General features: G+C 35.8%; 2 protein-coding genes, 1 long non-coding RNA gene and 1 pseudogene across 3 annotated transcripts in view; 1 reads left to right on the plus strand and 3 right to left on the minus strand.

Annotated features, from left to right (window-relative positions):
- Nucleotides 1–5,871, plus strand: part of LOC127863175 (uncharacterized) — a 9,416-nt gene extending 3,545 nt beyond the window's left edge. The window contains exons 2-5 of the long non-coding RNA XR_008040950.1: nucleotides 1,541–1,579; nucleotides 3,510–3,572; nucleotides 4,645–4,701; nucleotides 5,295–5,871. This is a non-coding gene — a long non-coding RNA (uncharacterized LOC127863175). The remainder of the gene's footprint in view (nucleotides 1–1,540; nucleotides 1,580–3,509; nucleotides 3,573–4,644; nucleotides 4,702–5,294) is intronic.
- An 8,309-nt stretch (nucleotides 5,872–14,180) lies between these two features.
- Nucleotides 14,181–35,146, minus strand: LOC127863150 (uncharacterized protein PF3D7_1120600-like). The gene is made up of 11 exons (XM_052402535.1): nucleotides 34,791–35,146; nucleotides 26,451–26,553; nucleotides 25,654–25,807; nucleotides 25,223–25,418; nucleotides 24,121–24,136; nucleotides 21,497–22,863; nucleotides 19,747–19,855; nucleotides 19,118–19,269; nucleotides 17,639–17,789; nucleotides 14,940–15,083; nucleotides 14,181–14,362 (listed from the first exon to the last, which is right to left on the minus strand). The coding sequence occupies exons 1-11, from the start codon at nucleotides 34,803–34,805 to the stop codon at nucleotides 14,181–14,183; spliced, it is 2,589 nt and encodes an 862-aa protein (XP_052258495.1). The 5' UTR covers nucleotides 34,806–35,146.
- A 21,012-nt stretch (nucleotides 35,147–56,158) lies between these two features.
- LOC127863107 (uncharacterized) lies at nucleotides 56,159–60,228 on the minus strand. The gene is made up of 5 exons (XM_052402469.1): nucleotides 59,914–60,228; nucleotides 59,313–59,430; nucleotides 58,505–58,641; nucleotides 57,738–57,980; nucleotides 56,159–57,143 (listed from the first exon to the last, which is right to left on the minus strand). Exons 1-5 carry the CDS (start codon nucleotides 59,920–59,922, stop codon nucleotides 56,874–56,876), a joined length of 777 nt encoding a protein of 258 aa, XP_052258429.1. The 5' UTR covers nucleotides 59,923–60,228; the 3' UTR covers nucleotides 56,159–56,873.
- Nucleotides 60,229–73,069: 12,841 nt separating this feature from the next.
- LOC127863151 (uncharacterized) lies at nucleotides 73,070–73,804 on the minus strand (annotated as a pseudogene).
- Nucleotides 73,805–113,045: the final 39,241 nt, after the last annotated feature.

Here is a 113,045-nt window from a genome sequence, read left to right on the forward strand (position 1 = left end):
GAAATAAATTTTTGAAATTATACACCCAAAGTAGTAACATAGGTATGTATAACATTAAACCTGAAATTTTGTACTTTCAGTACAATTATCTACTTTGACCAGGTACTTAACAATAAGGACACACTTCTGTTAAAAATGAATGTATTTCAGTATTTTTTTTATAATTACCCAGAAACCTTGTGTATACACGTAGTTGTTACAGAGAATATGAGTTGTTACGCGAAAATCTAAAGCCATATTTTTATTAGCAAAGGAGGCATTATTTTGCTGGCAGAGTGCATAGCATTTGTCAATGACATAAAACTATGATCCTAAACGTTTTAAGTTTTCTACGTATGAAATGGATAATATTCCCTTTCAAGTGAAGGTCAAATTTATGATTCTATTAAATGATCCCGACACTTGCTGAAATGCAATTAAAAACACTCACTTTCGGTGGCATACCTATATCTTAGCATTAGTTGGATTATCAATAAGGGAATAATAATATGATTTTCTTACATTTCTAAATTGTTCATTATGTAGCATAACAAAGTTATTATTTTGTGTTTAGATTATAGAACATACTTTACACTTATATTTCTATTTATTAATGTCCATACAAATGGGCAATATAATTAAGAGAGTTTATTATCGTATTATTCAATCAAACAAATAATTTGATTTGTTTTAAAATTAAATGCACTACTGTGATAATTGGCAGGGGAAGAAGAATGCTTAATGAGAGCTTTAATAAAATAGCTATTCAGCTTCCATTATCGGAACATAGCTGACCTATATAGTCACTTATTATCACGACGAAAATGTAACTAATGAATACCTAGGCGGCTGGCAGTTAGACCAACCTGCATATGTAATGATAATATTGCTTCAATTGTATATCAAATACATACAAAAACTAATCATATGAATAATTATATGTAGTATTATATTATATGTAGTAATCTTATTAAGTTGAGGCATGTCAAAATGCTTCATAGAATCAACAACGGGAATAGTCTACTCAATTGCTAGTCAGAATTTTGTAATTCATAAAAAGTAATAATATTCTGACGACATGTGTAACAACAATTCAATTGATTAGCATAGTTTCTTAAACTGAACTGTTCATACATATCACACGTTAATACATATTGCACTAAATTACACTTCTAATTCAAATTTGTTAATTTGATTGATTGATTTATTAAATTATTGAATAATTTATTGGGTCATGCAATCATGTGTTTAGGAATATATATTTTGTATTTAAACACGATATGTTACACTCACATTTAGTATTGTCGTACATTGCGCTGTAGACCCATACATTGTTAGTGAACATGTTGTACTTCACATTGGTAATGAATAATTCTACTAGTAAAATCAACATGGGGCATTGATAGAATTAATTTCTGCTATTGCTACATCTTTTATGTACATGTCATTGACTTTCACGTGGAAAATCTCCCATAGCATCTAAATGATTCGTCTGTGTCTTGTGATTAAATAATTCATGTGTGCATAATGTAATAAACATGAACATGATGTTTTATTTTAGGTCATGGTCTTAACCGGACTGTAGCTGATGGTCGTTCAGGTAAGATTACAATTCAAAATATGGTAATTGCAACTTTTATTTCAATCATTAAACATGCAAACAATTATATAGCCAACAAAAATGAATTAAAACACGTAAGATACCTCTTGTTAAGATTGCTGTATAAAGTTTAAACCTATTTATTTGAGCTCGCTCTCATAGTAGGCCTAAAAGCCTAAAGCACACTAAGATTCAGTCGATTCCATTTCCAGCGTTTACTCTTACTCTTTGTCTATGCAAATAATTTTGGGGTAGCTCTTAGATGATCAAACCAGGAATCTCCTGGTCGCTAGAAAGAATCCAAAACGCAAGCGCGACCTATATTAGTTAACTAATAAAGGAAACGAATACATAATCATTCTGAATTATTTAAATTGTGTGGAGTGTCTGTGTAACCGTGTTACTCAAAGAGACCTTTTCACAGATTTTGGCGTGTTTTGAATTTTGTCAAAAAATGCTTTATATTGATAAATGTAAACATTGGATCTTAAAATATCCAGTAAAACATCAGGAAAAAAAAGAAAAAAGAAAAAAAGAGTAAACCTTAGCAGGGCTCGACCCACTGACCCCTGGGGTCCTGGAGTAAAAAGACTACGACCTAGACCTAGGCAATCCTTCCAGATACAATCACGAATGTATTTTATACTCTATATAAGTAATCCTCGTAGTTTCACAAAATATAGCGACAACAACAGAAATCTCCAAATTATTAATTCGTTTCGCGTTGCAACGCCTGATAATTTTAAGGTTTTTAAATCGTTAAAAGATGCATATAATAGCTATTTTAGAGCATGGTAAATGTTCAGTATTACTGTTTCCTCACAAATAGCATAACTAAAACGAAAATGTGCGAAACTGAACACTTTTTTTAAATTTTGACAATTTACCCAAACGTGAAAAGGCCCCTTTAAGTAAATAAAATTTCTAACATCAAAGTGATTCCCGTATATTAAAAATGATGATAGCGTCTTACTAATCACAGGATTAGAACAAACATTATAACATATTTAAATAAGAGAGGGGAGAGAGAGAGAGAGAAGAAGAGAAAGCAGAGAGATAGAAGAGAGGAGAAGAGATCGAGCGAGAGATAGAGAGGAGATGAGAGCGAGATTAGGAGCTCTCGCTCTCGATCTAGAGACTCTCTCTCTGCTATCATCTAGATATCTCCTCTTCTCGCTCTCTCCGTCTCTCCTACCTCGATCTCTCTCTCTCTCTATCTCTCTCTCTCGGCCTCTCTTCTCCTTTGCTCTCCCTCTCTCTCCTATCTCTTCTCTCTCTCTCTGCTCTCTCCTCTCTCTCTCTCTGCTCTCTCCGCTCTCTCCTCTCTCTCTCTCCTCTCTCTCTCTCTCTCTCTCTCCTCGTCTCTCTCTCTCTCTCTCTCTCTCTCTCTTCTCGTCTCTCCCCAACCCCTCCCGTCACTTACCTTTTTAATTTTCCGTAGAAAAAGAAATACATATGGCATATCTCTACAAAACTATCCCTTCAACTAATAAAAAAATCAAAGTAAGTTACCAATATTGTTTAAATGCAGCTCTAAGTAAACCTAAGTACATATATTTTTATTCGCAGACAACATAAGGAATAATGAAATAGAACCAGACAATACCTTTCGATGATATGCGCGTATCCTTTATTCATGGGATGGACCAGATATCCATACAACACTGGACTGTATATGCAAACCAACAGTAAACAAAACACTTAACGTTAAACACATAAAGACATACAGCAAAAATGACAACGCAACACTTTTCATCATGTTGTGCAAAACAAAATGAAGAATACTTTAGACAATTATTTCAATAAATGAAATCCGCTTTTGCTTGTGATTATTTACAAAATAAAGCTTAAAAAATCATCATTCGTTCTTTAAGCCGAATCGAAAAAAGCAAAAACACATTTATGAAAATTGTGTAAATTAATTTTGCAGAAAATCTACATAGATTGAGGGCTCCATATGTTGCCGTGCTAAACCTACCTGATCCTGACTTGCGTAAGTGCACTTCAATATTTATTGTGTGAAAATTACATAATCCAAAAATACATACATTTAGGAATCATGCATAATGTCGTTTGAGCAGATATAAATACGTATGTAATATGAGTGGATGTACAAACATTTGCATCGCCCTTATGTAATGCATGCTTGTTCTGTGTAAATATGTCGAAGATATGGTGGATAAATTTTACATAAAGGCACTACCCTAACCATCCTTTTATGTTTAAAAAATCAAATTTCATCATCGATGAATTCATCAGAAACAAAACAACAAGAACAATAACAACATTTATTCAGAAGTACATTACTTTCAAAACAGGTTGTGCATGATTTGAAATTTAGAATTTTATATGTAAAACATTTGGCATTTGGTTTGTTGTTGAAAACAATAGTTATCGTTCCACAATTGTCAAACGAAAGGTGTTCAATTTCGAGTTATCATCAGAATTAGAAATGTAAAATGTAACCCGAAATACTAACATACTCTGGTACAAAACTAAATATGAGTAAGACTGTTAAAAGAAAATGGAACATAATAATTATAGTGTTAATGGCTTTAATCTTTAAATTCAATATATATATATATATATATATATATGTGTATATAAATATAATCGGTGTTAGGGAAGTAACTGCTACACATAAAAATACAATGCATGTTACCGTGTATACAAATGCAATAACGTTTTCCTTGCATAGCATTTTAACATAATGAAACCAGCATAAATGTCGTTGACAAAGTATGTAGGCTCTGATTAGTTTGTAGACACAGGCATGTGAAAAAATCACTTATTACATCAGTTTGTTCCTCGCTTAGCACAATAGCAAAAGTAAAGTCCACACAATTTTTTAAACAAACATTAAATTGTGTTTGCTTCTTTCGAAGCGCATCTTATTTTCGAAGATCTTACGTTCGATGCGAATTTGCTTTATATTTCCATGGGATGTACTATAAACATCCCAAAAATAAATCACACTTATATCTTAAATATCAACTGACTTGTATATTGGATTTTGTAAGTATTATAGTGTTTATTAACCTAATACGCTTCCTTATACATTTTAGCACACGTGCGTGGAGTTGTGCCATCTGTTCAAACCGTGTCACCTTCAGTAGATATAAGTATGAAAGCTGTTAGCCATGTATTGCTTGACTTAAGAACATATTCATATTAATCATGTCATTTACTTTATTGAGTAAACCAAATGGAAACAATTGCTTATAACAAAATTACATTGAACGTAAGAACGTAAATTTATCAAATTGAACTATCTTGCTAGAAACTTGCTACTGGACATACTAATATGGATTAATATTCCTCTAGATTTAATGTTAAAGCTATGAGAAAAAGATGCCAGTGTCTGTTCTCATTTCGAAAATTTGACAATTTGTCAACAGTGGGTAAAATATTAAAACCTAAAATAACCGTATACACAATAAGTGAAGTTAACTTACACTTAGGACACATGTATATTCTGAAAAAAACTTTTGAGAATTTTCATACATTAAAAATGATGAAAATATTGTTAAATATATGATTTTGTGTGAATTATAATACTCTGTTTTCTAATTAATCTGTTTAAACATTTTTTTACACATAGTTATTCGAAATAGAAAAACAGATCCTGTAAAGATAGTGTTATCAAGATTTTAAGTATACATTATTTTTTAAAACTGAATGTTAAAATTATGTATTCCAGTAATTATATTTTCAGGTCTGCAGTGCATTCGCGCCTCTCAAAGAACGTGCCTTAGATAATACGGACGACATCATTTAAGGGCATTTTCTTCGAATATGAAAATTTCGTACCAGAATGGATGGAAAACCTACAAAAAACATTATCATTCGGACACTTTTAATTCATATTTATTCTGTCTCTGATGCAGAGTGGGGATGTTAACCCACACCAAGGCCCAGCAATTGTTTCAGACTTGACTGAACATGGTGCACGTAAAAAAAGGGAGACAACCAAAACACCCATGTCGTTTATGTGGATGGGGAGTTACCTCTCGTTCAAAAGCAATTGACTGTGATTCTTATGGAGTCTGGACACACATAAATTGCACAGGGTTTATAGTGCCAGTTTTATAAAAACAGAAATCAAAATTATGTAAAATTTAAACTTCATACCGTCAGTGAAGAATATACTTATAAAGAATTGTGTAAATTAAATTGTTAAAAAAAGTACAGGGTTAGATGATATTCCTGCCAAATACTTGAAAGATGCTGCACCTTTTGTGAAAGTTCACATTACTTTTTTAGTCAATTGCTCTATTTCTTCTAATACAGCTCCTAGTGCTAAGGTTAAACCACTTTTTAAAAAGAACAATAGATCTTATGTTTCTAACGACAGACCTGTCAGTATTTTATCAATTTGTGTCTTAAACTTTAGAAAGGGCTGTATATAACCAGTTGGAATCTGTTTTTAGTTAATCATGGTCTTTTATATGAATATCAAAGTGGTTTTAGATGTAACTATTCCACTGACTCTTGTCTTATCCACCTTACCGACCATAAAAATATTTGTCAAACTTTAAAAGGTTTTATACTGGTATGAAAATGTTAGGTATGAAAACCTTCAGAAAGCGTTTGACACGGTTGACCATGGCATTCTATGCCAGAAACTCAAGACAAAAGGTGTTGAGTCAGTGGAGTGGTTTCGATCTTACTTAACAGGTCGTCATCAAATGGTCAATGTCAATAATACAATGTCAGAATCTATGAATATCACATGAGTTTTCTCACAGGGAAGTATTTTAGGGCCCCTCCTTTTTTATGCTATGTTGACATGGGTATTAGTATTAACGAATCATATGAACTTATTCTTTACGCTGATGACAGTGCCATCCTTTATTCTCACAATAGCTTGGTAGCATGCCCAATTTTAACAATGTTATTGCATGTGTATTAAGTACATATTCTTTTTTGTTAAATGCACGGCTTATTTTTCATAACATTGTTGAATTTAATTTTTTTTTAAATTAAATCAGTTATAACATGTTAACTTAAAAATGACTTGCTTTTATTGTTTGGGTAATAAATGCGTATTCAATCATTAAAATAATACTATTCATTATTAGGTGTTTGCTTTTCGTATTCTATTTTTTTTTAATGTTGTTATTTACTATAATAAATATAACGCAAAAAATGTATTATTCCCAACAGAACATTTCAGCAGCGAATAATCATGTGAACAATAGCGTGAAAGTAGATAATTGCTGGATGATAAGCCGATCAAAATACTTCTAAGCCAACAATCAAAGGGAGACAACCCCCAACACGCTTCATGTTGCTATTAACAATATTTTGTTTTAATATGACCCATTCCTTCGATATCAATTTGAACTTCAAAAGATTATCTTTGTTGAAAATCTTAAAACAACTACACTTCGCATCTGAATAATAACTTTTAATCCTTCAGCGACTGAACAAATACCATCAATGATAAATAAACAAAATAATATAACACTTTGTAGTTGATGGTAAAATGAATAATAATGTTCTCTTAGTCTCAAAACATGTACTCTAGTCGAACATACAATTAAACTGAGTGAATGGTGTAATGTGACAGCTCAATGTAAGATCGTGTGCATTCCAAATATACTAGTTTGACTTACATTATTTGTCTATTGCTATTGTGGCATTTCTATATTTTGAAGTTTGTAATTTATATTCATGTTTATGATGCGTCCCTCTGATTTTTAAGAAAATATCAAAAGTTATATAAGTATCGATATTTTTTAACTGTTTCACTGTTAATTTCCTATTGGTTTCCGAATCAAGATATTAAATGTAACGGATCTCCTGAGGTGTTGGAAACAAAATCTACATCTCAAATCCCTACAGGTCAAATCCAAAACAGTGTTCCTAAATAATGTATTTGTGTTAAAGTAAAACATCCACTATTTTTCTGTATTGTTTGCAATTTCCAAATGACATGTTAATTTTAGCAGAAGATACGATAACAAAGGTACAAAAACTGATACAAATCTCCTATTTCGAAAAAGCAAATATGCAAAGACACAAAATCCAGAGTTTACCTGGAAACAAATAAAATAAATTTTGCGCAAAACTCCTTAAAAGGACATCCTTTGTTATTATTACTGAGGCATCATCATCCCTTTTGTTTTATTCAAGCCGCTCAAAGCATAAAGACTGTTTTAATTTTGATATATTTTATGTTATTGCCTTTGCAAGTATTTTGAATTTAGTGGTATAACATTCAATCAAATTCTCACCTCATAACAGAAAATTAAGTTTTACTTCTTTTAATCCGTATACTACAAAAATGGGATAACAAGTGGCAAACATTAAATTATTTAAATTATCCTCTCTTTGGATTGTTATTGTTTAATCTACGGGTCTGTTATTCAGGGCGAATTTCCCAATACACAACCATTTGACTCTTGACAAAAGCAAACAACAACTATCCTACTATACCGACGCAGTTGTAATGGTGCGGTAAGCGCATATTCACAAAAACAACAACAACAGGGAAGTTAAGTGAGAGACTGTTCGACAATCGTTTGATGCCTTCTAGATCTTGACGAACACGGCGTTATACAACTCCTAAACGGAAAACCTCGTGATGACTGTTCCAAATTTAGTAAATTGGGATCACGTTTACAAACAACAACGATAGCTCTAGCAATCGTACTCATCATCTGTCTGTTAAGATAATGCACAGTTATGGCAAACAAGGATGTATCCTGCTGTTTAAGTAAACAATTCAAAATAATGGTAACAACATGAACTCATCGAAAGACATCGAGTTCGAATGTAACGGCAATAAACAAACACCTTCCCAATGACAGGTTACTCATTCACCCTATGATAGCCTCCTTCTCCGTAAACTAGGAATCGAGGCTTTTCCCTGCTGGTCAAAGGTTACAGTGTCGCCGCTTGCAGCAGAAAACGCGAAGATTAAACGTTTTGCGTAAAAACGGTTCTATGCGAGTGAAGAATCATACTTTGTCATAGTTTTAATCTGAAATATTGGCACGTTTATACAAACACACCACGAACAACATTGTGTATTTAATTATATGTCTATCGTGATATTTCTATATAATCTTTTACAATTAACAGGTGAATATGCTGTTATTTTTTTATAACATTAGGGCTAAAGTGCGTAACTGATGGGATACATATAATAGCAGATAAGCGTCTTACACAAACAAGCAAAAGAATGCTCGAATATAATGGTTTGTTCCCTCATTGAATGAATGTATATGTATTTAGCACTAGCCAAGAAGTGCCTGTATTTCCATGTGACACAGCTGGAATGTCAGTACTATCTTCGTCTGCTATGTTACGAACCTATAATGGCAGAAGGCAGTGCTGCTGACTTTCAAGTGACATATTTACTTATGTAGACAACAACATCTTCATACAAGATAAATTGAATTAAAAAAGCAACGGGATGAGTTTATTGCTAAATAGTATAATAGTCAATTATAATTGCAGTATTAAATGGCTTTTACGTGAGCATTTTGGTGAGCATTTGATTATGTGTGCATACATTATCTCTGATAACCGTTTTATAGTTATTTAATATTTATACCAAATTCATCATCAGATGAAACGTTTGACCATCACTTATAGCCGCTTGATTCCATCATATTGCTCTTTCTAGGCGATCGATGTACAGGCTTATACTTAGGTTTTATTGTTGTATTGCGATACAAGGAAAACAATGGCTGAAAAAACATCGTGTTGAATGTTATAAAAGAAGGATTAGTAATCCACTTTATTCGTTGTACTAACAGCAAATAATGCAACAAATGAGTGTGGCCAATTTAATGTTGAACATTGTCCTTTTGTTAACAAGTACAACACGTTACATTAACGTATAATGATAAGGCTATACGTACCTGTTCTGTACATGCTTGATACCGTTTGAGCTTATCGTAAAACTTGAGCCATCTTCAATCTCTGCACTTGACTGTGTAAACTCGATGGCGGACGACAGTACGTAAATTTGTTATCAAATTAACGAACTTATTTTATTATCTATATATAAACAGTTTTTTTCTTCACATGAATGTTGGTGAAACAAAACAAATTTATCCAGTGGAATCCAAGATTTTCTTAATGAAATGTCTTGTATTGCTTTAAGTAGGTTCGTAGTTCCAGAAATAATAAATAGCATAAACACAGCTTGGACATATACCAACGAAGTTACTTCGTTCTGTAAAACTAAAACAAATTTAATACCGTTGTTGCATAAATGACGAAATTAAAATACAAGGCGTAAGGTTAATCGATTTTAAAGAAAAGTGAAACTATGATTTCCATACAAAGTGGTATGTGATAGATTATAATACTATTATATAAATAAAATCGGTCTTTCCACAAGAAAATGTATGGACAAGTTTTGTCTTCGACTCGACTGTAAACATTCTCATGTTTTATTAAATTTGTTTTCAAACAGTTTTTGTTATGTAATAATTAGTCAATGAGCGGGCCCCTTCCTATATAATACCACATCATGTTTGCGACCAGCCAAAAATAAGGGTTTGTTTTCAGAAATATTTGCATAAGCGTAAGTTTATAAAACTGTCGACCACGATTCAAACATTCTGCGGAACTTTTGTCATGAAAGTGTAATTCCTTAATTGTCATATTATCTTGCATTAAGATATATGAAACACGTACGTGTTTAATAAATTAAAATTGACACTTATTGGTAGGACATCAACCCCTTATCCCGCAGCAAACTTCAACGACCAAATCGAAGTTCAATAAGTACAAGACTAAAAAGTTTAACTGGCATTTATAATTGAACATTTGTTCAAAATGTCATGGAAAGAAGTGTTGAGACAATCAGGCATTAATTAAAGTCAATACTTCTCTATACGCATTATGTGATCTTACGTGTGTGTGATTACGTGCAACCACACCACCTGCCATCAGCTAGACGTAGTCTGTAAGTCCATGTCAAAAGAAATAGTCTTCATATCGAGCATCATCTGCGTGTCGGTTGTGATTAGATCCGTTGTCACATGAATTTCACAACCTCTTCCGAAAACGTACTCGCGAAAGTACTTCTTCCTAAAATATTGGGATCCCGCCGCCTAGGGCTTAGCTTCCGACGCAAATGTTTATAAATCGATATACAACACATGTGCAGTTCAATGTTTGGCTTTGTTAAATAATATAAAGGCAACAGTTTTAGTCATTTATTGAACATATGTTTAAGAATTGTAAAGAATCACCAGCAAACAAATGGTATCAACAGAAAACAAGCACAACCCTCGAGTGACTTATTATGCTCAAAAACTGGAATATGCAAAACATATAACTATTTACGATTAAGACATACGTGTAATCTTTATTTGAACAGGAAATGTATAATATAACAATAACGTTATGATATAAATTACTCGAAGTCAAAGGGTAAGGTTTTTCATTGTGAATAACAGCATATACATATGTGATCAAAAATGAAACACAATCATAAATTTATATGTAATAAAATCTGATGAAAGCTATCGCACAGGGACGTAATTTATAAAATAAAAAATAACTAAATTTTTCTGTACATAGATAAAATTGTAAATCATATGTACGTTTTTGGTACCAAAACCAAAAACTCACATGAAATTATGTGTGTTATTGATTTATTCATTTCAGTGGATTAATCTCCATTTAAATGACATAAACAACAAATTAACAATAGTATCAGTTTGCTTCAAAATTAATAAAAAACAAACTGGCAGTATGATTAAGTTAGATCATATGTTAATTGGTAGCAGTTAAGCATAATATTTGTTTAATTTGATACATTACCAATTTAATTTAATTCAAATGATATTAACACATTCTTCAAACGTAATTATGTTATCAAACACGTTTGTAAAAGAGCAATATTTATTGAAAATATATAAACAAAACAAATATTTCACACTCACTTAACTTTTCTGTGGAAGTGTCAAGGACAAAAAACACCAAAATTAGAAAATTGAAATAAACATATTTATGTATTATTCCAAGTCAAAAAGAGTTAAATTTCGCATCAACATTTTCGATATTATCCTAAGCAACTGACGCTTTTGTACCAAAAAGTAAAAAAAAATCCCCAATAATGATTTGATTCCTATGTTATTTGACATCCTCATGACTGCAAAGAAAGCGTAAGACCTTAATGCGACTTTTATTAAATTACAAAACACGCACACGTAAGCTGGGCTGTGTGACAAAGTTTGTTAATGGAAAAACTGTTCATTACCATGTGCTTCTCATCAGAATACAGAAATGCGCCTTATTCATTTAGAAGTGACCGTGTAGGTATAAAGCATAGAGAGAAATGCAACAAATTTTAATCAATACAAGATACTTAGCCACAAATTAAAGTTACGGTTATTTGGAATCCTTACTGTAACCGAAAAGTGTAAAAAAGTACAACCGAAACCTCATTCAAACACAAGTAGTGAAATCATCACATATTTATATGTAAAAGTATATACATACTTTTTATAAAGATTACTCCCCTTTTCATATACCTGTTGATTATTCAATATCTTAATTAACCCCTCCCCAACTAATCTTGGTGTAGTAGTCCTCTAGTCTGATTTAGCATAAAGGTGTTGATTGCACATGTATGCCCCTGTAAACCCTTTAACCATATAATAATCTGAGAAAATGTTGGCAAATTGAGCAGATTCTATTATATGGGTATCGTCTAATCTCTCAAAAAGTAAATATGTTGCTTATACTCTGTATCCTAATGAATGGCAAGATCTTTAAATTTGAATACCATAAACATATATTATTTCATGTTCATAAAGGCATGCATAAGAAAAATAATGTCGAGGAGGTAAAGGGTTAATGATGATCGTATTGCAGGCTAAAGACAGCTGACCCTTTTTAGTCAAGAAGTTGTGTAAAAAATAAATTTGTTTTTTAAATGAATATTTTGATCCATTCTGTGGTTATTCAACTAGTGATCATAACCACTTTGTGTTTAGTATCAACACTTGTATATTTCATGTAGATCTATTAAAGTATAGAAACTCCTTATTTTTATATTAAATAAAATCATGTAAATACTGGTATGAGGTAAAATAAATAAATTTAAAATTAAGGCCAATATGGTGGAAAATGAAATTCTATTCATTAGCAAACTTTGCATTTAATATGCTTTAAGATAAAAGGTGGACAATTGAGATTGTATTCACCAATGCAAGTGATAAGATACTAAATTGAGACTTAAAAGTTTAATAGCCAGTGTATGTGGTGGTCAATATTCTCTTATATTTATAAGGTGGTTGATTGAGATTTTGATAGCCAATTCATGTGGTTAATAATTAATATGGTTTAATAAAGTGGTCAATTGAAATTATGATAGTCAATGTATGTGGCCAATATGCTCAGTTAAAGTGGTAAATTGAGATTCAAATATTCAATGTGTAGTTGTTATGCCTGGATAAAGTGGTTGATTGAGATATCAATGTGGTTATTTAAGCTCAAATAAGGTGGTCAATTGAGATTTCTAAGTGGTCATTATACCCAGATAAAGTGGTTGATTGAGATTTCCATAAGGTCATTACCCCAGGATTAGGTGGTTGATTAAGTTTTCTATATGGTCAATATGCCCGGATAAGGTGGTCGATTGACATTTTATTAAGATTACTAAGTGGTCATTATGCCAAGATAAGGTGGTCAATTGAGATTTCTAAATGGTCAATATGCATAGTCTGGTGGTCATTTGGGATTTCTTAGTGGTCATTATGCACGGATAAGGTGGTCAATTGAGATTTTTATGTGGTCAATATGCCTAGTCAGGTGGTCAATTGAGATGTCTAGGTGGTCATTATGCCCAGATACGGTGGTCAATTGAGATTTTTATGCGATTAATATGCCTAGTCAGGTGATCAATTGAGATTTCTAAGTGGTCATTATTCCCGGATAAGGTGGTCAATTGAGATTTTTATGTGGTCAATATGCCTAGTCAGGTGGTCAAATGGGATTTCTAAGTAGTCCTTATGCCCAGGTAATTGGTCAATTGGGAATTTTATGTGGTCAATATGCCCGGATAAGGTGGTCAATCAACATTTTTATGTGGTCAAAATGTTAAGATAATTTGTTTATTGGAGTTTATTTCATATTTAAGTCATTCATTTATACAAAATTCACAATACATAACACATCTAACAAACTGGTGAGTAAAATAGAGGGTTATAGCTTCTTTCTAAAACTATGATAGGAGATAAATGGATGGTCATTTCAATCGACCAGTATTGACCAGTATTGACCGGATAAAACCAGTATTGACCGCCGCCCCGGTTAATACTCATATTGACTGGTCAATTGACAACTCTGGTTGCCCAATCAGGTGATTGACCTAGGCAAATCTTTCTTGTCTAAAATAAAATTTAAAATCTTTAAAATCGGTTTCTTAGATAGTGCTCCAGACACAAAACAGGAAGGACGGACAGAAAGACAGACAATGCTAAAACTAATCCCCTCTGTATTTTGTAGGGATACTTCATGTTTATACTAAAAAGCTGTATTAAGAAAACGCCAATTTACCAATGCTAATTTTAAAAAGGCACACATACATACTCTGACCATGAGCATAGTCCTCCTAGTTTAATACTTACAACTCGCTAGATGTGGATGGCCCCAACACTGGTAAAGTCCTCTGTTTCCTGGGTGGCTCATTATCTCCTATATCTTCACTAGAAGCCACTCTCCCTATTGCAGTCCAAGATCTCTTGTTTGTTTGTGTTACAGGAATTATAACAGATGAATCGTCATCTTCATCGTCATCTTCATTATCTACAGTTTGTGTAAAATATAAACAAGAGCTTGTTTTTTAAAACAACATACATGTATGCCTCCCCTAATTCCAGTCCACAATATTATACTGATATATATGATAAAGGTCTGAATTAACAAAATTATCTTACAATGGTTTGCGCACAAAAGCTTTAGCTCAATTCCAGTATGAAAGTTAACACATTTAAGGGGCACAAATTTTGTGGGTTCTTATATAGACCCCATATTTAATATAGGTCTCACTAGAAAGATCTGAAAACGAAGGACATCATGCAAATCCTGATATGTAGTTGTCATAGTTCCCAAGAAGCAGAAAATAAAATTCCCCAAACATTTTTTGGATGAAATTCCAATTCTTCTTGACTAAAACTTTGTATATTCACACAAGTTCCCTAAGCCTTCCCCAAAAATGCTCACAAAGTACACTGAATCAAAATGACAGATGACTGCTGACCACAAATGAGCACTTTGTGTCTAAGTTTAAATCATTTAAATGTTAACATTAGCTAAGTCTTGCTTTAAAACCCTGTTTTAAATTATAGTAGCCCTATCATATCTTTATGTGAAATACACATACCCTCTCCTGACAGTACCGATGGTGCATAGCTTGAACCAGATGAAAGTACAATACTCTCATCATCTGATGGTAGTCCATCGTAATCACATCCCAATTCATTTTCAGAAAATTGCCTCGAAGGATCAACAACAGCAACTTGTCTTCCTGAAAATTTCCAGTAATCTTTGAACAACTTTGGGACACAACATAATGCTATTGTACTGGTAAAAAATATATTTAACCAGGGATCACTTTTGGGCGCGATTGCACGATATTCTCGCGTTATTTTGACGAAAATCGCATAAAATTTACTCAAATGCGATTAAAAATCGCATCCGCGCATCTCTTTCCTAATTTGCGACTTTTCACTGCAATGGAGACTTGTCGGTAACTTGTTTAATCATCTGTGGTTCATTAGACGCTTGCATTTTCCTTTTAGGACGAGTGGCATGTCCATATAATTATTGTTCATTTTTAATTAACCCCCTCTCCGCGTATGAAGCCTATTCATTTACAAATGACACTTGGAATCCCTAACTGTGGGTATCCCCCTTTTTACCGACAGCGACTCGCTTTAGGTTAGACACTACCAAATGAAATCCTTCTTTGTTCTATAGTAAATTCCTGAACTTTAGGCGCAAACTACACTATGACCAAGGTACGATTGAGTACCATAGCCATACATGACTAAAAAGATATGTCCATTCTGCATTGAATAAGGCATGTTAGAAAAAAATAATATGTTTCTCCCAAGAAAGATATTGTCACCGGAAATAACATACTGTATTTTCTGATGGCGTGCACAACACATTCACAAACCATACCGTGTTGTAAAAGAACAGGTAAACTCCACTAAGAGTATAGGAGTTCAGCTTGTTTTTATTTTTCTCATTCTACGTTGCATTAGCTTGAATTTGATACCAACATATACAGTATATCTCAAAATGGGAAAAAACAAGCTCAAAACAAAATATTTTATTTTATTAACTGAGAAAAATGTGGATAACGAGTTCTACTACCAGTCCGCATTTGGTATAGTCTAACCTTTAAGCGAAATTGATTGTTTCGATTGCGTCATTTAATATTTAATTCGCATTTGGTATATTCTAACCTTTAACAGGTTTGATATTGTGCGAAAATCACCGTCCACGAGTTGTTCTCGGACTCGAAAATGGTGCTTAAAGTTATAAGCGTTTTCTAACACGGATCAAACTGTGAGATAACAGGTCCATGAGACACATGTTCTGGTGACATATGCACTATGTGTTTGTTTATTGCTGTGTATTTGGGTAGAGAAGTAGGACATGCATGACGTTCTCAAAACTGTTTTGTTTATTTACAAAGATAAATTGTTCTTACAAATGCACAGATGCTTTATTTTCATTGTAATGAAGGCTGTCCGCTGATGTAAAATCTCATTGTTACATGACGTAAAAAGAAAAAATCCCATTCATTTTGTCAAAATCTCATTGATTCAAGGCTAATGGGATATAATCTCATAAAGGCATTTGTCAAAAGTGATCCCTGTTTAACACATGCGCTTTAAGTGTGGTCAAAAACACACCCACTTACGATTTTTATATAAAACTCTGGCATAATCATACATGTTTAATTAAATGCATTAGTGCAGGATATTGCAAGCATAGACAGTAGACACTTGTAAGGTCAAATTTCATTGGATTTTGTTTTGGGGTTTTTCGCCATATTAACAGCATTTCAGTCATATTATGTCAGTCAGTTCACCTACTTACACTGTTCCTACACAAGCTAAGTCTTTTTAAGAGGGTTACCGGTATAATGTGCACATACTTAATTTATGACAGTGAAGACAGCTGCCCTACTTCAATCAGAGGTAGGGGGAAAATGTCTGTAGAAATATTTTCATGACTAATCCCCACACAAATTATGTGGACAGGCTGGGGCTCTAACTCTTGACCCCTGGATTGTCTGTCAGACACTCTACTGTCTGTCAGACACTCTACTGACTGAGCTTACAAATATTGGCAAATTTCATACTAGTGCATTGATTCTTGAAGGTTTACAATAAGACTGCAGATCGTATACTTTCTCTCTACTTTCATTGTTGGTGTTTTAATACATGTATGTCCATGACAATAGAACACTGCAATTTTTTTTTAATTGTATCAACCAAGCTAACCAGGCTCAGCGCCATATAAATAATAAACTGTACATATTTAAGGTGTATCAATGAACTTATATCGATACCATAAATCCAGGCAGAATTGCATTTCCTAAGATTCATGCAGGTGTGTTACTACTGAAGGAGCACATGTTAGCAACACTATCACTGGTCACTTCTCAACATCTGGACAAAAAAAGATAATAATTTATATTTTAACTAAAAAAAAAATGTTTTTAAAGTTCATGAAGAAATGACAAGGTATGGACCAGACCCATAAACAAATCAATTTTTACTTTTGACCTCTAAGTGTAACCCTTACTGTAGAGCTCGGACCTGTGTCTTGCACGTTACACACTGTCTCGTGATGGTATTAATTTTTAAAAGTTATTTCAAAATCCATCAAGAGAAGACAAAGTTATTGACCGGACATGAAAAATATACCCTATTTTTAGCTTTGGCCTCTAAGTATGACTTTGACCTTGACACTAAGGACCTGGGTCTTGCATGTAACATATCAACTCATGAAAGTGACCTCTTTATGGTACTTGAGAAAATTAAACTGAAGTCAGTATCATACCGAGTCCATAGTTCGTCCTGCTCTGTCTGTCATGGGGGTTGGTGGCATTGGGCTGCCCCAGCAAAAGGTCGCCTTCTATCTGCATTAGTTCACAAGTGGGATCTACTGGCTGGTTCAGAGGGTTCACATTTGAGTTCTGTAATGCTAATTCCTGTAAAACACCATGGACTGATGCAATAACACTTTACCTTCTAAATATATTGAAAATAGGCAAGTCCAATTTAATTTTGCAACAGCCCATTACTAGTTTTAGGGATTTCACTCCTAAAATTGACACTGGAAATTCTGATATGTTGAGTCTGTCATCAATGTGGATCCTGGCCAGATGCACAGACTTGCCTGGCTCTATAATGGTGGCAAAGCCCTAAAGATATCACCATTGGGCCTAACAAGAAATATTTGTAAAATATATATGCTATGCTAGCATCAACAAATTAGTCACATTACACTGAGTTTAAGCTGCCAATTTGGGATCACCAAAACCTTTTTTGGTCACTGTGACCTCAAACTAAATAGATCATCTGCATGACCAAACTCACTGTCAAATATAATTATTAACTGTAGGGCTAAGTGTTCTCTAGCTATGTCAGAAAAGGTTTTATAGTAAAGGTCACTGTGACCTTGAGCTTTGACCTACTAGCCTCGAAATCTACAGGAGTCATCTAATGGTCATGACCATCCTCCCTACCTAATATTGGGACTGTAGGACCTAGCTTTTTCAAGTTATTAGTCGAACAAGGTTTAAAAGTAAAGGTCAGTGTGACCTTGAGCTTTGACCTACTAGCCTCTAAATCAATAGGGGCCATCTGCTAGTCACAAACAACCTCCTTACCAAATATGAGATATGTACTAGTGTAGATCCAAATGTTCTCTGGCTATAGGCCTCATATGGAACAGTATTTAGCAAAAGGGAGATTCAGCATTGGTCAAAATTAGCCTACGAACAGTCAATCGGGACAATGCTGTTCTCTTATCATCAGAAAGGTTTGTACATCATTATGGAGGAGTATGAAAACAATCAACTACATGTCTCAGATGTCTGAATGCCTCTTTTCCTAAATCATGTCTCATACTGTGGAATCGTTTATTTTCACATGTATCAAATTTTCGTGACAATGGCTAAGACAGTTTCACATGGACTAAAAACATTTCATGAAAGGCTGATAAAAAGGTCACAAACACCCATTTCCCCTGCCAAAGGATCATTTTACTGAAACATGAAAGGCCAGGTGCTCACCTTCTAATTACCAACTACTTATACTCCAAGTTTGACTTGAATCATGTTAATATTTTTGCAGATATGCTCTGGACAAACTTTTACAGGACGCATGCATACACAGACACTTACCTTTACCACATAAAAATACAAAGCGCAGGTTAAATGTTAGCTCTGGTTTTAAATGTGTGCAATTATCGGAGCATGTAAATTAAACCAACACAAAAATATATGAGTCTACAGTGCCAGCACTGGACACTCACCTCTAGTGTTTCCTGCTGTTCCCGGATGAGGCTGGGCTCCACCGTGGGCTCCACCGTGGGCTCCTGATTGCCAAGCCTGTCAGACATGTGCTTCAGCGTATGTGTCAACTGTTGCAGTTCATCCCAGAACTTGTTGGTGCCATGAGGAATATCTGCAATAAGCATTAGCCCAATAATTGTGATGTGCAATGTGATAAGGGCAACCTGTTGGATTCATATTTATATAAGGCAAGTTTTGATAAAACCAACATTGCTTCAGCGACTAGTGTTGACCAAGATCAGCCTGTGCATCCATACAGTCTGGTTACTTATAAGGGCCCACACCATTCTCTGGAAGTCTCTGAAATGCTTCATTAGACATCTGATAGGCATCAATGACCTAATAGTGACAAATGTGGACTCTGACCCAACAATGTAGATGCACAAACTGATCATGATCCACCTTGATCTCATCGTCCACAATGTTAGTTTTGATGCGTGACATAGACCATATCAATTTGCAGATATTTCTGATTGATTAGTTATAGATTGCAGGTTATACAAGTACACATGTAGAAACTCCCTGTCTCTATCCTCATGTCTAGCTACATTTGCAACACTGTATCACAAGTTAAAAACCTGGCACCAACCTTTCGCATCACCATCCTGCAAATCAGTGGCTTGTTTGATCAGCTCCTCTGCAGCTGTCTGTATAGACTTAAGGCTGGTAAGTCGCACAGCCATCTCCTTCATCAGGGCCTAAAATGGGCAAAACTGCGTATTTATCTGGGATTTGTTCATTTAGATCTTACACTTACTCTGTCAGATTGAATTTTGTACAAATGCAGGCTGTCAACAAGCTTTCGACAAAAATTTAAGAATAAATAATATAATGGAAATTACAACGTAAATAACAGTTTTTTTTTATGATGGCCACAAAAGTTCGAACACACACGCGCACATGCATTAAGTTGAATATTTGGCAATAAAACTGTGTTTAAAAAGTGACTAATAAGCTCTTTTTATTCATTTAATAGGAGTTCACCTCCTATATATGTACATTAATAACAATTTGTATTACATGAACTTGCTTTAATCTTGACAACAGCACCAAATGCAAATGCTTTCTGATATGTTCGTCCTGATCAGCATGCATAATAATGAAATACATGTTGTATACAAGCTCATCAGGGCCAGGCTAATGAATAATTTAAGTAGCCTACAGGGACCATTTTGGCCCAAGTTTTCAGTGAGAGTATTTCTCTCATTTGTCAAATTTTGGTGAGAGATTTTAAATGTTGATGAGAGATTTTATGAAAACCATACAATTTCATTATTTGAATATATTCTATAAAAATAAAAGAACAGTTTGTTAATAAGCTGATTTTGGGGAAGACGTTGGGCTTGTTGTATTGGAGAAAAAAAGTGAGTGGTAAAGTTTTTTTCGGGGAAACATTTTACTCATCTTTACCATATATCAGAAGACAGATAATGAACACACAATTTGATTAATGAATTAAAATGTGTGAAAATAATCACGATGTTGTACATAAACTGTTACAAATTACAGTACTACACACACATATTTACAAAATTAGACTTCATATAGCTTCGCAGGCACTATGAATATGATAAGAAAACTCACTATCAATAAGAAACATAATCAAATAAAGACTTGACCTTGTTTCAAATAAATGTGTGCATGATTCAACCTAACCATCATCAATATAGGTATTCCTATCACTTAAATAGTCAATCAAACGAATGTTACCGTTCTGTATCATGCTATCTAATATTTTGGTTGAACCCATCGTCTGCGTGTATTTATCGACTTTATTTTCGGTATCACCGTCAAGTGATTGTGTACATCATAATTAAAAATAAGGGAATTCCCTGATGTTTGGTTGCGCAATACACAGTCACGTGACAGGGTATTCCTCAACCGGAAGTTGACATAAATAGCCTCTCTTGATCAATGAACGACGTTGTTACAAGCACGCTTCAAGTCAATGATCTGCAAAGGTGGGTGATGTGCGCACGCATTTCTTTGTCATTTCCGGAAAGCTACAACCAAAACCAGAATAAGCGATACACGATAGTCGTTCGTTAAATGGAAACATTTCAGGAGCGTTGCTTGTTTTGCTGAATCAGTCTATGACTTGGTACGATTGCTTTTCGGACGCGAATCTACAATTTTTACTGCTGCAGATTTGAGTGCGAGATTTTCTCTCATTAAGTCAATTTGTGTGCGAGATCTGTCATTTTTGTGCAAGATATCGCGGAAATCGCGCCTCAAAATGATCCCTGAGCCTATATATGTATGTAGACCTATGACAATGCTGTTTATATATATAAAAAGGTATTTTTTGCAGTACACGGCTAACTTAACTGCACACTTACATTATTACCGGAGATCTGGTCCTGTATCTTGCTGGGGTGTACCTGCTCCTCAGTCATAATCTGTGTCTTCAGCATGTTGCCCAGATTATCTGTAGTCTGGGCCTCCAGCATGTTGCCCAGATTATCTGTAGTCTGGGCCTCCAGCATGTTCTCCAGATTATCTGTAGTCTGGGCCTCCAGCATTTCGTCCAGATTGTCTGTAGTCTGGGCCTCCAGTATGTTCTCCAGATTGTCTGTAGTCTGAGCCTCCAGCGTGTTCTCCAGATTGTCTTTAGTCTGGACCTCCAGCATTTCGTCCAGATTGTCTGTAGTCTGGATCTCCAGCATTTCGTCCAGATTGTCTGTAGTCTGGATCTCCAGCATGTTCTCCAGATTGTCTGTAGTCTGGGTCTCCAGCATGTTCTCCAGATTGTCTATAGTCTGGGCATCCCGCACGTTTTCCAGATTGTCTGTAGTCTGGGCCTCCAGAATTAACTCCAGATTGTCTGTAGTCTGGGCCTCCAGCATGTTCTCCAGATTGTCTGTAGTCTGGGCCTCCAGCATGTTCTCCAGATTATATGTAGTCTGGGTCTCCAGCGGGTTCTCCAGATTATCTGTAGTCTGGGCCTCCTGTATGTTCTCCAGATTGTCTGTAGTCTGGGCCTCCAGCATGTTCTCCAGATTATCTGTAGTCTGGGTCTCCAGCATGTTCTCCAGAATATCTGTAGTCTGGCCCTCCAGCATGTTCTCCAGATTATCTGTAGTCTGGGCCTCCTTCATGTTCTCCAGATTATCTGTAGTCTGGGCTTCCAGCATTTCGTCCAGATTATCTGTAGTCTGGGCCTCCTGCATGTTCTCCAGATTGTCTGTAGCCTCTGCCTCCAGCATGTTCTCCAGATTGTCTGTAGTCTGGGCCTCCAGTGTGTTGTCCAGATTGTCTGTAGTCTGGGCCTCCTGCATGTTCTCCAGATTATCTGTAGTCTGGGCCTCCAGCATTTCGTCCAGATTATCTGTAGTCTGGGCCTCCTGCATGTTCTCCAGATTGTCTGTAGCCTCTGCCTCCAGCATGTTCTCCAGATTGTCTGTAGTCTGGGCCTCCAGTGTGTTCTCCAGATTGTCTGTAGTCTGGGCCTCCTGCATGTTCTCCAGATTATCTGTAGTCTGGGCCTCCAGCATTTCGTCCAGATTATCTGTAGTCTGGGCCTCCTGCATGTTCTCCAGATTGTCTGTAGTCTGGGCCTCCAGCATGTTCTCCAGATTATCTGTAGTCTGGGCCTCCAGCGTGTTGTCCAGATTGTCTGTAGTCTGGGCCTCCTTCATGTTCTTCAGATTGTCTGTAGTCTGGGCCTCCAGCATGTTCTCCAGATTGTCAGTAGCGGCCACCAATTCTTAAATATTTTTTTTATAAAATTATCGCAAATGGTGACAATGTCAACAGACAGCATGAGCACTGCAATGTATCCACATAAATATTAACAATAGGGCCCAAAGGGCCCTGGGTCGCTCACCTTAGGAAAAGGTCAAAGGTCACAGTGGAGCCATTTACAGAGGACCACTAATGTTGTCCACCAAATATTGGTAGAGGACCTCTAGATGATGTTATACATCGAATTAATATGAAAGCTCTGGGACTTGTAGTTTCAGACAAGAAGATTTTTGAAAATTGAATTTTGAAAACCTAATCTTTGACCCCGTGACCTACTTATGCAACCAGTCAGAACCATTTGAACAATTCTGCTAGGGGACCACCCAGGGATCATTCTTTTTGAGTTTGGACAAATTCCTATTAGCGGTCAAGAGAAGAAGACTTTCGTTTGAAGTTTTCCTTATATAATTCAATGTAAAATTGTGACCCCCAGGGCGGGGTCAATTTTATCCCCAGGGGCATATTTTGAACAATCTTGGTAGAGAACCTCTAGATGATGCTATAAACCAAATATCAAAGCTCTGGGCCTTGTAGTTTTAGACAAGCAGATTTTTGAAAATTGCATTTTGAAAACCTATTTTTTGACCCTGTGACCTATTTATGCAACCAATCAGAACTATCTGAACAACTTTGGTAGGGTACCACCTACGGACCATTCCTGTGAAGTTTGGTCAAAATCCAATGAGCAGTTTCAGAGGAGATGTTTAAGTAAAAAATTTGATGCACAACGGACGACGGACAAAGGCCGGTCACAATAGCTCACCCTGAGCACTTTGTTGGAGTTATGCTCCGGATAAAATTGTTTTGGACGGGCGGACGAAGGGCATTTCTAATATACCCCTTGCCTTTGGCGGGGGGATAAATAAACTTTTTCAACATGAACTGAAAATAAACTCACAGACACTATTGCATGGTTTCATCTTATCTCGTTTTTGAAACATAACAAAATTCAATGATTTTTTTTTTCAATAAAACCGAAAAGGATAATTAGAATATAGAACAATGATGTAGCTATAATTCAAAATATGCAAAATATCACCTTTAACTTAATCTTGAGATTTTATTTAATGGTATATTGATTTTGTGCCTACTTTAAGCAGCGTAAATATACAGCAGGAAATTATCATACCTCAATACCTACAACATTATGGGATATTTCATTTTTTGTCTAAGATTTAAACCATGCAACAATGCATTCAACAGCATGAACTGTGTTTACCTGTGTCAGCTTTTCTCTGTAAATTTATAAAAATTTTATTAGCCAGTTCTAAAGGCGGATGCTAGGTAGTTTCCAACAATCATATTTCATGTAGTTGTGCTTAAAGGGAGATGTGCCGGGTCAAGCAGGTTTTCTCTGTAAAATCATGAACAGATCGATTTTTGTAACACTTATGTGTACTTTTCACTAAACTCTACACTTCAAACCCTCCAGGAGGAAGTTTTCAATTAATTTTACCGGACCTGAAAACAATCCGCTGAAGAAATCCCTATACAAAAATACATTCTACATTTAGTGATCATTCTATATTTAGCTCATCGCTGAGCTTACTATTCATGGTGGCCCAGGCATTTTGAAACAAATGGCGACGTCGATAGTCAGCAAGGTACACCGAATGCGTATTTTGGGTGAAGTGATCACATGACAATCCAAAAACCACCACAGCTTTACGTGGGAAATACAAAAATAGCTAACCTATGCGCGTCGCATAGGATAGAAAACACCATTTATATATCTTTTTTTGATAAAATATTGGTTTGAAATATTTCGGGTGTAAATCAATATTTGAGCTTCAAATAATGATATTCAACTGACCCTTTTCACAAATCTGTTCCATTTATCAATCCTGCACATCTCCCTTTAAAGCCATATGTCAATGGACTTTGAAAACATCTGAGGTGGTACTTGGCATGCAAACTTTAACATAAGTGGTTATGCCGACGTGGACACCTACACTCGGGTGACTAGTATAGCTCTCCTTATTCTTCGAATAATTGAGCTAAAAAAATGACATTTTGTGTTCTATTGTGTAATAGAACTATGTGGGGCACAATGATATGTTTACTTTGTAAATAAATAGTAATTTCTGTCAAGTAAATAGATTTCAAATCATAAATGTTTATGAAAACAAATGGCATAAAACAAAAAGAAGTGTTCAATTTGCTTCTTAGAAACGACAGAAATGAAACAATGAAACAAACTGAGCCTACTTTCTCAATGTGAGTCTGTTGTATGAGCCTGAATCTCAGATCGTGGGTCATTTCTATATATCCTTCCATCTTCAGAAGAGAAAAAAAGAGTAACAAGCTCTGAGTGTACATACCTCCCAAGGCAAATCCTTAATGCCGTAATCATACAGTAACTCTTCACCTTGTGGAATATCTTTAGCAGCAAACAAGCAAAGATATGGCCTTTTGTTGAACTCCAGGGTTTTCATAACACAATTTCTACCTTTACCACCGTGGTTCACCAGACGACCTAGCCGAGGCCCAACATCTAATTCACTAGTAGCATCCATACTATATAAATGAAAATTGTTTTAAAAATAAGAATTCTTCCAATCACCTGTGCTCAAATTGGCACATTTGGGAGATTATTATCCTAGTGGTCAAAATGTTGTGGAAAAAATTGACTTCAATCACTTTCTAGCAGATATTAACTGGTAGAATATTTTTTTTAATTTCTTTTTTTGTTCTGAATATTGCGTTATTCAACTTTAAAAGTTATTTTTATTACAACTTCTAACATACTTACCACCACCCTTTCCTTTTATATTGGAAGAAGTATCTAAACACGGATGGTTCACGTTCTTCACGTTCTTCCCCTTCTCTTTCTGTTATCAGTTCGCCGGGATAAATCATTAAGAAATCTCCTTTTGTTCTATTTATTGTTGTTCTAACACCAAGACCTATCAAGCAAAACAAAAACAAAAACAATTATATAAACAAGAGGGCCATGAAAGCCCTACATCACTTACCCAAGAACACTGCTCTAGTTTAATCAAATTCAAAGGCAAATATTACACATGGTTTTACTACAACTTGACTTACTTTTTGACACTCAGTTTGGTACTTACTTTGACCAAAGACCTATAAACTATAAGGATACGCAACTTCTATATAGAAATAGAACAAATATCGTAAAACTTCACAAGGCAGAACGAGACTGCGAGAACGGAAATACTCAGATGTTTACACTGGCCGCCATTTTGTATTAACACATGATTGGTCGCTAAAATATTTTACAATTTTGTTTCAACATTGCTTATATGATCTGACAAAACTTCTCCCTGATTTGCAAGTGTAGTGAGAGCCCTTTAGTTTAATTTACTTTAATTTCTCTGTCTACACTCTCTGGATAACAATTTTCAAGTGTCTGAACAGCCAAAATAGAAAATGTATGAGTTTGAAGACGACATGTCTTCTATGTATTATAGTTAAGATTTTTGGCCTGTCTAGAGATGTATGGTGGCCAATGTATATACATGTACACAGTTTGTTTTGTCTAAAATATGTTCCAGTTTATTGATAACATAAATCAAAATTTAATACCTTTTGGTGGTATATGTTCAATAACAAAATCTTTGAGGTCCTCCCCTGAATCAATGCAGTCTGCTGCCACATTCTCCTGTTTCTTTCTTCTTGGTCTCATTTCCTGAATATATTAAATAATGTTTTTTCCACAAGCAGTCTTCTGACTAACCAACTATATACATATATAATATATATATAAACAGAAATATCGTCAGAAACGGGGTATCTGTATCAAACCATAATCTGGGTTGTCTATGTATACTAAGATATGTGGTAAGTTATGGGTCCTCAATTTCAATATTAACCCTTGCTGCGAGGTTCTATAAAGGTACGGGATATATAGAGTACCCCGCTAAAATGAATGCCATTTCTATACACTATCGGACCTACTACAAGCTTTAATATGGTATGACGGTTTATAATCCAAAGATTTTGCAGTTGTTTAAATTGACTGAAAATAAATTTCATTAATAAACCGTGTTATGGATGGACAGGGGTAACATACATGGGTAAAAGTTCAGAAAAGTGAAAATACTGAAATTTCAAGCTGGGGGCCGCAGGGCCCCCGGTGGGTACAGGGCAACGCCCTGGCTGGGGGTTCAGGGGGCCGGAGGCCCCCGGAAGTTCCTGGATTTTAGCATATCGGAGTGCAATCTGAGGCCTTTAAATATACTTAAACACTGATAATATTCTCTACATTTTGAAGGTGAAATAGATGACAACACTACAAATCAAAGGTTCAAAAGTTAGAAAAGCAGAAAGTTGATCTACACAATGTCAATTTATTTTCACAATCAGTAACTGTAAGATGAGAAAGTTACTAATCACCCAAAAGTCCCTTAAAATTGACAGGATCTCAAAAATATCTACTGAATCGTGTCTAGGAATGATTTTTCTTTTCAAAAACACTTTTTGTTTTATCAAAATCCGTCAATGCAATCAGAAACAGCAAAGAGTTTCACAAAATTCTGCGTAAAATTTCACCATGACATTCCTGACGTCCACGGACGGATGCACGAAACCGGTAGTTTTTAGCAAATTTTCACTAATTCCTTCCCGAAAATATCCAAAAGCCACATACCTTCGAAAGATATGTCCATTCTCTTTCGATATGATGCGGTTACAACATCGAGCATCGGACACACAATTCACATTTGCGATATTAACAATAAATATTCACTGTTTGACGTTTGGAGTCGGCCATTACTTTTTCTAATGGGAGTAAATAAATAACGTAATCCCATTGGTTGTCAAAATTAATTCGATTGATTCGGCAATTATCATTGTTTTCTTAACCAATGGGATGACGTTATTTATTTACTCTGTTTAGTGAAGATAACAACAACAATTTGACCTGCCGGTCCTTGGACGTCAGGAATGTCATGGTGAAATTTAACGCAGAATTACCACCCCCCCCTCAATTTTCTCCTCGAATTTATGCGATTTGGAAAAACGGCCCTGACGAAGATCGGAAATACGGAATTCCGTCATAATACGGAAATCTTTTATCCATGAACATATGAAAGACTGATCGTGACATTTCAACTACATGATTTCACGATTCGAAAACAAGGAAGAATCGTGAAATTGTGAAATCATGAAATTCTGAAAAGAAATAGCTAAATCACGAATGAATGAAATCGAGAAATTACGAAATTTTGAAGTGAAATTGTGAAATCATGAAGTTGTAAAGTTTTGGAGAGAATTTTGTCAACAAAACTTCACTATTTCACGATTTCGTGATTTCACTCCAAAACTTTACGATTTCGTGATTTCACAATTTCGTGATTTCATTATTTCTTTCAAAAACTTCTTCTTAAGCACATGCCTACATTGCAATCATCCATTTTCAAAATGGCGGAACTTCCTGAAACCCGTAATTATTTAGAGGTTAATAAACAGCTACAGTGTGCCGTATTTAGTAACATATGTAATGTTCATTTATATACACTGCCAATATGATCCTTTTTAACAATCACTCTGTGAAATATGTAATGATATATACCCCATAAAACATGAAAATACAGAATGTATTTTATATACCCAATAAAACTTATATACAACTGCTTGAACTTGTGAGGTTTATATAGGTTAAGAAGATGTTTGCATCACTTGATGACCACAGATGAAGGATAAAAATTGTGTGCACACCTAATCTAACCTAGCAAATAACTGGACCTCTCTAATGAGAACATACTCCTTACCACATACACACTAAAGAAACTACACTTTACTGAAGATCATTATTCCATCTCAAAAATAAAGCATTCCATCTCATGTATACACATAATATTAATAAACCAATAGCAATAAGTGTCAACAACACAAAACTTAAGATAATAAGATGCACATTCTGAAATATTGCAGAATCCATGCTGAATTCACAATGGCTGTAAAACCACTTCCTGTTTGCTTACAAAGACCCCATAATTACAAAGACCCAACAAAGCAGCATTATATATATTTAATTTTATGTTCTTATATAGACCCCATATTAAATATAGGCCTCACAAGAAAGGTCTGAAAACGACGGGCACCCCGCAGATCACGGTATGTAGTTGTATCATAAATTGAACATGTTAAAATACACAGTAGCTCCAGTTGCCTAAAGTAGAAAATTATAGAAAGTCATAAAAAATATACACCTCAATAAATTTGGCACACAAGTGAAAATTTGTGTACATGTTAAAAGGCTTAAGTAACTGAACTAACCGTTAAAATTGCACCATTTCCACGACTGTTTACAACTGTTAAAATTGCCCGAGATTTTTGCATGCATGTAAATACAGTACAGCTCGCAATGATTGTATGTATTTTGCGCTTACTAAGTGATCCAGGTTTCAAGTTACATTATGTAATGGATCGTTTTGTATGTACATTAACTTTGTTAAAGTGTCTGGGGAACACTCTCTCTCTCTCTCTCTCTCTCTCTCTCTCTCTCTCCTCTCTCTTCTCTCTCTCTCTCTCTCTCTCTCTCTCTCTCTCTCTCTCTCTCTCTCTCTCTCTCTCTCTCTCTCTCTCTCTCTCTCTAGTCTCTCTCTCTCTCTCTCTCTGGGTCTCTCTATCTCTGGGTCTCTCTCTCTCTCTTACTCACTCTCGTAAGTAATATAATTTTCACATTGACTTAAAACTGGTAATCAAGTATGACCAAACTCTCTCTCTCTCCCTCTCTCTCTCTCTTGATGACAGAAGAGGTGGGAGGGGAATATGCCGATTCGTCTTTGTTTCTAGAGAGTCTGCAACTGACTGCAATACATAACTTAACATAACATATTCTTTATTAGCATAATGCATTTACAATACGTAAAGCCAACATGTAAACAACAATACATTAAGATACAGTGATAAGTGTTATTTGCCTGGAAGAATTAAATTGAATTTCGGATTTTGAGAGATATTTACCTACATCTATTAGCATTCTTCTATTCTGACTGGACATTAAACCTATAAATTTCTGTTATGTCGTGAATACACAAAAATAGTGTTTAAAATATATTTGTCATACTTTGGGCACAAAATATCACAGACACTAAATTCTTATATCTTAATCGGCCATATTTAAGACTGCTAATCATAGTTAAGACAGGGGTATAGCCAGGGATCAGGAAAATGCCGGTTTTATCGGTTTTTGACCGATTTTGGTCGTACTGGACCGATTGCAAATTGAGATTTATCATAAAAATCGGTCCGGATTTCACAGACAGGTGTGACATTCTACACACTTACCAGTACATTTATCTCCGCAGTCCCGAGATTAATCCGCTAATTGATATCCCCATGTCAAAAAATGCCCGAGGCGATCATAAATTAGGGGAATTAACAATGTAAACAATTGGGCACGCTTGATTGAGAAGTACAAGTGACACACTTGTTCCACGAAAACCGATTATTATTTACCACATTCGGTCCAGTATTAAATGATGCATGGTAGATTGTGAATATTAAAGGAGTATTATTTTGTTGAATATGATAATATTTCTTGCTTTCTTTGCAAATACTACATGTTTTATTGACATTGAACAACTTAATTGGTCATTAATCAAATCATCAAATGGGAGTCTTATAGAGTTCAAAAACAAATAGAGCTCATTCTATCTACCTTCTAAACCGATTGGACATTTCTTTCTAAAATAATTAATAAGACCAACAATTCTAAAACAAAATAAGATGTTTTTAATGTGATTTCAAATAAAAGGCCTATTTTCACATCACATCAAACATAATGTATTGTTCCATGCATGAAAGATTTAGAGAATATAGTCTTTTTTGGAGGGGGTGGGGGGTGCGGGGCGAAGAGGTATCAGAGGGTTTCGGCCGTCTCTCGGACCGATTGGGATTCGGAGATTTCCTGATCCCTGGGTATAGATGTCTTAAAAAGAGATTTAAGAATTTTACTAAGACTGTTATTATGCCTGTTATTTTTCGTGAAACGCAACACAAATAAAGGCAGTTAATTTAAGCCTGTAACTTGTAAGTAAGACTGTTATGGAGTTAAGAACAATAATGGACTTAAGAATGTTCGTGAAACCGGGGCCCGGGGTCGTAAGGTTGGTTTACCATGTCGTTTAAAAAACAATTAAAACTAAATGTAAAGTAGGTGAGGCTTTCCCCGATTTAAGTAGCACCTATTGTCATATTACGACAATATCAATGAATCTTTGTTAGTCTATGGTACCATTTTTATTGCTTCCGTGATTTTTTTTGGAAACAGTTCCTAGTAGGCGGCACCTCTAGTCTCAATAATGAACCGTGAACGAAGCTTTTTTCATCATTTGGACATTTATCGTGCTTCGCTACGTCTCAAGTCTATCGTGATTTTTATGTTACAAAAGTTCCGATCGACCGACTGTGTTCTTTTAACTTGCGATATTTCATATTCAAAAGGACTGACAAATAAATGGAAAGCAGAAATACATACATGAAAAAAAATTGAATCGTCTCAGCCCACACGAGTATCCGATTCACCTCTTATAAGCGAGTTATCTGTCAATTAACATCGATGAAGCTCAAAATTAGCTTTCGACTTCGATTTTGTTTACGACCGCGGCGAGATTCTCGCGAGAACATACGTCATCGTATTACGTAGTACAGTATGGGGAAAATGTACGCGTCTTATCCAAAATTGAGTTACAAGTACTAAATTTATCTTTTATATAATTAATGATTGATCTCTCTTCACATACAGATTAGGAAAAGGTGTTTTCGTAAACCAGCCTTTTAAGCACAGTCCGTAATGATTTCTTTTTTCAAATGATTCATATGTACTTCATTGTTTTAGATATAAAAACGGTCATATCATTCCTAAGAGTTGCGCCAGTATCAGCCAATGTGGTCCACTAAGTCTGAAAGAAGCCCAATTCAGCTTTCCATACATGTTTCACTATAGAGAAAAAAAGACGGCTTTTCCTCAAATATATCTTCCCGTTTTTATGACAAAATGTTTAACAACAGTCGAATTCCACAAATAAATCCATCGTTTCAAAAAAGTAAGAACAAAAATATAGAATCAAATAAAGACAATACGGATCAAATTATTTTAGTCATAGTATATTATCAAATGCTCACAAATATTTTAAGACGGTTATACGCGTACACTATTATTTACAGTGATATGTGGAATTTGAGTGTCGGCCTACTTCTCGGACCGTGTGACGTAGCTCGTTGCTATTCGGATGTTTCGGACTTCTACCTCCACATTTTTTTGCACTTTTTATGTGTGTGATTTAAATCAAAGTTTTGGATATTAATACAATTGTGACATTCTTGAAACATCACACATCGGAAGATAAATGGTTGAGCTCCAAATCGGTATGTTTGATTTCACATTCCATTGCATATTAATGAAGTTATAGGCCGTCAAACGTGCGCAGAAAATCTGTGCGGAAAAATCTAACGTAAAAATCACGATGGACTCTGGACTCGAAGGCGTCAGTCAATATGGTGCCCGGAAAAAAGCCCCTCGGAAAAAAGCCCCTTCCACCAATTTTGCCAGTGCGGAAAAAAGCCCCTTCATCGATTTGCCAGTGCGGAAAAAAGCCCCTTCGTCGTTTTGCCAGTGCGGAAAAAAGCCCCTTCGTCGTTTTGCCAGTGCGGAAAAAAGCCCCTTCGACAATTTGCCAGTGCGGAAAAAAGCCCCTTCCAAATGATTATGTTTAGAGCGGTAAAAATCCCCTTAGAAACCATAGAGTAAATTTACTTTTTTCAAACAGACTGGGACACAAAAAAGTAACATGTGAACGAAAATTATCATATTGTATTATATTTATTATGACAAGCAAAACTACAAATGATGAAACATATTTCAAAATATCTTACATATCTACATTACATCAAAAAATATCACTGTAAAATGTCACTCGTAGTCTCTTCACCGAAGACGGATGTTGTGTCCAACAGTATCTAGGAACTCACCCATTGTCTTCCTTCCGGAGCTGTACTGCTGGCAAAGGGTCTGCAGCGTCTTCGTGTGGAGTTGTCTTCTTCTCTTATGTTTTGTCACAGTCTTTCCTTGTCTAAAGCGGAGCACATCGGCCTCTACCATTGTAGCGTCCCGTTGAACACACACAACAGCTGTCCAGAGGGAAGGATTAGCATGACCCACCAGCTTCGCGAACCCACTGTTCCACTCCTCACAGACGTTGTTTGTACGTTCTTTGCCGCTCAGGGTACTGTCGAGCACGTTCCATGTGGCGGATGGGAAACGTGGCCCAGTCCTCCTGAACTTAATACGGCCTTTTTTAGGCCGGCCGCCTTTAAATGAAGGTCTTTAACATTTTTCGCAATGTTTGTTGATTGGAAAAGGCATGTTTTTAATGAATATGATTTGTTTGTCAATAGTGTGGAAATTTATATAATAGACATACCGCTCCAAGTATAATAATCATTTGGAAGGGGCTTTTTTCCGCACGGGTAAAATTGGTGGAAGGGGCTTTTTTCCGCACTGGCAAAACGACGAAGGGGCTTTTTTCCGCTCTGGCAAAACGACGAAGGGGCTTTTTTCCGCACTGGCAAATTGATGAAGGGGCTTTTTTCCGCACTGGCAAAAATTGGTGGAAGGGGCTTTTTTCCGAGGGGCTTTTTTCCGGGAATCAGTCAATATAGCAATAGCCTTCGAGACCAGAAATCTGGACTAGCGGCACCTCATGAGGTTTTAGACGGCGGATTTCTGCCGGCTACTTCTGAAAGCCCTAAGTTTCAAACAGTTTATAATAATTGTTCAACATTCCCACGGGATACCTTTATTGGATCTATGATGCTTCAAACTGTATGTAAATGTAATGTAAAATGTTAATCACCCTGCCTCTTAGTCTCAATAATGAACCGTGAACGAAGCTTTTTCATCATTTGGACATGTATCGTGCTTCGCTACGTCTCAAGTCCATCGTGATTTTTATGTTACAAAAATTCCGAACGACCGACTAAGTGCTTTTACCTTGCGATATTTCATGTTCTAAGGGACTGACAAAAAAGCGGAAACCTGAAATACATACATGGATGATTTTTGAATGGTCTCAGCCCACACAAGTATCCGAAACACCTCTTATAAGCGAGTTATTTATCAATTATTACAGCAATTTGGGTTAAAACTGTTTTGTTGTTCCCACAAAATACGTCATAGATCTGAGAAATTCCTGGGGAACCCCGTGTGACGTAGTAGACTGGAAACCGGTCTTTCGTCTATCGAATGTGGTGGAACATAATGGAGCCAGTAGACAGCGGGGGACCAGCTTAGTGAACACGTACTTGGTCATTTCGAATGTTTCGGACTTCTACCTCAACATTTTTTTGCACTTTTTATATGTCTGATTAAAATCAAAAGTTTGGATATTAATACAATAGCGACATATAAACTTCACAGATTGACAGATAAATGGTTAAACTCCAAATCGGTATGTTTGAATTCATATACCATTCAATATTAATGAAGTTATAGGCCGTCAAACGTGCGCAGAAAATCTGTGCGGAGAAATCTAACGTAAAAATCACGATGGACTCTGGACTCGAAGGCGTCAGTCAATATAGCAATAGCCTTCGAGACCAGAAATCCGGACTACCTGCCTCTCTGCCACTCTGGCAAATAATAGCCACTAATCGAAAGAGATTATTTAATTTTCCCTCTGCATAATAACTGAACAGCTGAATACACGTATTATTTACAACAATAAATTAGTTGAAAACTAGTTTAAAAGCGAGTTTACAGTCTAAGTAAGATAGCTAAAAACAACTTAAAAACCGTTTGCAATATCAATAAGACTTCATGTGTGATTGTGAGACAATCGTTGGTGATTTGGAACTACAGCATATTTTAACTGTGCTACGCAAGGTTTCATAAAACAAACAATTGTGTGTTCAATTTACCTTGAAATACATCATTACTGAGTACTGTAGATCTATTAATTTTCAATATCACATGTAACACCCGTTAACTGCCGCCATTTTCTGATCTTCGTGTTCTATATCACTTCACGCGCTTTAACTGCGGGGCATACATAAAATTGCGGGTTCTATGCAAGCGTCTAGATGATGTAGAGATGGGTTCTTTACTGACCTAGAGTAGGGGAGACAACTCTATTTTAATTTCAATTTAAGACCGACTTGCGCGTAATTGCTATAGGATGCTTCCAGTATGAAAGTTAACACATTTAAGGCGCACATATTTTGCGGGTTCTTATATAGATCCCATATTAAATATAGGCCCCACAAGAAAGGTCTGAAAACGACGGGCACCCCGCAAATCACGGTATGTATTGATATATATATATATATATATATATATATATATATATATATATATATATATATATATATATATATATATACTTGTATGAATCGTACCCAAAGTCGACCATCTATTCGAAAAAAATAAATAGATGATCTGTAGGGATACATGTGCTTGTACGAAATAAAATAATATCATAGGATTTACACAGAAACTGCAAACAATTTACAATACATTCAAATGAAACAAATAATTCAATACAAACAAAAGTGCAGAAAATCAATAGGGCCATGAACAATAAACAAGACTATGGGATGTGAACACTTTGAGTACTGTACAATCCATAATTTCTTCACAGAAAGTTATGAACAAATTTACTACTTTGTTCATTTAAATATAACAAGGCAATCATAATCAACACCATATTTGCATTACTTCATTCAGATTTAATATATATTTAAAAAAAATCTTAGAAATTAACAATCAAAATAATTTTATGAAAAGATTTTAGAAAATTTGTAAAAAGATGTAAAGATATTAACTTGGCCCATTCTTCATTAAATACTAGTTCTACAAAAAGTTGGATAACATTTAATTTCAGAGCCCAAAGTTCAATTACATTTTCGATTTCAATAACTTTCTTTATACTCAATTGTTGTAGAAGGTTGGATGACTTTCAACACAGAAATATATTTTATTGCCATCCAAATACAGAACTTTCTCCATTAATTTCTCAACAAGAACAACTTCCTTTTGCCCTGTGTGTTCCACCCGAATTAAATGCGAAAGAGTTTCGTGTACACACTTTGAGATTTTGAGTTGATGCAAAACATCTGTTGCTTATTTCATCATATACCAAGAAATCAACTGACAGGCATCTCATGGAACCTCTCAATGGACTCCTCTACAGGCTTTGTCTTGTAGCAGGGAAAAAAACAACAACCACAATCATCCGCCATACATCTCCCATTTTATTCAGTTGGGTACAATTCTGCAGGAGACTGAATACTTTGATGGCATTTCTTCTGATGACTTTATGGGGAACTTGGTCCCTCATGTAGTGCCTGCAAGTTTTAGCCATGAGGGCTGAACATATATGTATCACAGTTGTGTCTGTGTCAGCAGGAATCTTTGATGTTATCAGCATGTAACAATACTTGATGTAAACTTGAATGGTAGTGCAGTTCAGAAGTTGTCGAACATTGTGAATAATTGCCCTACTGAAATCCATTTCCACACGTTTAGGTGAACAGTGTTATGTGCACTTTTTCAATGCATTGAAAAAAGCATCAGTGGGTTAACTAGCCACTGTGGATTGATTTTTTATTTATTTCGGTCTTACGTTCCTCTTCTTTTTGGTGAGATTTACAGTTTTTAAATTTGTACTGAAAACTATTGCATCATGAGCATCAGCATCACAGATCCAATGTGTAGACAGATTGAGCAGAGTAGAAGCAGCAGACTGCAAGTTCATTCTCATCAAGCTCCCTGGCAAGCCTCTTTGTTCCCCTTGTTGTTGCCCTTTCATAGCGTCCAACTTTAACAACAGGTGTTGATGTTGTCAGAAGTTTGTATCCCATATTCAATGTTGGCACATAATCAGGATCATCTTTGTTGTGTCTAGCACAGCCTGAAATATAGATGATACATCGTTTGTGCTAAGTAACAAATCAAAAAAGGCTAAGCAACCCTGAGAAAAGTGATCTAAACTAGTACTTTAGTACACTTATTGTCCTTGGATAAATATTTCTTGCTCAGTAAATAGTTAATATACCAATGTCAGATCTTATTTTGAATTTAAAAAAAACAGAATCTAAATGCTAGAAATATATCAAAAGTAATTTTAAACTGGTAAGGAACCTCCCGGTAAGAAAACTATGGTATGGTACCTTCAGTTCTCAGAAGTTTGGAAACTGTGTAAAAATACGTGTCACTTCTTTTTTAATAGGCTCGCTTACCTGACAGAAAGTAATTTCCACAAATACGATCTTGATTGTTTGGCTGCCAGTTTTTTATTTCCCCCACTATAGTAGTGGGGGACATATTGTTTTTGCCCTGTCTGTTGGTTGGTTGGTTGGTCTGTTGGTTGGTTGGTCTGTTGGTTGGTTTGCGCCAACTTTAACATTTGCAATAACTTTTGCAATATTGAAGATAGCAACTTGATATTTGGCATGCATATGTATCTCATGGAGCTGCACATTTTGAGTGGTGAAAGGTCATCCTTCAAGGTCAAAGGTCAAATATATGGGTCAAAATCGCTCATTTAATGTACACTTTAGCAGTATTTCAATATTGAAGATAGCAACTTGATATTTGGCATGCATGTGTATCTCATGGAGCTGCACATTTTGAGTGGTGAAAGGTTATGGTCAAGGTCATCCTTCAAGGTCAGAGGTCAAATATATGTGGCCAAAATCGCTTATTTTATGAGTACTTTTGTAATATTGAAGATAGCAACTTGATATTTGGCATGCATGTGTATCTCATGGAGCTGCACATTTTGAGTGGTGAAAGGTCAAGGTCATCCTTCAAGGTCAGAGGTCAAATATATGTGGCCCAAATCTCTTATTATGCTCCCCTTCGAAGAAGAGGGGGTATATTGCTTTGCTCATGTCGGTCTGTCCGTCCACCAGGTGGTTGTCATACGATAACTCAAGAACGCTTGGGCCTAGGATCATGAAACTTCATAGGTACATTGATCATGACTCGCAGATGACCCCTATTGACTTTGAGGTCACTAGGTCAAAGGTCATGGTCACGGTGACCCGAAATAGTAAAATGGTTTTTGAATGATAATTCAAGAATGCATACGCGGCCAACAGGGCACACTCTGAACAATATTACTGAAGCAACTGGTCTGTCTGTAATCCTAAATCTATAATTATCAGTCCAATGAAACATCATCCTTTTAGTAAAATACAGTGGATCAGTAAAAATATTATCAGAATATGAGATTTTTTTGTATATTTTGTATATTAAATATTGTGTTAATGTTTTATTTTGTTGATTAATATAAATATAAGCAGGACAGGGGAGGTAATACACTACAGGGGAAACAAATGCAATAAAGTTATATTTATTGTTACAGATTTGCCTCCCTTGTGATATATTTAAATTTTACCAAATGTAAGGCTAACTGCATTTTTGTAATGCATACTACTACTACTACTACTACTGCTGCTGCTGCTGCTGCTGCTGCTGCTGCTGCTGCTGCTGCTGCTACTTCTACTACTACTACTACTACTACTGCTACTACTACTACTGCTACTACTACCACTACTACTACTACTACTACTACTACTACTACTTCTTCTACTACTACTACTACTACTACTACTACTACTACTACTACTACTACTACTACTACTACTACTACTACTACTACCACTTCTACTACTACTATTTCTTCTGCTACCACCACCTACTACTACTACTACTCTATTACTACTACTACTACTACTACTACTACTACTACTACTACTACTACTACTACTACTACTACTACTACTACTTCTACTACTACTCTTCTACTACTACTACTACTACTACTACTACTTCTACTACTACTACTACTACTACTACTACTACTACTACTACTACTACTACTATTACTACTACTACTACTACTACTATTTCTTCTGCTACCACCACCACCACCACCACCACCATTCACAGTGACAAAAAACGTATTCACACAATGGCTGCTACTACAACTTATAGCCCATATAGGGGGGCATGCATGTTTTACAAACAGCCCTTGTTTTATGAATACTTTTGCAATATTGAAGATAGCAACTTGATATTTGGCATGCATATGTATCTTATGGAGCTGCACATTTTGAGTGGTGAAGGGTCAAGGTCAAGGTCATCCTTCAAGGTCAAACGTCATATAGGGGGACATTGTGTTTCACAAACACATCTTGTTCTATTGATAGACGAGAGCCACTTATTTCTTCTTTCTTGGTCATTTTTGCTTGAAATACAATGCCACGAAAGTCTACTCCCCTTTTCCCATCGATTTGTACAACCAACGACCACACAAGATTGGACCATTTCAAAAAAATTATTGTAAGAATCTGAATATCAGTTTTTCTCTTTTGAAGGAAAAACAATATGGCGATTATCGGTCTTTTGCCCACCAGCGGTGTTTACAAACTATCAGCGGGTGCACATGACCTCACAATGGTGTTCCTATACTGGCCTGAAGGACTAGGAAACTTCTCCCTAATAAGTTTAACACAACATGCTGGGACAGTTCTTCTGTCTCCAGCAGGCAGTTTCCCATGCATTAAGATTGTAAATTGTCTGTATGCAGCATGTCTAAAAGATTTATTGACATCTTCTAGTGCTGGGTAACCCTGTCTCAAAGTGCATAAGCACTATCAGGAATGCTAAAAATAGACTATGAATGATATATCAAACCATGGTTTATTAAAATTAAGTAGGTATGTTATGTTAACATGAAAATAGCTCCCTGTGTTTATACAGCTCAGTATGCCCTTTTATGAACTATTTTCTAATCTTGATATCTCTTATAGCAGTCAAACAGATATGAGGTTAAAAGAAACAAGATGCGTTTGTGAAACACAATATCCCCCTATATGACGTTTGACTTTGAAGGATGACCTTGACCTTGTGAAGGATGACCTTGACCTTTCACCACTCAAAATGTGCAGCTCCATGAGATACACATGCATGCCAAATATCAAGTTGCTATATTCAATATTGCAAAAGTATTCATAAAATAAGCGATTTGGGCCACATATATTTGACCTCTGACCTTGAAAGATGACCTTGACCTTTCACCACTCAAAATGTGCAGCTCCATGAGATGCACAAGCATGCCAAATATCAAGTTGCTATCTTCAATATTGCAAAAGTATTTATAAAATAAGCGATTTGGGCCACATATATTTGACCTCTGACCTTGAAGGATGACCTTGACCTGTCACGACTCAAAATGTGCACCTCCATGAGATACACATGCATGCCAAATATCAAGTTGCTATCTTCAATATTGCAAAAGTATTCATAAAATTAGCGATTTTGGCCATATATATTTGACCTCTGACCTTGAAGGATGACCTTGACCTTTCACCACTCAAAATGTGCAGCTTCATGAGATACACATGCATGCCAAATATGAAGTTGCTATCTTCAATATAGCAAAAGTTATTGCAAAATGTTAAAGTTGGCGCAAACAGACCAACAGACAGACCAACAGACAGGGCAAAAACAATATGTCCCCCACTACTATAGTGGGGGACATAAAAATATTACCTACTTACATGAAGAGATAAGAGGTTGAAGATAAAAATACATTACCTACACACTGGATTCTTTAATGCCATCTTAAAGTGACATACAATATTCTGTTAACTTCAAAAGCACTACTGGCAGTGACTTACTTATTGATTTACTTATTGTACTGGCAGTTTTTTTCCCCACCCAGTTTGGGACTTAGGTCAGGTTCCTTTAGATTGGGAAAAATAGCGGTGTTATGACTTAAATTTGGAAATAAGTGTTGTTGTTGTTGTTGTTTAGGCCTACATTTGATTTAACATTGAGAGTAAAAGTGATTTCTATAATATTTTTACTGAGGTTCAACTTATAGAGCTTAAAAGGAGATCAACAAAACTGAATCTTGAGCATTATTAAAAAAATAATTTTTTTGGAAATCTTCGATTGAGAAATATGATATCCCATTTGGAAAAAATATATCATTTATATGCCCCCTTTCGAAGAAAATGGGGCATATAGTGATCTGACTGTCCGTCTGTCTGTCCGTCTTTCCGTCACACTTTGCGTTTAGGTTTCGAAAAATGCTCATAACTTCTATGTCCCTTGAGATATAACCTTCATATTTGGTATGCATGTGTATATGGACAAGGCCTTTCCATATGCACACAAATTTTGACCCCTGTGACCTTGACCTTGAAGTTAGGGTCCGCGTTTAGTTTTCTAAATCTGCATTTAGGTTTTGAAAAATGCTCATAACTTCTATGTCCCTTGAGATATAACCTTCATATTTGGTATGCATGTGTATATGGACAAGGCCTTTCCATACGCACACAAATTTTGACCCCTGTGACCTTGACCTTGAACTTAGGGTCTGCGTTTAGGTTTCGAAATCTGCGTTTAGGTTTCGAAAAAAGCTCTTCTATCAAGCGTTTATAGGGGGCATAAGTCATCCTATGGTGACAGCTCTTGTTTTCTATACAAATAGAAAATGATCATAATCTTCTGGATTTTTATCCACTAATAAAACAAAACTCCAATAGACATTTTTAGCTAGACTATGACCCCAATCTATAAACAAGAGCAGACAACTGTATCAAGCATTTTGACAGAATTATTGCCCCTTGTATACTTAGAATATGCATATTATTGATAAATCTATGTTAAAGTTTGCGTACCACCCCAATTATTTCCTTTGTCCTTTGACATATTGTTTTTATATTTTGCATACTTCTTTACCAACATGACCCCAATCTATAAACAAGAGCAGACAACTGTATCAAGCATTTTGACAGAATTATTGCCCCTTATATACTTAGAATATGCATATTATTGATAATTTTATGTTAAAGTTTGCGTACCACCCCAATTATTTCCTATGTCCTTTGACATATTGTTTTTATATTTTGCATACTTCTTTACCAACATGACCCCAATCTATATATAAGAGCAGACAACTGTATCAAGCATTTTGACAGAATTATGGCCCCTTTTATACTAAGATAATTGAACATTTTGCTTAAATTGCCATAACTTCTTTATTTATGATCACATTTGATTCATACTTTGACAAAACAACACTTACCTGACATACCACAATGCACTCCACCCAAACCATCCCCCATGCCCCACCCCAGAATCCCCCCCCCCAAAAAAAAAATAAATAAATAAATTGTTTTCCTTATTTTTGAAAGATCATATATTAAATGATCACACACATACATTATACCCCCCCCCCCCCCCCCTCTCCATGATGGCTTACCTTATACTGTCAAGCACTTGAATAGTCGAGCGCGCTGTCCTCTGACTGCTCTTGTTATTCATAAAAACTTCATAATAAACAGGTTATCAGTGTGTCCCCTTTTTATTCACTTTTCTGTATCATCTGCAGTTACTGTAGCATCGTCAGGATTGTTGTTTTCGTCTACTTTCGCCAGCAAGTCGTCATCAGCATCAACAAACGAATCATTCTAAAACAAATCAAAATATAAAATAATAGCAATGTAATAACACCAGGTTTGCCACAAAACAGATAAATTAGATGATGATGTATGAATGCTACAGAATGTCTGTATGACACTGATTTCCCAAAATAAACTGTTTAGTCCTGTAGTCAATGTAGCAGATCATTAGTTATATTTATTATGCCCCCCTTCCAAGAAGAGGGGGTATATTGTTTTGTTCATGTCGGTCCGTCCACCAGATGGTTTCCGGATGATAACTCAAAAACACTTAGGCCTAAAATCATGAAACTTCATAGGTACATTGATCATGACTGGCAGATGGCCCCTATTGATTTTCAGGTCATGTCAAAGGTCAAGGTCACAGTGACTCGAAACAGTAAAATGGTTTCCGGATGATAACTCAATAATGCTAACGCCTAGGATCATGAAACTTCATAGGAACATTGATCATGACGGGCAGATGACCCCTATATATTTTCATGTCACTTGGTCAAAGGTCACGGTCACAGTGACTCAAAACAGTAAAATGGTTTCTGGATGATAACTTCAGAATAATTCGGCCTAAGATCATGAAACTTCATAGCTACATTATTAATTACTGGCAGATGACCCCTATTGATTTTCAGGTCACTACGTCAAAGGTAAATGTCAGTGACAAAAACGTTTTCACAAAATGGCTGCCACTACAACTGACAGCCCAGGGGGGCACATTCTATACATAGATGGTGACGTCACTACGTTATTGTCACCTCTATGCTAGGACGCATCACATTCCCCTGGTTAGGGGATTTGTGATTCCGCCAAAATAGTTCCGCGTAGGAATGAATTTTTTTTTTTAATGAGAAAAACGGTGTTGAATATGTGTTTAAAATGGAATGTTATTTAAAGAAATTTTATTAAATTATGTTTAAGGGTGATTTCAAATGTCTATAAAGAAGAATTGCAATTATTAGAAACATGTTTATCTGTCTTACTTTCGCTTTCACAATTCAATCGTAAACATGGCAAGTCCAAGAGATATCATACTTGAGGTTGCTAAAAAGGGAGGATTTCCCATGCCACTCAAGGAACTGCAAATCGAAGCGTTACTTTGTGTCATTGAAAAACGTGACATTATGGCTATACTCCCAACAGGTTATGGTAAAAGCCTGATTTACCAGCTGGCACCACTTATCCTTAAAGATTATTATAATCTACAGAAGTCTGTTTGCATCGTGTTGACACCTTTGAACAGTATTATGCAAGATCAGATCATTGCACTGCAAAAGATTGGAGTACAAGCCTGTTGTGTGGACTATAACTGTCAGGGTGGTCAAGCATTGTTTGATGATGATGGTGATGAAGGGGGTGCTAAATCAGATGGAGATGTAATATTAACGGTCCCTATGTCCGATATTGCTGATGGAAAGTTCACATTGGTGTATTCTCACCCTGAGGCGCTTTTAAGCACTGATACGGGGAAATCCTTGATACAAAATTTGGAGAATAAAAAAATAATTTCGTGCATAGCTGTAGACGAGGCACACATGATTCTGGAATGGTAATTGTTTCTATTATTTATACTGATGTTTAATACATATACACATGGCTGGTAGATTTAACACTTGAAAAATGGTGATTAAACAGTTACCTAATCCACCCCTGATCCAGGTCTCCAAGTCACCTCACCAACAAAATTTCACCTACATGATTATAGCCATTCACTAAGCAAATATGAAGATATTCAATGAGTAAGATATGTGAAATACTCCAGAGTTTGGCAGTTATATCACCTATCTTGATTTTAAATTTGATCCTCAAACTGATCCTGGATCACATACTAATTCCAATTTCAATTTCAACTACTGAAATGCTTGGAAAATTTACATGTGTATTCCGTTTGATATTCTGAACAATTAACCCTTTGCATGCTGGGAAATTTGTCGTCTGCTAAAATGTTGTCTGCTAAATTTTTAAAATTAGCATTTTCTTCGATTTTTTTTTCAAAGAATACTATCAGAATAGCAAACAGTTTGGATCCTGATGAGACGCCACGTTTTGTGGCGTCTCATCTGGATCCAAACTGTTTGCAAAGGCCTTCAAATTCCGGTTCCAGCGCTCAAAGGGTTAATGAAGAACAATCTTTAATGAAGTATGACTGAGTTACGATAGTACTTGATCCCGATATAACTTTTGGCACTTGATCCTTTGTGAACATGGGGCCAGGTGATCACTTCAGGATGCATTTTTTTTTTAAACAACACACACAACTGAATAATATGTGTTTATTAATACATAAAATACATATATAAGTCCAAAAGAGGTATAATGATAAACACAATAATGACATCAATAATGCTGTACTTTTTTATAATGGTTTATGATTATGACAATGATGGTCAGCTGACAATCATTTGAGACACTGCATACAGTTTTCTGCTCAACAACTCTGAATTGACACTTGTAAGAACTACACAGTTTTTAAAATAAGTTAAAACAGGGTCATTATCCATATTTTTTTCACTGAAAATCTTTCATACTGAAAAGAGCAAAACCATGGGATAGTATTATGGACCTATGTCTCTGGCTCATTTAACCTGACAGATAATTGATTTCCAATCCTGTGCATTTTATGTCATGTTTTTCTTTCACAAATAAAAAACATTCAATAATACAAGTTGACATGAGGTGAGGTAGCAACAATTGTAAGATTGAATGACAAAAGTCTAAGTAACACATATTGAATTTCACTTAAATAATTCAAATAAGACAGGAAATTTTACTAATAACACTATTTGTACCTCAATTTCATCAATATCAAAACAGTTTTATCATATACATGTACTTATATTTATATACACGGAAAAGTACAACACAAATTTATTTATAATATTACGTTAAAATATTATTCACAGTTAGGCTAAGAAAATAAACGTGTCACTCATGACCAGAACAACCAGGACTCACACAACTTTTGTCACTAGTGGCTATTTTAAAACATTATAATGAATAAATCATGCAAAACAAGTTAAAAGCTACACAATTTTTAATAGTTAACACAAATTGAAAATAAATAAGGAAGTGTTTGCATATTTCTCATATCTAAACAAGAGATGTGTTTGTCAGAAACACAATGCCCCCTATTGCGCCGCTTTGAATCCATATCTTTGACCTTGAAGGATGACCTTGACCTTTCACCACTCAAAATGTGCAGCTCCATGAGATACAAAATGTACACATGCATGCCAAATATCAAGTTGCTACATGTATCTTCAATATTGCAAAAGTTATTGCAAAACTTTAACCTACGTTAAAGTTTTAGGTTAAAGTTTTGGGACAGAATGACAGACAGACAGACAGGTTAAAAACAATATACCCCCGATCATTCGATCCGGGGACATAAAAATGATTGCATGAACAAGACTGACATATGCTTCATCAATCACATATTACTATGAGTGAAGTAGACCACTCTCCATTGCACATATGTGCCCTCACAAAAAGATTTCTCCTTTTTAAATACTTAACCTGATAATACAAATGCCATACTAGTAACTAATGTTTTCCAACAATTTTGGGTAAAAATATCCAGTGGAGTAAGTTCATATGGTGACAACTATTCATAGAAAGTTCTCACTGTTTTTGCTTCTGATATTTGGGTAGAGAAAAAATGGATGTTATATAGTTAGATGAAAAGTAGAATTCTTGTCTTTTTACATAAATGTAATAACATGCATTCTTATGTGATGCCATGGTTATAGGTCCAGTAAATGCAATAAAACTTTTTTTCTGACATATTTTAGCAATCAGACTGTAAAAATTGTAAATGGTATGACAATTGATACATATTTCTTCAACAATTAATATCAAAATATTGTGCATCTGGTAGAAGGAATTGCTGGTTGCTAAAATCAAACTTTTGATGGTCTGTGCTCAATATTTACACATGATTTATTTTACAGGTTACAAAACAATATTAATGTTCCATTAATATTAAGCGCCATAAACCATTTCTCAGACTTCAGGTGTGTTTTTTTATGTTGTTTTTTACACAATTTAATTTTCATGTGCACTTAAGTTAAAGAAGGATACAAAACTTTAGTGCAAATAGCAAAAAGCAAAAAAACCCACATTTTTTTCAATTTTGCAAAAATAAGTGTTGAAGATCTGACTACAAAAATCAATTTAACGAGTCCTTATTGGCATTAACAGCATCCCTTATTAGTCTTCATTGTCATCAAAAGCAAGCTTATTAACTGCTCTGGAGCTGTGCCTGATTATAAAGTCCTTTAATTTGTCTTTGTTCACAGCACCAATCACATTTGATGAAATTTTCTTGAAAGGATTCATTTGTCTACCCTTCTGATAGTTGAAAGGCCTTATTTTTCGAATTGCATCCCCTAATCTTGAAATATCTTCTGATATTGACTTTCTGGAGTGTCTATCTTTATGTGTCTTGCTTCCTTCTAGTCCATTTACCATTGCACTGATTACAGGTGCTGCCTTCGATATTCTTAGCATAGCTTTATCACTTTTTCCGGCTCCAAGTCCTCTAATTACGTGTTTGACAAGACGAATATTATTCTCCTGTTCCATGTCTGCTGGTTTGTTTTTTCCTATAGCATGGTCGGCCTTTTCTGTTGACCAACAATCCCAGTGCCCTTGAACTTTTTCTAGATTTTACTGGTACAGTTGTGTCCTTGAACTTCTTAACTACTGGAGAAACAGAATGCATAATTAATCTCTTTGTTCTATCCTCACTCTTCTTTAGTTCTTTCATGTTCATTTGTAAATTCAACTTCATTTCTGATAGTTTGTCCAATATTTTCAAACATGTGTCACAAACCAACAGATTCTCATGTCCTACTTTCACAAGGTCTTCAATATTGCAGCCCAGACATTCAAACTGTTTTTTCAGTAGTATGGATCGCATAGCTACATTTCTTAAGTTTTTTAAATGTCCTTGAGATGAACGATTACAGGTTAGACAGGCCCTCACTGACTTTACTGGAGTTGCTGTGTCCATGGCTACAAAAGACAATAACATAGTATTAACAAAATCTGAGCATGACCTTTTCACAGGCTTGTGGTCTTCAAACTGGATATTAACCACCGCATGCCAAATCAAGTTTGTTAGATAAACTATATACAAATGATGTTTAAGCATACACTTAATACAGCATAGTTAAAGCAGGGCTTTTTCATGCTGATTTTATAGCCGTTATTCAGTCATATTCCCAATGGCAAAACATACCTTTTTTCCAAAATCCACTAAAAACATTCCCAATGGTGAATGGATAGTTTCAGTTTTCAAAGTATAGAAATAAAAAGATTTTCAGTGTAGAAAAAGGACTGGTAGGTTGAAATAACCATTTTTCTGATAGGTTTTCAGTTTCTATTTTATAACAATTAACTTAGAAATTTTACTAATAATATTTACCCAATTTAGGGTGAATTGACACTTCAATTCCCAATTTCAAGGGTATGGGTCATGTTCCCAAGTAGGGTATACCTAAGGTAAAGGAATAAATCAACTAAGTTTAAGCAAGAAAGCTTTTGTATTATGCTTACAGGGGGATAAATGCAGCAAAAAGTTAACTGGAACTGATTGAATTAGTTATGTTTTGAAATGTGAATATGGATATAGGAGGCTTTATAATTTTCAAATAAACTTTTTGCTGATTGATAACAAATGCCATGACAATGTTTTGAAATACTAATTATATTATTATTATGTAAATGATTTTTAATAATTCTCTAAAGGGTGAACTTTAATTGGCTATTTTTGACAAATAACTGCATATGCTGTCTTGCCTAATCTGTTATCATACAAATAAATTTTACCCTTTATTTTTACATCTTCTCACATTAACACTAAATCCCGAAAGAATTATCGTGGTAAAAAAATTCAAAGTTTTTTGCCGGGTTATTCTAACCTGGTGGACTGACTGTACAATATCATACCACTTTCGGAGACTTACATGTAGTACCACATAAGAATATGTGTTCAAACCTATGAAAATGTGTAAATGCTTTAGTTTAGAATAAAGGTGTGATATACATGTTGAGCAATATAGCAACTCATTTTGCTGTAATAAATTATTTTACAATCTGAGAAAATAATTACTAGTACATGGGAAAACATCTTCAATTAGCATTAATGTGAAAATACTGAGCAAAGGCCTGGGATTGAACCCAGGACCTCCAGAGTGGTAGTCAGACACTTTAACCACGGCGCTAAAGATCTATCCCAACAACAAGGCTGTTGGAAGTGACCTTATTTCACTACACTCCTCCCCCTTTTTAATGTTTCAAGGCCCAGATTCGCCCGCTACAGCATGTCTTGCATCCGCATGGCCCTCCCAGACACCATTGAACAGCTCAGACCCATTCCCGCATTCACAGTTCTTTTTTGCCTCGTCGCCATTAATGTGAAAATACTGGGCTCAGGCCGGGGATTGAACCCACGACCTCCAGAGTGGTAGTCAGACACTCAAGAGCTAGCCCAACAGCAAGGCTGTTGGAAGTGACCTTATTTCACTACAGCTTTAATGTGTGTGGTTCATTGTTGTAAAATACTATATAACATTACTATGACATTGACACCGACAGTTAATGTAATATATCAAATAGCTTTTTATTGGTGATTTATCGTATTTCATCTAATTAAACTTACAGCCAAACAATGTATGCAACAATAAATAATAACTACAACTTACATGATTGTAACTGACAATCAGTATACTCATATATTGTTACCTTGAACGTTGACAAACTGAGATGATGTCAATCGGCAGCCATGTTGAAAAAGTAGTGCTACCCACAATTCCTTTCGCGATAGTACACAGGTCAGTAAGACCGGTGTGTACACAATGCAGGGGGGCATGTATGTTTAACAAACAGCCCTTGTATAGAGAAAAATAAATATAAGTAGTAGGAGGTATGAGGTATTTCACAGCATATAATAATAATGTCATATACCTGTGTGTTCATTGTGGCTGCACTCCCACATGCCGATTCCCGTGCCTTTTTTGATGGAGAGTACATTTTTACCATAAATGTTTCTGGCTCTTTCCTCTTAAGCGAAGGCTTTATTTGTTTCTTTCTGATGTCCTCAATTTGTTGATGCCTTTGTAGGCAGTTGGACACAGATTTCAGTTCCGTTACTGCTGTGTCCAATAGTGGCATGATTTCTTTTGTAACATAATTACTACTGGCAGGTGGCAGTGAGGAAATCAATTTGTTGAGTTTATACCCCAAAGCACAAAGATGCATGTCAGCATTATTTAATTTGCTAATGTTAGCATTCATTTTTGTTATCACTTTATTGTCCAAGTTGGAAGTGACCAGTAGACAAAGGAAAGGGTGAGAAAATCACTGGTCAAGCCTGACTGAACAATTACATAAACTGGGCATATGATAAATCATATGCTTTACTGACTGTAACTCTTAGACTGGCAACAGGTTAATTAGTAAACCATATACACAAAATTTGTTAATGGGAAATTATAGCATTTGAACATAACAAATGAAGAGAATACTTGAAATTAATATTTCAACCCTGTTACAGACTTCCCTGGGCTGAAAAATGATGTCCTCATCATAACAAACCAAGAAAAAAGTCATGTTACAGTACAAACATAATCATATGTCACAAAATAAAATAATTTCTATTCAAAATAGATGCACAATACCTATATATGTTTATTAACTTTTTACAAGAACAGCATTGTAGAAGAATAACACACTTGATCTAATCTAGTATCATCTATTCTGATCTTACCAAGTATATATGTATAAATAGGATTTTGGTCCCAGAATTCTAAACCTGATCACTGACCTCAAGTTCAAGGTCACAGGGGTGAAAAGTTGTATGCGCACCCCACGGAAAGGTGTTGTACAGATACACATGCATAAATAAAAAGGACTTATCATCTGAAGGAACACAGTATATAGTTTTGAGCCTTTTTTGAATCGCATTTGCAGACTTCTAATCCGTAACTTTTTTTAACTCTGCGAAAAAGCGGGCAACAAACGATAATGTTTTAATGTGCCAGGCAGTAATTTTAATCGCCACGGGCGGTCGGGCGTGTGCTAATTTCGAATACTGCAAAATGATATATACTACATGCAATGTGACGAGTTAACATTTCTGTGTTGTTAATTTTCAGCAATTAATTACATAATTTATTAATAATTTGTCATATTTATTAACTTTTTAGCTCACCTGATTGCTCAGGTGAGCTTTTGTGACCGGTCTTTGTCCGTCGTATGTCCGTCCGTCCGTCCGTTAACATTTGCTCGTTAACACTCTAGAGGCCACATTTCTTGTCCCATCTTCATGAAACTTGGTCAGAAGCTTTGTCCCAATGAAATCTCTGCCGAGTTCGAAACTGGGTTGTGCCGGGTCAAAAACTAGGTCACTAGGTCAAAAAAAAGAAAAACCATGTAAACACTGTAGAAGTCACATTTCATGCCCAATCTTCATGTAACCTTGTCGAAATGTTTGTCTTAATGATATCTTGGTTGAGTTCAAAAGTGGTTCCGATCCGTTGAAAAAAAACATGGCCGCCAGTGGGCGGGGCAGTTTTCCTTATTTGGCTATAGAGAAACCTTGTAAACACTCTCAAAGTCACAATTTTTGCCAAATCATCATGAAAGTTGGTCAAAACATTGGTTCAATTGATGTCTCGGACGAGTTCGAAAATGGTCGAGATCGGTGAAAAAACATGGCCGCCAGTGGGCGGGGCATTTTTCTCTATATGTATATAAAGGCAGTTTTCCCTATTTGGCTATAGAGAAACATTGTAAACACTCTAGAAGTCACAATTTTTGCCCAATCATCATGAAAGTTGGTCAAAACATTGGTTTTATTGATATCTCGAACGAGTTTGAAAATGGCCGGGATCGGTGAAAAAACATGGCCGCCAGTGGGCGGGGCATTTTTCTCTCTATATATATAGTGAAAACGTGAACACAGCAGAAGTCACATTTTTGGCCCAATTTTCATGAAATTTGCTCAGAACATTTGTTTCCTTGATACGAGAGTTGAGTTCAAAAATGGTTCCAGTCAGTTGAATAACATGGCTGCTGGGAGGGGGGCAGTTTTCTCATTATGCCCCCCCCCCCCCCTTTCCAAGAAGAGGGGATATATTGTTTTGCTCATGTCGGTCCGTCCGTCCACCAGATGGTTTCCGGATGATAACTCAAGAGCCCTTATGCCAAGGATCATGAAACTTCATAGGTACATTGATCATGACTCGCAGATGACTCCTATTGATTTTCAGGTCACTAGGTCAAAGGTCAAGGTCACGATGACCTGAAATAGTAAAATGGTTTCCGGATGATAACTCAAGAACACTTATGCCTAGGATCATGAAACTTCATAGATACATTGATCATTACTTGCAGATGACTCCTATTGATTTTCAGGTCACTAGGTCAAAGATCAAGGTCACGATGACCCGAAATAGTAAAATGGTTTCCGGATGATAACTCTAGAACACTTAGGCCTAGGATCATGAAACTTCATAGGTACATTGATCATTGCTGGCATATGACCCCTATTGATTTTCAGGTCACTAGGTCAAAAGTCAAGGTCACAGTGACCCGAAATAGTAAAATGGTTTCCGGATGATAACACAAGAATGCTTAGGCCTAGGATCATGAAACTTGATAGGTAGATTGATCAGGACTCGCAGATGACCCCTATTGATTTTCAGGTCACTAGGTCAAAGGTCAAGGTCACGGTGACAAAAAACATATTCACACAATGGCTCTCACTACAACGGAGAGCCCATATGGGGGGCATGCATGTTTTACAAACAGCCCTTGTTAAACTTTGCCATAACTTTTGTAATATTGATGATAGCAACTTGATATTTGGCATGCGTGTCTATCTCATATAGCTGCATATTTCGAGTGGTGAAAGGTCAAGGTCATCCTGCAAGGTCAAAGATCAATGTAGAATATATGGGTGGGGGCATTGTGTTTCACAAACACAGCTCTTGTTGAAATATATAATATTCTCAAGTTTGAAATTTCATTCTTGTTGTTAAAAATCTATTTATCTGAAATCATAAAAAATATTTAGACTTACTTGGATTGCTTGTTCAGGGGAACTTGATAAGGCAGGTATCCATCAATGATTTTTACATGGTTATGGCCATTTTTTAACTTGGACTTTTCATTGTGAACATTTAAGCCAAGGTCCCTGTCTAGGCAACTTTAAAGTTCTTTGGTTCACATTATGTTATCCACACAAGGGAACACATTTGTCAAGGCTAGGTAACCCTACAATTAATGGTCGCTACTTTTTTTATCTAACACTGGGAAAAGTGAAAGACGCTGGGAGTAGACGGCTGTTTTAAAGTTGGTGGCAACCTTAATTAATTGTTGCTGTAAGGAGTCCCTATTAGTAAGATTGATTTGATGAAATGGTGTCAAATGATGATGTACCTTCAGTGCATTTTTGTGTTTGAGTTAAGGGGTTTCAAGACCAGAGGATAAATTATTTTGTGAATAAGGTTCATTGCGAAAGGCATATGGTATTGGAAGAAGCCAGGGCCAGTCATATCAAACATCCTACAACATTGGCACCATGCGATGCAATTTTTAAAGTGCCATAAATATGTAACCGTCACATTTATAATTACTTTTGTTGCACATTTTCAAATTAGCTGTCAAATATCCTTTATATTTGAAACAAACAGATCAAAATAACTTATATTTTAATATTTCAAAATTCAATCGTAAGTTAACCTTGTAGTACTGTCTTTGATTAGACAGACCCCCAGATTAGCAATAGCTCGGGTGAGTTGTGAATGATATTCATTGGTGTAATGATTTAATATGTTATTAAATATTTCTGCTTGTAATTGACATGATATACAGTAATTATTTTGTTCTAAAAACAACTCCTATTTTATCATTTATGTTAGCCTTTATTGTTGTTGCTTGCTGACTGAATACAGAATTAATTGCAATGTATATTTTGCAACCATTGTCTTTTGGTTTCTGTAGAAATGTGTTTATTTTTTTTTACATAATTTCATTCAAAATATAAGTAAAAAAACCGAAGTTCAAACATAGTTACATAGACCATGGATATCAATTAACATTTTGAACACATGAGCCAAACTTTTTGTAAAGATTACAAAATATTTTTTCTAAAAACATTTGAGCGCATCACAAATTTTAGGGGCAAAGGCTACTCAGCTCGAGGTAATATTTATATCCTTGTAGACATTATAAAAAAATAACATACATGTTACCTTTGTTGTAATTTTGTCAAACATGCTCTTAGCATTGAATCTTAGTATGCAGCGTTCCAAACAAAACTAAACTAGAAATGGCGCGGCAGAGGCCAACGCGTATCCCCACGCCGAATGTTTGACCTAGGTGTGCCCCAGGGTTGGTAATGGGGCCATGCATAGCTGAGATTGACCGTATTGTCATAAGAGAAGTTCAGTATCAATTAGAAGTGAATTGGTGTAGAAATGAAGAAGTTATAGTAAAAGGCAATTTTGGATGGGTGTGGTCTATGTGGGCGGGGCCCCAGGGTTGGTAATGGGGCCAATGCATAGTTGAGATTGACCGTATTGTCATAAGAGAGGTTCAGTATCAATTTGAAGTGAATCGGTGTAGAAATGAAGAAATTATAGTAAAAGGCAATTTTGGGTGGGTGTGGTCTATGTGGGCGGGGCGCCCCAGGGTTGGTAATGGGGCCATGCATAGTTGAGATTGACTGTATTGTCATAAGAGAAGTTCAATATCAATTTGAAGTGAATCGGTGTAGAAATGAAGAAATTATAGTAAAGGCAATTTTGGGTGGGTGTGGTCTATGTGGGCGGGGCCCCAGGGTTGGTTATGGGGCCATGCATAGTTGAGATTGACCCTAATGTCATAAGAGAAGTTCAGTATCAATTTGAAGTGAATCCGTGTAGAAATGAAAAAAATATAGTAAATGGAATTTTTTGGTGGGTGTGGCCTATGTGGGCGGGCGCCCCAGGGTTGGGATTGGGGCCATGCATAGTTGAGATTGACCCTAATGTCATAACAAAAGTTCAGTATCAATTTGAAGTGAATCCGTGTAGAAATGAAAAAATTATAGTAAATGGAAATTTTTGGTGGGTGTGGCCTATGTGGGCGGGGCGCCCCAGGGTTGGGAATGGGGCCATGCATGGTTGAGATTGACCGTATTGTCATAAGAGAGGTCCAGTATCAATTTGAAGTGAATCGGTGTAGAAATAAAGAAGTAAATGTAAAATAACTTAAAAAAATGAGTGATAATTTCTGACGCGGCCCCACCCCAACCGCTATAACTTTTGACCCAGGGGTCAGATCAAAATTCCAAATAGTGCAGGGTCGCACATATGCTCATAGCTACCATGTGTGTAAGTTTCAAGGTTCTAGTGCTTTTAGTGTAGGAGGAGATAGTGGCCAGGACGGACGGACAGACGGACGGACGGACGGACGGCGGAGATAACCACAATATCCCCACCTTTTTTTCAAAAAGCGTGGGGATAATAAAAAAATTACTTTAATAAGTCAGAAGCAATTGCAAAGCAGTTTGATACTTGAATTTTCTGTCTTAAGTTACTGAAATTGCATGTTATTTGTAATGACTGTGCATATATACTTATGTAGTGGTTAACATGTTGATATTCTTACTGCCAATAAAAATAAACAAACTTATTTATATGCTGTTTTTTCATTTATTGCATAAAATACTCTATAACAAATATCATATACATGCATCATATGTGTTGCGTTTTGAGAAAACTGGACAAAATGCCTGTGTGTAAAGTGTTGTCCCAGATTAGCCTGTGCAGTCCGCACAGGCTAATCGTGGAAGACACTTTAACCCTAAACAAGATTTTTGGTAATAAAGGACTTCCTTTAAACGAAAAATACCATAAAAGCGGAGTGTTTTTCCAGATTAGCCTATGCCGACTGCACAGGCTAATATGGGACGATACCTTACGCACATGCATTATGCCCAGTTTTCTCAGAATGCGACGCATATATAAATTGTTCTATGCAGAAATGTTTATCAATTACATAAAAGTTAACACAGTTTGAACAAACTGCTAACAATACAACATACGTGGACTTATTCACACAGAAAATAGTGTAACTAATTAAATTACAAACAAGTAAAATGGATATACGAAATAAACAAGGAATGTTTGTGAAACATGTCTTCCCCCTAAAATGTCCATACAGCTGTTATATGTTATGTGTTATAAAATTGAAAGGCTAAAATATGACTTTGACCTCTGAACAGAACTAGTTACATGCAACTTCCATACCAAAGTTGAGATTTATCACTAAGACACACACTTAGACACAATACATATATATATTGAAATTAAAATATGACTTTCACCTTTGGTGTATCAATACAAATGGATACTTTTGTCTTGTCATAAACAAAAATTATACAAAATGTGAAGACGGAAAGTCAAACAGAACTTTGCAATATCACTCATACAAGGGTGTCATATATCATGTCGATAAACACCGTTATACACATTAACAATACAATTTTTCTTGACCTTGAAGGTATTAACGCCAAAATCAATATGGGTCTTATTGATGAATGCAACACCTATACAAATTATGAAGTGGGACAACAGAACTAATGACCACACTTGGACAAGGCTGTCACAGAAAGTTATTTAAATGAACCTGTGACCTTAACTTATGAGGTATCAATGCCAATATCAGTGTCTTGTTCCAGCGGTATAAAACAACTACACCAAATTCAATAATTAAGTTGCAATAAGAAATTTGGTTTACAACAAAAGAGACTGACCGACGTGAAAGCTTAATGGACCAATTTATTACATAGTTTGCAAGTTTACAATCTTACCAGAGACAGTAAGGCAACTTAAATAAACATAAAATAAAAATACTTTGACTCAGTGCGGGAACCGAATTTTGAAGGCCTTTGCAAACAGTTTAGATACAGATGATATGACACAGAACGTGGCGTCTCATCAGGATCCAAACTGTTTGCTATGCTGATAGTATTCTTTAAAAAAATCAATGAAAATGCTAATTTTAGAAATTCAGCAGACCACATTTTAGCAGACGACAAATTTCCCAGGATGTAAAGGGTTAACATTATAATATTGGGAGACACATTTACAACACAGAAAATTTGTATTAATTTTATAATTTACCAAAAATCACTATTATTAATACTTTATTATATTGTTTTATTCAAAATGATAATGTTTCATAAATAAAAAGTTGATGATTTGTTGTTTTGCAATACATGACAGGGCTTTTTTTCTTGATTTGGGAAAGGGCATGGCCTTCAATTTTGGGGAAATTTTTTTCAACAAAAATGAAAAAGGGGAACACATTTCCCAAAGTAAGCATATTATTTGGGGTAAAACGCATGATTTTTTAAAGAAGTTTCCTTAGGGAAGGGGCCTTTATAAGGCCCTTGTTACAGAAGGAAAACAAGCCCTGCATGACCATAATTCAAGCTGATGCCTTTCAAAGCTGTAGGGTTAATGTCACACCTTTTCAAACAAGACGGGCAGGAACAAAACCCACATAAATTTGGAAGGGGTTAGGGTACTTGTCTCTGATCGCCCAAACACAGCATGATGGAATAACTCTTCTGTTGCCTACTCCAAGCCTTCCATGTGCCCACAGTATATATTGTCTGTAGGCAGCATGTCTGTTGGCCTTGTGCGGGTCCTCTTCATCAGCATCATCCAGCAGAAGAATGTCCCTTCGCTGCAGTCTCGCCAGTCTCAGTACTGCAGGGTCCAGCACAAGAACTGTGAAGTCCTAAATTAACAACTTGACAATTAATTTCAAAATCATTATTGTCTCATGATTTGTAAACATACACACATGCAAGTGTTATTGGTAATTTGTAGCCATTTTTAGCTCATTATTTTTTGAGAAAAAAAATTATGAGCTATTGTCATCACCTGAGCGTTGGCGTCCGGTTAAGTTTTGTGTTTAGGTCCACTTTTATCATATAGAATCAAAGCTTTTGCATTCAACACTGGCTGGCATTTTGACAGAATTATGTGCCCTTTTTATACAAAGAAAATTAAACATTTTGTTAAGTTTTGTTTTTTGGTCCACTTTACTCATAAAGTATCATAGCTATTGCTTTCAGACTTGCAACACTCGCTAACTATCATAAGCGGACTGTACATGACAAGTTTCATAACTCTGGTTGGCATTTGGACGGAATTATTGCCCTTTTTCAACTTAGTAACTTTGAATATTTGGTTAATTCTAAAGTATCAAGGCGATTGCTTTCAAACTTCAAATACTTTCATACTATCATGATCGATCTGTATCTGGCAAGTTGACATAGAGGTCATGTTCTTTTATCATTAAAACCTTTAGATAACATTTGTCACTTACAGGCAGTAGAGAAAAGCAGTGTCTTGGCTCCCTTTCGCAGCATATTCGCTCTGCCTGGGTTGGCATTTCCCTGCATTTTCCACACACACACCAGTCTGGTGACTCAGCACCCTCAGGTGGATGGTATCCACCTTCACCCCTGGCTACTGGCTTATGAAAGTCCAATATAAGACCAGGGTTCTCATCTAGGACCCCCAATATTATTTCCTCAAGCTGTTCTCTTGGCATGGTCTTCATGTCTTCCTAAAGAAAATAAAAGAAACTGTTAGAAAATAAACAATAATGTTATAAATAGTAATTAAAATTGGAATATCATTTTTAAAACTAGAAATGCGTTCATTGAACACGGATGCCTTGCTGACTGCCATTGGTAGCAGAAATAGACACTTTCCTGATACGCTCCAGACAAAATCCAAGTGCCAGTATTAAAACTTTAAAATGGCACTTACTCAAAGAATACAATGTAGTTATATTATGTTTTTCTTGCACGAAACTTCTCTTTAATAAATTCGTTTACCTTATGATGTGAAAAGTTAATGTAATTTTTCAAGTTATGCTTCAGGCAAACTAAAAGTATACAAATTTGCAAAAGGCGATAGGTAAAAATCTATAAGAGGTATAGTATGTTTCCTTTGCATTGCACTTCTTCTCAGTGATATTTTTCAGTCTAAAAAGTTCATAGACACTATAATTCACAGTTTTTTAGGTTATGCTTATCACAAAACTTGAAGATCAACTGCACATATTATGTGCTAGTTAATACTTACTCGAAATCTGTCTTTCCTTGTTTGAATGACAGAAAGGGCAACTTCATCCCTATTTGGATCAGCTTCCCGAACAGATTTTTTGCCTTTTCGGGAAGCCGGACCTTTGCCCTTTCCTCTGCCCCTTCCTCTGCCACGAGCTGAAACATTTTGTTATATTTAAAAAAAAAAATGGATGAACATATTTCTTGATTTTGTGGTGTTTTCTTTTTCGTACCATTTGACATACGACTATGTATGTCCTATGTATTTAAAAATACCTTAAATTTTCTTTGAATTTAAGTTTTCACCTACAAAAAAAACTAAGTTGTATATTAATTATTTTTTTTACAAATGATGCATGTAGCAATTATAATTCACTGCTTTTGAATAAAGTTTGAAAAAGTCAAAAGGCATGTGTACAAAATATTTTGTTCACGAATTTCCGTATATGGTGAAAACCAGAAGTCGAAATTACCTGCCATTGCCAAATATAAGGGGTCCAAATGAAAATTCTTAGGGTCAAAACACTAAAGTAATTTTAAATGTGTTCTTTTCTGAATGTTTAATATTTTGTTATAGCTTATTTGTCATATTCATGGTTAAAAAATTTCAAAAAAGCATTATTTGTAGCAACAAAGATCATTTCTTGTCATTTTGGAAGTAAAATGATGTAAAGCTATTTTTTTGCAGGATTAAAAACGGAAAAAAAACTGCAGTTTACTTGCATCAAAACGCAGGTTTCTGCTTCAGTTGAAATCCCTGTTATTGTCCATAAAATTGACAAAAAGGGACCACCGCCAAGTTTTTTTAAGCAGCTTCCTATATATACCTGGTCGAATTGGGCTCTCTGTGGCACTTGTGCTTGGGGATGCTCTTCTTTGGGAGGCTCTCCTTTTTCCTAGACGCACAGGACTGTCAAAAATGCTGTTTGAGCTTGATGATGACGTCTAAAGTGAATATAGAAAGATAACACATTTTAATAACATTTGAATCAGGTGACCAAACTTTGTGGCACTTGTATTTGTAGAATGCATGCTTCGTCTGACAGCTTTTCTAGTTGTACATGTACATACTTCTTCAAAACAGATATTTAAATGCACCAAATTCATGAAACCATATTTATTAATTACCAACTTGCTCTACTTTACGGGTATATAAACGATTTATACAACCGCTAAATTAGACGATGCCTATGAAAAAGCATTTTTCTAGACATAAGAACAGGGTTTTTTTAATTCAATGTCCGAAAATATATGGACACCGACGTGGAATTGACAGTTGCAATAAGTTTCTTTAAAATTAGTTTGTCTGCAAAGTCGTAATTACAATCAAGGCAAAAGTTAAGTCAAGAAAATGAAACATAAACTAAAGCAAGTATGCGTGATGCAATTCCATGTAAAACAAAATATTGTAACACAAAAATATCTTACCGAACTCATGTTGGCTTTCTTTGTTTACGAGGAAATTGTGTTGTTTGCCCTACGTCATCAATATATGCGTACTTCACGAAAGAAGCCGAGGAAAAGCGGAGATCGCGAAAATGTACGGAAATTGCAAAAATGTAAACATTTCTTCAAATTGTGAAATGGATATATCTTCCATAACTCTTGACAACGTTGCACCTAAGCTGTGATATTATCATTTTTTATGCAAGAGTAACTGAAATGCGTTAAAAAATAGACCAGTTTTTATGCATAATAATTGGATTTGCCACCTTATACGAGACTTTAACTATAGCCATTGTGGATTGATTTTCAAGGAGAAACTGGAGTACAGGCACCACAGAGTTCTTCTCTCCTTTTTGCTTTAGAGCATAATACAGCAACTTGTGACGACCTTTTCCAGCTAAAAAAGCTACACCTCCAGTGGCATCAAAGTAAAAGGTTCCATCTGCATTCCGTATATTGTTCTTTGCCGCCATCAGAGACTTGTACGAAAACAATATTGTTGAACATGAATGGTATGATATGGATTGCACATTACCTCGCAAGTTAAGGCTGTTGCTTTGTCCTGAAATACAATCTGCCAGGGTTGATTCCACAATACATAATTCTGTGAAAGGATCCTTGTGTTCAAATTCAGCCAAGTTCTACTCACTCTTTGTCTTTATCAGAATTTCTTTTGATTGTGGTTGGGTTTAATTCCCACTGGCAAATTGCTGGTGGTTCATGCTTCCTAGCAATTCCTAAAACAGCTTTGTAGGATTGGACATCCTCAGCCTTTATGTCCCCCACCACTATAGTGGGGGACATATTGTTTTTGCCCTGTCTGTTGGTCTGTTGGTTTGCTCCAACTTTAACATTTGCCAAAACTTTTGCAATATTGAAGATAGCAACTTCATATTTGGCATGCATGTGTATCTCATGGTTGAGTGTTGAAAGGTCAAGGTCATCCTTCAAGGTCAATGGTCAAATATATGGGTCAAAATCGCTCATTTAATGTCACTTTTGAAATATTGAAGCTAGCAACTTGATATTTGACATGCATGTGTATCTCATGGAGCTGCACATTTTGAGGGGTGAAAGGTCAAGGTCATCCTTCAAGGTCAAAGGTCATATATACGGGGACATAGTGTTTTACAAACCCATCGCTTGTTTGGGTCTCTTTATGCTGCTGCCCTTGAAGGCATATTTTTTAAATTTCCAGTCGAAAGTGACTTGTTTATGGCCGTGTAACAGTCACCATGATCTGTGCACTCAAGTGTTTTGGAGGCTTCTTTCTCATAGAAAAGACAAAGACCCAGCAACCCTCATATTCGCAATCTGCATTTGCCCTCAAGTAATCACCTCTTTAACCATTGTATACAGTATGTTCTTGAAGGAGAGGACTCATCCTGGTATCATCTGGTTGAATTTCCCAGCAAAAAGTGATGAACAACCTGATCCTCTTTTCAAGATCTGCGTTCCTTCTTAAGGCCGGATCTTCTTTCATTTAGAATACTCTAAACTGACAGTGAACTGTTTTAGAAGTTGTTCCTTTACTGTAGATTTATTGTCCAACAAACTTTCTTCAGGATTGTCACTTTCATTACATGTATTTATTTCGATCGTATTTATTTCAAACATACTTTCTTCAGACGTTCCTCTTCTTTTTGGTGAGATGTCGGCCATTGCAGTATTATCAAATTCATTATTAATTTCTGTCTCGTCCATGTCCAATATTATTTCAGGTAATGTTTCATTTTCCTTTGATATGGTGTCACATTCATCTATTATTTGAGGTTCCTTTTCAGAAAATAACCTTTTCAATGCTTTAAATTTATAAAAAATGGTTTTCCTCAACTTCACATTGTTCTTTTTGAAAGTTTGAAGACATATTTCACCAAGAACTGAATGAGGTTGAGCAATATCTGCTTTCAGAAGCTCTACAGTCATGTACAAACTGTTTGAGACTGTCTTCTTTGTCTTCAATAGACAAGTACTTCTTTGGACGCACCATCTTGAACCTGAAAAAATATCGATTTAATTTTGAAGAACAATAATTAGGAAAAACAAATAATATATTGCAACTGAAAATGTAGGTCGTATTCTTACACTGCTCGCTGACAGCGTCATAGTAAACAAATATGGAGCGAATTTTGGGATTGGAATGACTGTGTTGTGATAAACAATAGATTGTTAGCAGGTATCTGTAGTTAATAAAACATGTGTAAGTAAATTAAATTGATAACATCATAACTAGGCAATAGGGGTATAGTCTAGAACTGTGGACTATTAAATATTACAATACGGATGTCTTGATGGTAGGCTAGATTGAAGTTATGGTAGGCTAGATTGAAGTTATGGTAGGCTAGATTGAAGTTATGGTAGGCTAGATTGAAGTTATGGTAGGCTAGATTGAAGTTATGGTAGGCTAGATTGAAGTTATGGTAGGCTAGATTGAAGTTATGGTAGGCTAGATTGAAGTTATGGTAGGCTAGATTGAAGTTTGACTACTCTTAAGTTCAAAGGATCCCTGCAGATCTTCAACATCCCAGCCTTCCATAAATGCTTTTCAAAAATTATATAATATGATGAAAAATAACATACCATTAGGTCATTTTTGACATATAATCACTTATATCTAGGATGGTGCAACTGAGACTTTAAAAATAAAAACAATCCAAATATTCACATTCGTACCCTTTTGCTATGTACCTATAAATTTGTGACCAAACCATCACATAAGTATTGCTTAACATATCGTCCCCTCCACGGGAAAATGGCCAATCTCAGTTTTGTCGCGAAAACGGGTTTTGACATTTTTGCAATGAAGAAAACGGCCCGCTTCTTCGCGAAGAATTCCAAGGTCCTATCCAATCGGCTTACAAAGTTATACCATTTGAGGATTTGGCGAAGTTCGATGGTTGGAACGAAAATTTCCAAACTAAATGTAAGAAAGTAAAAAAAATATGAGAAAATTGTCTAACTCAAGCTGAAAAAGCTTGAGTTTAGCTTGAGTTAGACAATTTTCTCATATTATTACAGAAACAGTCAAACGTCACTTTAAACATTAGGACACATGTATGGATATATAAAAAGTCATAATTCAAAGTTTGAGCTTCATTCTGTAATTAAAAAAAAAAAAAATGAAGTTTTTTCCTTCTCCTGAAAACTTGTAAATATTGAGGTTGGCCATTTTCGCGGGGAGGGGACCATATGCTGTCTTTTATCGCAAAATGTTGCAATATTCGACCTAATAAGTGTGTATATTTATCAGTGTTTGCCTTATAGCATCCCGTCTGTAGATCTGCCATAGTCATTAGCACTTTTCTATGGAATTCCATAGAAAATATTATGGAATTCTACGGAAATCGATGGAAATCCATGGAATTTGATGGAATTCCATCCACTTGCCAATTTTCCATCTGAAGCTGTTATGGAATTCCACGGAATCTCGACTAAAATTCCATGCATTTCCACGAAATGTATGGAAAACACCATGGAAAGTTGGACTTAGCCATTTTTTTCAACGGAAATCATTATGGAAAATAACTTATACATTTTCTTGGATGGAAATCAATGGAAAATAACTTAGAAAATTTTTGCTGGTTGTCTGAAATGTATTTGTAGTTTAATACATGTATGAATTTATTTGTATCATGTATTTTGTATTTAAAAGAAAATGCAATAAAGATAATTATAAATTTGTTCTAGAAATTGGAACAGTTCTGGAACTGTTCCATATATGTGTTCTTAAACGTATGTTCTGGAATTGTTCCAAAACAGTTTTTTTAGAATAAATCCAGAACATTTGTGGAAAATGGCTTAGGACTGAAACTGTTCCAATAATTTCAAGAACCTTTTTAGAACATTTCAAGGACAAAATATGGTCAAAATTTTCTAAAAATGTTTTAAAATGTAGTTCTAGAACACATCTAGAACACTTTAAGAACCAGTTAGTTCTACAAAAGTTCTAATGGGGAATAAGAACACATATAGAACACCTTACACTTACAAATAGCCAAATAGACTTCATAGTAGCGACAGCAGCAGCAGCAGTAGTAGTAGTAGTTGTAGATGTAGTAGCTGTATTAGTAGTAGTAGTTGTTGTTGTAGTAGGTGCTGTTGTTGTAGTAATTGATGTAGTAGCAGTAGTGTTTTTTATATCAGTACAGGTTGTGGTGGTAGTGGTAGTAGTAGAAGTAGTAGCATTAACAGTTTCTGTAGCAATAGTAGTAGCAATAGAAATAGCAGTAGTAGCAGTTGTTGCTGTAGTAGCAGTTGTTGCTGCTGCTGTTGCTGCTGTTGTTGTCACTGCTGTTGTTGTTGCTGCTGTTGCTGCTGTTATTGTTGCTGTTGTTGTTGTTGGTGTTGTTGTTGATGCTGTAGTAATTAAAGTAGTAGTTCTGCAGAAGTAGGAGTATTTGTTACTTTCAAAGCAATTTCTACAAGTTTAAATTCCTTAACCCTGTCCAAGTGGTATACACACTGTTTTTTCTCAATATCAAACTCAGCCAGTCCAGGTTGTCAAATAACAATCTATCTGATAAGCCAAGCATGTGTTATACATCAGATGTTGGGTATGTTTGCTGCAAATCTATTGGTTATAAGATATAACAGCCTTTTCTAATTGGCTGAATTCAAATACAGAAAGTTTACCTGTTAGATTGAAACATGAAACATGGTGGACAATTTACTGGTTTAGCTTGTTAAAATAAAGTTAAAGAAATTTAACAAACAGGAGAGTTCATTAGTTTTTCCATTAAAAACACTTTCTTAAAATACTTATGTATTTTTATCATTTGGAAAGTGACATGAAATATTGCTAAAGAGTGATGCATACAGTGTTTGAGCAGTCTGTCTAGGAATAGAACAACAACTGAAGGTTTGTGATTTTTATTATTTCTAAATATTCCTTTAAATTTAATCTTCTTATGACATTATTGTAGACCTTTTTATGTGATATTTGAGGTTTTAGTATGGCAAATATTAGTTTAAAAGCAGCTGTCACCCAAATTTTCACTTAGTGGAGTTTGCAGGTTGAAAAAGGAAGTAATAAGACCTATGTGGAGAAATTAATAACGTTGAATGTAGTATCGGAATTTTATCATGCAAGGTTATGGAACTGCAGGCTAAGGAAGTTTTGTACTGTGCATTTTGAGCACTCAATGCTCATTAATGGTGTTAATGTTTATTATTATCCCCCGCCATAGGTGGAGGGATATTGTTTTGGCGTTGTCTGTCCGTCCTTCCATCCTTCCGTCTGTCCGTCTTTCCATCCGTCCGTAGCCATATCTTGGAAGTGCTTTGGCAGATTTCACTGAAACTTGGTATGAGTATGTATATGGATAAGAGGATGATGCATGCCAAATGGCATTGTACACCATTAGTTAATAACAGAGTTATGGCCCTTTGTATCTTGAAAAAATGCTTTTTTCTGTGTCCAAGGCCATATCCTGGAAGTGCTTTGGCGGATTTCATTGAAACCTAGTTCGAGTATATATATGGATAAGAGGATGATGAACGCCAAATGGAATTGTACACCATCTGTTAAAAACGGGGTTATGGCCCTTTGTATCTTTAAAAAATGCTTGTTTGAGTGTCAAATATAATACTTATGTGTCCAGAAGCATGTTGGCGGGGATATCAATTCAACGTATTTGCTTGTAAATAAAAAATTAAACCAGTGGAATTGGTTTTTAGGTATCTGAGTGTGCATTTTCATACCAATAGAATTACACATCATTCTAATTATAGCAATAATAAATTTGTACTAATCATACCAACAAATTAAATTATGCTTAGTGCTTTGCGATGTATTCACTTCGTTTTTAGTTCTCTTTCTAAAGACCATTTAACAACTTAATATTTAAAACAATTCATGAATTACGTTCCCTATACATTTTCATTATGTGCTTTAATTAACATTGACCAGTTGATGGAAGATACTGCAGAGTTTGGCAGGGAAATAATCCAACAGCAAAGCGGCTCCTTAAGCGCATTTACCTAGAGGACTTACAGGGCCACAAATTCATGGTAAATATTGTCATGCCCTGGGCTAGATAAGTTATTTAATGTTAACCACCTGAAAGTATTTTGTCTTTTTGGAATTCAATATATTGGTCAAAGTCAGTTACACTTTTTTGGATCCTGGGATAACTTTAAAAGTTCTAAGTATTTTTTCATGAAACTTGAAACATGAACAGATGACAATAAGGACATTTTGCACGTCAATTCATGTTGTTTATAATGCAAGAATTCTGGTTGCTATGGCAACAAATATATTTAACAAACTTAAAATAGTGAAGTTTAACAGGTAGGGGACGATATTGCTTTGCAATCTCTTGTTATAGTTTGAATGTAAATAACTCTTTGCTTTAGACATTTTTATGATTTTTATTCTGAAGAGCACATGTGAGCAGTATACTATGTACCTCATACCAAAAAGGACCCGGAGGCAGTGACTGGTGTTCAATATTCTCAGAAGAAAAGGAAAATGGCAGTGGAAGACTTGGACAAACATTTTTAAAAACTAGCCTCTGTGTTAAGCCTGGCAGTCTGTGGCTGGTGACATGTTTTATTTTGGTTACTTCTTGTATAAAAAAGACCAGTTATTTATTTTGTGAATTGTATTTTGTGTTTGTTTTTTGTCTTAATTTATTTCTTTTTTTTTAATTTAGGAATTTGAAACTTGGATAATTGAATTAAGTCCGTGTTCAACAGTACTGAGCATAGTATAATAAATAACAAATTTACAACAGTTGTTAATTTGTTATGTATTATTATTAACTATGCTCAGTACTTGAATACTGGCTGTCTGCATGGGAATTTGTTTTCTAGAAAGTTGGTTTCAGACTTAAATATTTGAAGTTAACCTTCGAAACTTTTCTAGAATTGTACTGGAACACATCAACTAGAACTGAACTTCTGTTATCATACTGAAAGTGTTCTAGAATTAATAAGGAACAGTTGTTGAACGTTAAAATTTATGAGAAAAAACTTTAGAACAATTGTGCGTGATGTGTGTGTGCATGTAATTGTGTGTGTTTATGAACATATGTGAGAAAGGAAGTAAACTTGTCATAAGAGAAATGTAAAATTCTACTTCTATGTTTTATATTGTGCCTTTTATAAGTTTTTCTTTTCTCACCTGTATATGCGTGCATGTTTATGGATGTGTTTTTGAATGTGTGCATGCATGCCTGTGGTTAAGAGAGTTGGTACTTTATGAAAATGTAAAACCACTCATTTTTGAATATGTACTGTGACTGCATGTGTGTGGTTAATGATCGATGCCAGATCTTGTTCTTGTTTAACTTCTATGATGAAACCTTTAGTTACATTCACATTTGTTTTTCAAAATCAATAAAATGCCTTTGATCTATAATCTGTTGTTTTTGTTTTTTTTATTCCAGCTTTTTATTAAATTCCATAGCTTTTCACGGAATTCCACGGCATTCTATGGATTTCCACGGCATTCTATGGAATTCCACGGCATTCTATGGAATTCCATGGCGTTCTATGGAATTCCATGGCGTTCTATGGAATTCCACGGCATTCTATGGAATTCCATGGCATTCTATGGAATTCCACGGCATTCTATGGAATTCCACGGCATTATATGGAATGCCACGGAATTCTATGGAATTCCACGGCATTTTATGAAATTCCATCCCATATCAAGTCCCCCTTCTGTTTTTTTTCACTTTTCCATTGATTGCATGGAATCGGATGGAAAGTTAGTGCCAATACTCCACGGAATTCCATCTAACAATTTCCATAGAATTCCATATGATTCCACGGCAGATCTACAGACGGGATGACCCTAAAGATATGAATATCGGATTCTGTAGTAGATACAATCATAAATATCAGATTCTTTAGTAGATACAAAGATGCACATTTGTTGCAAATCAACCCTTTATTTTTCAAGTTAGAAAGGGTCAATATTATGATTAATTGCCAGGTCAGAGTTATTGGCCTTTGTTGTGGACCTCTGATATAGTGTGAAGTTTATGATGGTGCCCTAATATTAATGATAAATCACAAAGTAAAACAACATATAAATACTCTGTGTAATTGTGTGTGTGTTTGTGTGTGTGTGTGATAGAGAAAACTAACAAAATCTTAATCTAAATTTTAATATGAATAGGGCTGTAACGAATACACTAGGTGACGAATACGAAACGTATCACAAAAAACAGGTTTATTCGCGAATATGAATTTCAATGATCAAATGTAATACTGACAACTTCACATGACAATATATAGTATGAAACTAATGCTATGAGTATTTGTCAATTTTATTAATTGAGTATCATTGCATACTGAAAACATGAAATATAACACTTTGAAATAACAAAACACTGACTAGAACTGCTTAAACTGTGAACACAGTTTTGAAACTTTTGAGAAAACCAAAGTAGTGCCAGACAAACGACGTGTATTTGGCAGGCGAATCAGCAATATCAATAGCATTCCCTTTGCTAAGCTCCATGTTTGTTGATAAGTTGCTTAATCATTTTTGTAAAGATAAACAAATAAGAAATTCCATCTGCTAATCCTTTGTGTGTATGTTTGAGCATCAAATCACTCGTATTTACCTAAATAAACATTAAACAACCATCGAAAGATTTTTCAATTCAATGTCATAAATATTCAACCAGTACTGCCCGCTATTTTTGTTGATAATCTCACTGTGTAAGTTGTAACATAGTGGGTGGGGTAAACATGATGAAAAACGCCGGAATAAGGAGAAGAACATTTAAATATAAGGGTTGTATATGAACCTCTATTTGTAAGGTAAGATAAGATAATTAAATTTTCAAACTCGAAACCACGTTGTTTGTATTCGTCAAATATTCGGTTCGGGAGGTGGCGAATAACGAATACGATTCGTCCACAGCCGTATTCCAGTAATTCGAATATTTGAATGTATTGTTACAGCCCTAAATATGAATATTAAATACCATACACCATGACATCAAATAATATTCTTTGTATGATTTAAATGTACATTATGTGAGTTGCTGCTTATATGGGATCCCCAACAGGATTTGAACCTGGATTTCCTCTCCATATGGAAAGGTGTGTTTGCTTACACTATGAGAATGATCCAATTAACAGCAATATTAATTACAATTATATGTGGAAGTACACTAAAAAAATTAGGTTACACTTCTCTCTTTATAAAATTAGAATAACATTATGAACATTATGAACAGCTAAATTGAATATTAGTCTCACACATGTATGTAAAGCAAGTAATTAATCATTTCCTTAGAAAATCTACCTTGTGGGAATGAGTTGACGTACTCCTTGAAGGCAAACTTGTTGGCCGACAAAGGAGTGTCTACCTGCACCTCCTTCCTCATGTCATAGACAATATATGCAGAAAATCCTAGAGCGTTTTCCACAACCCAGCTGAAAGTCTGTCCCCTATACTTTCCAAACTTGTGTTTTGCCCTAGGATATGCTGGCGGCTAGTCACATCACCGCCCAATCTTCACACAGCAGCTACCGCCTGATTCTCAACCACATCTGGTGACTGACACAGTGCTGGAAGGCTGCCTGTGCTAACTATAGGGACCTCTCGGCGAATCATTCGTAGATCCCCAGAGGGTAATCGATTGAATTTTGGACGCAGACTCATGACTGTACATGTAACAACATTACATATGAAAGCACAAAAAGATTTAGAAAATATTAATTTTAATAAGTAAACATTGTCACCTGTGCAATTTAACTTATAAACGAAAGGGGGTAAATGATTAAAATGGGAAACGTTTAAATTATCCATATGAACATCTAAACAGCAGTATTCTACATGAAGAGTACTCACGAAACCTTATCAATAATACTCGATGAATGGGCTGTCCGAAATCTGAAAAATATGTACACTACAATAACAAGACGATAATACAAAATATGCACGTTAAGATTAAAAACGATTACTGACATTATTAACTTTGGTATTATTCCCACCTATTTATGAACAATTGTTGTTATAACAGTTTGATTAGTACTAAAAACCGCTTGCAAATAATAAAGAGGCTTTCTTGCTAAGAAATCCAAGATGGTGATTTATGGAAGATTGTTGGAAGGCATGCTGCGATTTCATAGGTCAATTTATGGAAGACTGCCACAGTCTGATTGGTCAGCGAAAAATGGAAGATTTGTTTCTCTGGAGGGGGGCATAATAAAAAAGCTTTGAAAGTCTCGTGTCCTAGAATTGGGCTGGCTGAACTGCACTGGCCAAAGGTACAAACAATTCAGAGCCCAGCGTGATGGTGTTAGATCTCTAGACTTTGCACTCGCGCAAGCAATCGCTGCCTTTCTTGCTTTTCCACTTTAAGCTGATTGACCAACTTTCCCACCTCCGTCCTGATGATCATCGCACAGTGCTCAACAATCTTGGCCCCGAAGTCTTCATCCTCAGCCAAACTCATTTCTGAAAGAGAAAACAATGATGTTAATATAAATAACTTAAAGTTTAGAAGAGAGACCAGAGCTCCAGATAAGGTTTTGTGAAATTCTTTATGTTACTACCAGATTTTCAAAAATAATTCTTAACTCTGAAATTTTATTCTTAACATTACTACTTAGTTTTGGAAAATAATTCTTAACTTTTCTAAATGACCTAAAAATAAATAATAATGGTTATTTTTATGCAAAAAATCAAAATAAACATACTAGCAACTTTATTTATACGAGTTCAACAGTATCTATTCAGTATTATACAATTTTATTTTTCAAATACCTTCATATGCCCAAACTGTGCTTAGATTGCATGCCTTCGATGAATTTTTACATATTTTACAACTAAAACAGATCTCCCCTTCAATCTGTTCAACGATTAGCCACGGGAATTGTCCCTTCCACTCGTTCAATGTTTGTTTTTTAAAGTTTGGACCCGTCGTGTCGCGTTTTTTTAGCTTTTCTGACTGTGTCGGCAAGTGAACATACAACATCGTATAAGATTTTTTCTATAATGTCTTTCTTAACATTCAACTTCGGCTCACTTTGCGTACAATATGTTAAAATCGTGTTTTTGCACGCTTTGCAGTTTTTTAGGACGCTCCCTGGGCGCCGCCATTGTATTTTTGATGTACAGACTGTACTGTATTGGAAAAATGCACTTTGTTAAAAAAAAACGACAACCATTCTATATAAGCACCGAAAAGATCTTTAATACGCGAAAAGAACTAAATAAAAATCAATACAAACCGATGTAAAAATAATATTTGTAACTTGATTTTGTAATTCTTAATGGTACGACAAGATTTTAAAATAAATACATAACGGACTTGAAAATAATTCGTAATTACGAAAATACGACCCTTATCTGGAGCTCTGGAGACAAGTAAAAGCATTATGTCATTTTGTTCTTACTAATAAGAGTAGGTTAAGTTGTTTATTAAAGCATCAATACTTACCCTGATATTTCTGTTTACACAACTGGACCGATTTTATTAATTCACTTTAAATAGTTGACTATTTATCTAACTAGCTAGTTACGTGGTTATCTAGTTACGTAACTAGTTAACCTCATAATAATCTATTTATTTATATGGTTATCTGATGGCAGAAAAATGTCACCATATATTTCTCATTTCTTACGAAATTCATAAAAAGTAGCTCGAGCACCTAGTCCCCCAAGTTATAATCAGATTAGCTGCTCTGTGGCAAGGGTATCATCGGGCGCCACCAGACGCCTTGAAGCTAGGTTCGGCTTATCTCGGGCTCTTCCTCCCATTTTTGGTGTAGGGTATTAGTAAAACTAGGAATTACGTTGGTTAAGGGATTATCTGCGGAAATCTGAGTGTTGTTTGTGTTCCGAGGCACAGCACTTTAAAAATCCGAGTGTCACTTGTGTTGGGAGGCACAGCACTTAATTAAATCAGTCTGTGCAGAGTGTCACTTGTGTTTGGAGGCACAGTACTTTATTTAATCAGTGTGTCACTTGTGGTCGGAGGCACAGCACTATAAAAATCCGAATGTCATTTGTGTTTGGAGGCACAGCACTTTATTAAATTCAAGTGTCACTTGTGTTTGGAGGCACAGCAATTTATTTAATCAGTGTGTCACTAATGTTCGGAGGCACAGCTCTTTAAAAATCCAAGTGTCAGTTGTGTTCGGAGGCACAGCATTTTAAAAATCCGAGTGTCACTTGTGTTTGGAGGCACAGCATTTTAAAAATCCGAGTGTCACTTGTGTTTGGAGGCACAGCATTTTAAAAATCCGAGTGTCAGTTGTGTTTGGAGGCACAGCATTTTAAAAATCTGAGTGTCAGTTGTGTTCGGAGGCACAGAACTTTATTAAATCAGAGTGTGACTTGTGTTTTGGAGGCAAAGCACTTTAATCACAGTGTCAGTTGTGTTCGGAGGCATAGCACTTTATAAATCAGAGTGTCACTTTTGCTTGGAGGCATATCACTTTACTAAATTGTCACTTGTGTTCCAAGGCACAGCACTTTATTAAATCTGAGTGTCACTTGTGTTCGGAGGCACAACACTTTACTAAATCCGAGTATACAGTTTGATATCTATTTCAAACATCTACCAGGTTTACAATGCAATCGATCCAGTTTCCTTTTAAATGCTACAAAAGACCGGAAGGATACATTATTTTCCATGCATTTCTCTTTGAATAAATTAAAGGCTGATGTCAAAGTCATTTTCTCTTGGTCTCTTGCACGTCCTACTTCCTCGAGTAGTTCCAGTTCAATTGCTGTCCAAGGTTCATTTCTTTGAATCCCAGCTGGCAAACATGGAACTCTGAAGGTAGCATTATCAGCTGTTGAAAGTCCGTCTTCATCTGTTATACGACCATAAACTTCAACCTCCGATACCTTGTTTTCCGTCAAAGGAGCAGCCTTATCCTCCCTTGCTTTTTCAGTGCCTGTTGGTTGGAGAACTGCCATTCGAAAATTTATTGTCCGGTGCAACCGGAACAGCTTGAAATGGTTGAAATGAGATATAAGTAGAGTGGAAAGAATCTCCAAGTCGCGTAAGCGTACTGATTTATAAGAAGTGTTTTTTGCAGATTTTCCAAGCATGTATAGTCCACATACCATCCGTTCATTATTATCCCTATGCAGGAAATAAAAAGTCAACACTTTCATGAGATCTTCGTCGGACAGCTTCTCTTTGGACAATTTTCTAGCTCATGCTCTTATCCATGGCAAAGTCATGGGTGCCTTCTTCAGTTTACTTATCTACACTAGCTGTCGTCTCTCCAATATAGCTCTCACAAGACTGGACTCGCCTACAACGGGTGACTTCAGTATTGAGGATTTTCCAAACACCAGCACATGCATTCCAACTTAAACGCATGTTACGATGAACATCATATGTATGTACGGCAGGGAAATATCTCAATCCCAATTCATTATAACTGTCCATTAACACGTCTGCAAGATTTAGCTTTGCCTTTTCCAACATCTTACAAAGATTGCCGTAAACCATGACCGGAGCCGTTTTCCTTTGTATGCACAGAGTACTCACTAGCTGTTTTAATGTCAAGGAGCCCAGTACCGGTACCTTTGTAGGTTTCTCCAGGAAAAGTTGGCCCTCAGATACGTTCCAGTTAGTGCAACGTCAAACAGATCAGCAATCAAGGCATGCTTAAGTCGATGTTCAACAACAAAAGTAATGCCATTTATGCAATCATGCATTCCCACGGACTTCAATATTTTCTTCCCTATCATTTCGGAACCTGTCCATATACCATGTGATGGAACACTGTCCCCAAAAGCCATACAGTCTGTCCACCTCTCCAGTGCTTAAAATCCGAGATGGTCAGACAGGCTTCTTGTAGGCTCCAATGTCCCGGGAACCAAGTTCATTGACAACTTCATTGACTTCATTCTCCTCCCAAAAGCCATACCCAGGCAAGCCATTTACCTTCAGATCACCACATTCATTTCTCTAGCAGACACCATCGCATCAACCCGCGGCAAGTCTGCCGGAGCAACCAACACAATCGCTTTCGGGGCATCCATTCAGCTTGCTGTCTCGGGGTAATGAAGAATGACAGGGTTAACTAAGGTTAACTTTGTTACTAAAAATAGATTCCTTTGTTTAATTTTGGCGCAAAAGTATAAGAACATTCCATGCTTGGGCTTCTTGAATTCAATATCCACAATTTGCTTTGGTGTTACCTGCATTTTTATGCTCCCCGAAAATATTTTCGGTGAAGCATATAGTTGCCAGTTTGTAGTTCCGTACTTCCTTCCTTCCTTTCGTCACACTTTTGCTACCGTTTCTCATAGTGCCTTCAATACTTTACCAATCGCTTTCATATTTGGCATGTAGGTACCTTGCATGGACCTCTACCTTTTGATGAGGTTTGGGGTCACTGGGGTCAAGGTCAAGGTCACCGAGGCTAATAATAGACTTCCTTCCGTCACACTTTTGCTACCGTTTCTCATAGTGCCTTCAATACTTTACCAATCGCTTTCATATTTGGCATGTAGGTACCTTGCATGGACCTCTACCTTTTGATGAGGTTTGAGGTCACTGGGGTCAAGGTCACCGAGGCTAATAGATTTTTTTAGGTGTTTATTAACACATACATTGACAAAGCACATCATCGGGGAGCATCCATCAGTTTCACGGATATTCTTGTTTTTTAAGAAAATATAATTGATCTTTTTCTAGTATATTTATTGTATAACCAGAATAATTATTAAAAACAAAATCATAATACAATACATTATATCAGACATATCATTATACAATACATTTTAGCAGACATGCTCTTATTTTAAGATCATGCAAATCGACCAGGCAATTAATATTACCTTCTTCTTGTATGACCGGTTCAATGAACAGGCCTCACTGGTCTCTGTTGCTATTTAGTCACAGTCTGACAATTGCTTCAAATTCGAAGAGCAGTGCTGCAACGTGGCTGCAGGCTTGACACCCAATCTGCAAAACAAAAGTGAAGGATACCAGTAAATTTTATGTGCTGTGTTCTGCATACAGCAGCAAATAAGCAGTTGGCAGGCTATAGTATAACTTTGGGGTTCTTTCGGTAATAAACCATACAGGAGGACGATATGAATTTAAGACTGTTCCAGTTTCACGTTTTAATACAATATTTATATAATCTGTATAATTCACAGATAGTTCAACAACTTGATCAGTAGGTAGTTAAGTTAGGCTAGGCTCCATCCAGTTTGTGAAAATGAATGGACTCCTTTTTCTTGGTCCTTGTACCCATGGTTACGTGACTGCAATGGAAATCCTGAATAGAGATGAAATACTAATTATTTTTCATAAGGTAATGTCTGTCTTTCTCCAACAAATTACCTCCAAAAACTGAACAGCTGACCAACAAAACCATACCCAATAGTTAAAAAACTGACCACAAGAAAATAGGTTACACATAAAAACCACTCGGTTACAATAGTATAGTGCTTAACAATATATTATTCCTCAACAGTATTTACTATTAGTGTCCACTTTCATTTTTTGTTGAGTATACTTACAGGGTGTGCTGTATTGATGAGATAATGGTAGATTTCTCCATAATCAACGACTTGCCAACTCTTAACATCCTCACACCACCTATTGAACCTGTTCAAATATGTATCTGGTAAAGGCTTTCCATTGAAATTCCACTTTTTTCATATCTTACTTGTGCAGTTGTATCTCGAGATTGAAAATACTTCGACCATCATTCATTTTCTGTGTTGTTTATGGCCATTGTTGGTTCTTTTTACCTACCAGAACAATAACAATTAACTGGTCTGTATAGGAGAATTCCTTCTCTTTTGGCATTTACAATTCAAATGCAGTCCTACTAATGTGGCTGCTAACATTGTCAACTAATAATAATACATGCCTGTCTGTTGATGAATGCTTGCTTAAGTGGTTTAAGAACTTCTTCTAGTTGTTAAAGAAAACATTATCTCTGTTTTATGGTCGGCCTGGATTGATTTCTTGCAAATCAGCAAAAGATATGTCAAACCCAATTAAATCATTCTTATTCTTTGATATGTATCTGGATTTGAAGCAACAGATGCAACTTAGGACAACTAGTTACACACACAGTCTAGAATACCTGTCTGAATGTTAGAAATGATTTCACAGCAAACTGTTGTCCTTTTCTGTATGCAATAAGACCTGGATACCACATATCATGGTAGTTCGCGGCTATATTGTCGTTTGTGTTCAAGTCATCAGCATCTCGTTCAGTGTGTCAGCAATATTGGTGCTCTTCACTTCCTTTTTTATGCCCCCCTTAGAAGAAGAGGGGGTATATTGTATTGCACATGTCGGTCGGTCCGTCGGTCCGTCCACCAGATGGTTTCCAGATGATAACTCAAGAACGCTTAGGCCTAGGATCATGAAACTTCATAGGTACATTGATCATGACTGGCAGATGACCCCTATTGATTTTCAGGTCACTAGGTCAAAGGTCAAGGTCACAGTGACTCGAAATAGTAAAATGGTTTCCGGATGATAACTCAAGAATGCTTACGCCTAGGATCATGAAACTTCATAGGAACATTAATCATGACTGGCAGATGACCCCTATTGATTTTCAGGTCACTAGGTCAAAGATCAAGGTCACAGTGACAAAAAAACTTATTCATGCAATGGCTGCCACTACAACTGACAGTCCATATGGGGGGCATGCATGTTTTACAAACAGCCCTTGTTTTCTTTTTCTCTTGATGTTCTGTCATTTGTTCAGATATTTCATCTAGCACGTGTTTTGATGTTCTTGGTACTTTATTTTTTTAAGAAAAGTTTTCCCTTGATATGGCTGTAGAATGTGTCGGTTGGTCTGCTCTGTAAAGTATAAGGTGAATTTTGCCAGAGAAAAGCCATTGACAAGCTTATGGCAACACCAGCAGTGGCAAGAGTTGCTATATACCATCAGGAAAACAGGTAACACTTCTAGGAATGATGAGGCTGTAACAGTGAGAAGCCAGGTGCATATACTTTGCTCGATATTGTTTGCCTGAAACGCTGAAATAAGTCCACAAAATAGCATACACCATTAAAATCTGTTTGAAAACAGAACTGATTTCAAATATTTGTACAAAACTAAGGAGTTTTTATTGAATTCCAATCAACCTTCAGGTTTTAGGTTTTCAGTTGTCATCTCAATATTTTTGATGTTGCTGGCCTAATCCTTAAAAATAAAAATAAAATCTTTTAGAGTCATTTCATGTACTCTGTACAGTGTCTTATGATTGGCATTTCTTATGATTGTGGCCCACTGACTAGTTGTGGAAACTGGAATATTTTGGCTTGCTGATTCCATAGCAGAATGCATAGAGTCCCCTTCACTGTGCGTGTTACCCGTTTCTAAGTAACCACTTGTTGAACCTGTTTTGCTGTGAGAGAGCCATTGCCTGACACAAGACCAACCAGATATAAGCCAAATCCTGAATGGCGGAGTAACCTGGAAACCCGTCAGGTCCGACAGATTACTGATGCTCCTCAACATCTGTCTCACACATAGTATATGCAGCAATGGAATCTAAAAACATCAAATACATCAAAACTTTTGTCAACTGTGGGCATTTTTAGCTCACCTGAGCGATAGCTCGAGGTGAGCTATTGTGATCACTCAGCGTCCGGCGTCCGTCCGTCCATCCGTATACAAATTTGTAAACATCTTCTTCTACTAAACCATTGAGCCAATTTCAACTAAATTTCATGTGGAGCATCCCTAGGTCATGGGACAAAAGAATTGTTAAAAAAATTTGATCACATAACCAAGATGGCCGCCATGACCATATATGGTAAAAACCTTAAAAAATCTTCTTGTCAGAAGCCGCTCATCAGATTTTCAAAAAATTTCACAGGGATAACCTTTGAGGGCTCCCCTGAAAAAGTTGTTCAAAGAAATTTGATTCGTCAAAAAACATGGCCGCAGGAGCTCGTTGAACTTTGCATGTTTATTCGTTTTTGCCTATTTTGTGAAAACTTTCAAAAATCTTCCACATTTTTTGTCCGATCCTTTCCAAATTTGCACAGTGTCTTTATATCAATGAGGACACAAACCCTTCAAAAAATGAGCATTATTGGTCCATGAAGTACAGAATTACCTCCCCTTGAATTGAGAAAATGGTGTTTATGCAATAAAGTCCAAATTTTTCATCCAATTCTTTCCAAACTTGTAAGGATTTAGCATGGTTCAAACAAGGGAAACAACTACGGTTTATGCATGTTCTTTTTATTACAGATTTGCCTCCCTTTAATTCATTCAAAATCTCATTTTACAGCAGAGATTCCAAATCTGACCTGTAAATGAGCCCCATATTTACTGCTGTTGCTATGTTACCTTTACCCATTTGATCATTCTTAAGTATTGGTCTTGTAATGCTGCTACTGCTACTGCTACTGCTACTACTACTACTACTACTACTACTACTACTACTACTACTACTGCTACTACTTCTACTACTACTACTACTTCTACTACTACTACTACTACTACTACTTCTACTACTACTACTACTACTACTACTACTACTACAACAACTACTATTACTACTACTACTACTACTACTACTACTACTACTACTACTACTACTACTACTACTACTACTACTACACCACCACCACCACCACCACCACCATTCACAGTGACAAAAAACGTATTCACACAATGGCTGCTACTACAACTTATAGCCCATATAGGGGGGCATGCATGTTTTACAAACGGCCCTTGTTTCTATGGGATTTTAACCACAACTGTTCATGTTTATCTCCGACACATATTTTCAGGTCACCTGTCATAAAGTGACACAGTGAGCTTATGTGATCGTGTGATGTCCGGCGTCCGTTGTGCGTGCCTGCGTGTGTCCGTGCGTCTGTCCGTCAACAATTTGTTTGTGTAGACAGTAGAGGTCACAGTTTGCATCCAATCTTGATGAAATTTGGTCAAAATGTTTATCTTGATGAAATCCGGTTTGGGATTGTATTTGGGTCATCTGGGGTCAAAAACAAGGTCACTAGGTCAAATAATAGAACAACCTTCTGTAGACAATAGAGGTCACAGTTTTCATCCAATCTTTATGAAATTTGGTCAGAATGTTTATCTTGATGAAATCTGGGTTGGGATTTTATTTGGGTCATCTGGGGTTAAAAACTAGGTCACTAGGTCAAATAATAGAAAAACCTTGTGTAGACATTAGAGATCACAGTTTTCATCCAACCTTTATGAAATTTGGTCAGAATTCTTGATGAAATCTGGGTGGGATTGTATTTGGGTCATCTGGGGTAAAAATCTAGGTCAAATAAATAGAAAAACCTTGTGTTGACAATAGAGGTCACAGTTTTCATCCAATATTTATGAACTGTGGTCAGAATGTTTATCTTGATGAAATCTGGATTGGGATTGTATTTGGGTCATCTAGAGTCAGGAACTAGGTCACTAGGTCAAATCATAGAAAAACATTGTGTAGACAATAGAGGTCATAGTTTTCATCTGATCTTAATGAGTCAGGTGAGCGATTCAGGGCCATCATGGCCCTCTTGTATTTATTGTCATTTAACAAATACAAATGTTTTATAAATGCAAGTCTAGTAATGTAGTTCACTTTAAGATTGATTTATCACAACCAAATAACAAAAGCTTAACGAAATTATAGCCGTTGAAGGCTGCATTCTACAAACACGAGCAGAACGCTTTGTCTGTTCACTAGTGGCAGGACTGGGTCAGACTGCTCACTCTCTGAAATAGTCCATGCATATTGCAGGACCCTTCAAAGGTTAGAATAATTACACTGAGTTTCAGAATTAAAGAGAACAGCTTCATTTTTAGTAAATATTCACCGTTCGCCAAGGCCTGATACTCTTCCTTAGAGAAAATAGGCAGTAAGGGCCTTGTCTCCTAAAGGTCTGTGATCTTCCTCAAGAAATGGTTCTGCTGTAAATGCTTCTAATGTTTGGTCATCAGTAACCTCTGTATCATCTGGCAAGTCAAGAATTTCAATCTCTTCAGATTTATCAATGAAGGATGCATACTGAAGTGCGTTACCAGTCTGACTGAGCAGGTTATCAACACCAATATGGTCACCTAAAAAGAATAAACGTTTGTGTATGAATTGCATTTTATTTAGTAAAACATGTTTGTGCTTTTGGCCTAAACCCTGACGTTTTCCTGTTTTCAACAGTTCAGGTCACCACTGTCCCACATTAAAGTACACCTGCTCTATCTTGAACAGACCATACAGAGGATATGAATGAGTTTAGCAACCAACTGAAATTCTTAGCAGAAAGCAGCTGCCCAACCTTATTTTTATACCTAAAAGTAACCTTGCCAACAATAAAACAGGTTTTGCACTGATGAGGTCCCTCAAAAGTCTCTGTTGACATAAAAAAGGAGGAATATCCACACCAACCTCTCTGTAAAGGGTCATGATTCCCTCAGCCATCATTGCACGGCCATGTCCTTCTGCTGCTGTGATGAATCAATACCTGTACATACTTATTGCCAATGTTGGTGGCCCAGAACGCAGTGCCTCTCTTAGGGCCAGCAAATTTGCCAACAACCTTCCATGTTGAGTCCATGTCTAGGATGCGCCAAACTACGCAAGTAATGGCTGCTTTGCTTCCTTCTAATCGACATAGGACATCATGTATGTTAACCTGCATAAGCCAGCGGAACTGTGGAACTGTCAGCATGGCAGGTGAATCTGTGACACTTAGTTTGTTTATAAGTCTAGTAGAAAAAGCTTTCTTCAACTTCTTGCAGTCATTCTGGTAGAGAGCTGATCTTTCAAGCCAATCCTCACCATGTTGTTCTTGCAACTTCTTCTTGATCTGGAAACTGCTTTTGCCAAAACCTCTTTCATCGATGTAAGAATGCAGGAAAAGACATGTTGCTTTGCAATATCCAGCTATGATATTATGTTATAGCTCCAAGCTATGACTTTCCTCATGTATGATGGGCACATTAGGTTCTCAGATGCCAGCAAATATGTAGAGCTGACAACCAGTACTCTACGCAATTTGTTTTATATGCTAGCAGAAGTCAGTTATCACAGTCTTCATGGGGACATGCCATAATTTATGAGGCAATCATCTACACATTTATATCCTTTTGTTTTCATCGGAGCTCGTTTTCAGTGGAGTTGGAGGGGAGTTTGCTGTGTCGCATAATTGGTGTATTTCATGTATATTCCTTGTTCGGTGTAACTGAATACATAATATCTGTCTTCATGAAGAAATGCATAAATGGGCATCATATGTCATCGTCAAATTAGACGAGTAAATGCACCAAGTTATTGCCCATGGCTGGGCTCACTAATTAGTTATGTCTGTGGTAAACACATGCAGCACTGTTGATTTGTGTATATTTTCATGTTAAATGACAGGTGAACTTTCATATATGCAGTTAAACAAACGTGGTCGCGCTTAATTATTGGCATATATATGAACAAGATATGTAAGTCACACATAAAGCCATCCCGTATCAGGTAATTCAATTCATGTTAAAGTCAATCATCCAGACAGCCGTCACCCAATTTATTTGTCCATTATTGTATAAATTGGCATCTGCGTTGTATGAAGGACAGTCTTACTTGAACGGCCGAACATACAAGTCGCATTATTGCTGGCTTTCGCGGGATGGGCCTATTGCGGGCTTCGCATGTATCTTGTATTTGACAAACATTCTGGAAACGTTGTGTTGTGTTAATAAGCAGAAATAAAACGCAAAGAAGTCAGAAATGAACTTTGTTGGTTACTGTGTCTTTTCCACGAACGATACATAATTACGTGACACAGTACATTTTATGGTGCCGTGACCAGGATACGACCGAAGTACGATCACAAGTGCGATCACGTGCCGAAAAAATGAAAACATCACAACCACAACGCGACATGAATTCAGGTCAGTTGTTTAAAACAATTATGGCAAACTTGGAGAGGGAATTTCAAAATTTATAAAGTAGAAAATGAAAGTAAAAGGCGTCATGACAACGAAATTTTTAAGAATTTTTTTAAAGAATTTTATGTAGTTAGATGTTAAAAATAATAATGATGATAATTAATCATGTACGAAGAAATTATGCAAGTATCAAAATCATACAGTTTTTCATTGATCTGTAGTTTTTCTAAAATATCGGGAAATTAAGAATAAAATTAATAAAAAAGAAAGTAATTTAAATTTACAGAATTTTCTGAGTTATAGAAATAATGAAATTAGAGGCGAACAAATCATTGAGAATATTTAAAGAATTTTGAATAAATTGTGTATGATTATAATATAGATTGTATACGAATGTGCGTTTTTTGCGCACAAATCCATTTTAAATTGTTGGTATTTTTTGTAAAATTTCATTTAATTAAAACGTACAAGGAAATAATAATATCTTATATAGTTGTGTTTATTATTTTAATAAAGAAACTTTGGCGGTGGTTTTATTTGTTAATATAATAGAAAAAACTCGGAGATGATACACATATTCAAACAATTTACCTAGAATTTTACATTTACGGAATTAAGAATTCAGGAACTTAGATTATTTAAGACAGTTTCGTGTATTATTTTAATAAAGAAAATAAGGCAGGTTTTGTTTATTATAATGATAAAGAAAATTAAAGAGGACGAATAGATAAAATTATTGGAAAATTTAAAAATAGTTTTCCGAATTGTAAAAGAAAGAAAATAGGAAATAAGAAAAATAATGTTGATTGCGAATATGAATAGGGCAGACACACAAAAAAAATATTATGTAAATATGTATATACGTCATTGTGTTGATGCAAATATATATAGGATATCGGTTATATTGAAGGTCTTGAGTAATTTTAAGTAAGAATTTAATGCGATCTGACGCGTATAGCGCAGTGAAAATATAACGATATGTACGCATTTAATTTCTAATATAATTGTTTAAGGGTTACAATTATATTTTATGAGCACGGCTGACTGATCAGCGTTCGGACATACCGAGCCCGAGGTTCTGATAACCTTAGCGTCCTCATGAGTTAGAGAATTTATCCCTGTGCCATCGAAGCAAATTACGCTATGGACAGAAGATGCGATGTCGCATAAGAATTATTTGAGTAGTTCGATTAGGAGCAAAGACCTGAATTTTGAAGTATACCGATACGTGTTCTTATATTATGAATGCATATATATAAAAGTCTGCCTTGTCATATTTGCGCATTTTTACAAGTGCACAGGTCAAACATGTCAATAAATCTATGCCCAACGGCAAAACTATAGTGATAAAGATGAGGTTTATGAAACCATGATATGAACAGGTACGTCTATCATTACCCATTACTCTAGGTCAATAAAGTGGCGCGCGCCTGTCAAAAATGTACTGGCCGCACGTGCGTAAAATGATTATGCCTAAGGCGGTACACAAGTCATATTAAGTAAATGGCTTGTCAGATGTCAAACTGTCATGTACTTATCCGAAGTTTGTTTTGAGGAATTGACTAATATTTTTTCGTTGTAAAGAATTTATTTTTTTGAATAAGATATCACAGTAAGTTGTCATGACGATATTTAACAATAACTAAGGGGATATTTATAAATGTTTGCCATGATTTTGAACAACTGATACTTGTATCACCACGACGCAGATAAAAATATCGAGATTTGAAGACAACGCCGAAGAAGAGCGACTTCGCGAGACAACGCCTTCCAAACGAATAGAAGAAACAAACAACATAATTAGAATGGAACATCACGGCGTTTACTCTCAAAGTGAATACCTGGTTCTATCGCTAAAAGAAGACCAACGCCAGAAGATTTCGAAGGACAACAAGTGACGCAACACTGGACACAATACTTGTGACGTTAAACACTATAGAGTAGATGCAGCCGTTCAACTGTTTGACGTGCGTAGATAACGCATTTGGAATGATACTTCCGAGGCCTAAGACATCAAGGAGAACACTGCTATAGTTAATACCTCGTGAGCATTATGGCCAATAGAAGATCTTAATGTCCCGAGAGAAATGAAGACGCTGGAACCAAGAACAAAAGTACAATCAACAACAACAGAAACAACAATGCGATCACAAAGGTTTTAACATACGTCACAATTGATAAGCAACGCGGTACGCATCAACACCATATCCAGAGACAATATCACGATTGATTCAACAACAGAAACAACGACGTGATGACGGCTGGTTCAGCGACAAAAACAACATGAACCACGATGACATATCCAGCCTCGATGTGAACCTTGATACGCAGATGAGTGCAACCGACCACGTGCGATTTGCCTACACAGCTTGGCGATAGATAGAGCTTCTTCACGACAGCAATGGTAGATAACATCACCCATGAATCAACATAGACAGAAAACAACAAACCAAGACATCTACTTGACAGCAACAGGTACATATTCAACCCGGGCAATACCTTCTTCGAATGGACAGCACAGGAGGTCACTAGTCAAACAACGCCTGTAGTGTTACGTGGACAATCGATCAACGTTATTTAACATTGAAACATGATATTGTAAGACACTTGTCATTCAGGATTTGATCTTTCTAAAGATTTTAAATCATAAAAATATAAAATCTTTCTTTAATGAAAATGAGGTGTGTCGCATAATTGGTGTATTTCATGTATATTCCTTGTTCGGTGTAACTGAATACATAATATCTGTCTTCATGAAGAAATGCATAAATGGGCATCATATGTCATCGTCAAATTAGACGAGTAAATGCACCAAGTTATTGCCCATGGCTGGGCTCACTAATTAGTTATGTCTGTGGTAAACACATGCAGCACTGTTGATTTGTGTATATTTTCATGTTAAATGACAGGTGAACTTTCATATATGCAGTTAAACAAACGTGGTCGCGCTTAATTATTGGCATATATATGAACAAGATATGTAAGTCACACATAAAGCCATCCCGTATCAGGTAATTCAATTCATGTTAAAGTCAATCATCCAGACAGCCGTCACCCAATTTATTTGTCCATTATTGTATAAATTGGCATCTGCGTTGTATGAAGGACAGTCTTACTTGAACGGCCGAACATACAAGTCGCATTATTGCTGGCTTTCGCGGGATGGGCCTATTGCGGGCTTCGCATGTATCTTGTATTTGACAAACATTCTGGAAACGTTGTGTTGTGTTAATAAGCAGAAATAAAACGCAAAGAAGTCAGAAATGAACTTTGTTGGTTACTGTGTCTTTTCCACGAACGATACATAATTACGTGACACAGTACATTTTATGGTGCCGTGACCAGGATACGACCGAAGTACGATCACAAGTGCGATCACGTGCCGAAAAAATGAAAACATCACAACCACAACGCGACATGAATTCAGGTCAGTTGTTTAAAACAATTATGGCAAACTTGGAGAGGGAATTTCAAAATTTATAAAGTAGAAAATGAAAGTAAAAGGCGTCATGACAACGAAATTTTTAAGAATTTTTTTAAAGAATTTTATGTAGTTAGATGTTAAAAATAATAATGATGATAATTAATCATGTACGAAGAAATTATGCAAGTATCAAAATCATACAGTTTTTCATTGATCTGTAGTTTTTCTAAAATATCGGGAAATTAAGAATAAAATTAATAAAAAAGAAAGTAATTTAAATTTACAGAATTTTCTGAGTTATAGAAATAATGAAATTAGAGGCGAACAAATCATTGAGAATATTTAAAGAATTTTGAATAAATTGTGTATGATTATAATATAGATTGTATACGAATGTGCGTTTTTTGCGCACAAATCCATTTTAAATTGTTGGTATTTTTTGTAAAATTTCATTTAATTAAAACGTACAAGGAAATAATAATATCTTATATAGTTGTGTTTATTATTTTAATAAAGAAACTTTGGCGGTGGTTTTATTTGTTAATATAATAGAAAAAACTCGGAGATGATACACATATTCAAACAATTTACCTAGAATTTTACATTTACGGAATTAAGAATTCAGGAACTTAGATTATTTAAGACAGTTTCGTGTATTATTTTAATAAAGAAAATAAGGCAGGTTTTGTTTATTATAATGATAAAGAAAATTAAAGAGGACGAATAGATAAAATTATTGGAAAATTTAAAAATAGTTTTCCGAATTGTAAAAGAAAGAAAATAGGAAATAAGAAAAATAATGTTGATTGCGAATATGAATAGGGCAGACACACAAAAAAAATATTATGTAAATATGTATATACGTCATTGTGTTGATGCAAATATATATAGGATATCGGTTATATTGAAGGTCTTGAGTAATTTTAAGTAAGAATTTAATGCGATCTGACGCGTATAGCGCAGTGAAAATATAACGATATGTACGCATTTAATTTCTAATATAATTGTTTAAGGGTTACAATTATATTTTATGAGCACGGCTGACTGATCAGCGTTCGGACATACCGAGCCCGAGGTTCTGATAACCTTAGCGTCCTCATGAGTTAGAGAATTTATCCCTGTGCCATCGAAGCAAATTACGCTATGGACAGAAGATGCGATGTCGCATAAGAATTATTTGAGTAGTTCGATTAGGAGCAAAGACCTGAATTTTGAAGTATACCGATACGTGTTCTTATATTATGAATGCATATATATAAAAGTCTGCCTTGTCATATTTGCGCATTTTTACAAGTGCACAGGTCAAACATGTCAATAAATCTATGCCCAACGGCAAAACTATAGTGATAAAGATGAGGTTTATGAAACCATGATATGAACAGGTACGTCTATCATTACCCATTACTCTAGGTCAATAAAGTGGCGCGCGCCTGTCAAAAATGTACTGGCCGCACGTGCGTAAAATGATTATGCCTAAGGCGGTACACAAGTCATATTAAGTAAATGGCTTGTCAGATGTCAAACTGTCATGTACTTATCCGAAGTTTGTTTTGAGGAATTGACTAATATTTTTTCGTTGTAAAGAATTTATTTTTTTGAATAAGATATCACAGTAAGTTGTCATGACGATATTTAACAATAACTAAGGGGATATTTATAAATGTTTGCCATGATTTTGAACAACTGATACTTGTATCACCACGACGCAGATAAAAATATCGAGATTTGAAGACAACGCCGAAGAAGAGCGACTTCGCGAGACAACGCCTTCCAAACGAATAGAAGAAACAAACAACATAATTAGAATGGAACATCACGGCGTTTACTCTCAAAGTGAATACCTGGTTCTATCGCTAAAAGAAGACCAACGCCAGAAGATTTCGAAGGACAACAAGTGACGCAACACTGGACACAATACTTGTGACGTTAAACACTATAGAGTAGATGCAGCCGTTCAACTGTTTGACGTGCGTAGATAACGCATTTGGAATGATACTTCCGAGGCCTAAGACATCAAGGAGAACACTGCTATAGTTAATACCTCGTGAGCATTATGGCCAATAGAAGATCTTAATGTCCCGAGAGAAATGAAGACGCTGGAACCAAGAACAAAAGTACAATCAACAACAACAGAAACAACAATGCGATCACAAAGGTTTTAACATACGTCACAATTGATAAGCAACGCGGTACGCATCAACACCATATCCAGAGACAATATCACGATTGATTCAACAACAGAAACAACGACGTGATGACGGCTGGTTCAGCGACAAAAACAACATGAACCACGATGACATATCCAGCCTCGATGTGAACCTTGATACGCAGATGAGTGCAACCGACCACGTGCGATTTGCCTACACAGCTTGGCGATAGATAGAGCTTCTTCACGACAGCAATGGTAGATAACATCACCCATGAATCAACATAGACAGAAAACAACAAACCAAGACATCTACTTGACAGCAACAGGTACATATTCAACCCGGGCAATACCTTCTTCGAATGGACAGCACAGGAGGTCACTAGTCAAACAACGCCTGTAGTGTTACGTGGACAATCGATCAACGTTATTTAACATTGAAACATGATATTGTAAGACACTTGTCATTCAGGATTTGATCTTTCTAAAGATTTTAAATCATAAAAATATAAAATCTTTCTTTAATGAAAATGAGGTGTGTCGCATAATTGGTGTATTTCATGTATATTCCTTGTTCGGTGTAACTGAATACATAATATCTGTCTTCATGAAGAAATGCATAAATGGGCATCATATGTCATCGTCAAATTAGACGAGTAAATGCACCAAGTTATTGCCCATGGCTGGGCTCACTAATTAGTTATGTCTGTGGTAAACACATGCAGCACTGTTGATTTGTGTATATTTTCATGTTAAATGACAGGTGAACTTTCATATATGCAGTTAAACAAACGTGGTCGCGCTTAATTATTGGCATATATATGAACAAGATATGTAAGTCACACATAAAGCCATCCCGTATCAGGTAATTCAATTCATGTTAAAGTCAATCATCCAGACAGCCGTCACCCAATTTATTTGTCCATTATTGTATAAATTGGCATCTGCGTTGTATGAAGGACAGTCTTACTTGAACGGCCGAACATACAAGTCGCATTATTGCTGGCTTTCGCGGGATGGGCCTATTGCGGGCTTCGCATGTATCTTGTATTTGACAAACATTTTGGAAACGTTGTGTTGTGTTAATAAGCAGAAATAAAACGCAAAGAAGTCAGAAATGAACTTTGTTGGTTACTGTGTCTTTTCCACGAACGATACATAATTACGTGACAGCTGTTCCCATCGATAAAAGTCTATAAACATTTGCCAATGTATTTCATAATTGTTCAGTAAAGTTAGTTTTCTGGTATATTTTTGGTGTAAGCCAATTTTTAACAAATTATTGCAGATTTTCTTGAACATATAAGAACTATGCATCATAAAAGCAACATTCTTTAAAGTACATGGACTTTGGGCAATAAAGTTATTTAAGCTGTCACCAATACACATGTTCATATACGTTCCATTACATTGTGTCCCATCCATACAGGTATAAAGCACAGTGAAACCAAATTTGTGTCAGCATGACACAGCCTTCCAAAAGAGTCCATATAACTCAGATAGATGCCTTGACATAATCAGGCACGCAAATGGCAAACGGAAAGCGAAACCCATTGAGGCCAAGAAATAGTAGCTGTAAAATTTGGGTTCCCAGGGTTTTACTTTTTGAACCTTTTCTCAGCTGATGACACGTACATGTCTTCATCTGTCCCAAGTTTAGTTAATCCATTTAGTTCTGAAACACTTCCATTCTTTTCTATTCGGATGTTCTGTTGAATACTCATTTCATCAAATATAATTCCTCCAAGTCTATCACATTTCAAGCCATTCTTATTCACTTCCTCATACATCCATTCAAAAACATTTTTTGGGGTCAAATCCAGCTTCCGGTTTCAAGGCATTTTTATTTATTATAAGAGTTGATTTAGAAGGTAGAATTGACATTTTACTTTCAACAAGCATTTCATAACACTTTGGACTTCGATTGAACAGTTGTAAGCATATGGCAGATTTTACGAGTGCTATAGTGTTACATGGACGGAATGTGTCCCACTGACCTTTGAATTAAAAAAAAAAATATTTTGCCATTTTTCTTGGTCAAATCAATGAGAAAAATTCTTAAACTTAGTGTATTTGTCAATGAAAATGTAAGCATGTAAACTGGCCCATATTTCACAGTCATATGTAAAGTAGTTATTTTGCCATTTTACATCTATATAAAAGTCCTGAATTTTATTTCTCAATTCATTAATCCTTATGAAACATAAATTCTAATGCATTTTTATGTCCCCCACTATAGTAGTGGGGGACATATTGTTTTTGCCCTGTCTGTTGGTCTGTCTGCTGGTCTGTTGGTCTGTTGGCGCCAACTTTAACATTTTGCAATAACTTTTGTTATATTGAAGATAGCAACTTCATATTTGGCATGCATGTGTATCTCATGATGCTGCACATTTTGAGTGGTGAAAGTTCAAGGTCAAGGTCATCCTTCAAGGTCAGAGGTCAAATATATGTGGCCAAAATCGCTCATTTTATGAGTACTTTTGCAATATTGAAGATAGCAACTTGATATTTGGCATGCATATGTATCTCATGGAGCTGCACATTTTGAGTTGTGAAAGGTCAAGGTCACGGTCATCCTTCATAGTCAGAGGTCAAATATATGTGGCCCATATCGCTAATTTTATGAATACTTTTGCAATATTGAAGATAGCAACTTGATATTTGGCATGAATGTGTATCTCATGAAGCTGCACTTTTTTAGTGGTGAAAGGTCAAGGTCAAGGTCATCCTTCAATGTCAAATATATGGGTCAAAATTGCTCATGTAATGTCACTTCTGCAATATTGAAGCTAGCAATTTTATATTTGAAATGGATGTGTATCTCATGGAGCTGCACATTTTGAGTGGTGAAGGGTCAAGGTCAAGGTCATCCTACAAGGTCAAACGTCATATAGGGGGACATTGTGTTTCACAAACACATCTTGTTATTTTTTGTAGTACACACACACAGGACATGGCATCTTGACTGTTTAAGTATTTAATTATAATATAATCAGACAAATATAAATGACACATATTGAAAAGATATAATTATTCCCTGAAACTGATCGACGTACGAATGCCAAATTTACTAACCGTTCAAGTTCAACACTTCAACAACGTACTAGTTCAAATAAATAATGTTGATTTAAAATGAATAATTCTTACATAAATGGTCGCGTCATTTAATACTAAATGACCGAGAATAGTTGTTTTATTTCTTTTGCTAGTATCCTGACATGGCCATTTAGTTGAAACCCGATGTGTTCCCTGCACACAATTTTTTATTTATGGTAAATTGAATGATCTCATTTCTGTTGTTTTTTTTATATAAATATTTTTTAATAATTAGTCTTGATTTTATATAAATATGACGCAATTGAATTTTTCTAAACTCTCCACGAGCGAGGTGACTTAATATTATTAATGACAAATAGCATGTCAAATTTTTACTCTCGATGTTTTTGAAATGAAGAAAACAGTCGAACACAACAATATATATGTAGCATACAAGTTTATTGCAACATCTAAAGATATAAATTACCACAGACACAACAACAGAACAACTTGACGACAAGTTTTAGAAAACTGGATGGAATAAGTAAATGAGCTTTTCTAGCACAATGTTGCAATACAACTTTTTCATGGAGTCAAATTAAGTACCTTTAACAAAATGACTTTTAAAACATATTTTACAGATCAATACTAACACACAAAAAACACTACATGGTCCCAACATTTAAAAATAAAGGTATCTCATGGAGCTGCACATTGTGAGTGGTTAATGGTCAAGGTCAAGGTCATGGTTCAAAGTCAAGGTCATCCTTCAAAGTTGAGATCCAACATATGGATAACTTAGTTTGTTCGCACGTTTGTGTTGGAAAAGTGTTTTCGCTTAGCTCAAGGCAATATACAACAACAAGTGACTGTCTGTTATATTATAACAATTATTAATTATCTAAATGTTCGCACGTATGTGTTTTAAAAGTGTTTTGGCTTAGCTCAAGTCCATTTTTTTATTCCAAAGTGTTTCGCTTAGCTCAAGGCACGTTTGTGTTTGAAAAGTGTTTTCGCTTAGCTCAAGGCAATATACAACAACAAGTGACTGTCTGCCACCACAGGGACCGGCTGTGGCACATCAGAGTCCGACGATTCAAAGGGATAATAGTCCCCCGATGAGCCCGACGTGGCAGAGCTACCCGAAGAGGACGCGGGTGAAGACGACCTGGACGAGCTGGACAAAGAGGACGCGGTAGAAGACGACCTGGACGAAGAGGACAGTGTTACCCTGGATGATCTGGATGACCCAGAGGACTCGGAGGTCGACAACCTTAATGCAGGTTCGTCCTCAAACACGTCGTCCTCTTCGGTCTCGCTCCACTGTTGAAGAATAATAAATTACGTGTATATTCAATATCATTTAATGATTTTTTTTATCTATATATGAATATTTACCTTTGTATATATTGTTATTAAAATCTATATGCCGTCATGCTGTCTGAGCAACAATTCTTTGTCAATATTGAAACCATTTAAGAAGTATCATACAAGTATTTAAATCAGACAATTGACATACGATGTACACTCCCTGAGGGTTCGGACGAATCCCCTCTGCCTTCGCCCACTCCGTCCACTGCGCCCCCGTCGGCAATGCATACCACGACTGTTAAACAAATGAAACACGTGTATTATAAAAAATGTATATTTGTTTTATTTGTGTGTATATATACATAAACAATTCCGTTTTAATGTACATACAGAGTTAATAAATGTAATACAAATAATACAATGAGGAGCTTAACTTACTCCTGTGTCTGCAATACACTCCCGTGATGTCGTCCCGGGTTGTGGCTCGGGTCCTTCCGCGACCGGCGGCTCTGGTACCGTAGGGTGCACGACATTAATGTCGTCCGAGTACTGGAGGTCGATGGCATGTTGAGGTACCGCCTCACTGCAATATTGAATACTTCATATGCGTTACTCACTGGCTCAGCCTTAGGCTGTCCGGTCTCCTGATTCTGGTGATCCGGTGACGCCGGCTTTGTTCTCTTTGTAGGCGACCGGTTCTGAAATAAAAGTATGGTCATTGTTATGCTGTTATGTAATAACAAAACATAATATTACAAGTGTTATAGGATTAGGTGGACGGACAGACCGATCGACGGACCGACATGTGCCAAACAATATACACCCTCTTTAATGTTATGTTTAACAAGTTAAAAACCGCTTATATGCACATTACATACTCTTGCAATTATAATTTGTAATACTCTAAAGTAACCCGAACATCAACGTAATGTGAAGCTTTGTCACGGGATAGCCTGTGCAGTCCGCACTGGCTGACTACACAGGCTAATTACTTTAATACTAAACTGAACCTACTAAACAATGTAGCTAACCATGAAACCCTGAATGAGCCAATTATATCAAATGTTATATTTATTTACAATTAACCAGCCAGTGTATCCCGCAATGGCTGACTGCACAGGCTAATATATTATTTAATATTAAACAAGTCTAGTAATGTAGTACACTTTAAGATTGATTTATCACAACCAAATAACAAAAGCTTAACGAAATTATAGCCGTTGAAGGCTGCATTCTACAAACACGAGCAGAACGCTTCGTCTGTTCACTAGTGGCAGGACTGGGTCAGACTGCTCACTCTCTGAAATAGTCCGTGCATATTGTAGGACTCTTCAAAGGTTAGAATAATTACACTGAGTTTCAGAATTAAAGAGAACAACTTCATTTTTAGTAAATATTCACCGTTCGCCAAGGCCTGATACTCTTCCTTAGAGAAAATAGGCAGTAAGGGCCTTGTCTCCTAAAGGTCTGTGATCTTCCTCAAGAAATGGTACTGCTGTAAATGCTTCTAATGTTTGGTCATCAGTAACCTTCTCTGTATCATTTGGCAAGTCAAGAATTTCAATCTCTTCACATTTCTCAATGAAGGATGCATACTGAAGTGCGTTACCAGTCTGATTGAGCAGGTAATCAACACCAATATGCTCACCTAAAAAGAATAAACGTTTGTGTATGAACTGCATTTTATTGAGTAAAACGTGTTTGTGCTTTTGGCCTAAACCCTGACGTTTTGCTGTTTTCAACAGTTCAGGTCACCACTGTCCCACATTAAGGTACACCTGCTCTATCTTGAACGGACCATACAGAGGATATGAATGAGTTTAGCAACCAACTGAAATTCTTAGCATATAGCAGCTGCCCAACCATATGTTTATACCTAAAAGTAACCTTGCCAACAATAAAACAGGTTTTGCACTGATGAGGTCCCTCAAAAGTCTCTGTTGACATAAAATAGGAGGAATATCCACACCAACCTCTCTGTAAAGGGTCATGATTCCCTCAGCCATCGTTGCACGGCCATGTCCTTCTGCTGCTGTGATGAATGTTATCAATACCTGTACATACTTATTGCCAATGTTGGTGGCCCAGAACGCAGTGCCTCTCTTAGGGCCAGCAAATTTGCCAACAACCTCCCATGTTGAGTCCATTTCTAGGATGCGCCAAACTACGCAAGTAATGGCTGCTTTGCTTCCTTCTAATCGACATAGGACATCATGTATGTTAACCTGCATAAGCCAGCGGAACTGTGGAACTGTCAGCATGGCAGGTGAATCTGTGACACTTAGTTTGTTTATAAGTCTAGTAGAAAAAGCTTTCTTCAACTTCTTGCAGTCATTCTGGTAGAGAGCTGATCTTTCAAGGCAATCCTCACCATGTTGTTCTTGCAACTTCTTCTTGATCTGGAAACTGCTTTTGCCAAGACCTCTTTCATCGATGTAAGAATGCAGGAAAAGACATGTTGCTTTGCAATATCCAGCTATGATATTATGTTATGGCTCCAAGCTATGACTTTCCTCATGTATTATGGGCACATTAGGTTCTCAGATGCCAGCAAATATGTAGAGCTGACAACCAGTACTCTACGCAATTTGTTTTATATGCTAGCAGAAGTCAGTTATCACAGTCTTCATGGGGACATGCCATAATTTATGAGGCAATCATCTACACATTTATATCCTTTTGTCTTCATCGGAGCTCGTTTTCAGTGGAGTTGGAGAGGAGTTTGCTGTTCCCATCGATAAAAGTCTATAAACATTTGCCAATGTATTTCATAATTGTTCAGTAAAGTTAGTTTTCTGGTACATTTTTGGTGTAAGCCAATTTTTTACAAATTATTGCAGATTTTCTTGAACATATAAGAACTATGCATCATAAAAGCAACATTCTTTAAAGTACATGGACTTTAAGCAATAAAGTTATTTAAGCTGTCACCAATACACATGTTCATATACGTTCCATTACATTGTGCCCCATCCATACAGGTATAAAGCACAGTGAAACCAAATTTGTGTCAGTATGACACAGCCTTCCAACAGAGTCCATATAACTCAGATAGATGCCTTGACATTATCAGGCACGCAAATGGCAAACGGAAAGCGAAACCCATTGAGGCCAAGAAATAGTAGCTGTAAAATTTGGGTTCCCAGGGTTTTACTTTTTGAACCTCTCAGCTGATGACACGTACATGTCTTCATCTGTCCCAAGTTCATTTAATCCATTTAGTTCTGAAACACTTCCATTCTTTTCTATTCGGATGTTCTGTTGAATACTCATTTCATCAAATATAATTCCTCCAAGTCTATCACATTTCAAGCTATTCTTATTCACTTCCTCATACATCCATTCAAAAACATTTTTTGGGTCAAAACCAGCTTCCTGTTTCAAGGCATTTTTTATGCATTATAAGAGTTGATTTAGAAGGTTGAATTGACATTTTACTTTCAACAAGCATTTCATAACACTTTGGACTTCGATTGAACAGTTGTAAGCATATGGCAGATTTCACGAGTGCTATAGTGTTACATGGATGGAATGTGTCCCACTGACCTTTGAATTAAAAAAAAAAATCTTTTGCCATTTTTCTTGGTCAAATCAATGAGAAAAATTCTTAAACTTAGTGTATTTGTCAATGAAAACGTAAGCATGTAAACTGGCCCATATTTCACAGTCATATGTAAAGTAATTATTTTGCCATTTTACATCTATATAAAAGTCCTGAATTTTATTTCCAGTGATTTTTTTTGCTTTAATTTGTTACAGCCTGTGCCTTTTGAATTGGGAAAATTAGCGCCATAAACCATGAAATTGGGAAAAATAGCGCGCTAAACCATGAAATTGGGAAAAATGAAGCATTATAAATAGGATTATAAGTAACAGAAGTGATATTGTTTTTAAGTGCATGTTCAGGGAGTTTTCTAGAAAAGGAGTCTGGTCAAATTGTTTTTTTTTAATCAATAAAAGTGGCAAGTTTGGGAATGATTTATGGACAAAAAAGACTAAATTCAAGTTATATATTTTGTAAGATGTTTAAAAAATAAAGTTGAGACCTAGATTTAAGAAATCATAATTAAGTTATATGAGTCTTCTTTCTAAAAAAAAAAAAAAAAAAATTTTTTTTTTTTTTTTTTTTTTTTTTTTTTTGGAAGTTGGGCTTTTTTTGGGAAATTTTGGTCAGAATTTTGGGAAAAAACGTGTATTTTTGCGATTGGGAAGCAGCCGAAATTCGGCTGTAAATTTGAGCAAAAAAAATCACTGATTTCTCAATTCATTAATCCTTATGAAACATAAATTTTAATGCATTTTTATGTCCCACACTATAGTAGTGGGGGACATATTGTTTTTGCCCTGTCTGTTGGTCTGTCTGCTGGTCTGTTGGCGCCAACTTTAACATTTTGCAATAACTTTTGTTATATTGAAGATAGCAACTTCATATTTGGCATGCATGTGTATCTCATGATGCTGCTCATTTTGAGTGGTGAAAGTTCATGGTCAAGGTCATCCTTCAAGGTCAGAGGTCAAATATATGTGGCCAAAATCGCTCATTTTATGAGTACTTTTGCAATATTGAAGATAGCACCTTGAAATTTGGCATGCATGTGTATCTCATGGAGCTGCACATTTTGAGTGGTGAAAGGTCAAGGTCTCGGTCATCCTTCATGGTCAGAGGTCAAATATATGTGGCCCAAATCGCTAATTTTATGAATACTTTTGCAATATTGAAGATAGCAACTTGATATTTGGCATGCATGTGTATCTCATGGAGCTGCACTTTTTTAGTGGTGAAAGGTCAAGGTCATCCTTCAATGTCAAATATATGGGTCAAAATTGCTCATGTAATGTCACTTCTGCAATATTGAAGCTAGCAATTTTATATTTGAAATGGATGTGTATCTCATAGAGCTGCACATTTTGAGTGGTGAAGGTTTAAGGTCAAGGTCATCCTACAAGGTCAAACGTCATATAGGGGGACATTGTGTTTCACAAACACATCTTGTTATTTTTTGTAGTAGACACACAGGGGATATGGCATCTTGACTGTTTAAGTATTTAATTATAATATAATCAGACAAATATAAATGACACATATTGAAAAGATATAATTATTCCCTGAAACTGATTGATGTACGAATGCCAGTCCAAATTTACTAACCGTTCAAGTTCAACACTTCAACAACGTACTAGTTCAAATAAATAATGTTGATTTGAAATGAATAATTCTTACATAAATGGTCGCGTCATTTAATACTAAATGACCGAGAATAGTTGTTTTATTTCTTTTGCTAGTATCCTGACATGGCCATTTTGTTGAAACCCGATGTGTTCCCTGCACACGATTTTTTATTTATGGTAAATTGAATGATCTCATTTCTGTTTTTTTTTATATTAATATTTTTTAATACTTAGTCTTGATTTTATATAAATATGACGCAATTGAATTTTTCTAAACTCTCCACGAGTGAGGTGACTTAATATTATTAATGACAAATAGCATGTCAAATTTTTACTCTCGATGTTTTTGAAATGAAGAAAACAGTCGAACACAACAATATATATGTAGCATACAAGTTTATTGCAACATCTAAAGATATAAATTACCACAGACACAACAACAGAACAACTTGACGACAAGTTTTAGAAAACTGGATGGAATAAGTAAATGAGCTTTTCTAGCACAATGTTGCAATATAACTTTTCATGGAGTCAAATTAAGTACCTTTAACAAAATGACTTTTAAAACATATTTTACAGATCAATACTAACACACAAAAAACACTACATGGTCCCAACATTTAAAAATAAAGGTATCTCATGGAGCTGCACATCGTGAGTGGTTAATGGTCAAGGTCATCGTTCAAGGTCAAGGTCATCCTTCAAAGTTGAGATCCAACATATGGATAACTTAGTTTGTTCTCATGTTTGTGTTGGAAAAGTGTTTTCGCTTAGCTCAAGGCCATATACAACAACAAGTGACTGTCTGTTATATTATAACAATTATTAATTATTTAAATGTTCGCACGTATGTGTTTTAAAAGTGTTTTGGCATAGCTCAAGTCCATTTTTTGATTCCAAAGTGTTTCACTTAGCTCAAGGCACGTTTGTGTTTGAAAAGTGTTTTCGCTTAGCTCAAGGCAATATACAACAACAAGTGACTGTCTGTTATATTATTACAATCTTTGTAATAATGTTTTATTTTCAGACAAAAATCCTGGGTAGTAAATATAACCAGTACTAATCAATGATAATGTAAAAAAAGAAAACAAAAAATCTAGCATTTTCCTGGGTTGAACCAGTACTTACAATGTATACTAATTACTGTCTGTTATATTATTAAAAACTATTTAATAATATTTTATTCTCAGACAAAAACAAAACAAAAATCATATAAATCAAAGACATAAAAGCATATAATAAAAACATTCACAAATAATCAAGTATTTTCCTGGGTAGAACCAGTACTTACAATGTATACTAATACATATTTATTTAAACAAACTTGAAACAAATGTATACATGTAAATACAAAGAACAGAAAATAAAAAGCAAACTAATAAACAATGTAGATTGAAAAAAAGTTAACAAAATCATAATATCATGGTATACTTATACATAATCAATCAAACAAGAAAAATGAAACATATAAAAAAAACACATAACAAAAAATACAATAATAAACTATGGAGCGGCTGCCAGGCGAGCTGCTCTCCTCTGGGCAATGTTACGGACTTTTGCCCTAACCTGTTCAACACTCAAACGCCCCATTGAAGCAAAGCAGTACTTTTCCCTGACGACCTCAATACCAATTGTTTTCCCCGAAAGGGCGGACTCGACAATTTCGTCAGCAAATGCCATGTTGATGGCGAGCTCCTCCGCCTTCGTGACTCTTTCCCTCCTCCGTCTTGGTGGTGGGACAACCACCAAAGGGACCGGCTGCTCCACTTCAGATTCCGACGATGACTGAGGGACAGCCACCACAGGGACCGGCTGTGACACATCAGAGTCCGACGATTCAAAGGGATAATAGTCCCCCGATGAGCCCGACGTGGCAGAGCTACCCGAAGAGGACGCGGGTGAAGACGAGCTGGACAAAGAGGACGCGGAGGACGCGGGTGAAGACGACCTGGATGAAGAGGACTCGTGTGTTACCCTGGACGATTTGGATGACCCAGAGGACTCGGAGGTCGACAACCTTAATGCAGGTTCGTCCTCAAACACGTCGTCCTCTTCGGTCTCGCTCCACTGTTGAAGAAGAATAAATTACGTGTATATTCAATATCATTTAATGATTTTTTTTATCTATATATGAATATTTACCTTTGTATATATTGTTATTAAAATCTATATGCCGTCATGCCGTCTGAGCAACAATTCTTTGTCAATATTGAAACCATTTAAGAAGTATCATACATATCAGACAATTGACTTACGATGTACATTCCCTGAGGGTTGGGACGAATCCCCTCTGCCTTCGCCCACTCCGTCCACTGCGCCCCCGTCGGCAATGCATACCACGACTGTTAAACAAATGAAACACGTGTATGATAAAAAATGTATATTTGTTTTATTTGTGTGTATATATACATAAACAATTCCGTTTTAATGTACATACAGAGTTAATAAATGTAATACAAATAATACAATGAGGAGCTTAACTTACTCCTGTGTCTGCAATACACTCCCGTGATGTCGTCCCGGGTTGTGGCTCGGGTCCTTCCGCGACTGGCGGCTCTGGTACCGTAGGGTGCACAACATTAATGTCGTCCGAGTACTGGATTAAATTACCAGAGGTCGATGGCTTGTCGAGGTACCGCCTCACTGCAATATTGAATACTTCATATGCGTTACTCACTGGCTCAGCCTTAGGCTGTCTGGTCTCCGGGTTCTGGTGCTCCGGTGACGCCAGCTTTGTTCTCTTTGTAGGCGACCGGTTCTGAAATAAAAGTATGCTCATTGTTATGCTGTTATGTAATAACAAAACATAATATTACAAGTGTTATAGGATTAGGTGGACGGACAGACCGATCGACGGACCGACATGTGCCAAACAATATACACCCTCTTTAATGCTATGTTTAACAAGTTAAAAACCGCTTATATGCACATTACATACTCTTGCAATTATAATTTGTAATACTCTAAAGTAACCCGAACATCAATGTAATGTGAAGCTTTGTCACGGGATAGCCTGTGCAGTCCGCACTGGCTGACTACACAGGCTAATTTATTTATATATTATTTAATATTAAACAAACACTAATATGAAAAAATAAATAAAAAATAAACCTTGCAAGAGTCATTGAAATCAAATGTTAAATTTAAGTTACAATTAAACAGCCAGTGTATCCCGCAATGACTGACTACACAGGCTAATTTCTCTATATATTATTTAATATCAATCAAACACTAATATGAAAAAAACTAAAATAATAAACCCTTAAAGAGTCAATCAAATCAAAATGTTAAATTTAGTTACAATTAACCAGCCAGTGTATCCCGCAATGGCTGACTACACAGGCTTATTTCTGTATAAATATATTTAATAATAAACAAGCACTAATATAAAAAATAAATAAACAATACTGACACCATGAAACCCTGAATGAGCCAATGCAATCATATGTTTTATTCATTTACCATTAACCAGCCAGAATATCCCTCACTGGCTAACTACTCAGGCTAATTTCTTTATAAATATATTTGATTATAAACAAGCACTAATATTAAAAATAAATAAACAATACTGACACCATGAAACCCTGAATGAGCCAATGCAATCATATTATGTTCTATTTATTTACAATTAACCAGCCAGGATATTCCGCACTGGCTTACTACATAGGCTAATTTATTTATAAATATATTAATAATAATCAAGCACGTATGTCCTGAATGAGCCAATTAAATCAAATGTTTTATTCACTTACAATTAATCCGCCAGGATATCCCACACTGGCTAACTGCACAGGCTTATTTCTTTATAAATATATTTAATAATAAACAAGCACTTATATTAAAAAGAAATGAACAATATTGACACCATGAAACACTGAATGAGCCAATGCAATCATATGTTATATTTAGTAACAATTAACCAGCCAGGATATTCCGCACTGGCTAACTACACAGGCTAATTTCTTTATAAATGTATTTAATAATAAACAAGCACAAGTATTAAAAAGAAATGAATCTTAAATTAAACGTAAAGGCAATGTAACAATATAATACAAACTTACCTCTTCATCCGAAGATGACAATATCCTTTTCTGGTCCATAATAAACACCAACTTTGGCTAATTTCTTTATAAATATATATACTAATAAACAAGCACTAGTATTAATAAGAAATGAATCTTAAATTAAACGTAAAGGCACTTACCTCTTCATCCGAAGACGACAATGTTCGCTTATGTTCCATAATAAACACAGACTTTTCATGAATTTTCAGTCATTATTTTCTCTCTCACTATATATATGACGAGAGCGGACCTAAGAGGAGCCACTCAGATGACGTATTTTTGCATTATAAAATTTTTTAGAAAAAAATTAATGTGTGTTTCTTTCTTGTCAACATGTTGACATGCTCATCGTGCGCGGACCTAAGAGGAGACACTAAGATGACGTATTTCGTATTATAAAAATTTTTAGAAATTATTTCGTACTATAAAATTTTTTATAAATTATTTCTTTCTTGTTATTTAGAACAATATTGTTTTGTCATTATGATTGGCTAACGGACACCAACTATTATATATTGTGAAACAAGCACAGGCTGAGTGCAACACAGGCTATCACTAAATCATTTAATTAATAAATAAAAAGTTTTGTTTTTCTTGTCATTTAGAACAATATGATTTTGTCATTTTGATTGGCTAACGGCCGGCCGGCACCAAATATTATATATTGTGAAACCAGCACAGGCTGCGTGCAACACAGGCTATCACTAAATCATTTAGTTAATAAATACAAAGTTTTGTTTTTCTTGTCATTTAGAACATTATGGTTTTGGCATGTTGATTTGCTAACGGACACCAAATATTATATATTGTGAAACAAGCTGTCCCCCACTATTGTAGTGGGGGACATATTGTTTTTGCCCTGTCTGTTGGTCTGTCTGTTGGTCTGTTGGTCTGTTTGCGCCAACTTTAACAATTTGCAATAACTTTTGTTATATTGAAGATAGCAACTTCATATTTGGCATGCATGTGTATCTCATGAAGCTGCACATTTTGAGTGGTGAAAGTTCAAGGTCAAGGTCATCCTTCAAGGTCAGAGGTCAAATATATGTGGCCAAAATCGCTCATTTTATGAATACTTTTGCAATATTTAAGATAGCAACTTGATATTTGGCATGCATGTGTATCTCATGGAGTTGCACATTTTGAGTGGTGAAAGGTCAAGGTCAAGGTCATCCTTCAAGGTCAGAGGTCAAATATATGTGGCCCAAATCGCTTATTTTATAAATACTTTTGCAATATTGTAGATAGCAACTTGATATTTGGCATGCATGTGCATCTCATGGAGCTGCACATTTTGAGTGGTGAAAGGTCAAGGTCATCCTTCAAGGTCAGAGGTCAAATATATGTGGCCCAAATCACTTATTTTATGAATACTTTTGAAATATTGAAGATAGCAACTTGATATTTGGCATGCATGTGTATCTCATGGAGCTGCACATTTTGAGTGGTGAAAGGTCAAGGTCATCCTTCACAAGGTCAAGGTCATCCTTCAAGGTCAAACATCATATAGGGGGACATTGTGTTTCACAAACACATCTTGTTTTTTTATATTAATATTTTTTAACAATTAGTCTTGATTTTATATAAATATGACGCAATTGAATTTTTCTAAACTCTCCACGAGCAAGGTGACTTAATATTATTAATGACAAATAGCATGTCAAATTTTTTCTCTCGATGTTTTTGAAATGAAGAAAACAGTCGAACACAACAATATATATGTAGCATACAAGTTTATTGCAACATCTAAAAATATAAATTACCACAGACACAACAACAGAACAACTTGACGACAAGTTTTAGAAAACTGGATGGAATAAGTAAATGAGCTTTACTATCACAATGTTGAAATACAACTTTTCATGGAGTCAAATTAAGTACCTTTAACAAAATGACTTTTAAAACATATTTTACAGATCAATACTAACACACAAAAAACACTACATGGTCCCAACATTTAAAAATAAAGGTATCTCATGGAGCTGCACATCGTGAGTGGTTAATGGTCAAGGTCAAGGTCATCGTTTAAGGTCAAGGTCATTCTTCAAAGTTGAGATCCAACATATGGATAACTTAGTTTGTTCGCACGTTTGTGTTGGAAAAGTGTTTTCGCTTAGCTCAAGGCAATATACAACAACAAGTGACTGTCTGTTATATTATAACAATTATTAATTATCTAAATGTTCGCACGTATGTGTTTTAAAAGTGTTTTGGCTTAGCTCAAGTCCATTTTTTGATTCCAAAGTGTTTCACTTAGCTCAAGGCACGTTTGTGTTTGAAAAGTGTTTTCGCTTAGCTCAAGGCAATATACAACAACAAGTGACTGTCTGTTATATTATTACAATCTTTGTAATAATGTTTTATTTTCAGACAAAAATCCTGGGTAGTAATTATAACCAGTACTAATCAATGATAATGTAAAAAAAGAAAACAAAAAATCAAGCATTTTCCTGGGTTGAACCAGTACTTACAATGTATACTAATTACTGTCTGTTATATTATTAAAAACTATTTAATAATATTTTATTCTCAGACAAAAACAAAACAAAAATCATATAAATCAAAGACATAAAAGCATATAATAAAAACATTCACAAATAATCAAGTATTTTCCTGGGTAGAACCAGTACTTACAATGTATACTAATACAAATTTATTTAAACAAACTTGAAACAAATGTATACATGTAAATACAAAGAACAGAAAATAAAAAGCAAACTAATAAACAATGTAGATTGAAAAAAAGTTAACAAAATCATAATATCATGGTATACTTATACATAATCAATCAAACAAGAAAAATGAAACATATAAAAAAAACATAACAAAAAATAATGGACTAATAAACTATGGAGCGGCCTCCAGGCGAGCTGCTCTCCTCCGGGCAATGTTAGGGACTTTTGCCCTAACCTGTTCAAAACTCAAACGCCCCATTGAAGCAAAGCAGCAGTACTTTTCCCTGACGACGTCGATACCAATTGTTTTCCCCGAAAGGGCGGACTCGACAATTTCGTCAGCAAATGCCATGTTGATGGCGAGCTCCTCCGCCTTCGTGACTCTTTCCCTCCTCCGTCTTGGTGGTGGGACAGCCACCAAAGGGACCGGCTGCTCCACTACAGATTCCGAAGATGACTGCGGGACAGCCACCACAGGGACCGGCTGTGGCACATCAGAGTCCGACGATTCAAAGGGATAATAGTCCCCCGATGAGCCCGACGTGGCAGAGCTACCCGAAGAGGACGCGGGTGAAGACGACCTGGACGAGCTGGACGAAGAGGACGCGGGTGAAGACAACCTGGACGAAGAGGACACGTGTGTTACCCTGGACGATCTGGATGACCCAGAGGACTCGGAGGTCGACAACCTTAATGCAGGTTCGTCCTCAAACACGTCGTCCTCTTCGGTCTCGCTCCACTGTTGAAGAAGAATAAATTACGTGTATATTCAATATCATTTAATGATTTTTTTTTATCTATATATCAATATTTACCTTTGTATATATTGTTATTAAAATCTATATGCGTCATGCTGTCTGAGCAACAATTCTTTGTCAATATTGAAACCATTTAAGAAGTATCATACAAGTATTTAAATCAGACAATTGACTTACGATGTACACTCCCTGAGGGTTCGGACGAATCCCCTCTGCCTTCGCCCACTCCGTCCACTGCGCCCCCGTCGGCAATTCATACCATGACTGTTAAACAAATGAAACACGTGTATTATAAAAAATGTATATTTGTTTTATTTGTGTGTATATATACATAAACAATTCCGTTTTAATGTACATACAGAGTTAATAAATGTAATACAAATAATACAATGAGGAGCTTAACTTACTCCTGTGTCTGCAATACACTCCCGTGATGTCGTCCCGGGTTGTCGGGTCCTTCCGCGACCGGCGGCTCTGGTACCGTAGGGTGCACAACATTAATGTCGTCTGAGTACTGGATTGAAGTACCAGAGGTCGATGGCATGTCGAGGTACCGCCTCACTGCAATATTGAATACTTCATATGCGTTACTCACTGGCTCAGCCTTAGGCTGTCCGGTCTCCTGGTTCTGGTGCTCCGGTGACGCCGGCTTCGTTCTCTTTGTAGGCGACCGGTTCTGAAATAAAAGTATGCTCATTGTTATGCTGTTATGTAATAACAAAACATAATATTACAAGTGTTATAGGATTAGGTGGACGGACAGACCGATCGACGGACCGACATGTGCCAAACAATATACACCCTCTTTAATGCTATGTTTAACAAGTTAAAAACCGCTTATATGCACATTACATACTCTTGCAATTATAATTTGTAATACTCTAAAGTAACCCGAACATCAACGTAATGTGAAGCTTTGTCACGGGATAGCCTGTGCAGTCCGCACTGGCTGACTACACAGGCCAATTACTTTAATACTAAACTGAACCTACTAAACAATGTAGCTAACCATGAAACCCTGAATGAGCCAATTAAATCAAATGTTATATTTATTTACAATTAACCAGCCAGTGTATCCCGCAATGGCTGACTGCACAGGCCAATTTCTGTATATATTATTTAATATTAAACAAACACAAATATAAAAAAAAAAAAACCCTGAAAGAGTCAATGAAATCAAATGTTTAATTAAGTTACAATTAACCAACCAGTGTATCCCGCAATGGCTGACTACACAGGCTAATTTATGTATATATTATTGAATATTAAACAAACACTAATACGAAAAAATAAATAAAAATTAAACCTTGAAAGAGTCAATGAAATCAAATGTTAAATTAAGTTACAATTCACCAGCCAGTGTATCCCGCAATGGCTGACTACACAGGCTAATTTATGTATATATTATTGAATATTAAACAAACACTAATATGAATAAATAAATAAAAAATAAACCTTGCAAGATTCAATGAAATCAAATGTTAAATTAAGTTACAATTCACCAGACAGTGTATCCAGCAATGGCTGACTACACAGGCTAATTTATTTATATATTATTTAATATTAAACAAACACTAATATGAAAAAATAAATAAAAAATAAACCTTGCAATAGTCATTGAAATCAAATGTTAAATTAAGTTACAATTAAACAGCCAGTGTATCCCGCAATGGCTGACTACACAGGCTAATTTATTTATATATTATTTAATATTAAACAAACACTAATATGAAAAAATAAATAAAAAATAAACCTTGCAAGAGTCATTGAAATCAAATGTTAAATTAAGTTACAATTAAACAGCCAGTGTATCCCGCAATGGCTGACTACACAGGCTAATTTCTCTATATATTATTTAATATTAATCAAACACTAATATGAAAAAAACTAAAATAATAAACCCTTAAAGAGTCAATCAAATCAAATGTTAAATTTAGTTACAATTAACCAGCCAGTGTATCCCGCAATGGCTGACTACACAGGCTTATTTCTTTATAAATATATTTAATAATAAACAAGCACTAATATAAAAAATAAATAAACAATACTGACACCATGAAACCCTGAATGAGCCAATGCAATCATATGTTTTATTCATTTACCATTAACCAGCCAGGATATCCCGCACTGGCTAACTACACAGGCTAATTTCTTTATAAATATATTTTATAATAAACAAGCACTAATATTAAAAATAAATGAACAATACTGACACCATGAAACCCTGAATGAGCCAATGCAATCATATGTTTTATTCATTTACCATTAACCAGCCAGGATATTCCGCACTGGCTTACTACATAGGCTAATTTATTTATAAATATATTAATAATAATCAAGCACGTATGTCCTGAATGAGCCAATTAAATCAAATGTTTTATTCACTTACAATTAATCCGCCAGGATATCCCACACTGGCTAACTGCACAGGCTTATTTCTTTATAAATATATTTAATAATAAACAAGCACTTATATTAAAAAGAAATGAACAATATTGACACCATGAAACACTGAATGAGCCAATGCAATCATATGTTATATTTAGTAACAATTAACCAGCCAGGATATTCCGCACTGGCTAACTACACAGGCTTATTTCTTTATAAATGTATTTAATAATAAACAAGCACAAGTATTAAAAAGAAATGAATCTTAAATTAAACGTAAAGGCAATGTAACAATATAATACAAACTTACCTCTTCATCCGAAGATGACAATATCCTTTTCTGGTCCATAATAAACACCAACTTTGGCTAATTTCTTTATAAATATATATACTAATAAACAAGCACTAGTATTAATAAGAAATGAATCTTAAATTAAACGTAAAGGCACTTACCTCTTCATCCGAAGACGACAATGTTCGCTTATGTTCCATAATAAACACAGACTTTTCATGAATTTTCAGTCATTATTTTCTCTCTCACTATATATATGACGAGAGCGGACCTAAGAGGAGCCACTCAGATGACGTATTTTTGCATTATAAAATTTTTTAGAAAAAAATTAATGTGTTTCTTTCTTGTCAACATGTTGACATGCTCATCGAGCGCGGACCTAAGAGGAGACACTAAGATGACGTATTTCGTATTATAAAAAAATTTAGAAATAAAAAAAAGAGTGTGTTTCTTTCTTGTTATTTAGAACAATATGGTTTTGTCATTATGATTGGCTAACGGACACCAACTATTATATATTGTGAAACAAGCACAGGCTGAGTGCAACACAGGCTATCACTAAATCATTTAATTAATAAATAAAAAGTTTTGTTTTTCTTGTCATTTAGAACAATATGGTTTTGTCATTTTGATTGGCTAACGGGGCCGGACACCAACTATTATATATTGTGAAACAAGCACAGGCTGAGTGCAACACAGGCTATCACTAAATCATTTAATTAATAAATAGAAAGTTTTGTTTTTCTTGTCATTTAGAACATTATGGTTTTGGCATGTTGATTGGCTAACGGCCGCCGACACCAAATATTATATATTGTGAAACAAGCACAGGCTGAGTGCAACACAGGCTATCACTAAATCATTTAATTAATAAATAGAAAGTTTTGTTTTTCTTGTCATTTAGAACAATATGGTTTTGGCATTTTGATAGGCTAACGGACACCAACTATTATATATTGTGAAACAAGCACAGGCTGATTGCAACACAGGCTATCACTAAATAAATTAATTAATTAAACAAAAGTTTTGTTTTTCTTGTCATTTAGAACAATATGGTTTTGGCATTTTGATTGGCTAACGGACACCAAATATTATATATTGTGAAACAAGCACTGGCTGATTGCAACACAGGCTATTACTAAATAAATTAATAAAAAATAAAAAAAATGGACTGAAACATGAACATATCTTTGGGTACCAAGGAATGATCATATGACCAAATTTTTTGCAGATTTGTAACCGAGGAGTACGTTCCGCGATATTCATCGAAAAAAAATTCAAACATTTGTTTTTAAGGTTGCACATTATAGAACTCAACACGCTCTTCCAGAATACGTTAGAATTTTTTTAATATCTTGAGCCGTTAAAAAGTTATAGAAAGGCCTAGTATTTGCTGTTTTGGAAACCTATATTTTTGTTAAAAACGAGATTTTTTGAAAGTATAACATATTTTCTAATACAAATGGAAAATAAGGACAAAATCCGTTTGAATTTCTCAGATATCTCGAGCCGTTCAAAAGATCTGTTACATCAATGCACCATATATTGTATCTTACAACCAAACCATAATTAGCATTGAAGTAATACTGCTTTCCGAAATATTCAAGCAGGTGTGCCTTCAGGTCTGTAACATTGATGTTACTATACTATAGATTACATCTCACAACCAAATCATAGCGTTAAAGCGATACTGCTTTCCAAAATATTCAATCAGTTGTGTAACTTACTGTCATTTTAAAATGGGAACATTCGTATTGTTTTGTACCAACAATTGAGTTGTTGAGTTTCAAATACGGTTGTAGTGTAGGGAAAGGTTTTTAATTGGGATTGATTTGCACAAATTAATGACCATACATTGAAAGTCATGAAACTCCGTATATAGTTTTTATCAGTTCTGCTAGCAATTCTGAGAATGTCATGAAAGTCGCTCAAACCGATGAATATACTTTTTTCATCATATCACCTCAAATAGAAAGTCAAAATAATTGCTAACGTCGTTTAAATAGCATATTCTACAAGTGCAATATGATGCCTAAATACTGTTAAACGTTTATGTTTATGTGTCTCACTTAAAGACAAGTTATACCAATAACGAGCCATTGTACAAAATGTGTATGCAGTTAAAAGCGAGTAACTGCTTTGAGTTTACAAGTCGCCTTATGTTAGTCTCAACACGAGTAGTGCAATGAATGTTCAACGCAAAATCGAGTAGCAGTTTGTTGCCATATGGCAAATATCTAATTACGTTGAGAGTCATTCATATAGTTTTTTTGATGATGTTACCTGAAATCGAAGTTTAAAATAAGTTTTTGTTTTGTACGCTTGAAAGTTAGTGGGTGTCACTCGGCGTTTTTACGGACTTGTGACCGTTCCTCTTGTCGGTGTACAAGAGAAGTCGCCTGCCCTACCAGCCCTAGCAGACTTTGTGCAGTGTAGCACTTAATAGATATGCTATTGCTCGGTCATCGGTCAGGTTCGGTCAACGCGTGCCTGCGTTTCTGAGAGAGCCAGATTAAGATATTTTGTGTCACCGTACGAAAATACCATGATGTCACATAGCAAAGCACAGACATGTCACCATGCATGCCTAACCACCCTTCCGACAGCGCAGCAATGTGGTGTTGGAAGGATTCCCAGAAAGTGTCGAAAGTATTTTACGGTCATAACGGGGACGAGTTGCTTTATAGCGCCTCATTTCGTATTGACTTGCAACCTCGCCCTAGACCGCTACACAGCTAACTGGGCAGGATTCCATCTGACTATCAATCTCAGCGATCATAGTTTTGAAAAGCGTCTGCTTGTTAATTGTTGGTATATGGTATTTGGAGTCTCTTGTGCCAAAGTAGAGACTTAAAATTGGTTTTATAGATCATGAAATCATCAACTGGTTTGGTAGCCTTATCAAATGCCATCGCGTCCTCTGACTCGCATACACATCGACCCACGTCAGGTTCTAAAGCTTGCGGGCAATTATGAGTGTCCAACGCGATAGATTGAAGAGGTTCGCCAGAGTATAACAACAGCATGGATAAAACATGTTAGCACTGAAAACCGAGGCGTTTCCCCTCAAGTGCTATCAGCGCGCTTCGAAACTTGTGGAGCTGGTCTAACGACACCTACATACCTCCGTCGCCCATACTCAGTTAATTGATCGCTGTTGTCTTTCTGCTTGCCAAATAGCAGGACTGCTTGCCAAATAGCAGTCAAAGACAACCTAACAGTGATCTAGCTGGATTGGAAACTACAAGCGAAAACTGACTCGCCCAAGCGAGTGACCAGCTCCCGCTTCGAGCAAAACCTCGCCTAAGCACTATCGACCCAAACAGGCCAGTAACACTGCTCCGTTAACTGGGGAGCCTTGCCAGTTAACACAAGTAATTTGCGATCCTGGCTAGAGCAATGAGTATATTCGGACTGGTGTACCACCACTGGGGGCTGACGAGGTCAAAGCGTAGTCCGTTTCGCTACGACGTCGGGTATATGTTTTACTACGAAAACATTGTTTAAATACATATGACATCGAGAACGGATTAGTCGAAAATTGTGTTTTAAACATGTAAGATCATACTTTTCTAATAACAAAACTCTGAATTTAAGCATAATGACATTTCATAGGTTTGTTACATCAAATTATAATCCAAGATGTGTCTGGTTTATGCGGTTAAACATGAAATATACCGCTGATTTTCAAAGCGAAGTCAAGTTTCACTTTTAAAAATGCAATTAAGGTTTACAACTGTGTTTAATTGACACAATTTTACAATGTCCATATTGATCTATGTATCGTTAAGCCACTGGTGTGTTTAGAAATGTGTAGGGTGACTCAGTTATCAGAAATAAAGGCTAAATATTATTATTAGGCATGATCATGTCTCTGACAGTATACGTATAAGCCTCGCTACGACAACGCTTTAGCGTGTATGCGTTTCTCACAGAAGACGTATTGGTTATCTCTCGAAGGCAAAATAAAGAAAAAAAAGTTAATACAGAGTCATGGAGTGGCTGGATGTTTCCTTTGAGGAAGAGGTAGTAACAACGGCACAGCATGATTCGAAGCGCACAATCAACATTGTATTGCACATTATTATGATATAATTAAATTCACGACTAGGCCAAATGAAACGATTAAAATCGAAAATCCATATAATATAAGATGACAGTTGAGATTCGATAACCTAATGTCGTCGGTCTCAATAAAAATGACGCATCTTTACCTCGTGACAGTCCCTTATGCGTTCATTTTGATACAGACCGACGATAGGTTTTCAGCATACGGTACTCTTTATCAAATAACATTCGATTCTCGTTATCCCCAACTCGCTTATCTCAAAACTCTGCTTATGTCAAAGTAAATCCCATGTCCCAACTTCGATCATTATTTATCTCATACGGAATTTGATTTTTACATTGTATATATCAAAGCGATTTTCTTGAAAATCGGTTATCGTCAACTAATTTTGAGATGAATTTCATGTTCGTATACATGATTTTACCTGTAAAATCCACACCTGTAACAACCGTAAGGTGTGGAAAGTAGGACCCCAATGGCACAAATCCGCAATTGCATAACCAATATATTGTTGTAAAGGTGTGGCAGTGGGTTCTGTCACAGGTTATTGTTTACTGCGTACATGACAGCCGGTAAATTTACCTCGTGTTACAATGCGGTATAGGCCCAGTCTCACTACGATACCGGCGGAGCCCCAGTGCGTGATCAGACATCTACCGGGATGAACCGGGGTCCTACCGGGATGAACCGGTGCTCCACCGGGATGAACCGTGGACGACCGGGGACAACCGGGGCTCCACCAGGGCTCAACCGGGAAAGTATTAAAATGTTTAATACCTCCGGGATGAACCAGGAGTCACCGGGTAGGACCGGCAACGACCGGCGTGGCATCGGGAACAACCGGGACTGTACCGGGAACAACCGGTATTAAACATTTGAATACTTTCCCGGTGGAGTCCCGGTTGTCCACGGTTAAACCGGGGCGTTGCCGCAGCTCTGCCGGGGTCTGATGCCGGTAAAGTCCCGGTGAGTGCCGGCGTAGTGACGGTATACCAGGACTCTGCCGGCTTTCACCGGGTTCAACCTTTTCGTTTGGATGTTCATGCGCACAGTGAAGCACGGCATCTTTTGCACTGGGAAATGGCAGTCTGCAGTAACTGCAAACTGCATGTGATTTGTCCTGAAATGGATACAGAAACTTCGTTGAACAACCTATACATTATATTTGTACTTCGTTGCGCAACCAATACCTACTCTGTGCGAAACCTATACATAAAGTGACTTGTAATTTCCTTCGAAAAAAAGCATTTGAATAATTAAAAAATATGTTCGTAACCTGTTTTGCACTTTAAAATGTGTAATGTACATTGAATCAAAGTAACATGTAGTTTTATTTTATTTAAGTAACCGTAATTAGCTAATTTAACAGAATAACCACCTTATGCATTGCTTCAAATCAAAATTTCGTTTTTGGCTCAAAATAAACTTAAAGGTTGCAATTACGCGTATTTGTTATTAGTTTGTTATTGAAAATAAGTACCTACTATTACTGAATGTTCCGTTCTCTAATCCATAAACACCAGAAAAGATGAAACTCGCCTGATTAAGTAGTGTATTTACACAATGTTTTCGTAGTAAAATATATACCCGACGTCGTAGCGAAACGGACTACGATTTGACCTCGTCAGCCCCCAGTGACCACCATGTGTTTATATGCGTCTAAATTGTTGGTATTTGGTACTTGGAGTCTCTTGTGCCAAAGTAAAGACTTACTATTTGTTTTAAAGATCAAGCAATCATTAACTGATTGGTAGTCTTAACAGTGCGTCAAGATAAGCACCGTGAAAACATTTTAGCACTGAAATACCGAGGCGTTTACCCCCAAGTGCTATCAGTGCGCTTCACACTTGTGGAGTCTAAAACACCTTGGCCGCCCTAACTCAGTTAATGACTGTTAATTTTATATTTTTGTTTGATTTTGGTATTCATATAAACAGTTTAACAG

The sequence above is a fragment of the Dreissena polymorpha genome, unplaced genomic scaffold (genome assembly GCF_020536995.1).
Source record: "Dreissena polymorpha isolate Duluth1 unplaced genomic scaffold, UMN_Dpol_1.0 chrUn001, whole genome shotgun sequence".
Taxonomy (NCBI): domain Eukaryota; kingdom Metazoa; phylum Mollusca; class Bivalvia; order Myida; family Dreissenidae; genus Dreissena; species Dreissena polymorpha.

What these genes read in the sequence shown, in the direction of transcription:
- LOC127863150 (XM_052402535.1), bottom strand. An exon ending in GCAGGATGGTGATGCGAAAG is followed by an intron (nt 19,270 to 19,746) that starts GTTGGTGCCAGG and finishes TGCTTATTGCAG; the next exon opens with ATATTCCTCATGGCACCAAC. An exon ending in CAGGACGAACTATGGACTCG is followed by an intron (nt 15,084 to 17,638) that starts GTATGATACTGA and finishes GGAAATTTTCAG; the next exon opens with GAAGACAAGTTGCTGTTGTT.
- LOC127863107 (XM_052402469.1), bottom strand. An exon ending in CAAGGAAAGACAGATTTCGA is followed by an intron (nt 57,981 to 58,504) that starts GTAAGTATTAAC and finishes TATTTTCTTTAG; the next exon opens with GAAGACATGAAGACCATGCC. An exon ending in ACTGCTTTTCTCTACTGCCT is followed by an intron (nt 57,144 to 57,737) that starts GTAAGTGACAAA and finishes TTGTTAATTTAG; the next exon opens with GACTTCACAGTTCTTGTGCT.